The 144,179-nt window shown below is 39.6% G+C and overlaps 3 protein-coding genes, 1 long non-coding RNA gene, 5 other non-coding genes and 1 pseudogene across 12 annotated transcripts; 3 read left to right on the top strand and 7 right to left on the bottom strand.

The window, feature by feature from the left end:
- Positions 1 to 16,332: 16,332 nt before the first annotated feature.
- Positions 16,333 to 16,439, top strand: LOC147920676 (small nucleolar RNA R71). Its single transcript, XR_015591856.1, has one exon. It is a non-coding gene; the product is annotated as a small nucleolar RNA R71 (small nucleolar RNA).
- Positions 16,440 to 42,913: 26,474 nt separating this feature from the next.
- LOC104773615 (uncharacterized) lies at positions 42,914 to 43,402 on the bottom strand. Its single transcript, XM_010498264.2, has one exon. The coding sequence runs from the start codon at positions 43,400 to 43,402 to the stop codon at positions 42,914 to 42,916; it is 489 nt and encodes a 162-aa protein (XP_010496566.2).
- Positions 43,403 to 69,692: 26,290 nt separating this feature from the next.
- Positions 69,693 to 69,798, bottom strand: LOC147920675 (small nucleolar RNA R71). The gene has a single exon (XR_015591885.1). It is a non-coding gene; the product is annotated as a small nucleolar RNA R71 (small nucleolar RNA).
- A 5,267-nt stretch (positions 69,799 to 75,065) lies between these two features.
- On the bottom strand, positions 75,066 to 75,596 carry LOC147920674 (uncharacterized). The gene has a single exon (XM_087501181.1). The coding sequence runs from the start codon at positions 75,594 to 75,596 to the stop codon at positions 75,066 to 75,068; it is 531 nt and encodes a 176-aa protein (XP_087357307.1).
- Positions 75,597 to 80,862: 5,266 nt separating this feature from the next.
- Positions 80,863 to 82,014, bottom strand: LOC147920673 (uncharacterized). Its single transcript, XM_087501180.1, has 3 exons — positions 81,653 to 82,014; positions 81,447 to 81,534; positions 80,863 to 81,186 (listed from the first exon to the last, which is right to left on the bottom strand). Exons 1-3 carry the CDS (start codon positions 82,012 to 82,014, stop codon positions 80,863 to 80,865), a joined length of 774 nt encoding a protein of 257 aa, XP_087357306.1.
- A 1,938-nt stretch (positions 82,015 to 83,952) lies between these two features.
- On the bottom strand, positions 83,953 to 85,957 carry LOC104773825 (amidophosphoribosyltransferase 1, chloroplastic pseudogene; annotated as a pseudogene). The gene has a single exon (XR_015590437.1). The product of XR_015590437.1 is annotated as an amidophosphoribosyltransferase 1, chloroplastic pseudogene (transcript).
- A 2,497-nt stretch (positions 85,958 to 88,454) lies between these two features.
- On the bottom strand, positions 88,455 to 89,910 carry LOC104773826 (uncharacterized). 3 transcript variants are annotated; one of them, XR_015590619.1, is made up of 4 exons: positions 89,579 to 89,910; positions 89,246 to 89,409; positions 88,725 to 88,903; positions 88,455 to 88,648 (listed from the first exon to the last, which is right to left on the bottom strand). It is a non-coding gene; the product is annotated as an uncharacterized LOC104773826 (long non-coding RNA). The 3 variants fall into 3 exon arrangements; XR_015590621.1 differs by having other exon boundaries at positions 89,246 to 89,477; positions 89,579 to 89,870; XR_015590620.1 differs by having other exon boundaries at positions 88,725 to 88,926; positions 89,579 to 89,868.
- Positions 89,911 to 101,164: 11,254 nt separating this feature from the next.
- On the top strand, positions 101,165 to 101,271 carry LOC147920672 (small nucleolar RNA R71). Its single transcript, XR_015591900.1, has one exon. It is a non-coding gene; the product is annotated as a small nucleolar RNA R71 (small nucleolar RNA).
- An 8,650-nt stretch (positions 101,272 to 109,921) lies between these two features.
- Positions 109,922 to 110,028, top strand: LOC147920671 (small nucleolar RNA R71). Its single transcript, XR_015591848.1, has one exon. It is a non-coding gene; the product is annotated as a small nucleolar RNA R71 (small nucleolar RNA).
- A 22,982-nt stretch (positions 110,029 to 133,010) lies between these two features.
- Positions 133,011 to 133,117, bottom strand: LOC147920670 (small nucleolar RNA R71). Its single transcript, XR_015591816.1, has one exon. It is a non-coding gene; the product is annotated as a small nucleolar RNA R71 (small nucleolar RNA).
- Between the last annotated feature and the right edge of the window lie 11,062 nt (positions 133,118 to 144,179).

Here is a 144,179-nt window from a genome sequence, read left to right as displayed (position 1 = left end):
GTCGACCGACACCACTTTGGTGTTGCTCGACACCCCAACTTTACCACAAAATCGTCTATACCACAACACAATACAAACACTTGACTAAATCACAAACCAACCGTTCATTTCATAAACCCACTGTTGGATATGAAGCTTATAGTACCACGAAGCTACCTACCAAAATTCATCCAAATTGGACTTCGTTTCATCCTCCAAACATTGCCCCAAAGTAGACCTCTCGAACTAGTTTGAGGTGTTCATCCGCAGGTGTTGTTGTCAACCGACACCACAATGGTTTCGAACGACATCAACCCAGAAATAATGATCCGAGCCTCCCTTCAAGCTCCTTCGCGCTGCAAAACCCTAATCCTTCACAACCATCTATTCCCTAATCGGTTAAACATCAAACAACACGACTTACCTGGAAAACAATCATGAGAAAGCCTCCTTGACTCTCCTAATCCACCACCGTAATCACATCCTTCTCCTTACACATGAAGAGGATGGATCTCCTTTCTCCTCCCTTCCAAGTGAGAGCACCACAACTCTCTCTGCTTCTCTCCTCCTAGAACCACCAAAATAGATCCGTCTGCTCCTCTAAATCCTCCTCAGGGCTCCCTTTTTCTTCAGGATCAAACCCATAATCTCTCTTTGTCTTTCTCCTTCTCTCTTCTTCTTCTCTCAACGGCGACCATAAGCTCCCCCCCCCCCAAACCCTTAGTCGATTTCCCCTTTAAATATGTCGGTTCGGGCTTCAACCAAACCAACCAAAAATCAACAATTTAAATCAATCTGGTCGAACCAGAAAAACTAGTGTCTATCGACACTACCCTTAGTGCCAATCGACACCCATCCCCAAAATCTCCAATTGGGTTCACGGATGTTACACAATATCTCTGCTTGACCTACTTCTGCTTTCCGTCAAATGGATCGAAGTATAAGAGAGACTCTCTGTAATGACCCTCGCCAAGAGGTAAAATTTCAGAACAAAAATCCCAGGGCCAAGAACGTGCGAAGGACACGAATGGGAAGTAAAGGAGGAGGATAATGGAATTACAGAAGGAATGTCCGAGAAATTCTGGACGGACCAAGAGATGGCCGATGGTACCATGTACCATGTACCGTACCGGACGTACGTGTACCGACGGACGCAGCGGACGAACAACGAACGGTTTAGCAAGCGATCAGACATGGTTTAAGAAGTGTTGAAGAATTTTCTAAGTGGAGTGATTAAAATAATCAAAGTGGAATCTCCACTAAGAATATTTTAATCAAAGGGAGATAATGGAGTTTAAGTGGAGAATTATTTTAATCTTGGAAGAGTTAGTGGGGAGATTAAATAATTCAATGGAGTTAGTGGAGCTTAGTGGGAGAATAAAGAAATCAAGAGAAGCTTAAGTGGGATTCAAGGTGTCTTGCTCGAAATCCTCCATGTGTTTAAGCATGCACTAATAGCCACTAATGAAGAGAAAGCATGCAACATGCATTGGCTATCTCCACCGCCCACACTCTCTATAAATAAGCTCCCATCTCTCTCATTTTCGCACAAGAAGCAAAGGGGTAAGGTGAAAATTGAGAGAGAATTTTCTTGAGAGAAAGAAGAAGAAGTGGTGAGTTGTTGAAGAAAGGAGAAGAGAGTGCAAGACAAGACTATCGACCAAGTGTTGAAACGATAAGGACAATCGTTTTCATTCAAGTGTAAGTTCCGAGTGTGCCGTGGAAGAAGCTCATCAACCAAGGCCGATCATCGCCGGTTATACAGTGAGTTCAGGCACATGCATTAACCGGTTCAGATGAGGGATAAAAACCTCCATCTAGTACATGGATTGCATGGTTATTTTTAGTTGCATTTATTACTTGAAATTTCTTTGTGATTTTCTTGTTTTAAGTGCATGCGTGTGAGGTTACACCAGTTACTAGTCCGAAATGTTCTAGTAACAAGGGGTGGTAATATGTTATGATACTTGTGAAGTCATGAGTTTAAAACCCATGCATGTAAATTTCAAGTATCAAAATTGGTAAAGTCTTAATGCATGTCCGCGTGAAATACCGGCTAAGCATGTAAGAGTGGGTATGGCTATCCTTCCTATCGTATCACATGCAACCGCGACATGTAACCCATGATCGTGTGTTGTAGGGTTGATTACAAAGAGCTCGGAGGTTACTGGGTTCGCTACCCTGGCTGAAGCTATTACACGACGGTGTCATTTGAAAGGAAATCCGGTTGCATGCCTTTGTGGCTGTAACGCGGTTGTTCTAAGAGGAATGGAGGAGAGGAAGCATACCGGGCCCTAAAAATTAAACTTGTTTAAAGCTTGCATGTTTTAATTCAAGTTATGTGTTGTTGTTGTTGTATTGCATGTCGTTGCATGTTATTAAATATTGCACGTCTATGCATGTTAGTGAGACTCCCATGGTAGCTTATTTTTGTTTAGCTCATTATCTTCCGCATGCTATCTCTGGTTGTTGTGATTGTTGAATGCTTGTGTGCATGTTGTTGTTTTTGGGGTTTAGAGTTGGGGACTAACTCTCTGCAGGTAACCCTAGAGGGAACTAGAGGGCGTGGTGAACGATAGGAAAGCCGGAGTAGATTTGTATTTGTGTCTATTGTAAAATACAAGTATGTTTTTCTTTTGTAACAAACTTTGGCTATGGGCCGCGTTTTAAAACTTTATGACCTTTTGTTTAAATCGGTTATAATGAACTCCTTAATTAAATCAAAGTATTCGGTTTTATGTTAAACGGGCGAGTGTGCTGATATAGACTTTGTCCGAGTCGGCTCAACACACGGCATGTCTGTAAGGTTGCAAAGCCGTAAGGGTAGGCCGTGTGGTCGGGAACCTTACTGATGGACTGGCCAAAGGGTCTTGATGTGTTCTTGTACTCGGCCGGACCGTTGGTGAATGTTCCCATAGTAGTGTCCCGGTGCTGTCCGTGGTCCGCCCGACCATACGGCGGTTCAGGGGCGTTACACTCTCCTTGCTCGCTTATACCGTAAAGGTTGCGGTCGACTACTCAGCCAATCATCGTACGTAGTACTGTATTAATCTAAGTTTCATTTGGTCTCGGTTTAGTTCCAGTGCACCACATTGAAATTTGCAGTGAAATACTCTTGGCAACCTAGTGAGTTTCCAAATCACATCTGCAACCCTTGCTTCGTAACTCGATTTCCCATTAGTAATCAATCTTACTCTCTTCAATTTAGGGTAGATGGTGTGGTGGTTGATAGTAGAGATGGTCGCCGGAATTTACCGCTAGAGGTGGTCGCTGGAATTGACTGTCGGAGGTAGGTGCCAGAGTTGACTGCCAGGTGTGGTCGCCGAATTTGGTCGTTGGAGTGTGTATAATTTTTATATGGTTAGTAGGTGAAATATAGTTTTTTTTTTGTTATACACTGCAATTCCTGAAGAAAAAAAATGTGTATCATTTCTATGTGCTAAAGTTTACAATTTGGAAAAACGTCAGGATAAGATTAATCGTGTTAAGTAAATGAGTTGCTAAATTAACCATATTTCTAATTAAAATAATATGAAATTAAATGATTTTTAAATTTAAAATTTAACAAAAATAGCTACGAATGGTATTTAAATTAAATGAACACTGATGTACAGTATATGGATGACTGAAATGGATGACTGAAATGGATGACTGAAATAGCTTAACTTCGGTTCGTAACTTGGTATATAACTAAGGAGAGAATATGATTCTCTATATTACCTGCTTAGCGGTAAATATTGTTATATTGATTGACCAACCTTAGAAGAAAAAATGTGGTTCTAATTGCACTAATCTACTCTATCTCAGCTACTAGAGAAAAATAAGTGCATTCTGAATATTAAAAGTGTAGTACTTCTAAAAAAAACCTTTCAGAACCGAAGTGGCATAAATAAATAAGTATGTACTGCTGGGATTTGTACCTTGTGTGTTGAGTGCATATTTTGTAAATAAAGATATAATTTTGTTACTGTGATTTAAGTGCATATTTTCTAAATAAAGATAGAGAAAAATGTTAAAAAAAAATTCCAATTTTCAAATTTAAGACGATTAAATCATGAACTTTTAAAATGCTGAAGTTTTTGTTGACTTTATAGTTAAATAGAAAACTTGGGTTGACTAGGCCATTTTACACATGGATTGCCAGATTAAATCCTCAGTTAGGGTCGTTGTCGTTTGATTTTAATTTTTTTACAAATTATGAAATTGAACCTGAGACCTCTGAGTTATCATCACAAAACTCAACCGACTGACCACGGGAGATTTTTCGGAATATATTAAAACTATACATACTTATAATGTTAGAAACTATACATACTTATAATTTTAGACTCATCGTCTAAATTTAAAGTATCTTCTTCCCTCAACAAGATTGAGAAGATGACGATGGATCTGAGATATTTTTAATTTGGGCATCTGTGTTGTAATATATAATTAGTTATGTTTAAGACAATTGTTAAAAAAGTAATCAGCTCAGTCGGTAGTCTATTCTTATTAAAAGATAGAGGTGACGGTTGGAAATTTTTTTGATATTTTCCCAATAATGATATATGAAAATTATAAATTTAAAGTTAAATGGGAAAAAAGGCTTTGAGCTGGCATTAAATCATCCATAGATATTGTGTTCTATTATTATTACGGATTACTTATAGAAATAGGCATTTGTTTTCTTAAATATTTGAAATTACGGAATTTTGTCCGTGCTTACAAGATTAGATATTTTATTTCGACCAAAAAGACAAAATTGCTCTTACTTCTTCATCAATGTTCAACTGTCTTCCTCTTTTTCTCCGCCGTGAACCAATATTTTTCTCAGACTCTCAAATCCAGTTCTTCATCGTGAATTAAAGAGATACTTATTAGCTGCTTAGATCTCTCCGACGACCTGCGTCTTTCCGACCGCCGGTCATTCCGATGGTTAAAAAACCCCTTAATCGTGTATGAAGCTTTGTCGGCCGTATATCCATTAGAATCTTTGGTTGTTTGATCTCGATGCAGATCTGAACTCAAGTGATGAAAGTTTCATCCATCCTCATTTTTTCTCACAACGATTCATCCTTTCCGACTTCCAAACGATTAAGAAGATGACGGCAAGATCTATAATCTTTTATACGGTGGTGATGATCATAGTGAGTTCCACCTTGAAGATGGTTATCGTCGTTCAAGATTGGCGATTGAATCAGTTACCTACTAATTTTATTCAGGATTTGTCAATCACAAAACATGTAACTTTTAATTTTGGTACAGATTTGAAAATGAATTAGAAGTTTTAATTAAATTAGTGTTTATGATTGGAACCCAAGGGTTCTCTAGACATGATCCTTTTAGGGTTTAGTTTCTTTTATATATTAATACAATTTATTAAATTCATTGAATTTGTTGGTTCTCATAGATAGTTGTTGATGGTGGAAAAGTGTGTTTTGTGATGGTGTTGGTCGGAGAAGAAGGAAGAAAATGCCTAATCTTATAAGAAATGCCTAAAACTGAAGGATAGAATTGTCAAAAAAAAATGCCTAATCTTATAAGCATGGACAAAAGTCCCTAATTTCAAATATTTAGCTAAATAAATGGCTATTTCTATAATAATCCCATTATTATTACTAGACCGTGTCAATATTTACCTTATTCAAATTTTGATCATTAATGCAAAAACTCAATCTACCAAATTATAAATCAAAGTATGATCCGATATTGGATTTAGGGCCTGACTGGTTCAAACGCTGCAGTTGCGGGAGATTGCAGAAGCGGGCGATTGCGGTTTCAAGCGTTATTAAGCGTTTTGAACGACTTGTTTAGCGGTTGAAAATTGGTGTGTTTGCGGGAGGTTTACGACTGGTTGACCAGCAGGTGCAATAGCGGTTGGAACATAATAAATGTGATATCTAATATATAAATGTTTTAAAAAAAAGAAATCCATATTGAAATACTTATTCGTTTATGCATTTGGCTTTTCACCAAAAATTTAATCAAGTAATTTGATAAATGACAAAACATATGCTTTAGATTGTAGATCTTTTTTCTTTTCTCTTAGATCGTGGATCAGTAGTTGCATCAGTAGGAATGGTCAAGTGAGAGTTGAGAAGAGTCACTGGTGATTTGTTTTAATATTTTTCACAAATAATCTTATTTTCTTAAATTTCTGATGAAATATTATATTTATTTTGATTTTTTGAACTTATGTGCGATGTGCCATTAAATTTACATCAAGTTTTCCGGGTTATTGTTAATTAGAATATTATTTTCTTCTAATTGTTTATTTTATAATCTCTGCAATCGTATCCGTACTTCATTTTCTCTCATCTTTAATGAGTAAAATGGTTAGATAGAAAATATAACAAAAAAAAATTCATTATCATTGATTTCTTTTAAGTTTTTTTACAAAAAAAAAAAAAAAAAAAAAAAAAAAAAAAAATCAAACCGCAATCGCCCGCAACCACAAACGCTTGCGGGAAGCAGTTTTTGGAATTCAGTGGTTTGAAGCGGTTGAAAGCGATTAGGAGCGATTGGAAGCGGTTTGTGTGATTGGTTCCAATCGCTAGCAACCGCTACCACCCGCAAACGCAGCGTTTGCGGGAGGTAACGGGAGAACCGGTCAACACCTTAGTAGTGAATAACAAGCGCGTACATTAATTACTTCGATTTTTCTTTGTAGTATTTTACTTTAATAACACCTCTATTTTCTTTTCTTTTCTGAAATTTTTAATAGGATAAACTGTGTTTGGTTATAATTGTAGAATAATTTTTTATTATTTTTTGGTCAAATAAAATTATATGATTTCTTTTTTAATAATTTTATACAAAAATTGGTAAACGAAACTAATGACTAACAAAAATTTATTTTAATATTTTGCATTGCTTTTATTTTAATACAAATTATTCTGTTTAGCATAACTATAAAACTCTATAATCTGTTGTGTAATCTTGAGTTCTTGTGAAATTCGATCCCTAAATACTACATTGATCTCTTAATTGAAGAAAGAAGTTTTAGGGTTAATTTGAGCATATCACTATTTCTTTCGAGGCCTAGCACACAGATTCATCAGTTTATAAATAAAAATTATCAGTTTGCCATTTTGATCAATTTGAAAAATGAATATCTAATATACTATGAAAATGTAATTAAATTGCTTGTCATCCATATATCTACCATTCGTCATTTCATTAATTACTATCTAGTTTCTACTAAACTATAAAAATAATCCCAACTACTCTGCTTGAAAATTTGGTTCATTGGACGTCTAGATTGATAGTATAGTAACACTACAAAAAATAAAGCTTTTCACGTCGGTTTTTTCAATTGCTAACGTCGGTATAAAACTGACGGTAATATAATAACGTCGGTTGTAAAAGTGACGTAATAGCTCCCGACGCCAAAATATTTCGCTTCACTTAAATAACTGACGTTAAAAATAACTTCAGAATTATAACGTCACTTTTTTTAAACTTAGCGTCGGTTTCAATTGATGTTAAAACTCTCACTTTAAGTCATATACAACCGACGTTAAAATATACAAATCCATAACAACTTTTTAAATTTTTTTGTATTAAATCTAATTAGAATTGCAATTTACTAACATTAGAAAGACTATTAAGTGACGGTAAATCCCGTCCTGTTAACAAATTTAACAGTTATGATTTATGAATGAATGATCTCAGATATTCTTATTATGATTCTCAATTGATATTATTGGATTAATAGTGTACATTTAAAGTTAATAAGATCTTACCAAATATGTAATCGTTTATTAAACGCAAATTAGATATTTCATAAGATGTATTCATCTTGAATTAGTTGCTATATTATAGGGATGTGATTATATAATTTGGGTTATCAATTCTTTTTGTCAAACTCGGTCCTAAAAATTTGGCATGCAAATTAGATCTTTCCTAAGATACAATGGGCATTAATTGATATTAATTGGATGTAAATTAGTATGCTATGGATTAAAAACCGGCCCAAAATATTCGGCAATATTAAGGAAGATCCGGATAATTGAATCGGTTATAATTTTAGTTAAAAACCCGACCCGAAAGTTGGCAAAAATTGATGGCACCCTATTGTACTCCAAAAATGTATTCCAAAATGACTTTCTTTGTGGTGTGGTGAATGAATGATGTATGGAATGAATAGAAGTCAGGGTGTTTCAATTCCCCTTATGCAGTTGCAGTATAAGAGGTGTCAATCCTATCTGAGTGATTGTGAACAATTAAGATGTGCATATGAGTCTAAGTCAAGCCAATTGTAAAGATTGTTTGTCACTAACAATCCTAAAATGAGATATGAAATGCAGAAAGTGAAAACAACTAAAACAAGATACTAAATGCAAACAGAACAGACAAATTAAAGCTATAATGAAACTAGAACAGAGATAGACACTATGCTAATGAACTAATGCAAGATAAGTAATGAACAGAAAACTAAGTGAATGCAATGGAAATGAAACAGAAATGAAACAAGACAATCACAAATCAAAGACACAAGTTCTGGGGATGAACTCGAGCAGCACTCGACCGAGTGTAGGTCGAGTACGTGGTCGAGCTAGCCTAAACGTGAAAACAGAGCAACACAAGAAAAACAGAGCAATTCAAAAACTAATCAAACAACAAGCAAGCAATGATATTTAGACTAAGATAAACAAAGAAGGCCTTGAGGAGGGATTCATGGGCTGAGATAATCATTGTGGTTATCTAACTTGGTCAATAAATCTCAAGCAAACTTTAAGCTGATCTCTAGACATACTATTCTAAGACATGTTTAATCCACTCTCATGGCAAGAAACAATCAAACCTATGCATTTCTAGACTTGTTCTCACAAAGAAAAGAATCTACACAAGCAGGCATTAACCAATACATCTCAAACCAAACAAGACTTCTAATCTCTTAGCAAGCCCAATGTTAAGCTCTAGATCTAGCCTTATCTATGCTCCTTAGACATTGGTGTGATGCTAAGATGCTTGAAATCAAACCCTACCTTCTCAGATATAGGATCAGCATTAAGATCATCTAGCCTAGAAGAGATCTACAACAATCAAGCTTGACCAAATCAAACAAACCACAAGATCAACCAAGCCTAACCCATCCTCAAGGTCCTAAGCAAACTACTCACAAGAACACATGGTGAAATATGTCAAAAACCCAGAAAATATTGAAACTTGCATCATTAGAAAGATGAAACAGAGATCTACAATGTTGATGAAGAAATAAAACTCGAAATCTTAATATTTTGAAAGTTATGAAACAAACAAAATACAAGGATCTAGTCTTTCTTTCTTAAACAAGTACAAAATCTAAAATAAAAGAAAGTGCAAAAGGAATAAAATCTAAAAAAGGTAAAAACTAGGTTTTAGACTCTCTAAAAAGCTGGACTCTTTGGTGGCTGCAGGTACAAGGGCCTTATATAGGAGGTGAGGTGGAAGCCCTAAAAATACAAAAAGTCAAAGCAGTCAACGGCTCGGTCAACTCGACCAGTGCTCGGTCGAGTGGTTGGTCGAGCTGGCTTCTCTCGTGCATTCTCCACTCGGTCGAGTCCTTCTCAGCACACGGTCGAGTGGTGCGGTCTAGTTGGACTCCGGACCTTGATTCTACAGCCTTAACTCTCTTGTTTTCTCCTCAGGATTGCTTCACTTCTCCTCAGCATTGCTTCCATGCTCCTTAAGCTCCAAAATCACCTGTTTATGCATGAAAAGATGCAAATGCAATGCAACTATATTCTAATGCATGATTAGTCCTAAAGCTACACAATAATGGCCTAAATGGATAGCAAAAGATGCAAAAGTTGTGAATAAACTAAGGGAAAACAAGGTAAAATATATGAAAATCAACACCCCCAATCTTAGTCTTTGCTTGCCCTCAAGCAAATAATCAAGACAAAAGAAGGTAGTTGAGGTTTGAAAGTGGGATCTCAGCTCCTAAAGCTTGCAAATAGACTATCTAGAATCAATGTCCAAGTTACTAGTACTATGATGCAAGTTGAATGAGCTATACTTAAAGACTTTAGACAAGCATATCACAACCTTTACTGATTTGAGCCTTAGATGTCCACATGCATTCAAGTCAACCATTCCCTTTAACATTCATTAATCAAGAACATGAATCAATTATGTGCAATGTTTAAACTCATTTGGCTTGGCAGTAAAAGGTTTAGAGACAATGATGGTCTCTCTTTAGAGTGGGGTTTATCAATATCAAGGTTCTCTCATAAAAAACGGATTGAGCTTTAGAAGAATGCTAAAGGTAAGAACACTTAGACACATACAAGAACAAAACCTTGTTTACCCAAAGGCACCCAAAGTGTTTATCCTATCAATCTAAACCCAATTGATCCTAGTGCTACCCTTTAACTTCTTCTCTTCTTTTTCACCCTTTTCTCTTTTGGTTTTAAAGTCTTAGGAGAGGTTTCTTATTTGATCTTTCTAGTGGAATGGGGGATTCTTACTTATTTGCTATCGTTCTCTTTTCTTCTTATTCTTAAGACATATAAGCATTTTGCTAGACTTCTCTTTTCTTTCTTTCTTTTCTTTAACTAGAACCATCTTTAAACAACCTTATTTTTCCCATTCTTTCACTAGACTTTAAATTTACTTAAACACATTCCCCTCCTAAAGACTCTAACCTTTTCTCTCTCTTTTTCCTCTTTTCTTTTCATGACAGCCAAGTCCCAAACCCAACAAGTGAACCACCTAGTCCTATCTAGTTTGAAAAATGCAAACTAGAACTACACAAGGCTTTACTCTTGTCAGTTCAAACCTAACACTTTCTACCAAGCTCAATCCCAAAAATAGGCCTCACACACACAAGAATAAACATGGCTTGAAAGAAGGTTTGGTTTAGGGGTAGGGGAACTGATTCTTAATGAGGAAATCAGCTACTTGGATCAACAAGAGTGGTAAAAAGGAAGAAGATGATCTAAATATGTATATGGTATCCATGAGTTTAAAGCAATGCACACATTGATAATTGAAAGTCAATATTAGGTTCTTATAAATAGGAAATGGTTTCAAATCTCAACATGCTTCAATTTAGACCAAATGCAATGTAGGAATTCAAGGCTTGGTTCAATCTTATTCTTCTAACCACTCAACTAGCATCAAAGTACTATTAACTTGGGCATTGATCCTAGTCTAGTGAATAAACAAGCTAACAAGGGAATACTCATCATAGATCCCTAATGCAAATACTATATAATCCTACATGAAACATGCTAAACAAGATCCTAATGTGCAGTGCAAACTACATGAACACTCTTTTTTATAAAGATTTTTGCAAAAATTTTCAAATTTTTAGGGTTTTTCTATGCCTTAGATGCTATGCAAGTATTAACATGATGATGCTAAAAATTTGAAATAAGAATCACAAAACACAATGTCAAATGCTACCTCAAACCCTCCCCCAAACTTAAATCACACAGTCCCTGTGTGAAAGAAATTTGAGTGAGGATTCAAGATGAAAAACAAAAAACAAAACACCATGTCAATGCAATGATATCTACAAGTGAAGGTGATAGTGGTACCTTAGGGATTGTGGAAGTAGTTGTCCACATCCATCTGCATGCTGTCATAGGAGTAGTTGGGGTCTTGCTGGTGACTTGGAGGTGGAGATTGGGGCAGCTCGACGATGGGAATCGACCGGGACTCGGTCGAGTACGTGCTCGAGAGGGGGGGTCGAGCTGGACCACGAGTGTCAAAATTCTGACCTTGCTGCTGGTAGAACTGCTGGTAGAGTGCTGGATCCATGAAGTACTGGGGTGGGATGGGAGGGTAACCTGGATATCCTGGATAAGCAGCTGGAGGTGGGAAGCCATAGGGTGATCTGGGCTGGAACTCGGTCGAGTGCATTGGAGGTGCTCGGTCGAGTGGGTGCTCGAGTGACCCGGTCGAGTACCTTGAAAATGGTTGTTCTCGGGTACTTGAGCTCCTCTTCCTCTGATTTGGCTCATACATTGAAGCCCTAGCTGGTTCCACAGGGTTCGCAACTCTAGAAAGTGCTCTAGTTGAGCTACTCCTCCTCAAAGGGCTTGATGGTGTAGGTTAAGAATTCCCACTCTTCAACTCAGCAATCTCCTTCTTTAAGCCCTTGATAGACTTAGCCATGTTGGTCACCTTCTTCTTCAGCTTATCAAACCTCTTCCCATGCCATTTGTTCTATTTTTGCAAAAGGGTTAATCTCTTGGTAGCCTCCCTCACTCCTCTACTATCTCTTGGGTTGAGCTCATAATCCTCAAAGTAAAATTGCTCCTCCCCATCAGCCATTTGCACATCTCCAGCTTCATCAACTCTAGGTTGAACTATCCCATCAAACAAATGCTCCTCAGCTGGCCAAAAGTCAATGTTGGCTCCTTCTTGAATGGTGGTGAGCTCTTGGTTAGGCAAAATCAGTTGCTTTTTCCCAAGTGTTGGAAGTTCAAAGTTGAAAATGTGATTCTCTTGATGCATCTCCTTGGCTAGGATGAGAGTAGAGGTGAGGTAGCTAGAGTCAATCCATCTTGGTGAAACCCTTTCTCCTCTAAGTGGAACCTTAGCAGCTTGTAGGATTGGAGTAATGATGCCTCCAATGGTTAGTGCTCCTCTTGATCCTTTGTTCTCCAACTTACCTACCCAACTTCTCAAGTAAATCATGTGATCAATGAGCACCATTGCTAGGTCAGTCTCCACAGTGCTCCCAAGAATGATGGTACCATTTCTTGCTTGGAAAATGATTCCATTGAGAGCCAAATCAATCATCTTTAGCTCCCCCTCATTAATGTTCCCAGTTTCCTTCCTAGCAAAGAAGGTGTTGGCAAGAGCTTTGTGGAAGTACCTTAGGACTGGGCTCCTTATCCTTGAGCTCTCTGGAGGATGAATAGTATTTGTTATCCCCAATGGTTTCCCACACAGCATAGAGCTCTTCTCTTGGAATCATTAAACTCCTATTGCTCCCAACCTCAAAACCAAACACATTGGCTATCTTCTTCATTGAAAGTTCATACCTTTTCCCTTTGATTGTGAAAGCAATATGACCAGCTCCAAACTCAGCATCCTTCCTTGCATATGTATGCAGCTTGACTGTGGCTAGAAACTCACAACTCTCTTCTTTGTAGCCCTCCATGCAAAGCCCCATAAACTTGGTTAGGTTGCTCTTCTCAAAGAGATACTCCACATCTTCACCAATGGCTACCTTCTCCATGGTTTCCTTGTGTGGATATCTAGTCCCTAAGAACTCCATTCTCATGAAAGCATCATAGAGTTGTCTCTTTGACAACCCACAAGACTCAGCTTCTCCATCATCCTCTATCTCTTCCTTTTCACTTTCTTCCTCACTCTCATTCTCACTCTCCTCTTGTTCAACCTCAACTGCTGGCCTCTTCCCTTTGGCCTTGTTTCTCCTCATGAAATCACTAAGAGTTGGCTCCCTTTCTTCTTAACTTTCAGTCCTCTCAGGATCTTCCTCAACTGACTCTCTCCTTAGACACGGCATCTGGCTCGACCGGCTGCTCGAACGGCTACTCGGTCGAGTGCATGATCGAGTGGGGCGTCGAGTGGCCCTTCCAGCTTCTCCTCTTGATTCAAGGCTAGCATCATGACGTTCCATGGAGGTTGCAGCGGTTTGTTGAGACTTCCTAGTGATTCTTGAAGACATTTTTTCAAAAAGAACTGAAGGGAATAGACTCAAAGCTCAAAATTAATAGGTTAGTGACCAAAAAACTTGAAAGAACTAAGCTTGAGCAAAAGATAAACTATGAGAGAGACTTTAAAACTTTAATTCAATTGTTTTGAGCAAATGAGAGAATGTGAGAGGTATAATCTCGTTCAAGGTCTATATAAAGAAGCTAAGGGGACAAGGAGACAAGGGTGGAGCGTCCATACCATTCAAATTTGAAATGGGAATCTTTGACCTGCTTTTTGCTGCCACTCGACCCCACACTCGACTGTACACGGTCTAGCACCTTGACCAAATTTTGAAATTTCAAAATTTTTCTTCTTGTTCTTCCCTCCACTCGATCGTTCTAGCGATTTGAAGATCAAATGGGCCTCAATTCCTTCCTAGCTCGGTCGACTACCTCTCGTGGGCAGGTCGAGTGGGCTTGCGAGTCTCCTTCTCCAAGTCTAAATCTCTCCTTACCCAACTACATTTTCACCTAAAGGCCTGTCCAACACAAATATAAAAGAAAACACATCAAAACTACAAGGAAAATAAACCATATTTACAAAGGATACCTTAGGGACTTCCTCCCTAGTGAGCTTGTTTAAAGTCACTAAGCTTGACTTTGGTTGCCTTCTTAAGCCTTGTTTAGATACCAAGGAGGTGATGAAATCCTCCCTGGAACCTCTTGATCACTGTGAAGTTGATCCTTGATCACCTCACCCTTAACACACAAACCATTTTTCTTCTTGATTTTGAGCCTTGGTCTTGCTTTCTTTAAGGACCTCTTGTTCAGCTTAACTTGAAGATCCTCAACCATACTAGTCAACTCTTGAACTGACCTCTTAAGCTTTTCCACAGAATCATCTTGAAAGGAGAGCTTAGCCTTTGGAGTTGCTTCACCACTTGAACCTTCTTGACCTCCTTTGTCCTTGATAGTAAAAGGTTGATCATCAATGGTAGGAAGGTTGGTTGGGTTATAGATGTTAAACTTCATGGCTATATCTTCAGCAATGTTCAAGGTCACAAGACCCTCTTTGACATCAATAACTGCTCCAACAGTGGCTAGGAATGGCCTTCCAAGAATGATTGGATCTTCAGGTTCCTTGTCCATCTCCAACACCACAAAATCAGTGTGAACCCTTGCCTTCCCTATCTTGACTGGGACATTCTCCAACCTTCCAACTATCTCCTTGTTTGACCCATCAGCTAGACATATATGAAGGTTGGTGGATTTGAAATCAGTTATCCCAAGCTTTTGTGCTATGGAGTATGGCATCACACTTGTTGAAGCTCCCAAATCACAAAGGCATTGGTTGTAGTGAAGATAGCTAAGTGTGCAAGGAAGATAGAATGGACCTGGATCCTTAAGCTTGATTGGAATGATAACTCCTCCAAGGTCCTCAAGATCCTTCTCATCTTGAGCTTCAGCCTTCTTCTTTGACAAATCAAGCAAAAAATCTTTGTAGAGAGGATATGGATCATATTGTTCCAAGGCAGGTCCTCTCTCTTCTTCTTGGTAAGCAATGGTGATCTCTTGTATGGCCAACACTTCCTCAACCACAGCTTCTTCAATCACAACCACTTCCTTCAAAACCTTCTCTTCCTCTTGTTGCTTAGCCATCAACTCCTTTCTCTCAATGATTTCCCTAAGCTCCTTAATCTTTTGTGCTTTGAAACGTCCTGGGAATGGAAGAGGTGACTTGTAAGCAGGAGGAATGTACTTAGCAGGCTTGATAGCTTCTGAGTCTGCAACTCGATCGACCACTCGAGCATGCACTCGGTCGAGTGGATGTTCGAGTACTTGGTCGAGTGCAATAACGGACTCCAGTTGCTTTGCACAAACGTCACTTGGGGCTTCAGTAACTAATGAATTCCCCCAAACTTGGACTTCACTGTCTTCAGTGACTTCCTCATCAGAGATATGAATGGCTTTTGCAGTGAACTCCCTTGGATATTGAACAGCTTTTCCAGGGAGTTGGTTGGGTTTAGGAGCTGAAGTAGAGGCAATGTTGCTCTCCATATACTTCATTCTGGAATTGAGACCTTCAAACTTCATGTTCAGATCATTGTACTGTGATGTGAGCCTTTGATTCAACTCAACAAACTGTTTGGCTTCCTCAATCTTGCCTTGTGTTTGCCCAATCAACAACTGTTGCATCATTGCTCTTAAGTCTTGTTCCTGGCCTTGGTTAGTCTGAAACCCTGGTGAGGGACACAATTGGGGCTGGAACACTTGATGTTGTTGCTTGGGGATGTAGTTTTGTTGCTGTTGAGGTTGTTGAGGTGGATAGACTTGGTCTTGAGGGTTGGCCACATTGGTGCTCCTATAAGAGAGATTGTTGTTTTTGAAACCTCCTTGGTTGTAGCCTTTGAATCCTCCCTGGTTTTGCATGTAGCACAACTCAGCAAATTCAGGCTCCCCCTCTTGAACTGGAGCTTCTTCTTCACCAATGAAGTGAATAGACTTGGACTGGCTGAGGAGTATCTTGTCAAGCTTCTCATTGACCATCTTCAAATCCTTCTTATACTTGTCCTCTTGATCAGTTGAGGAGCCCCTTATGGTCCTATCATAATCCTCATTATAGTTGCCATCAGATTGAGCAAGGTTCTCAACTAATTCCCATCCTTCTTCCACATTCTTGTTGAGGAAGTTGCCATTAGAGGTTGTATCAAGAAGCATTCTTATCTTGGGGAGCACTCCTCTATACAAGGTGCTTAGAAGTGACTCATTGCTGAAGCCATGGTGAGGACACTGAGTCTGGAATCCTTTAAACCTCTCCCAAGCTTCACAAAAACTCTCATTATTCCTTTGAGCAAACCCAGAAATTTCATTCCTCAACCTAGCAGTCCTTGCATTGGAGAAGAACTTGGCCAGAAAAGCTTTCTTGCATGCATCCCATGTGGTGATAGCTCCAGTAGGAAGAGTCTTCTCCCAAAGGTGAGCTTTGTCTCCAAGAGAAAATGGGAAGAGCCTTAATTTGAATCCATCTTCACTCACTCCATTGATCTTAGTGAGTCCACATATTCTATCAAACTCATCAAGGTGATCTAGTGGATCCTCCATTGGCAACCCATGAAACTTGTTGGCTTGTATCATTGAGATCAATCCACTCTTGATCTCAAAGTTAATGTTTGCTACTGAAGGTGGCACAATTCCAGCCCTTTGGTTGTGGGTATTGGGTGCATCTCCTGCACCAATGTGCCTTGGTCTCTGCTCATGGATAGCTTGTTGCTCCATGATGTCTTGACCTTGTTGTTGTTGAACTACTCTTCCTTGCTTATGTCTCAAACCCTTTTGTAGCCTGTGGATGTTGTCAATAGGCTGTTGAAGACTGTCTTTGCCTTTTGACCTTGTGTGCATCAACAAACTCTACTACAGACTCGAACATGTACACGGTCGAGCGCAGGCTCGAGTGGGTGGTCGAGTCGACTGGGAAGTAATGGCTATTTAGGTCCGGCTTCTGGCTCGATCAAGTGCTCAATCACAGCTCGGTCGAGTGGTGGTCGAGTAGGTGGTCGAGTGGGTACCTGAATCACAAAACAGCCAAGCAAAGGAAGATTCGAGTTCAGTAACTTCACAAGTGTTTAAACGAACTTAATCTTAGACTAATAATGATCCTAAATGTCACAAAACACACTCAAATGGGCAACGGCGCCAAATTGAAACTGACTTTCTTTGTGGTGTGGTGAATGAATGATGTATGGAATGAATAGAAGTCAGGGTGTTTCAATTCCCCTTATGCAGTTGCAGTATAAGAGGTGTCAATCTTATCTGAGTGATTGTGAACAATTAAGATGTGCATATGACTCTAAGTCAAGCCAATTGTAAAGATAGTTTGTCACTAACAATCCTAAAATGAGATATGAAATGCAGAAAGTGAAACAACTAAAACAAGATACTAAATGCAAACAGAACAGACAAATTAAAGTTATAATGAAACTAGAACAGAGATAGACACTATGCTAATGAACTAATGCAAGACAAGTAATGAACAGAAAACTAAGTGAATGCAATGGAAATGAAACAGGAATGAAACAAGACAATCACAAATCAAAGACACAAGTTCTGGGGATGAACTCGAGCAGCACTCGACCGAGTGTAGGTCGAGTACGTGGTCGAGCTAGCCTAAACGTGAAAACAGAGCAACACAAGAAAAACAGAGCAATTCAAAAACTAATCAAACAACAAGCAAGCAATGATATTTAGACTAAGATATTAATAAACAAAGAAGGCCTTGAGGAGGGATTCATGGGCTGAGCTAATCATTGTGGTTATCTAACTTGGTCAACAAATCTCAAGCAAACTTTGAGCTGATCTCTAGACATACTATTCTAAGACATGTTTAATCCACTCTCATGGCAAGAAACAATCAAACCTATGCATTTCTAGACTTGTTCTCACAAAGAAAAGAATCTACACAAGCAGGCATTAAGCAATACATCTCAAACCAAACAAGACTTCTAATCTCTTAGCAAGCCTAATGGTAAGCTCTAGATCTAGCCTTATCTATGCTCCTTAGACATTGGTGTGATGCTAAGATGCTTGAAATCAAACCCTACCTTCTCAGATATAGGATCAGCATTAAGATCATCTAGCCTAGAAGAGATCTACAACAATCAAGCTTGACCAAATCAAACAAACCACAAGATCAACCCAGCCTAACCCATCCTCAAGGTCCTAAGCAAACTACTCACAAGAACACATGGTGAAATATGTCAAAAACCCAGAAAATATTAAAACTTGCATCATTAGAAAGATGAAACAGAGATCTACAATGTTGATGAAGAAATAAAACTCGAAATCTTAATATTTTGAAAGTTATGAAACAAACAAAATACAAGGATCTAGTCTTTCTTTCTTAAACAAGTACAAAATCTAAAATAAAAGAAAGTGCAAAAGGAATAAAATCTAAAAAAGGTAAAAACTAGGTTTTAGACTCTCTAAAAAGCTGGACTCTTTGGTGGCTGCAGGTACAAGGGCCTTATATAGGAGGTGAGGTGGAAGCCCTAAAAATACAAAAAGTCAAAGCAGTCAACGGCTCGGTCAACTCGACCAGTGCTCGGTCGAGTGGCTGGTCGAGCTGGCTTCTCTCGTGCATTCTCCACTCGGTCGAGTCCTTCTCAGCACACGGTCGAGTGGTGGTCGAGTGGTGCGGTCGAGTTGGACTCCGGACCTTGATTCTACAGCCTTAACTCTCTTGTTTTCTCCTCAGGATTGCTTCACTTCTCCTCAGCATTGCTTCCATGCTCCTTAAGCTCCAAAATCACCTGTTTATGCATGAAAAGATGCAAATGCAATTCAACTATATTCTAATGCATGATTAGTCCTAAAGCTACACAATAATGGCCTAAATGGATAGCAAAAGATGCAAAAGTTGTGAATAAACTAAGGAAAAACAAGGTAAAATATATGAACATCACCTTTCTTATTTTTGTATCCAAACAAGTCTCAACTAAATTCTCTACAATTCTTACAACCAAACACAATCATTTCTTTATTTGATAATATTAATATATTTATGTTCTAAATGAATAAATAAATAAGTAATTGATGATATCGATCTATAAAGTAATAAGATTGAGTGAATTTATGAATTTTGGTGGCAGCTAACACTAAAAAGTGGATATAAAATAAATATGAATATTATATATATATGTGTGTGTGTGTCTCAGTGTGTGTCTCTCAAATTTCTATCAAAGAAAAAAGTAGTTCGAAATTGTTATACATACAAGCATATGACTCTACCTTACACAATCAGCACTAATTAAGAATCGAACTACCACCAAAGCACGCTTAGCTAACGACCACAGAATGGTTAATTAATATGGATCATTTGATGACTTCTTAAACTTGTGTGCAAACCACTTGCTGTATATATATTCTTAGTGTCGTAAAAACAAACTTTTATTTTCTTTTCGCATTATAATTTTAATATTTTTTCATGTTTAGTATAATTAAAAGATTATTAAATCTATGGTATAAGCCTAGATTCTTGTGGATTCGATTTCTAAATAGTAAATATTACAAAGATCTCTTAATTTGAAAGACTGATTTGATAAAAAATGACTTTTAGCCTCACATACTATATTTTACTTTCACGGGTTTCGTATGATGAGTTTTTGCGTAATCCGCCTAGCATGGCGGATTTGGACTATAGAACCAACACTAAAACTATTAGTTTATTCCATATACTATAGATTTGGAGTCACAGTTTGGAAAATTAACTTATAAATTATTTAGTATATGAACTACAAAATATTACACATACTACAATACATTCTTAATATTCCAAAAAATAAAATAAAATTGTATACACATAAAAATATACGCTAACATACCATATATGCATATACCTTTGTTTAATTATAGAAAACAAAACTAAGTGTTTTAAAATTTTATATTCTATCTAATAACAAATTTAATATAATTAGGTTATAAACTATATAAAATGTAAGAAGAAGAAAAAACATTCTAAACAAAATTACAAATTAATTAAATAAAATTTAATTAATTGGAAATTTGAAAACTAAATAAATTAAAAATTATTATTTCAAATACATTAATTTATAATTTAGTCTCGTGGTGTACCGCGAATGAAAACGTAGTAGAATATATAATGCATTGGTTTTGTCGACACGCACATCAGAGTATATACTATTACTATATAATAAGAAACTGTAGTTAGGTAGCGGGGAGAATAATTTCTTTTACATATTTCACATATGTTATCAATTTTTGTAATCATGAATTTTTGGTCAAGTTGTCCACCAGGAGCATCCGATTAGGAATCTATCATTCACAATCTTAAAATCAAAATTAGAAAAATAATGAAAAAGAACGACTAACTTATCTTATTTATTTTTTTTTTTTTGAGATACTTCTTCCAAATTCATTTCGCACATGTTGATTTTTAATTATTTAAACTCTTTTGTATTACTATCTCAAATTTAATTACATATGAAAATTATCTTAGAATATTAATATTATATTAGATGATATATCCCTGCAAGTATCTCACTCTCACGTCTCACCCATAGCGATGGCTTAAATTTTAATAGACTTTTGTATAGGTACAACAATGATATCTTCGACTGTACATAAGCATCATTCGTAGTTCTCCTGAATCAAAATTAAGCCATATCTGTTTTAAACAGCCTGTTTACCTTTTTTGTTTTCTTGTTGGTTTTGTTATATTTGATTTAAACTTTAAGAGTAGTGCAAATGGATTCCATTTATTGGCAATAGTCAGTTTTATTTTACTGATGATGAGCAAATTTCTTTTAATAATTTTTGGTATTTTCATTTTTTAAATAACTTTTAAAAGGACATTGATTCAATAATAGGTAGGGACTGTTATTTTATAGGGTTGGGATCTTCGAATGTTAGTTTCCGGGTTTTCAACATGGCTGTGCATGGCATATATTAGTTTAATTTTGGACATGCATAGACTTATATATCCATATAAGTTGTTGGCTTCTCTAATATTATATATGATTTGGATTCGATCATTTCATTTTTTTTTGTGTATTCTAGTATGAAGAAATACTCGATTATTAAATTAGTTATAAACCCATGATTTAATCTTGGTCTAGTTTTCTGTTTTTTTTTTTTTTTTTTTTTGCATTTTTTTAAATGCCTCCCAACTGAACTAACTTTAAAATTTTATATAAAGTAGGAGTTAGTGTATTTGCTTCATTGTAATCGTTCCAAATACAGGGGCGCCATAGCGAAACAATTATATGGAGGTTCATAATGGTGAGTCTAACTCTTTTTGGTTTGACAACTGGTGCTCTTTGGATACCACTCACGAGTACAGTAGCAGAGGTTATGGCTACGCCTGAGAAGAGGAGACATAGACAAACTCTTTTAAACCAAGTGGAGGAGGAGATATTTAAGTACAAACTTGTCGAACTCCAGGGTTGCAAGACGTTGCACTCTGGAAAGGGAGTAATAATTGCTATCGCAAGAAGTTTACAACCAAGGACACTTGGTCCCTCATTCGAGTTTCTCACCCAATTATGGACGGCTAAAAAGTGATCTGGTTTCTGGAGAAAAAATGCAGAGATGCAACACACGTGTAAATCTCAGCTGTGTGTTTTGTAACTTTTTCAATTCCAAAATGGAAATCTTGCCTCGGGGTGGATATAAATAGGCTGCTTCTCTTCCTCGCCAAACCATTCGGCTCTCGAACATAGTTAGAATTTTTCTCTATTCATTAATCTAATGGCAGGTTCCATTGAAAGTGTTGGTTCCTTATTCGAGGTTGCAATGGATGTTCCGACATTTTTGAACGTAGAAGCCATCGAAAGAGGAATGCCCTATTACCTGAACATCAGGATTCTATGGATGTTAATGTTTTGTGTGGGTCCAAGGGAAAGGTCAGATCTAAACAGATTTTTCCTTTCCATCGAAGACCATCTTGATTATCAGAAGCGTCTTATGGCAGTGGACGAGGTTGGGTCCGACCTGTTGCACAAGCTCCACTTGCTCGAATCGCACCCGAGAGAATGGATTGGGAATGGTCTCGGCCGATGTTTGGTTGTGTACTGCGGTGATTGCTTTTTAGAAGCAAACTCCGCTCCCAAGAGTAACAATCCAGGGATTATTTCGTTTGGCGATTTTACACCCAAGGATGTAAGACCCTTTTACGTGAGGGACTCGGCCAATGAATCCGAAACTGTTGAAGCTCAAGCTTTCGTTAACCAGGAAAGTATCTCTGATCTATTCTCTAAACAGGTTTGTGCTTTTGCATACGTCTTACACTTCTATTTTCTCTAGATCGGGAATTTGCACCATACTCAATGTCGTGACCTTCAATACTTTTGTCTCAAGAAGCGTAGGATTGATAGCCGTCTAGTTGAACTGGCAGCGGAAATTTCTGCGCTAAAAGCGAAGAGAAGGAAGATCATATGTTGCCTTGATGAAGCCGAACAGAAAGCCAGGACGCTCGAGACCCGTCCCAAAGAATGGGAAAGAGTTGAATTGCAGATGGTATGGCCTAAGGATGGACGAGCGAGAGGTCGCCACTGCGCGTGCCCAAATCCGTGTTTTTGAATAATATTATTATTGTCTGTAAAGGCAGATTGTGTCGAGCGTTCTTTGAGATTTCAATAAAAGTGTCTTGTTGACAGTTCAGATTTCCGACAATAAAAGTTTCTTAAGAATTAATGCTTTATGTTCGGAATTTTACAAGCTGCGGGAAGTCTCCCAGTGTACATCAAGTATTTCTACACAAAATTATATGGAGAAACTCTGGGCTCCAAAATCGGGTGGTTTTGTACCAAGCAGTATTTGCCTTCGCGAGGAGAGAGATATTGGGTTTGGCTTATCCTCTTTGCATCTAGTTCGGAGGTTGAATTGCGAAAATAAAATTCTTGGTTCGGCTTACGTTTCCATCTGAACTAGAGCTCAGGTGCGAAATAAAAACTCTGGGTTCGGTTTGTCCCTGACTATGAGTTCATACATCTGGCCAGGATGTCGGTAAGAATTATTTTGAGAAAATAATAATAAGTTCAGTTCCGAATTATTTTAAAATGCTGTCAACGCGACAACCACAACAATAATTAATGCTATGCATTTTTCAAGGAAACCGGATTGATCCGTGGTGCCTCTGGACTTCACGTTTTCTCGCCTGGTGTCCATATAAATATGTTTGCATGGGGAATATTTTACCTTCAACCATTCATGGTGTATTTGCTCTTAACCATTCAACAAGAAAAGCTGAAAACATGTCTGTGACGACTAGATTGGCTTGGTTAAGAAGGTCTTGTGAACTGACCGCCGCTAGGGTCGGCGAACACCCCCAATAGGATTCCGAGGAAGATCCACTGCGGGAGGAAGTTAAGACGTATCGAGCTCGCATTCAGAGGCTGAGCACGTATATTAAGGCCTTTCGGTGCCAGTTCAAACATGTCTTCAGGTTTTGCCAGCTAGATGGGACCAGCGGATATCTCGATCACTTAATTGTCGATGGTTTCTTTATCTCGGATTGGCGGAGAGCGTGTTTGCTCAAAGATCACTCTCGTTGCAAAGAAGAGATCGCCTCGATGGTGGTGCCCGATCTTTTAGAGGCCGATTATGAATCTTCGTTACGTTATTCAATTAGAAAGTACCAATCATGTGTTCTGTGAAAGCGGTCGCATAAAGGGGCCCTGCGCATTTCTCGAGAAGATGGTGGCTAGGGCGTCGATGTCCTAATGGAATAACTGAAAACACTAAGGAGGGAACCCCAATTCTGACACTCTGAGATCAGAAGGCTAGTGGTCAAAGAGCCCTCAGAAACCGATCTTGCGAGTCTGGCACCATAGATGCGGAATCGGCGGGGCGACGTCGCAATGGCCGTGATTGCTTTCCTTATCGCTATTGTGTTATCGTTTTTGTTTTATGCTACCGCGTATTGCTAGACACAACATCGAATTATGTATTGAACATATTATTATGAATAAAATGCTTTATTCTCGGAACCACATTTTTTTTATTAGTATCATAGTTGTGCCCACTCGTTCCTATTAAGGGAGATGAGCTACCTACATACCCCAAAACAGGGATCAAGCCAACCGTAGTTTGTAATACAAGTAAGAAGTTAAGTTCAGATTCCCGTACTGTTTTATTGATTTCATAGCACCAAATTCTCAGGCTAGTAATAGTACCGTTTGAGGTGAAATGCATTCCACGAGTTTGGAGTTTGCTTGCCGTCCATCGTCATGAGTTCTTACACGCTAGGATGAACGACTTTGGAGATCAGGTAGGGGCCTTCCCAGTGAGCGCCATGTTTTTCGGCATTATGCTCTTTGGTATTTTTGTAAACTTCCCGCAACACCAGGTCGCCTTCGTTGAACCTTTTATGTCAAACTGTCTTATTATAGTACCGAGATGCGGCGTTTATATAGTTTTTGGATTCGGACCAAGGCTTGGTCACTTAAATCTTTGAAAAAACTCGATGTTGCCAAGCATCATCTCGGTGTTCAGCTCGGGACTGTCGACCATCATGGTCCGGCGAAGTGTGGGAACTCCCTGAAACATGCCTTTTATGGTGTGTATATGAACCTATGAATGTATGATGAAATATCAAACAAACAGAAGCTATGATGATCAAATGGTATGCAAGAGGTTTCAATTCTCTTATGATGTTGCAGTATAAGAGATGTCAATCCATAAATATTGATTATGCAAGCACTTAAGATGTGTACAATGATTCAAGTTAAGCCATATATGATTATGGTTTTGTTACTAACAACCTAATGACAATAATGAAATGCAGAATGTAAACTACTTAGAACAGAAACTAAATGCAAGATAAACAAAGGTAAACTAAGAAGAGATTAAGCTAAGCAGTAGCAAGAACTAGATAAATGCCATGAAACAAAGCTACAAAACAAAGCAGAAATGAATGCAATGAAACAGGAATGACACATAATGTAAAACGAGCAACCCAGATGGTGCTCGATCAAGCACTCGACCGTATGTGTGGTCGAGTGGCTTGGTACGAAGAGCATAAGCAATTTTAACAACTTAAACAGATTAAAAGCAAATAACAGACAATCAATAAACAAAGTAGGCTCCTAGAGATGGATTCATGGGCTGGTCTCAAGCTATGGCTATCTAAACTGAACAACAAACCTCAATCATTATGAGTTATCTGTAGACAAAGACCTCATAACCTTACTAATCCACTCTCATGGCAATAGCAATCAGGTTTAAATACTCTTAGACCTAGTTCTCACTAGCTAAGACATAGATAAAATGCATTAAAGATCCAGGTTCATTATTTGTCAAACACCACCCTAGACAACTAATCTCTTAGGGTAGACACAATAATCTCCAGTATTAGTCTTATCTAACAACCTAAACATTGGTATGATGATAGGAAGCTTAAGATCTGTTCTTAACTTCTCAGAACAAGAACATCTTAGAGGACACCTAATCTGGAAGAGATCTATAAACAAACAAGCTTGATCAATCAAAATAAATATAACCCTAAACCAGCCTAATCCATCTCTAGAACCCTAGCTCACTACTCAGATGAACAGATCATGATGATGAAAAACTCAAACCCAGAAAATGATGAAACCAACATGACTAGAAAGATAAGAGAGAGATCTTCAACTTAATACAAAGTATCAAACTCAGATTCTCAATACATAAAAAGTTATGAAGATTAGAAACTATGAAAATCTGGGAAAAAACAAGAACAAAAGTAGATAATGATGCAGAAAATTAATAAAAACCCAAAAGGGTAAAAACTAGGTTTGAGGTGGCTCTAGAAATTATTTCTGACTTAGTCTGACTTGTGGGCGGCCATAGAGTACAAGGGGTATTTATAAGATGGGAAGAAAGCTCTAAATTAGCTAACAAACAAAACACTAAGTCGGCTGGAAGTGCTCGACCATGTGCTCGGTCGAGTGCATGGTCGAGTGCCTTGTTCTTTTGTTTCTTCACTAGTCGAGTCCATCTTCCCACACGGTCGAGTGCATTAGAGTAGTTTTTCCTAAACTACATTTGTGTAGCATAGCTCATAAGGTATATTATCAACTGGAGCTACAATTTTATAACATAATATAAAACATATATAACAAATATAACACATATATATTAGCAAATGTTTTAACCCAAAACATTGGCAAAAAGAACATATTTAAAGCTCCATGGAACGTTGTGATGATCGCCTACAATCAAGAGGAGAGGCTGGAAGAACCACTCGACGCCCCACTCGAGCATGCACTCGGCCGAGTGGTGGTCCGAGTGGTCGATCGAGTCAGATGCTGTGTTCAAGAAATTAGTCAGTTGAGGAAGATCCTGAGAGAACCGAAAGTGAAGAAGAAAGGGAGCCAACTCTTAGTGAGTTCATGAGGAGAAACAAGGCCAAGGGGAAGAGGCCAGCAGTTGAGATTGAACAAGAGGAGATTGAAAGTGAAAGTGAGGAAGAAAGTGAAGAAGAAGAGTTAGAGGATGATGGAGAGGCAGAATCTTGTGGATTGACAAAGAGGCAAATTTATGAAGCCTTCATGAGAATGGAGTTCCTGGGAACTAGGTATCCACACAAGGAAACCATGGAGAAGCTAGCCATTGATGAAGATGTGGAGTGTCTTTTTGAGAAAAGCAACCTAACCAAGTTCATGGGGATTTGCATGGAGGGGTATAAAGAAGAAAGTTGTGAGTTTCTAGCCACAGTCAAGCTGCACACATATGCAATGAAGGATGATGAGTTTGGAGCTGGTCATATTGCTTTCACAATCAAGGGAAAGAACTATGAGCTTTCATTGAAGAAGATAGCAAATGTGTTTGGTTTTGAAGTTGGTAGTAATAGGAGCTTCATGATACCAAGAGAGGAGCTCTATGCCATTTGGGAAACCATTGGAGACAACATCACCTATTCATCTTCCAAGACCAAGAGTTCAAAGATAAGAAGCCCAGTCCTAAGGTACTTCCACAAGGCCTTAGCAAATACATTCTTTGCTAGGAAGGAGACTGGAAATCTCAATGAGGGTGAGCTCAAGATGATTGACATGGCTCTCAATGGAATCATCCTTGAGGCAAGAAATGAAACCATCATTCTTGGGACCACTGTGGAGACTGACCTTGCAATGGTGCTCATTGACCACATGATATATTTGAGAAGTTGGGTAGGCAAACTACAAAACAAAGGGTCAAGAGGAGCCTTAGCCATTGGAGGCATCATCACTCCAATATTACAAGCTGCCAAGGTCCCACTTAGAGGAGAGAAGTTTTTGCCAAGATGGATTGACTCAAGCTACCTAACCTCTACTCTCATATTGGCCAAGGAAATGCATCAAGGAAATCATATCTTCAACTTTGAGCTTCCAATAGTTGGGAAAAAACAGTTGATCTTACCTAACCAAGAGCTCACCACCATTCAAGAAGGAGCAAACATTGACTTTTGGCCAGCTGATGTGTTCTTGTTTGATGCTATAGTTCAACCTAGAGTTGATGAAGCTGGAGATGTACAAATGGCTGATGGGAAGGAGCAATTTTACTCTGAATATTATGAGCCCAACCCAAGGGATAGTAGAGGAGTGAGAGAAACTAGCAAGAGGTTGAGTCTCCTACAAAAGTGGAGCGAGTGGCATGGGAAGAGGTTTGATAAGCTTAAGAAGAAGGTGACCAATATGGCTAAGTCCATCAAGGGCCTAAAAAAGGAGATTGCTGAGCTGAAGAGTGCAAACTCATCTCCAAGCCATTCAAGCCCTTTGAGGAGGAGTAGCTCAACTAGAGCACTCTCAAGAGTTGCAAACCCTGTGGAACCAGCTAGAGCTTTACTGTACGAGCCAAATCAGAGGAAGAGGAGTTCAAGTAGCCGAGAACAACAATTTTCGAGGCACTCGACCGGGTCACTCGAGCACCCACTTGACCGAGCACCCCAAATGCACTCGGCCGAGTTCCAGCCCAGATCACCTTATGGCTTCCCACCTCCAGCTGCTTATCCAGGATATCCAGGTTACCCTCCCATCCCACCCCAGTACTTCATGGATCCAGCACTCTACCAGCAGTTCTACCAGCAGCAAGATCAGAATTTTGACACTCGTGGTCCAGCTCGACCCCCCCACTCGAGCACGTACTCGACCGAGTCCCGGTCGATTCCCATCATCGAACTACCCCAATCTCCACCTCCAAGTCATCAACAAGACCCCAACTACACTTTTGACAGCATGCAAGAGGATGTGGACAGTTTCTTCTCCAATCCTTAAGGTACCACAATCACCTTCCCTTGTAAATACCATTGCATTTGATATTGTGTTTTGTTTTTGATCTTGAATCCTCTTACAAATTTCTTTCACACAGAGGACTGTGTGATTTAAGTTTGGGGGAGGGTTTGAGATAGCATTTGATATTTTGTTTTGTGTTCTCATTTCAAATTTTTAGCATCATCATGTTAGTATTTGCATAGCATCTAAGGCATAGAAAAACCCTAAAAATTTGAAAATTTTTGCAAAAATCTTTATAAAAAAAAAGAGTGTTCATGTAGTTTGCATTGCATATTAGGATCTTGTTTAGCATGTTTCATGTAGGATTGTATAATATTTGCATTAGGGATCTATGATGAGCTTTGCCTTGTTAGCTTGTTTTATTCACTAGACTAAGGATCAATGCCCAAGTTAATAGTACTTTGATGCTAGTTGAGTGGTTAGAAGCATAAGATTTAACCAAGCCTTGAATTCCTGCATTGCATTTGGTCTAAATTGAAGCATGTTGTGATTTGATGCCATTTCCTACTTATAAGAACTTAATATTGACTGTTAAATATCAATGTGTGCATTGCTTTAAACTCATGGATATCATATATATATTTGGATCATCTTTCTCCTTTTTACCACTCTTGTTGATCCAAGTAGCTGATTAAATCATTAAAATCAGTTTCCAATACCCTTAACCAACCCTTCATTCAAGCCATGTTTATTCTTGAGTGTGTGAAGCCTATTTGGGATTGAGTTTGGTAGAAAGTGTTAGGTTTGAACTGACAAGAATAATGCCTTGTGTAGTTCTAGTTTGCATTTTCCAAACTAGATAGGACTAGGTGATTTGATTGTTGGGTTTGGGATTTGGTTGTTTGAAAAAGAAAGAAAAGGTTAGAATCTTTAGGAGGGGAATGTGTTTAAGTAAAATCAAAATCTAGTGAAAGGATGGGAAGTAAAAAAATTGTTGTTGAAGATGCTTATTGTCTAGTCTAGTTAAAGAAAAGAAAAAAAAATAAAAGAAAAGTCTAGCAAAATGCTTATTGTCTTAAGAATAAGAAGAAAAAAGAACCATAGCAAATAAGTAAGAATCCTCCATCCCACTAGAAAGATCATATAAGAAACCTCTCCTAAGACTTTAAAATCAAAAGAGAAAAGGGTGAAAGAGAAGAGAAGAAGTTAAAGGGTAGCACTAGGATCAATTGGGTATAGATTGATAGGATAAACACTTTGGGTGTCTTTGGGTAGACAACGTTTTGTTCTTGTATGTGTCTAAGTGTTCTTACCTTTAGCATTCTTCTAAAGCTCAATCCATTTTTATGAGAGAACCTTGATATTGATAAGCCCCACTCTAAAGAGAGACCATCATTGTCTCTAAACCTTTTACTACCAAGCCAAATGAGTTTAAGCATTGCATAGAATTGATTCATGTTCTTGATTAATGAATGTTAAAGGAAATGGTTGATTTGAATGCATGTGGACATCTAAGGCTCAAATTAGTAAAGGTTGTGATATCCTTGTCTAAAATCTTTCAGTACAGCTCATTCAACTTGCATCATAGTACTAGTAACTTGGACATTGATTCTATATGGTCTATTTGCAAGCTTTAGGAGCTGAGATCCCACTTTCAAACCTCACCTACCTTCTTATGTCTTGTTCATTTGCTTGAGGGCAAGCAAAGACTAAGTTTGAGGGTGTTGATGTTCATATATTTTACCCTGTTTTCCCTTAATATATTCACATCTTTTGCATCTTTTGCTATCCATTTTGACCATTATTGCATAGCTTTAGGACTGTTCTTGCATTAGAGTTTAGTTGCATTGCATTTGCATCTTTTCATGCATAAACAGGTGATTTTGGAGCTTAAGGAGCATGGAAGCAATGCTGAGGAGAAGTGAAGAAATCATGAGGAGAAAGCAAGAGAGCTAAGGCTGAAGAACCAAGGTCCGGAGTCCAACTCGACTGCCCACTCGACCAGACACCCGACCGTGTGCTGAGAGGGACTCGACCGAGTGGGAGGAGCACAAGAGGAGCCAACTCGACCGGTCACTCGACCGAGCACCAGGTCGAGTTGGTCGAGCCGCCTGGCTATTTTGTCTTTTAGTGTTTTTAGGGCTTCCACTACTTTTTCTATATAAGGGCTTGTACCTGCAGCCACCAAAGAAGCCAGCTTTTTAGAGAGTCAAAAACCTAGTTTTTACCTTTTTGGGAATTATTCCTTTTGCACTTTTATTTTCTTAAGATCTTGTACTTCTTTTAAAAAGAGAAAAAAAGACTAAATTCTTCAATATTGTTGGTTTCATAACTTTCAGAATATTGAGAATTTGAGTTTGATTCTTTCTTCAATATTGTAGATCTTTGCTTTATCTATCTAATCATGAAAGTTTCATCATTTTCTGGGTTTATGATTTTGATGTTCATCATGTATGCTTGTGAGTAGTTGCTTAGGATCTTGAGGATGGGTTAGGCTGGGTTGTGTTTGAGGTTTGTTTGATTTGGTCAAGCTTGATTGTTGTAGATCTCTTCTAGGCTAGATGTTCTTAATGCTGATCCTATATCTGAGAGGGTAGGATCTGATTTCAAGCCTCTTAGCATCACACCAATGTCTTAGGAGCATAGATAAGGCTAGATCTAGAGACTATCATTAGGCTTGCTAAGAGATTAAAAGTCTTATTTGATTTTTGACATATTGCTTAATGCCTGCTTGTGTAGATTCTTTACTTTGTGAGAACAAGTCTAGAGATGCATGAGTTTGATTGTTTCTTGCCATGAGAGTGGATTAAACATGTCTTAGAAATATATGTCTAGAGATTAGCTCAAGTTGTTTGAGATTTGTTGACCAAGTTAGATGGCCTCAATCATTAGTCCAGCCCATGAATCCCTCCTCAAGACCTTTCTTGTTTATTGATTTCTTAGCTTAAATCTTGTTGTTTGATCGTTGTTTGATTCGTTTTGGTATTGCTCTGTCTTTCTTGTGTTGCTCTGTTTTGCATATATGACCAGCTCGACCCTGCACTCGATCTCCACTCGATCGAGTGCTTGCTCGAGTTCCAACTCAGAACTTGTGTTTATGATTTATGTTTGTCCTGTTTCATTCTAGTTGCATTTCTGTTGCATTCATTTAGTATCATGTTCATTACTTACCTTGCATTAGTTCAATACTTGCATTATCATAGTTTCTATTTATGTTTTAGCTTCATAATTGTCATAATCATTCTGATCCATTTGCATTTAGCTCCTAGTTCTTCTAGTTTTACTTTCTGCACTTTACATTTCATCATAGGATTGTTAGTGACAAACAACCTTTACATCTGGCTTGACTTAGACTCATATGCACATCTTGATTGTTCACAAACACTCAGATTGGATTGACACCTCTTATACTACAACTGCATAAGGGTAATTGAAACACCCTGACATCCATTCATTCATAAGTCATCATTCCATACATCATTCATCACCTCCACAAAAAAGATCTGTTTCATTGGGCGATGGAGTCCGAGTTGGCTCAGATAAGGAGGTTCATGAGGGCGCTTCGTGAGGACTTGAGGGTCCACTGCAGAGGGAGGAGTTACGCTACGAGGGCGGAGCTAGTGGAGACTGCAGCTGAGATAGAGGATGACTTGAGGTCACAGGTAGTGGTGGTCAGTCCAGCGGTTCATACAGAGGAGACATTGGAGCAGAGCATTCCAAGCAAGGGTAACAGGTCAGAGCAAAGGCATAAGAGGAAGCGGGAGGACATGTCGGTGACAAACCAAAGCGGTCAGGGATGCTATGGGTGCGGGAGCACGGATCACAGGCTGGCAAGCTGTCCCAAGAGGAGCGGGACGCTAGGAAACATTCGAGTGTGCTTCTACTGCAAGGAGGTGGGACATATCAGGCCTCAGTGTCCAAGGTTGCAGCAGTTGACAGTGGGAGGGGTGCAACCAAAGGAAGGGTCGGGCACCAATCCCGGAGTTTAGTTTGGCTTCTGTTTCTTTTTTATTTCAGTTATGTATTTTCATTTGGAGTTATAAACGATTATTGCATTTGAGGCTTTAATAAAAATGGAGTTCTTTGGTTTTTTCTGATTTGTGGATCTTGTGGAAAAGGAAATCGCTCGGGAGTTCCATAAATGGAAAGTTTCCATAAATAGAAAGTTACTAAATATGAAAAGTGTTTAGGGAGCTAGAGTTTTGTTATTTATGGAAAGTTTCGTTGCAAAGAAAAAAAAATAGAAGGATCCAGTAAAGGAAAGTTTTCATAAATAGGAGGTTCTATGAATAATTAGGACTTGTCTATTTTTTGAAATTAGTTGTGAAATGTTTGGAGTGGCGGGAATGTTCAGAGGTTGACCTGAAGAGTGGTCACAGATGAGATGATCAGTTTTCATGGATTTTTGATTGGTGATGTCACGGTGCTACGAGATATGTGGGTTCTAAAAATGGGAAGTTTTATGAATAGTTAAACCTTGCCTATTTATGGAAAGTGCGGTTGCAAATAAATAAGAAGTTCTACGAATAGTTAGAACTTGTCTATTTTGGAAAGGGCGTGTGTAAACACCCGAATGGTTGAGATGTTTTAGAGTTGGCGTGAAGAGTTGTCATGGTGGGGGTGATATTCCGGTGAGGGAATATGGTGGTTGGTAGGACATTGCGATGTTTTACGCGAACCATAGGAGGTAGTTCCGGTCGGGAGATGCTTTAGACGTTAGGACTTGTTTGGTCATGACGAGATGATTAGTTCTCCTGGGGATATGATTAGTTCTCCGGAGGAGATGATTAGTTCTCCTGGGGAGATGATTAGTTCTCCTGAGGGGATGATTAGTTCCCCTGGTGCACCGCGAGCTTGACGGGTTGCGACCCTAAGAGCGACAGAGGAGATGATTAGTTCCCCAGAGGGGATGAGTAGTTCCCCTGGTACCGAGATCTCGAGGGTGACGATCCGAGAGTGATACGGTATGGCTCAAAGACGACGGTCTGAGAGTGCAGGCGGTGCAGTTTGAAGGTTGCGACCTGCAAACGTATGAGTGATAGAGCAAACAATGTCTAGGAACGTGGGTATGAGCATAATGACTGGATGTAGACCTCGGAGGTCGGGATTGACCTCGTGTTTTTGTGTTGTGCTGACTAGTGGAGTCAGGGTTGTGTGGACCGTTGAGTCACGTGGATGTGCGGGCTGTAGCGACAGTTGCATTGAAAACTTTGGCTGACAGTGTTCAGTCCTGTCGGAGGATGTGTGGGCCGTGGTGACGGTTGCACGGAGGTCCTTGGCCAATGGACAATGTTGTGGGATTCGAGGACGAATCCTTGTTGGTGGGGGAGAATTGTAATGCCCGTGCCCCAAAAAATATGAAATATGGAAGTTTATATCGAGAATTGGAGTGAAGTTGGTTTAATTAGCGGTGGGTTTACTAACCTGGTCGATTTATTAATTAAATCAACGGATGGTTTAATTAATTTTGGTTTAAATAAATCTTGCTTTAATCTAATTAAATTATGGTTTATTATAATTAAACCAAAAACCCTTTTTGTTAATAAGAGGACGTTTCCTTCCTGTTATTGTCGTGAATGACTGAAAGAAAACAAAGAGAAGAAGTGCTCATTCACGTGTGAGAAGAGGAGAAGGGAGAGTAAACTAGATTTTTGGTGTTCAAAGCAAAAGGAACATAATCTTCAGGGTTTGGGAGAAGGAGGGTCCGACTGCTCAAATCGTTTCGAAAGGAGTTATCGACAGTTTCGTGGGGCGTTTCTTCTCAGTCGCGGATTGAGACCAGCGAGTGTTTCGGGATTGATTGCGGTTTCATCGGAGATCTGATCGTGCTGAAATTTTGTGGGAAGCTTTGTGACGTCTAGAGCTAGCTTTTCACCGGAAGGATTTGATAGTTAACGGGCGTTGCTGGGCTGTTTCAGACGTTAGGAGAGTCTCAACTGGTTGTAATCAGTTTGATAAGGTAATGTGTAGCGTGGAATCATGGCGATGAGGAGGAGGATGATCTAGGGTCTCGGTTTTGTGATGTCGGTTTTTAGTGTTTGTGTTGTTGGAACCTGGTTTAGAAACATGTTAGGTTGCTGGTTTATATTAGTTATGATTGGTATTGTATTTAAATTGAATTGGAGTTGGTTTGGTTTTTCTTTCGCTGTGTAGATTTGTTATTGGTTTATTGTTTGGGTTGTAATTAAATATTATGGGGTATTTAATTATATTATTATTATTAAAAAAACGGGTAGGGTCGTTTCAGTCGGCCAGTTGTGGCCCAATGGTTGAAAAAAAAAGAATGGAAGTAAAATTTAATATTTTGGTAGAATAAAAAAAAATTCTGTAATTTTATTTATAAAATCTAAACAGGAAAATCAAAATTAAAAGTGAAATATTATTTTATAACATGATCCAAAAGGAAAACAAATTTGATATTTCATAAATGGAATCAAATGCTTCTAATCCAAATTTAAGTATTGAAAGATAGTAATTAAAGAGAAAATAGTTATAATACATCTTAAAAATTATACGTGAGCCAATAAAATATGGAAAAAGTAGATGTCAAAAGGAGTGCATCATCAATAATGACAAAAAAATTATAGTTAAAAGTGTTTAAAAATAAATTAATAAAACTTGAAAAGATAATAATACACAACGAAAATCTTTGACATCTCATTAATTGTGTGAAACGAATGAGTTTGTAAAAAAATAAATGACATACATTATTAAATAGATTGTTAGATTCCGAGTCGGGTTTAACAGTTTGGCCATATAGTTATGGAAAGCTTGATAGATACGCACATTCATTAATTGGTCGTTTATGGTACGTTGCAATTACTTCGATGGGTAAAGCAAGCTTGGTAAAGATGTTATAACGATATGATATTATATTTTTCTTTTCACTAAGCAATATTTGTGAGATTCGTTACATTCAAATGTATACGGAATATTGTGATGTCAGTATCAACATCTATCATAAATATTATATACAATTAGATCAACAATCAATCAACATCAAAACCTTTAAAAATGTTTTAATGAAATATGAATAAGAAATAAACTCTCTTAGTGATAAAAGATCTTAAAGTAGTCATAGTGTCGTTTATTTTTCCTAATATTACCACATAACATATATGTATAAAGATTTACCCTCAAAGCTTTGAATGATTATATTTGAGCTCAATAATTTATATTAATAGAAAAAGTTTTCAATTAAAATCCCGCGCTTGCGCGGGTATAAATTATAGTTTATAATAAATTCTAGTAATAATAAAAAGGCACTTTTTGAGATATTTGTTGAACTTGCAACTTAAGTTATTAAATAAATGTGTGTGTATATATATCACCATGCTCTCTAGCTAACTCTAATCCCAACTAATTAAAACTCCAGAACACGTTGGATATCTCTGTTAACTTTCGAAACGAATGATTCAGTTTGGGCTGTAATAATATTTTAAAACGTTGTATATCGTCTGTCGTACGTTGTTCCTCTTTTATTAATGAACTCCAAGTTTATCTATATACTATATCCTGTTTTCCGAATCACCCTGATCGAATTGTTACTTTTTAGTATTATGCACTACATAAGGCCTACCTATTAACGCAAATATAAGAAAAATATATGAAATTTTAAGTTTTATTTAAAATATTAATTGTTTTTTGAACCGGATTTAGAGTTCACACACTCCATCTTGAAATACAATTTCTTTGTATATTTACATGATAATGAACCGGATTTTAACTCTATGCACTCAATCATAATGAATAACATTTCTAAGTTTCATATCAAAAAAATGTGCATTATATCAAATTTATATCTTACTTAATATTTTTTTGAAAACTAAAAGTTAATAAAAATAATTCTCAAAAAAAAACTGAAAAATAATTTATCTCATATTTGAAAAACTAACAATATCTTAAATATATTTGTTTCATATTTTGTAATCTCATAAGTAATAGCTTTACTACTTGTCCAACTAATTTTAAATAAAACTATACTAACATTATCATAGAATAATCAAAAATTCAAAGACGTTATCATGAGAAAATTATTTGTTTATGTAAAGGTGATTATCTACAATCCTTTTTCTTTTAGGATTAATAATTGACAGTATAATTTATTTAATTATGGTATTATAGTAATTAATTGTATAATTTTCTTAATTATTTTTCTTATAGAATTAGTAATTTAAAATTAGAATTATTATTATTTTTTATATACATAAATGAACTATCTTTTCATATTTATTAAATTGTTAAAAATTTTAATTTCTTATAATTTACAAATATGTTAAAACAAAGTTTTTGTCTAACACATGACAAATCATTAATTTTAAAAATGACACCTATCACGAAGTTACTAACTTTGAAAACCAAGGTTTATATAATAACATTATATTAAAAAGTTATCAAATAATTTACCAAATGAAAAATTTAAGAAAATTACATTAATTTCTTATTTTTTAATATTATTTTAATCACTAATTTTAACACATTAATTTTTTTATACTTTAATCAATTTTTTTTATAAATTTCTTTCTACTATATGATTAAAATAAATAATAATTGCAATTTAATTGTAAATATTTTCTTTGTTAATTGCAATTAAATTGCAAATATTTTACTTATTAATTGCACATCTTTTCCCATTGAAATTAGTAATTTAATAGATAACTTTCCTATTAGAATTAGTGATGTAATGGCTCACGTTTGGTTTTATATACTTTTCAAAATATTAATTATAATCCTTTTTTAAGATTTTTTAATTTTTTTATAATTATTAAATAAATTTTCTTTTCACATATATCAAAATATTATTGATATACTTGACACGTGTCGCGATTATATGAATTACTAATTTTGAAAACTAAGGTTTATATAATAAGATATACGATTTAATATTCATGTGTTTACAATTATTATTGGCCAAAATATCTATATTATTAGCCAACGGAAATTTGAGTTTTTTTCGGCCTAGCTAGAAAATGGGTACTTAAGTTAAAAAAATGCACTATATTATAATGAGTGTTAATTCTTTATAAATCTGTAGTTCCAAGAACAAAACAAGTGAAAATGACAACAATCGTTTTACGTGAGATGGAACTAGGCCTCGAAATCGCAATCATGATGAAGAATTCAACGAGTAAAACTTTTATCTATTTGGGTCGTAATTATTGAAAGGGTATAGAGATACAAGATACACACACAAAATAAACTCACTTTGGAAATGCACCAAGCAAACACTTCTTATTCAATCTTATACAAAAACTCACGTTTTTTACGAGACTTGCAACTAAGCTCACTCTCCTATCTATCTAGCATAACACCTTGTGCAGATATGAGAGAAACTAACACACTCCCCTTCTAAGCCTCTTTTATAATTGCTTGAAGGTTACAAATCTCTCTATTTTAACCCCACGAGTGCTAGCTCTTTTTGCGGCTAGCCATCGTCTTTTTATACTTACACACCTGATTTCTAACCTAAATCCTTGTGCATCCTATCAATAAGGAAATATCCTTGATCCCCAAGAATATTACTTCCTTATTCTCCTATCGAGATATACTCTCAATATCTTCGAGTATATCACGATTGCTTCTTCCTTCCGAATCCATGGCTCGTTATCTTGTCCAACAATCTTCCTCCACCTCAGCACTCCAAGCCACATCAGCTAATCAGACCTCTGGGACTCTCCACAGCATCATGTCACAGACAGAGCTCTGATGCACTTACAATCTCCCCTTTTTTTGACTGAATTTTGCCACACAAGCACCCACTGCATCAAACCAGAAAAAACACAGACAACAACATACAAGACAAAAAACACCCATACCAACAAGATATTGCAGCTCGCAAGAACACAAACAGTTAACCTGACAAATACTTGTTAAAATAAATTGAATCGTCCAACAATCCGAAACGAGTCTTAAAAACAAAAAACCAACAAGTCTTAAGTTTGAACAGGGAACAAAAACAAAAATAAACAACTGCTCCCCCATAGTCCAAACTCCCCCTCAAGCTTCAGAATCAGACTCATCTCCCCCTGCTTGTTTGGCACAAATTAGTCAAAAACATCAATAGAATATGCCAGGAAAAGAATACAATCAGAGAGAGTACTACTTACCAGCATCCAAGGCGTCTTGCAGGATCTTGGTAGCCAACCAAAGAGCTTTGCGTTCTGCAGACGAACCACTCCGAAGAACAGGCTCAGCAGGTACGGAAGCAGTCTTCTTCCCCTTGGTCTTCTTTGTGTCCTGTGACTGAAGACTCGGAACAGGTCGCTGAGCTTCCAAGAGCCGATAGATGAGGCTGGGAAACGGCAACCGGAAACCAGATTGAGCTTGCAGACCCAACTGTATGACCTGATCGTAGATCATTCTCCCAAATTCGAATGGAATACGATGCATGATCATGTAGATCACCATAGCTTTGTTCGTCGAGATGTAGCCAGTGTTCACTGTTGGAGACCAGTTGCTGTAGCATATCTTATGGAGATCTTTGATGACGGGGTTCTTGATTGCCGTAGACACCAGCTGCTTGCAGGATTTCACCTTACCACCAGACAGAAACAATGCCAGATCCTCCTCCAAGATAGCAGCCTTCTGCAGTCGTTGTTTGCGCACATCAACAGATTGTAGCCCGAACAAAGCATTTATTCGACCAGGTGAGAATTCATACACCCAGTCGCGAACAAGAACATCAACTGAATCCCCTTCAACCTTCGCCGCAGAAAGATTTACCCAAAACTCATACACCACATCCGAATCAAAAGACCCGACTTGAGAGATGGTATTCAATAGACCAGCTTGATCAATCAACTCTCTAGCCTTATCATCAGCTCCCAAAGAATAGCAAATTTTGGGGGCTGCGTCAGCGGATATGAACCGTTTCATGTCAAACTCCTTTGAAGAGCCACCACGAGAGGTGGAGACACCCTTATCCTTGGCAAGAGTCAGACGCTTGGAGTCGCGGCTGTTGGCATCAGCAGTCGACTGTCGCTTGCGCAGACGAGACGAGATTCCCTGACTTGACAGAACAGTCTTGAGAACATCACTGGTGAGATCAACCACCGGAAACCGAGATGGCACCTCTGTTGGCGGAGAAGACGAAGATTCACAGGTCTCGTCATCCTCGTCGGTGAAAGAGGGTGTGGATGTGGGGTTTTCCAGAACCGTAATTGTTGTGGTGGACTCGTCTCGAGGTTCGTAGATGACCATTGCTGTGGTGGGATCAATCGGAACACGAGGAGTCGGCGGTGGCAATGACGACGAAGGCTGTGAAGCTCCTCGTCCGAGCTGGAATCGTAGTGAAAGCCACTAAAGACTGATTTCATGGTGATTAGAGAGTTGAGGCACGAAAAGAAAAAAAAAAGATGAAGTAGAAGCTTAAGCGACAAAGGATTGAAAGCGCATAGGTGATGAGGACAACGCCAAAAGCCCTAGATCTAAAAGACATTCCTGAAAACACTTAATTAACCATCAATGCACACTGAATCTATTTCCCTTTCCAACTATATTGTTTTGTCAATTCATTAAGTCACAATTAATGTAAATCCCATCCTTCAACTCATCAGATTCATGAACCAAACACTGATACACACATGCACTAATGATAAACCCTAAGGGACCCAGATCAAGAATTAGACACACATGAGCAATCCTTTTTTTTTTTTTTGTTTTTTGAAACAGAAATCAGAACACTAACCATATCTGTGTCATGTCAACCACTTGTTCAGAACCTTTGCTAGGAACTATCACAACCTCTTGAATTGTCGCAAATCAAAGAACTGTTGCATGTGGGTAGTTTTTCACACTGACTTGCCTTCAGTCTACAATCCACCCCAACATGTTAAGGCAGTTGAAGATCATCTCTTTGAAGAGCACATTTTTTTTTTTTTTTTTTTTTTTTTTTTTTTTTTTATCCCACTCTGCCTTTTGATAGATGTTTCCACCGTCTTCAACTTCAGTGATATCACTTGATTTTGTCAATCATTGATTCTAGGCTGATCATTCAACATGATTATGTGCATGTCTCTTCACAACTCTTTGACTTCCAAATCATGACAACATTTAACAGGATGGACATACCGGCAATTTCCCACAGCTATTTTTTAGAATGTTGATCTTCTATATATTCCAGGATTTCCATGATCTGTCCTAGCGCACGTTCCTGTCTTAGATCAACACAACTCAGAGAAGCAGATTAGAGTTTATAGGCACCAAAGGCTTAGTAAACATATGAGCCAACTGAGAAACTGTGCTCACATGGTCAATCTCGATCAGTTTCGCCTCAACTAGTTCACAAACAGAGTGGTGTCTAATATCAATGTGTTTAGTTCTAGAACATTGAACAGGATTCTGAGAGATGTTTATTGGACTCAAATTATCACAACAAATTAACAGAGTATCAGAATCCATACTATAGTCAAAAGACATGTGTCGCATCCACAAGGACAAGAAGCTGGTGAAGATATCACCTACGACAATGAATTCAGCCTCAACGGTCGAAAGAGAGACACTGTTTTGCTTCTTGCTGTGCCAAGATATGATATTGTTGCCCATAGGAATCTTTGCTTCTTTACTCCTCCCTAATCCAAATCGATGTACCCACTCTTTGGCATTGGTGCTTTTGTAACACGAAAATTCCATCAGATGATTGTTCAGCTTGAAATCCCAGAAAGTATTTTAGCTCTCCCACCATATTCATCTCAAACTCCTGTGACATACTTTCCACAACCTGTTTTACCAAAAGTTGACAAGTAAACCCAAAGACGATATCATCGACATAGATCTGAACAAACATCAGCACGTTGTCGCTGTTAAGAACAAACAATGTTTTGTCTACACTCCCGCGAGTGTATCCTTGATTCAGAAGAGACGTAGTCAACCTTTCATACCACATTCTTGATGCCTCCTCGAGACCATACAGAGCTTTCTTCAGCCGATACTCATGCTAAGGATGTTGTGAGTTCTCAAGGCCTTTTGGTTGCTCAACGAAGACCTGATCTTTGTTTCTCACCATGCATCCACTGACATCACTCTTATTCTTGAAAATCCACTTCGTTCCTACTACACTGACATTATCAGGACGTTTAGTGAGATTCCACACATTACTCTGCTCAACTTGTTCCAGAGCATCTTGCATTGCAGCAACCAAGAAGTTATCACGAAATGCCTCCATGTGATTCTTTGACTCAAAAATGGGACCGAAACAGGCAAATTGAACAATATCAGAATCCTGAAAGACAGTGTCAGGAGCAACAACCTTCTGTTCCTTTCCAGCCAGCTGAGCAAGATGAATCTGCTTTCCTCTAGTAACTCTACCCCTCTTAATTGCACCAATAACATCATTAGAGGAGTGATTCTGATGTACCTGAGAAGATGAAGGAAGAACATCCGATGAAAACATGGGGCTGACCGAGTCACCATGGCTTAAAGGGTCCTGCTCTTGCTTCTCATCATCTGTTACCAGGTCCTTGTCATTCGAAGTGTAGCAGAGTCATCCAAACACATGAAAGTAGTTTACTGTGGGAGACTTCCCTTTCCACAACTCATATGAAGTCTTGTTGGTTCCTGATTGAACATACACTCGGTTGATGATGTAAGGGGCTGTATGAACAGCTTCATCCCAGAACTGATGAGTAACCTTATTTCCATGTAACATGGCTCGTGCCATCTGTTGCAGTATTCTGTCCTTTCGCTCCACAACTTCATTCTGCTCTGGTGTTCTTGTGACAGAGTATTGATGAATAAGGCCCTGATGACCACAAAGTTGATCACACCTATCATTCTGAAGTTCTCCTTCATGATCACTAAGGATAGTTAGGATAGAGCACTTTTCACTCTTGTTGCAATGACCACAATTGCAGCGTGGGTCATCCTTCAGCTCAGGAATTCCATGCGCAGTGTTTTGATTAACAAGCCTCATCGTTGTACGTATATTCGAGCAACCAAGTTTCTGATTCCACATATCAGAGTCCAACCCAGTGGTTGTGTTGATGTACTGCATTGCTGATTCCCACATGTAGCAGTTATTACCAGATCTTCTTCCTCTATGCCGAACTAATCCTTGCTGATCAACTACCTTGCACCCCTTCTTGGTAAAAGTGACAACCAGACCTTCATCACACAGCTGACTAATACTTATCAGATTTCCCTCCCAACCATTGACAAAGAAAACATCCTTTAGACGTGGTTGAGAATCACCACCTGTTGTACCTTTCCTTGGACTATTCCTTTTCCTCCATCACCCAAAGTAACTCTCCCTCCATTGACTACTTCTATATGGGTTAGAGTGTTACGAGCACCTGTCATACGCCTGGAGCATCCACTGTCAAGGTACCACTTGGCTTGATCAACCTCTGCCATTTTGGCTGTGTATGCCACTTGACGATTGAGATCATCTTTCCTGATTACAACCTCTTCTTCTTACCAGATCTTGTTCTCTTTGATATCTTCAGTGGCATTCAATAGTGCTACTGATTTGTTCAGAGACTCATCCTCGCTGTCTTCTTTTGTTCCCTGAGGTGTGACAGTGGCCTGTATTATCCCTACTAACTGATTGAACTTAACCTCATCTAAGTTTAGAGACTTGACTTTAGCAGACCTGTGTGGTTGAAGCTTATCGGTCAAACTTCTGAGAAGCTTTTGCACCATTGCCTTATTGCTAAATCATTTTCCCAAAACTGCAGCCTTTTGTACGATTGCATTCAGTCTACTACTATAGTTAGCAACAGATTCATTCTCAGTCATGTGTAGTTTCTCAAACTGAGATGCAAGATTATCCTGTCTAGTGCGCCTAACACTGCTTGTGCCTTCAAACAGAACCTCCAAAAAGTTCCATGCTTCCTTGGCAGACACACACCCCTGTACCAGGATGAAGATCTCCATTGACAGAGCATTGAAGATAACTAATATTGCTTGGGAATTATACTTAGATTTTGCTTTTTCCTCATTGGTCCATTTCATCTTCTCCTTGAGAACAATATCACCTTTCTCATCCTTGAACATAGGAGATGACCAGCCATCCTCCACGGCAATCCACACTTCCACATCAACGCTCAAGATGGCCTGCTTGATCATGACTTTCCAGTATCCAAAATTCTCAGAATCTAATTTCAGTGGTTTTAGTGACACAACGAAACCCAGTGATTTCTCCATACCCATGCCACAAGATCTCACCTGTTATAAAAAGATATCATTTATCAGGTGTCTGCTATGATACCAATTGAAAAGGTATAGAGATACACACACGAAATAAACCAACTTGGAATTGCACCAAGCAAACACTTCTTATTCAATCTTATACAAAAACTCACGTTTCTTAGAAGACTTGAAACTAAGCTCACTCTCCTATCTATCTAGCACAACACCCTGTGCAGATCTGAGAGAGACTAACACACTCCCATTCTAGGCCTCTTTTATAATTGCTTGAAGGTCACAAATCTCTCTATTTTAACCCCACGAGTGCTAGCTCTTTTTGCGGCTAGCCCTCGTCTTTTTATACTTACACAACCGATTTCTAACCTAAATCCTTGTGCATCCTATCGATAATGAAATATCCTTGATCCCCAAGAATATTACTTCCTTATTCTCCTATCGAGATATACTCTCAATATCTTCGAGTATATCATAATTTCTTCTTCTTTCCAAATCCCATGGCTCGTTATCTTGTCCAACAATCTTCCTCCACCTCAGCATTCCAAGCCACGTCAGCTAATCAGACCTCTGGGACTCTCCACAACATCGTGTCAGAGACAAAGCTCTGATGCACTTACAATTATTTAGAGTTGTAAATAGCTGTATCTATGTTAGTTTCCCATTTGTTAAATTAAAAAGTTATCAAATAGTCATATACTATTGTTTTTCCAAGTAACCCACTCGTTATACAGTGCCGTGCTTAAGGTGTTGGGGAAAGGGCATTTGCCCTAAGCCACCGATTTTTTTAAATTTATTAAGCCACATTTTTTTTCTGTCTAGGCTTATATATATCTAAGTTGATGACATAAATATGTTTGTAAAGTGGTGTTGTTTGAGAAATCCATGACATTATGTCATTACAAGAAAAGTAGATAGTTTTTTGTTTTGTTAAAAATTTGAAAAATAGACACTTTTAACTTTTGTGAGATTGAAATTTTGTGAGAGAGAATATAAGACAAAAAAAAAAATACCAATATACCCAGTTTTAGAATAAATGAGATGACAAAAAATATAGAGTTTTATTTGTAGTCCCAGTTTTAGAATAAATGAGATGAAAAAAAAATGTGGGACCAGATTTTGAGTTATTGGATTAAAAAAGTAATGTTTCATGATACTTCAAATTTAAAAAATTCTCTCAAATCCCCTAACTTTTTTTTTTCAAATTTAGCACTCTAACATTTTTAAAACAGAGTTTAATTTTAAATGTAAACCCTAATGCTAGCACGAACTCTGTGAGAGATCCGCATGGGTCTAATGCTAGCACGTTCCAAGCCAATCTGTCTGTTATGTCCTCTTGGCTCATTTCTCTAAAACATTGCCCGTCTTGCGCCTTCTTCTTCTGGAAAATTTGCATTTTAATTTTTGGATTTTTCCCATTTAGCAAAAAGGAAATCTTGATCATGGAAGAGATTAATTTTTTCCAATCTTAAAATTGGAAATTCGTCCTCCTTGGGATGATATAAATAGGTTGCTTCCGTCTCTCTTTCATCCGTAAATCTTTGAAAAAAAGGGATTTTGCTTGGAACCAAAGCCAAGCTCAGTTGGTAGTGTTGGCTCCCTGTTCAGGGTTGGAAACGATGTTCCAACGTTTTCAAATGCTGAGGCGATTGAAAGGGGAATGCCCTACTATTCGAACATCTGATTTCCATGGACACTGATGTTCCATGTCAGACCCGAAGAAAGATCCGAGATGGAAAATTTCTTTTTGGCCATTGAGAATCTTCATTTGGAGTATCGTCATCGTCTCATTGCAGCGGAGTGGGTGCAACATGACTTGCTGGCTAAACTTAGGCTGCTCAAATTGCATCCACGAGATTGGATTCGGAATGGTCTTGGAAGAGTAGCAGATATGCCACCTTGCTTAGTTGCATACTGTAACAAATGCTTTATTGAGGCGAACTCAAGCCCCCAAAGCAACGAACCAAGGTTCGTCTCAAGTGGCGATTTCACCCCTTCGGATGTCAAACCGTTTTATCTAAAAGAGCTTGCAGAAGAAGTCGAAGTTGCCTAAGCTCATACTTTCATTCGACATGTAAGTATTTGCACGTTTCATTAAATTTATGTTGTTTATTTTTTTACTGTCATTGCTTTCGCATATCGAATCTATGCATCTGGAACAATGTCGCGACCTTTAGTACTTTCGCCTGAAGAAGCGCAGGATTGATAACCGCTTGATCGATTTGGAGGCTGAGGTTGCCGTTTTGAAGGCGAAGAGGAGAAAGACCATAGCCTGCCGTTGTGGCCTATGTCGACCCCTCTTAGGATGAATGTCCGCTAGATTGCCACTAGTCAAGCCCAAGCACATGATATGAATTAGTTTATTTATTATTGCCGATGTGAGCCAAGAAATTTACTTTTAAAAGCATTGAAATAAAGTTTCGTGTTTCGACAGACTAAAATGAAATGTAATTTTGATTTTTATTTTGATTCGGAACTTTACAAAAGGCAGGACGTCTCATGGCTTACATCAAGTAATCCTACGTAAAATAAATGTGGAGACAAAATCTCTGGGCTCTAAAATTGGGTTATTCAATCCCGAGCAGAGTGTACTTTTAGGGAGGGCGAGATGCTGGGCTCGGCTTATCTCCTCTTCTCTAGCTTGGAAGTCACACTTCGAAGAAAAAAAAACTCTGGGTTCGGCTTACGTATCCGTCCAAACTAGAGCTCAGGTGCGAAACAATAATAAATACTCTGAGTTCAGCTTATCCCTTAACTAAGAGTTAATGTGTTATGACGCAAATCAATCATCTGGCCATGATGAAGTATGATTTCTGTTCTGAACAGGGTTTTTTCTTTTACCCTTACATTCCTGATGCATAACCGCAGCAATTAATGCTGACGCGGTTTTACAGCGCAATCTGATTGGTGAAAGAAACCTCGGGAAGCAGAAAACATGCTCTTACAATCTGAGTGGTGCAAGAAATCTCCGGACGCAGCGATTGCTTCCCTGCCCTTCGCTATAAATATAGATGGGAGAAAACACACTGAGCATCCCACATTCATTCTAAAGAAAACAAATCAGAAGCATGCCAATAACAACTCGGTCAGCGTGGTTGAGAAGAGCTCATGAACTGACTGCCGCTGGAGTCAACAGATTTAATCTGAAAGATTCGGATGTTGCCCGTCCCTAGGAAGGGACGGAGGCACCCCAATCCCGTAAACTCGTTGTTGCTAGGGTAAGCAGGTCTATATCATAGAAATGGAGGGAGATCCTTTGCAAAAGGAGATCCGGATGTACCAGGCCTGCTCCCAGAGATTGAGCGTGTATGTTAGAGCACTTTGTATTCAATTCGAGCACGTATTTCGGCTTTGTCGGTTTGAAGGGACTATTAAAGTCCTTGATGATCTCATCGCCGACAGCTTCTACCTTGCGAGTTGGCGCAAGACCCGTCTACACGCCGATCGTGCTCAGTGTGAAGAACAGGTCGCCCAAACAGGCGTACCCATTCTACCAAAAGGAAACTACGAACCTCTGGCCGCGTCTGAGTTTCTGCACATAACGGACGTCACTTCCTACAGAAGTCGCCTTGAAACATTGCGGTGTTACGTCATCTACGTTGAGTCCATAGAACACGTTTTCCGTGAATGTAACACCGTGGAAGGTCCATGTACATTCCTCGAGGAGATGGCAGCCAAGGGTGCCAACGGAAAAACTGGAAGCACTAAGGTGGGAGCATCAGATTTGGCGGTCTGAGCTTAGTAAGCTGGTGGTGGAAGAGCCGTTGGACTCCGATCTGACCAGCTCGGCGCATCTAGGGTAACCAGGATGACAAAGTCACTACAGGACAGCAATGTCGCTGTAGGTTGATACTCTGATATTAGAAGGCTAGTGGCCAACGCACCCATAGAGTTTGACTTTGGAAGCATGTCGTCGTAGGGACGAAAGACTTTGAAGAAACCATAGGGGTTTTTGTTGTTTTTTGTTTTTATCAGTACTCTTTAATGATCTATTGGCGATATGTTGAACTGAATGGGAACAATTTAGAAGAAATTGTCTTTGTATTTCTAGCGATGTGCTGAATCGAACGAGAACAATTTAGAATATTTTGTCTTTATGTTTCCGGCGATATCCGAACTGAATGCGAACAATTTTGAAACATATTATCCATTTGTTAATACAAAGGAATTTTATTTATTTTCTAGCTGCACCCGCACAATCTTAATCAAAAGATAGGAGGCTGCCTACGTATCCTGAAACAGGGATTAAGCCATTCGTAGTTCAAAGTACAAGTAATAAGAAATTGAGGTCAGATTCCTGAAGCCTTTTGTTTGAGCCATAACGGCGATCTAGTAGTAGTAACGCTTGATATGGGCCGCATTCCATGAGTTCTGGACTTGCTTGCCATCCATGATCATGAGCTCATAAACTCCGAGGCAAACAGTTTTGGATACAAGATATGGTCCCTCCAATCAAGCGCCGAGTTTGCCGGCGTTTACCTCCTTGGTGTTCTCGCAGACTTCTCGTAAAACCAGATCGCCCTCGTTGAAGTGTCGTTGACGAACAGTTTTGTTGTAATAGCGAGTTTCTGCATTTTGGTAGTTTTGAATTCGCACCAAGGCCTGATTGCGTAGTTCTTCAGCAAAATCGATATGATCGAGTATCATCTCGTTGTTAAGGTTAGGATCATCAAACATCATTGTACGGCGAAGTGTGGGTACGCCTGTGATAACTCTCTAATTTACATGTTTTAGACACCATTTTTTGTCCATATTTTGCATTATATATACCCTAACCTTAGCATTCTTAGGTCCTTCACATGTTTTAGGGTGCTGCATTGTTGCATTTGTGCATTTTGGATGAAAACAGGTGCTTTGGAGCCCAAAATGGGGAAGAATGAGGTAAAACCCGAGCATGTACCCGAAAAAGTGATCGTGCATGAAGAACAGTCTGAACCTCAACCTGATCAAAGAGTATCTAAGAGCAGGAAAAACAACCCGAAGCCCTACCCGAGGAACAACCCGACTTGAACCTCGTGCACCGCCTCGAGCAGACCCTTGGGCAGAACTGGGCAGCTAGGTTATAAGGGTTTCCATATATAATTCCTCCTCTTCTTCCTCTCGCCCTAGCACGGCGCAGACGCTCAGAACAGAGAGCGAGAGCTTCTGAGAGAGAGGATTGAGCGACTCAAACACTTTTTCCACTTTGTTAGGATTCGATTTTGTTTCTTTTGCTATTATTTTTAGTTTCGATTCTGTACTCTATTACTTTTATCTTATTTTCAATACAATGCAATTTTCATTCATTTGTGTTTTTATGCTTTTTACCATGAGATCTGAGTAGTGAATCAAAGTTTCTAACGATGGGATAGACAAATATATGTTCTTGATTGATTAGGATGTCTTAGCTTGAATGTTTACTTTATATAAATTCCTTTCTAGATTGATGTTCTTAATGTTATTTGCAGACCGAGAGATTGAGATTAGATCTAGGGCGTTTTGCCATTGAGAGATGTTGTTGAAATGCTTGAATCAATCAATGCCAGAGATTTACTCACTTAGCCTAAGAGATTAGATGTGTAAGGAGTTTATTGACAATAATGAGTCGGATTGTAATGCCTGCTTGGTCATGTTTCTACAACGAGAGTTGGGTAGGGGAGTGACTAAGGTTGATTGTTTCTATCACGAGAGTGTTTTAGCAAGAATTAAGAGATTCATTGTCTAGGGAATATTTGTTTTAGGCATGTAAGACATCCCAAATTGGTCATGAGCACTTATGATTCAATTACCCCATCCTTAGGAGCTTTCTTATCTTGATTGTTTAGTATTATTCTATAACTCGACCCCTTACCCAAACTGGTACTCGATCACCAGCTTCGTGTATCCCTTCGAGCTGTTCATCCTAGTCTACTTGATCCGATCATCCCACCTGATCATGTACCCGAATGCTTGCATCGAGTACTTAGATCGTGTGGTTCTTGTTCTTTTATTTACTTTTGCTTATTTTAGATTGGTAGAAAAACCCCATTACTATTGCTTGGCTTGACTTGCTCTGTTCTGATCATATCTTATTTGCTAGCATAACAACCATTTGGATTGATAACCCTTTGTACTACAACTGCAAAGGGAGTTGATACCTTGCGTGAAAATCCTATTATCAACCTGCCTCAGCTGGGCCATTGCTTCTATCCCGTAGGCCATTGAGAATGGGCACTAACCCGGCGATCGTCTTAGCGTAGTCCGATATGACCATATTACACCGTCAAGGTGGTCTGCCCAACTCCCATTCTTACACCCAAGACGCTTTTTCAGGCCATCTATTATGGTCTTGTTCGTGGATTCAACTTGACCATTGCCTTGAGGGTAATAGGGATTCGACGTGCTTAGTCGGATCTGCCACTTGCTGAGAAAATGCCGCGTGATTAGCCAAGTAAACTGCGTCCCATTTTCAGTGACGTTTTCATAGGGAAGGCCATGATGACATATGATGTTTTTCAGATGAAATTGGTCACGTCGAGAGTGAACCTTATGAAATGAGTCGGCTTCTACCCACTTGGTGAAGTAGTCAGTTAGAACCAGAAGAAAGCGCATCGATTTAGATGACGGTAGTGGCCCCACTAGAGCCATAGCCTAGCGCATGAACGGGTATGGCGTTGTGACCGTATTCAGCAGTTCGGGTGGAACATGCTTCATCGGTCCATGACGCTGACAGGACTCGCACTTCGCCGAGAAAGCTTTGCAATCAGCGATCATTGTCATCCAGTAGTGTCCCTCTTTCTTTATTTTCAGTGCCATGCACGACCTCTGGAGTGGTTTCCACCTTCACCTTCACCTTCATTCACTTCCATCATTATTCGTTCAGCTTCCTCCTAACTGACGCAAGTGAGCAGAACCCCCGACGTGTTGCGACCATAAAGGTTTCCATCCAAAAGGATGCAATGGGCGCAGCGGGCCTTTAATCCCCGAGCTAGCCACCGATAACTTGGAACCACTCCATTTGCGATGTAGGTTTTAATTTCAATTTTCCAATCGTCCAGAGGTTTGGTGATGTCGGCCAGGTTCTCGGTGGGTTCGCCTATCTCTATTGGCACGGTATCGTCGTTAATAACCGAAATCAATTTCGTTGAGCTGATACTTAGAGACTTGATGCTTTCGATCGGGATCGTCCGTCGTAATTGTGGATCCATGTTGGTCGCCAGTGCCGCTACGACATCCGCTGATGCATTTTCACTCCTCAGGATTTTGAACTAGGAGAAGGATACGAAATCGCTTGACAACGTTCGGACTAATTGACGATATGCCCCCATCCTTTCGTTTTTGGCATCGAACTCTTCGCTGAACTGGCTGATGACGAGCTGAGAATTGCAGAAGACCTGAAGGTGAGTTACTCCAAGTCTGCGTGCCAACCGCAGGCCGGTAACACGGCCTTATACTTCGTCCCGTTATTGGACGCTATGAAGCCGAGCTTTAGAGATTGCATCCAAAATTTCTCCCGTGGGAGATCGGAGAATTAGTCCCATGTTCCTGCTTAGGAATTGCATCATCGAGTTCAAGAGAAAGTTTGTTGATGAAGTCTACGAGGACTTGCAACTTTAGACTAGGACGAGAGCGATACTCGATATCGTACTCGCTTAGTTTGATTGCCCACTTCGTTATTCATCTGGACTGGCGAGGGCTATGGAGGACGATTCAGAATGGCTGATCGGTATAAACAAAGACGGAATGTGATTGGAAATTTACTTGTGGCATCGTTCAGGGCCTTGCTAGTGTAGAATATTGGTCTCTGATCGCCACGATCATCTCGGACCAAAATTCCGCTAACCGCCGAACTAGAGACAGAGATGTAGAGGTATAGTGTCTCCCCCTCCTCAGGCTTGACAAGTACCGGATGCCTGGCCAAGTACTCCTTAAACTGTTGAAAGGCGACCTCACAATCTTCGTCGCAGTGAAAATATGTGTTCCCTCAAAGAAGTTGGTAAAAGGGGAGACACTTATCGGTGGATCGACCGATGAACCGATTTAACACGGCAATTCGCCCAGTCAGATGCTGCACCTCCCATTTGTTAGTTGGAGACGGAAGCCCCAACACCGCTTCGATCTGCTTTGGATTTGCCTCAATTGTAACGCCCCCGAACCGTCTTATGGCCGGACAGGCCATGGGCCGCCCCAGGACGCCACTTTGAAAACGTCCACCGACGATCTGGCCGAGGTTCGAGAACGAATCAGGACCCTTAGCCAGTCCATCGGCGGGGTTTTCACCCGACAGGGACATCATCCAGGCTTTGGAACCCTTGGGACATCCCAGGCGTTGAGCCAACTTGGACAAAGTCTATATCAGTTATTACTCGTATGAATATAAAATCTGATTGTATTAATATATAAGGAGTTTATTACAAAATAAGTAGCAAAAGATTATAGGTTCGAAGATAAGGCCTAGTGCCAAAGGTTCGGTTACATAGTAAAACATACTTGATTTTACAAACAGACAGAAAAAGTACTTCGGGGTCCTATCGTTCACCACGCCCTCTAATCCCCTCTAAGGTTACCTGCAAGACAAATTTTTATCATAAGTAATCTAATATTACTTAGTGAGTCACAAGGTTCCTGCAGAAAATAAATCCCCAACCCCAAATCCCCAAAACAACAATCAAGCAAGCAAGCGATCAAACAAGCAATCAAGCAATCAAACATGCAAGCAAGCAAACAATCAATGAAACAATCAGAGATAGCATACGGAAGATAATGAGCTAATTAAGCAAATAAATATAGCCAGCAATCAATCAACTACAAAGCAATAAAACTTGAAAAAAACCTAAAACGTTTTTAACAAGTTTTAATTTATGTGCCTGGTATGCTTCCTCTCCTCAACACCTCCGCATTGCAACCACAAAGATATGCAACCGGAACAACACTTCGAGCTACACCGTCATGTAGACAGCTTCGGCCAGGGTAGCGAGCCCAGTAACCTCCGAGCTCTTCATACCAACCCTACAACTCAATGCACATGGGTTACATGACGCAGCTGCATGCTGGTACGGAAATAGTCTGAGGACAGCCATTGTAATGACCCTCGCCAAGAGGTAAAATTTCAGAACAAAAATCCCAGGGCCAAGAACGTGCGAAGGACGCGAACGGGAAGTAAAGGAGGAGGATAATGGAATTACAGAAGGAATGTCCGAGAAATTCTGGATGGACCAAGAGATGGCCGATGGTACCATATAACATGTACCATGTACCGTACCGGACGTACGTGTACCGACGGACACAGCGGATGAACAACGAACGGTTTAGCAAGCGATCGGACATGGTTTAAGAAGTGGAGAAAAAATTCTCTAAGTGTTGAAGAATTTTCTAAGTGGAGTGATTAAAATAATCAAAGTGGAATCTCTACTAAGAATATTTTAATCAAAAGGAGATAATGGAGTTTAAGTGGAAAATTATTTTAATCTTGGAGGAGTTAGTGGGGAGATTAAATAATTCAATGGAGTTAGTGGAGCTTAGTGGGAGAATAAAGAAATCAAGAGAAGCTTAAGTGGGATTCAAGGTGTCTTGCTCGAAATCCTCCATGTGTTTAAGCATGCACTAATAGCCACTAATGAAGAGAAAGCATGCAACATGCATTGGCTATCTCCACCGCCCACACTCTCTATAAATAAGCTCCTATCTCTCTTATTTTCGCACAAGAAGCAAAGGGGTAAGGTGAAAATTAAGAGAGAATTTTCTTGAGAGAAAGAAGAAGAAGTGGCGAGTTGTTGAAGAAAGGAGAAGAGAGTGCAAGACAAGACTATCGACCAAGTGTTGAAACGATAAGGACAATCGTTTTCATTCAAGTGTAAGTTCCGAGTGTGCCGTGGGAGAAGCTCATCAACCAAGGCCGATCATCGCCGGTTATACAGTGAGTTCAGGCACATGCATTAACCAGTTTTGATGAGGGATAAAAACCTCCATCTAGTACACGGATTGCATGGTTATTTTTAGTTGCATTTATTACTTGAAATTTCTTTGTGATTTTCTTGTTTTAAGTGCATGCGTGTGAGGTTACACCAGTTACTAATCCGAAATGTTCTAGTAACAAGGGGTGGTAATATGTTATGATACTTGTGAAGTCATGGGTTTAAAACCCATGCATGTAAATTTCAAGTATCAAAATTGGTAAAGTCTTAATGCATGTCCGTGTGATATACTGGCTAAGCATGTAAGATTGGGTATGGCTATCCTTCCTACCGTATCACATGCAACCGCGACATGTAACCCATGATCGTGTGTTGTAGGGTTGATTACGAAGAGCTTGGAGGTTACTGGGTTCGCTATCCTGGCCAAAGCTATTACACGACGGTGTAATTTGAAAGGAAATCTGGTTGCATGCCTTTGTGGCTGTAACGCGGTTGTTCTAAGAGGAATGGAGGAGAGGAAGCATACCGGGCCCTAAAAATTAAACTTGTTTAAAGCTTGCATGTTTTAATTCAAGTTATGTGTTGTTGTTTTTGTATTGCATGTCGTTGCATGTTATTAAATATTGCACGTCTATGCATGTTAGTGAGACTCGCATGGTAGCTTATTTTTGTTTAGCTCATTATCTTCCGCATGCTATCTCTGGTTGTTGTGATTGTTGAATGCTTGTGTGCATGTTGTTGTTTTTGGGGTTTAGAGTTGGGGACTAACTCTCTACAGGAACCCTGAGCTCACTAAGTAATCTTAGATTACTTACGATAAACTTTTGTGCTGCAGGTAACCCTAGAGGGAACTAGAGGGCGTGGTGAACGATAGGAAAGCCGGAGTAGATTTGTATTTGTGTCTATTGTAAAATACAAGTATGTTTTTCTTTTGTAACAAACTTTGGCTATGGGCCGTGTTTTAAAACTTTATGACCTTTTGTTTAAATCGGTTATAATGAACTCCTTAATTAAATCAAAGTATTCGGTTTTATGTTAAACGGGCGAGTGTGCTGATATAGACTTTGTCCGAGTCGGCTCAACACACGGCATGTCTGTAAGGTTGCAAAGCCGTAAGGGTAGGCCTTGTGGTCGGGAACCTCACTGATGGACTGGCCAAAGGGTCTTGATGTGTTCTTGTACTCGGCCGGACCATTGGTGAATGTTCCCATAGTAGCGTCCCGGTGCTGTCCGTGGTCCGCCCGGCCATACGGCGGTTCGGGGGCGTTACAACGGTGGTATCAGAGCATGGTTATGATGCTGTACATTACTCGTGTTTTCCGATTTATCGAGTCAAAATGGTCGCAGTAGACGCTTAGGATAATCCGGTTCGTTCATCACTAGGGGGATTAGATGGGATTAAGTAAACTTATCGTGGTTGCAGATGTCTCGTCAAGGATCTGAGAGGACTAGATCAACGCACTTTTTGCCGGACACAGGGAGGGGTTCGAGTCAGCCGTTTGGTCCGGAGGAATGGGGTCTGCATTTTGGGGATGCCCAAGGGGAGGAATCGTTTCCAGGCATATTCGAGTCAAACATGTTTATGCCTGAATGGGAGGTACCTGTCGAGATGTCGGGAGATACGCCATCGGGTTCGACTTGGTACAACATGCCGGAGAATGTGTACCCGCCTGGTTTTTCGCCGGTTGGTCAGCACGCTACCAATCCAAACCAGAATGTCCCGGGAGGAGATCAAGTGCGTGAGGGAGCCCAAAGTACAGCGAAATTATCAGAGACCCAACAGACGCTAAAAATGGTTCAGGAACTTTTGAGCCATATGATTCAGCAGCAGCAGTGGAGTCAAACCAACCATCCAGTAGAAGATCCATCAGATCACTTCTTGAGGTTGGTGATGATGATGAGGAACTTAGGTTTCCGCAAATTTAAAGGAGATCCAAACACGGTGTTAGCACACGCATGGATGAAGGAGTTGGAAACAAACTTCGAACTATCAAGGTGTCCAGAGGAGTTTAGGAGGCCTATTGCAGTTAATTTCTTGGAGGAAGACGCTTGTTCATGGTGGGATAGTGTGGTTCCACGTTATCGATACCAGTCTATATCATGGGAGACATTCAAGAGGGAGTTTGGACAGAAGAATTTTCCACCGGAGTCGCGTGACAGATTGGAGAATCAGTTCTTACGATTGGAGCAAGGTCCTATGAGTGTTCGAGCCTATGGAAGAGTTTTCACAAGGCTTCGAAGGTACTTGTACCAAGGAAATGATGATAAATTAGCCATGGCCCGGAGATTCTTTAATGGACTCAGGCCGGACATAAAGGGAAGACTGCACGCAGTGACATACAGAAGCGTTGCAGAAGTAGAGGAGAGGGCCGTCAGTGTTGAGGAGGCCATTGAGACGGAGAAAGGGGTAGTAACCCAAGAGAACAAGGAGGAGCCAGTATCGCAGAACAAAACTGTGAATCCGCAGAAAGCAAAACCTGGTTCAGGACGGAATCGGGGCGCAGGCCGTGGTAAGGGCAAGATGAATGCCAACCAAGGAGGTCGTGTAGCGAGCAACATAGATCCTAGGGGATGCTATGTGTGCGGACAGCTTGGACATTTTGCTCGAGCTTGTCCAACTGTGGAGGAAACGAAGGGTGCCAAATTGTCCACTGTGGCTAGTTGGGACATTATGCGAATGCATGTCCATCGAAGCCGGCCAAACCGAACGCCCAAACTGTGAACCGTGCCCAGCAAGTGCAGCAAGTGAAGGAACCCCAGCGAAGAAGCAAGCAACCCAGGCAAATGTTTTTGCCTTAGGAATAGAGCCACCCAAACCACCGCAGGCCACGAAGGGCCCTATAACAGGTTTGACTGGGTTCTAACTCCTTGTGATTGATTGGTTGTTTGCATGTTTGTTTGGTTAGTTATTGCATTGCATTGTGTTATATTTGCTTTGCATTTAGGAACATTACTTGTTGGTGGTAACCCCACACATGTACTGTTCGATTCGGGAGCGTCCCATAGTTTTGTGACTCCTGAAGCAGCTGACAAGTTTGGAGACTTGTGTGAGGAGGAGGAATTGAACATCAATGTCTACACTGCTGGTAATCAACCACCGCTGAAGGCAAGAAGATAGTTCAGAGAAGTGTCGATAGTCTTGCAAGAGATCAACCTACCAGTAAGTCCGTTAGTGATGCCATTGGAGAGGTTTGATGTTATTTTAGGAATGGATTGGTTATCGGAACACCAAGCCCATATAGACTGCAGCAGGAGCAGAGTTATGTTTGAGAACGGAGGAAGGACACCTCTAGTTTTCAATGGGATTAGTCCGAGTAAAACGGCATATTTTGCGTCAGCATTGCGAGTTGGGAGATCGTTCGAAGAGGAGAATGTGTACTTAGTCACTCTAACCGCAGTGGGAGGAGATGACAAGGAAGGCATGGAGGTTAAGGACATTGCCGTAGTTGGGAACTACGAGGACGTGTTCAGCTCGTTGGAAGGATTGCCACCGCCAAGGGACCATCCTTTCACCATAAATTTGGAGCCTGGAGCAACCCCAATTGCTAAGGCACCATACCCCATGGCACCAGCAGAGTTAGCTGAACTCAAGACTCAGTTAGAGGACTTGTTAGAGAAAGGTTTTATCCGACCAAGTTCGTCGCCATGGGGAGCCACACTATCGCAGCATTTATGCGGTTGATGAATGAAGTTTTTCATGACTATCTGGATCAATTCGTGATAATATTCATCGATGACATCATGATATACTCGCGAAGTGCAAAAGAGCACGCGGAGCATTTGAGGAAGGTGTTGGAGAGATTAAGAGAGGTGAAGCTGTTCGCCAAGTTTAGCAAGTGTAAGTTCTGGCAAAGAGAAATCGGATTCTTAGGACATCGAGTTTCGGAGAAAGGAGTGTCTGCCGATCCAGAAAAGATAGCCGTGATTCAAGATTGGCCAAGGCCAACTTCAGTGTCAGAAGTTAGGAGTTTCTTAGGCCTTGCCGGCTACTATCGGAAGTTCGTGAAGGGATTTTCATCTATTGCAAAACCCTTAACACGACTCACGGGTAAGGGAGTACCCTTTATATGAAGTGAAGAAGTGGACGAAGCTTTTAGGAAGCTAAAGGGAGCATTGACAACTGCGCCCGTGTTAGCCCTACCGGAGCCAAACCAACCGTATTCTGTGTTCACGGACGCATCAAGAGTAGGTGTTGGATGTGTTTTGATGCAAGGAGATAGGGTGATTGCCTATGCATCGCGACAGTTAAGGAAGCACGAAGAGAACTACCCCACACATGACCTAGAAATGGCAGCTGTGGTGTTTGCATTGAGGATATGGAGATCTTACTTGTATGGAGAAGCTTTTCAGGTATTTACAGACCATCAAAGTCTTAAATATTTGTTCACACAGCCATACCTCAATTTGCGCCAGAGGAGGTGGATGGAATTCATTGCCGACTACGATTTGAAGATCCAGTACCACCCGGGCAAAGCTAATGTGGTAGCAGATGCGTTAAGCCGAAGGAAAGCACAAGTTGGTGCTGAAAAAGAAGTGGAATTGCTAGCCGATGAACTGAAGAAGGTAATGCTGTTAGCCTTGGAAGGAGAGTCTAGTGAGCCGTTGGGTTTACTAGCCGTAACTCAAGTGAGCATACTATATCGAATTCGGGAAGAGCAACCCAAGGACGAAAATTTGAAGAAGATCATTGAGGAGTTAAGGAGTTCAGAAGGACCAAACGCTAGTGGGTATCACCTAGCAGATGATAGTACATTGCTCCTTAACGGGAGAATAACGGTACCTGATCGAAGTGGTTTGCGAGAAGAGATATTGAGGGCAGCTCATAGTTCAGCATTGAGTATCCATCCAGGGAGCACCAAGATGTACAAGGACGTTCGAAGATACTATCACTGGCCTGGACTGAAGAGAGCAGTAGCAAAGTGGGTGAGCCAATGTGACTCATGCCAGAGAATTAAGGTAGAGCATCAAGTGCCGGGAGGATTGCTTTGCAACTTACCCATACTGACGTGGAAATGGGATTCCATTTCAATGGATTTCATTACTGGACTACCGACAAGGAAGGGAAGAGTTAATGATGCAGTTTGGGTAGTGGTTGACCGTTTAACCAAAGTCGCCCATTTGATTTCAGTGAAGAGTACAGATCAAGCACCAATATTGGCAGAGAAGTATATCGATGAGATTTTGAGGTTACATGGAGTGCCAGCAAACATTGTCTCCGACAGAGATCCAAAGTTTGCGTCAATGTTTTGGCAGGATTTGCAGAAAGCTTTGGGAACTGATGTTCACATGAGCACCTCATTTCACCCAGAGACAGACGGACAGACGGAGAGGACTATCCGAACCATAGAGGACATGATCCGGCTATGTGCATTGGAATGGTCTACAGATTGGGAAGGGAATCTGCCATTAGTTGAGTTCGCGAACAATAATAGTTATCACTCCAGTATTGGCATGTCGCCATTCGAAGCAATGTACGGGAGACCTTGTCGAACACCTTTGTGTTGGACTGAAGTCGGGGAAAGAACGAGTTTCAATCACAAAGTGATTGATGAGACCACGGAGAAGGTCAAGTTTATCCAGGAGTGTATGAAGAAGGCCCAGGATCGCCAGAAGAAGTACGCAGATCGCAAAAGGCGGGAAGTGGAATTTAAAGTTGGAGATATAGTATACTTGAAGGTAGCACCACAGAAGGGAAAGGATCGCTTTGGCAAAGAGGGAAAGCTTGCAGTAAGGTTTATAGGGCCATATCGGATTGAGCAACGGGTTGGAGAGGTAGCTTACAAGCTAGCCATGCCCGAGGTTATGCGACTGCATAAAGTCTTCCATGTTTTGCAACTACGGAAGCACGTACCAGACCCTAACATGATTGTGCCCGAGCCGATCGAGGAGTTGGAGTCAAACCTCACATATCTCGAAGGACCTCTTGGGATAGGACAAAGGAGAACACGAAAGCTGAAGAACAAAAGTATTCCGCAGATCCAAGTATTTTGGGGAAGGCAGAACCACAAGGTTATTATTTGGGAGGATGAGGATAGAATTCGCGCCAAGTACCCTCAGTTTTTCATTGGAGAGGAGGAAGCAGAGCCATCAGAACCCTATGGAATTCGGGACAAATTCTATTAAGGGGGGGGGAGAATGTAATGACCTTCGCCAAGAGGTAAAATTTCAGAACAAAAATCCCAGGGCCAAGAACGTGCGAAGGAAACGAACGGGAAGTAAAGGAGGAGGATAATGGAATTACAGAAGGAATATCCGAGAAATTCTAGACGGACCAAGAGATGGCCGATGGTACCATGTACCGTACCGGACGTACGTGTACCGACGGACGCAGCGGACGAACAACGAACGGTTTAGCAAGCGATCGGACATGGTTTAAGAAGTGGAGGAAAAATTCTCTAAGTGTTGAAGAATTTTCTAAGTGGAGTGATTAAAATAATCAAAGTGGAATCTCCACTAAGAATATTTTAATCAAAGGGAGATAATAGAATTTAAGTGGAAAATTATTTTAATCTTGGAAGAGTTAGTGGGGAGATTAAATAATTCAATGAAGTTAGTGGAGCTTAGTGGGAGAATAAAGAAATCAAGAGAAGCTTAAGTGGGATTCAAGCTGTCTTGCTCGAAATCCTCCATGTGTTTAAGCATGCACTAATAGCCACTAATGAAGAGAAAGCATGCAACATGCATTGGCTATCTCCACCGCCCACACTCTCTATAAATAAGCTCTCATCTCTCTCATTTTCGCACAAGAAGAAAAGGGGTAAGGTGAAAATTGAGAGAGAATTTTCTTGAGAGAAAGAAGAAGAAGTGGCGAGTTGTTGAAGAAAGGAGAAGAGAGTGCAAGACAAGACTATCGACCAAGTGTTGAAACGATAAGGACAATCGTTTTCATTCAAGTGTAAGTTCCGAGTATGCCGTGGGAGAAGCTCATCAACCAAGGCCGATCATCGCCGGTTATACAGTGAGTTCAGGCACATGCATTAACCGGTTTAGATGAGGGATAAAAACCTCCATCTAGTACACGGATTGCATGGTTATTTTTAGTTGCATTTATTACTTGAAATTTCTTTGTGATTTTCTTGTTTTAAGTGCATGCGTGTGAGGTTACACCAGTTACTAGTCTGAAATGTTCTAGTAACAAGGGGTGGTAATATGTTATGATACTTGTGAAGTCATGGGTTTAAAACCCATGCATGTAAATTTCAAGTATCAAAATTGGTAAAGTCTTAATGCATGTCCGCGTGAAATATCGGCTAAGCATGTAAGATTGGGTATGGCTATCCTTCCTACCGTATCACATGCAACCGCGACATGAAACCCATGATCGTGTGTTGTAGGGTTGATTACGAAGAGCTCAGAGGTTACTGGGTTCGCTACCCTGGCCGAAGCTATTACACGACGGTGTAATTTGAAAGGAAATCCGGTTGCATGCCTTTGTGGATGTAACGCGGTTGTTCTAAGAGGAATGGAGGAGAGAAAGCATATCGGGCCCTAAAAATTAAACTTATTTAAAGATTGCATGTTTTAATTCAAGTTATGTGTTGTTGTTGTTGTATTGCATGTCGTTGCATGTTATTAAATATTGCACGTCTATGCATGTTAGTGAGACTCGCATGGTAGCTTATTTTTGTTTAGCTCATTATCTTCCGCATGCTATCTCTGGTTGTTGTGATTGTTGAATGCTTGTGTGCATGTTGTTGTTTTTGGGGTTTAGAGTTGGGGACTAACTCTCTGCAGGAACCCTGAGCTCACTAAGTAATCTTAGATTACTTACGATAAACTTTTGTGCTGCAGGTAACCCTAGAGGGAACTAGAGGGCGTGGTGAACGATAGGAAAGCCGGAATAGATTTGTATTTGTGTCTATTGTAAAATACAAGTATGTTTTTCTTTTGTAACAAACTTTGGCTATGGGCCGCGTTTTAAAACTTTATGACCTTTTGTTTAAATCGGTTATAATGAACTCCTTAATTAAATCAAAGTATTCGGTTTTATGTTAAACGGGCGAGTGTGCTGATATAGACTTTGTCCGAGTCGGCTCAACACACGACATGTCTGTAAGGTTGCAAAGCCACAAGGGTAGGCCGTGTGGTCGGGAACCTCACTGATGGACTGGCCAAAGGGTCTTGATGTGTTCTTGTACTCGGCCGGACCGTTGGTGAATGTTCCCATAGTAGCGTCCCGGTGCTGTCCGTGGTCCGCCCGGCCATACGGCAGTTCGGGGGCGTTACAGCCATACCCTAGTCTTACTACGCTAGCCTTCAACCGATTGATACTTGAGTTTTTATGGTTTTTAAGCTCATAATTTTACAAGTATCTTAACCAAGTTACTACCTCCGATACTAGAACATTTCGAACTAGTATCAAAAGTAACCTCACAATTAAGTTACCTTCTCTGTTACTAGAACATTTTGAACTAGCAACGAGAGTAACCTAACAGCACATCCATTTAACCAAGAAAAATCACAAAGATAAATTCAAGTAAATGCAACTATATGCTCAATGCTAACCGTTTACTAGACGGAAGTCTTTAGACTCCATCTAGTTCGGTGAAATGTGCCTGGACTCACAGAATACTGGCGAACTCTTGGTGGAGTGAACGGATTCTCTCGGCGACGTCTCTCCCTTGGCAGCACTTCGGATCTTCCTTGTGGCAATCAAGTTCCTTCTCGATGCAACAGTCTTGGCAGCAGTCGATAGTCTTGTCTTGCTGTTCTCCTTCCTTCACACTGTTCTTCTTCACGTTTTCTTCCTTCTCAACCCTCTCTCTTTTCTCTCTTTTCTCTCTTTTCTCTCTTTTCTCTCTTTTCTCTCCTTCTTCTTTACTTAGCTTGTTTTTGCGAAAATAAAGAGAAGTGAGCTTCCTTTTATAGAGAGCTTGGGCGGCAGAATGAGCCAATGCATTGCGAGCTTCAAAACTTGGTGAGAAAGTTTTCGAAAACTTGGTGAGAAAGTTTTCGAAAACTTGGTGAGAAAGTGTCCTTGAAAGCTTGGTGAGAAATGCTAAAACTTGGCCAATTCTTCACCACTTCTTCCCTTCTAGACAATGCTTGGTGCAGACATGCATTACTTGGTTAAATAATGACCACATCTTCTCCTTTGTCTCACACTCCTTTTTGCATGAATTTTTATCGGTCAATGAAGGAGACATAAGTTCCTTAATCCTTTGACTCTTATCTACTCGGCTAGCGTCATCGTGGTACAGTCGACGGTTCGTGTCGCGGACGACTCTGCAGTATGTCTCGGGTCTGTGGTACGCCTCGGACGACTCTGTCCTGCAGTACGTGGTACGTCCGTGGTACTGTACATGGTACGGTACATGGTACGGCACATGGTACATGGTACATGGCCATCTCTCGGTCCGTCAACATTTTCTCGGGCATTGAAACTGACTTTCTTTGTGGTGTATGAATGAATGATGTATGGAATGAATAGAAGTCAGGGTGTTTCAATTCCCCTTATGCAGTTGCAGTATAAGAGGTGTCAATCCTATCTGAGTGATTGTGAACAATTAAGATGTGCATATGAGTCTAAGTCAAGCCAATTGTAAAGATTGTTTGTCACTAACAATCCTAAAATGAGATATGAAATGCAGAAAGTAAAAACAACTAGAACAGGATACTAAATGCAAACAGAACAAACAACTTGAAGCTATAATGAAACTAGAACAAAGATAGAAACTATGCTAATGGACTAATGCAAGACAAGTAATGAACAGGAAACTACGTGAATGCAATGGAAATGAAACAGGAATGAAACAAGACAATCACAAATCAAAAACACAAGTTCTGGGGATGAACTCGAGCAGCACTCGACCGAGTGTAGGTCGAGTGGGTGGTCGAGCTAGACTTAAACGTGAAAACAGAGTAACACAAGAAAAACAAAGCAAAGCTAAAACCAATCAAACAACAAACAAGCAATGATATTTAGACTAGGATTTCAATAAACAAAGAAGGCCTTGAGGAGGGATTCATGGGTTGAGCTAATCATTGTGGTTATCTAACTTGGTCAACAAATCTCAAGCAAACATTGAGCTGATCTCTAGACATACTATTCTAATACATGTTTAATCCACTCTCATGGCAAGAAACAATCAAACCTATGCAATTCTAGACTTGTTCTCACAAAGAAAAGAATCTACACAAGCAGGCATTAAGCAATACATCTCAAACCAAACAAGACTCCTAATCTCTTAGCAAGCCTAATGGTAAGCTCTAGATCTAGCCTTATCTATGCTCCTTAGACATTGGTGTGATGCTAAGATGCTTGAAATCAAACCCTACCCTCTCAGATATAGGATCAGCATTAAGATCATCTAGCCTAGAAGAGATCTACAACAATCAAGCTTGACCAAATCAAACAAACCACAAGATCAACCCAGCCTAACCCATCCTCAAGGTCCTAAACAAACTACTCACAAGAACACATGGTGAAATATGTCAAAAACCCAGAAAATAATGAAACTTGCACCATTAGAGAGATGAAACAGAGATCTACAATATTGATGAAGGAATAAAACTCGAAATCTTAATACTTTGAAAGTTATGAAACAAAGAAAATATAAGAATATAGTCTTTCTCTCTCAAACAAGTACAAGATCTAAAAATAAAATAAAAGTGCAAAATGAATAATATCTAAAAAAGGTAAAAACTAGGTTTTAGACTCTCTAAAAAGCTGACCTCCTTGGTGGCTGCAGGTACAAGGGCTTTATATAGAGGGTGAGGTGGAAGCCCTAAAAATACAAAAAGTCAAAGTAGTCAACGGCTCGGTCAACTCGACCAGTGCTCGGTCGAGTGGCTGGTCGAGCTGGCTTCTCTCGTGCATTCTCCACTCGGTCGAGTCCTCCTCAGCACACGGTCGAGTGGTGGTCGAGTGGTGCGGTCGAGTTGGACTCCGGACCTTGATTCTACAGCCTTAACTCTCTTGTTTTCTCCTCAGGATTGCTCCACTTCTCCTCAGCATTGCTTCCATGCTCCTTAAGCTCCAAAATCACCTGTTTATGCATGAAAAGATGCAAATGCAATGCAACTACACTCTAATGCATGATTAGTCCTAAAGCTACACAATAATGGCCTAAATGGATAGCAAAAGATGCAAAAGTTGTGAATAAACTAAGGGAAAACAAGGTAAAATATATGAACATCAATTGTCACACGTTCTGACCCTAGAAACAGTAAAAAAGCTGTTTACTGCTTAGAATCACTGTTTTCTCAAATTTAGCCTGTTTCGGGACAAAATGGGTATAAGTAGTGTCTAAACACTCAAAATTCGTCTACCTTTCTTCTTTGCCTCCTTTCCTCGTCCTTTCCAGGTCTTTTGGCCAGGGGTATTTATTTTTAATTTTACCCCGTAGTGAGGATCATTACATTCTACCCCCCACCCCTCTATTAGAATTCGTCCCGAATTCCATAAAGATCAGATGGCCCTGCTTCGTCTTCTTCCATAAAGAGTTGCAGAATACTTGAATTTGAGGAATACTCATGTTCTTCAGATCCCAAATGGTCCTTCTGGGTATGTGAGATTGGTCTTCAACTCCTCGATAGGCTCGGGTACAATCATGTTAGGATCAGGTACATGCTTTCCTAGTTGTGAAACATGGAAGACTTTCTGCAGTCGCATAACTTCTGGCATAGATAGCCGGGGCTACTTCACATACTCGCTTTTCAATCGGGTATGGTCCTATGAACCTTACTGCGAGCTTTCTAACTTTACCGAACCGATCCTTCCCTTTCTGAGGTGCAACTTTCAAATACACCATATCTCCAACTTCGAACTCCACTTCTCGCCTGTTCCGATCTGTGTACTTCTTTTGGCGGTCTTGAGACTTCTTCATACTTTCTCGAATAAACTTGATCTTCTTCGTCATCTCATCGATCAGCTTGTGGTTCAAACTCGTCCTTTCTCCAACTTCTGTCCAACAGAATGGCGTTCGACAAGGTCTTTCGTACATTGCTTCGAACGGTAGATTTCCTTCCCAATCCGTAGACCACTCCAATGCACATAGTCGAATCATATCTTCTATGATTCGGATGGTTCTTTCGGTCTGCCCATCGGTCTCTGGGTGGAATGAGGTGCTCATATGAACATCTGTTCCTAGCGCCCTCTGTAGATCCTGCCAAAATATTGATGCAAATTTTGGATCACGGTCAGAGACGATGTTGGCTGGCACTCCATGTAACTTCAAGATCTCATCGATATACTTCTCCGCTAAAATTGGCGCTTGATCTGTATTCTTCACCGAAACTAAGTGGGCAGCTTTTGTTAAACGATCGACCACTACCCATACTACGTCGTTGATTCTTCCTGGTCTTGTTGGTAGTCCGGTGATGAAATCCATCGTGATAGACTCCCACTTCCATGTTGGTATGGGCAAGTTACAAAGTAATCCTGCTGGTAGTCGGTGCTCCACACTGGTTTACCCAATTTGCCACTGATCGCTTCAATCCAGGCTGCGCACATCTTTGTACATCTTGGTGCTTCCTGGGTGAATACTCAATACTGAAATGTGGGCTACTTTGAGGATCTCCTGTCGCAGTCCAATCCTGTCGGGTATGGTGATTCTCCCATTAAGAAGTAAACTGCTGTCATCTGCTATGTGATAACCACTAGCGTTCGGTCCGTCTAAACTTCTCAATTCTTCAACTATCTTCTTCAGGTGCTCGTCCTTGGGCTGCTCTTCTCGAATTTGTTGAACTAGACTTGCATGAGTAACGGCTTGTATACCCAACGGCTCACTAGGTTCTCCTTCTAAGGCTAAAAGCCTTACCTTCTTCAGCTCGTCGGCTAGAGACTCTATGTCTCTCTTGACATCAACCTCTACATTTCGGCGGCTTAGTGCATCTGCCACTACATTTTCTTTGCCTGGGTGGTACTGGATCTTCAAGTCGTAATCGGCAATGAACTCCATCCATCTTCGCTGGCGTAAAATGAGGTCTGGTTGCGTGAACAAGTATTTAACAATTTGGTGATCCGTAAATACCTGAACCGCTTCTCCATATAGGTATGATCTCCATATGCTTAGCGCAAACACCACGGCTGCCATTTCTAGGTCATGTGTGGGGTAATTCTCTTCATGCTTCCGTAATTGCCTTAAGGCATAGGCAATTACCTTGTCTCATTGCATCAAAACACATCCAACGCCAACTCTTGATGCATCTGTGTACACGGCATAAGGCTGATTTGGCTCTAGCAGTGCTAAGATTAATGCCGTCGTCAGTGCTTCCTTCGACTTCTTAAAAGCTTCTTCCACTTCTTCACTCCAAATGAATGGTACTCCTTTGCTGATGAGTCGCGTCAAGGGCTTAACGATAGACAAAAATCCCTTTACGAATTTCCGGTAATAGCCTGCGAGGCCTAAGAAACTTCGGACCTCTGTCACAGATGTTGGCCTCGGCCAATCCTGGATGGAGGCAATCTTCTCTGGGTCGGCGGACACTCCTTGTTCTGAGACTTGATGTCCTAGGAACCCAAACTCCCTTTGCCAAAATCGGCACTTGCTGAACTTGGCGAACAGCTTCTTCTCCCTCAGTCGTTCTAACACCTTCCTCAAATGTTCCTCATGTTCTTCAGCACTCTGTGAGTATATAAGGATGTCATCAATGAATATTATCACGAATTGATCGAAATAGTCATGAAAAACTTCATTCATGAGTCGCATGAATGCTGCTGGCGCGTTGGTAAGTCCAAACGGCATCACTACGAACTAATACTGGCCATATCTTGTTCGAAAGGCTGTCTTCATCACATATGGTTCTAAGATCAAAATTTGGTGGTAGCCGGAGGCTAAATCAATATTCGAAAACCAGCTTGCTCCTATGAGTTGATCTAACAGCTCGTCAATCCGTGGTAACGGATACTTGTCCTTGATGGTTATGTTATTGATTCCTCGGTAATTGATGTTACTATATTTTACCATATTTAAGGCCTTGTTTAGTTCATGTTTTGCATCATATAGAAAGTATTCCTTAGGTTTTATAGCCATTTATGTCCAAATATGCACTTAGGATGTTTAGAAGCATGCATTGAATATTTTTGTGCATTTGGAGTATTATTAGGTGTTATGGAGCTCTAAAAGGGTAAGGAAGGACTTGGTGTTATTTCTGGAGCTAAACAAGAGGACTGAAAGTATCAGGAAGTGGATTCGCAAGGCAACTCGACCACAGCACTCGAGCAGGCACATGGTCGAGTACTCGGTCGGATTCATAACGAGATCCTCAAAGATCGATCCAAATGAAGATCTTCCGTTGCGATTCAGCTTCCGCGTCCTTCAAGAGAGTTGTAGGAAATTGAGTTAACTTTCGAATGTCGGTGGTTAAAAGGCAATCAGAGGTGCAGTGCAAGAGTTATACCGATTTTACTGAACGAATATCATCCCAGATCGAAGACTCGAGCTACGTGACGGACCAACCACTCGACCATGCACTCGACCGAGCACATGGTCGAGCTGACTGCCGCCTCTCTGTTTTGTCCTCTAGCTAACTAGGGCTTCTCTATCTTTACTATATATATGTGTACTGGCACTTGTGGCCGAAAAGGGTGAGACCCTGGAGACCATGTAGACACCTCATAACCTAGTTTTTGCCATTTTTAGCTTCTTTTACTTTATTGCATCATCTCTTATCTTTTCTCTAGATTTTCACACATTTGTAACCTTGATAACTTTGAATCTGTTGAATATTTGCTTTCACTTCTTTGTTCAATATTGTTCATCTTTATCTCATCTTTCTAGTCATGATAGTTTCATTAATTTCTGGGTTTGTGTTCTTCATGATGATTTTTAGATCTTATTAGTGGCTTAGGATCTTAGGGATGGATTAGGCTGGGTAAAGGTTATGGTTGTTTAGATTGGTCAAGCTTGATTGTTATATATCTCTTCTAGATTAGATATGCTCTATGCTATTCTTATACTGAGAGGGTAAGGATAGATCTTAAGCTTCTTAGCATCACACCAATGTCTAAGTTGTTAGATAAGGCTAATGGTAGAGATTATCATGAAGCATGCTAAGAGATTAGATGTTTAAGGTGATTTTTGACATTGATGATCTGGGTTTTAATGCATGCTTTGATATGTAATAGCTAGTGAGAACTAGGTCTAAGAAGTATCTTCGCTTGATTGTTATTGTCATGAGAATGGATTAACATGTATTAGAAGATCATTGTCTAGAGATAGCTCATTGTTGATTGAGGTTTGTTGACCAATTTAGATAGCCATAGCTTGAGTCCATCCCATGAATCCATCCTTAGGATTTTCTTTGTTTATTGATTTCCCTGTTTAAGTATTGTTAATTGCTTGCTGTTTGCTCTGTTTTCATTATTTGCTCTGTTTTTGTTCATTCGCTTGTCAACTCGACCCCCCACTCGACCATGCACTCGACCGAGTGCTAGGTCAAGCTCCATTTTACTTTCTTGCTTATGCATTGTTCTGTTCATGTTTTCTTCTGCTTATTAGTTAATTCTGCTTAGTCTTGTTTATTGCACTTGTTCTATAGTTTAATTCAGCATTAGTATTGTCTTAAGTTGCCTTAGTTCATTGCATTTCATTATTGTCATTAGGTTGTTAGAAACAAATCAACTTGATATTTGGCTTAACTTGAATGCATTGATCACATCTTGACTGCTTACATATCACACTCTTTATGGATTGACATCCTTTATGCTACAACATCATAAGGGAATTGAAACACCTTGCATTACATTTTGATCATTCATACTTATGTTTGTTTGTTTGATTGCATCATTCATTCATTCATAAGTAGATACTTGAAAAAGTTCTTGTTTCAATTGGCGCCGTTGCCATTAGGGTGTTTATATGTTCCAGTCGAGATTTCATTGTTTCAAGATTAAGCTATGTTACTGTTGATTCTATTACTCACCTCTCTCTTGTTCTGGTGTTGTGTTTTGATTCTCAGGTACCACTCGACTAGGCACTCGGCCGAGTACCTCAATGCAAACGGTCGAGTGCTTGTTCGAGCACCTGGTCGAGCACTTGTTCAGAGTCTCAAAAAAACAGAAGAAGAGGTGGAAATGGAACTACAACAGGATCAGATTGAACCTCCAAGGAGAAGGAAGATTGGTGATAGTGATGCTCCCACTACTCATAATCAGAGATATGGGATAGTGCCTCCTCCTGTCCACAACACAACCTTCACAATCAAGACTAGTTTGATCTCAATGGTTCAGAGCAACAGATTTTATGGACTTCCTAGTGAAGACCCCCTTGCACATCTTGATGAGTTTGATAGGCTCTGTAGCCTTACCAATATCAATGGAGTTAGTGAGGATGCCTTGAAGCTGAGGTTGTTTCCTTTTTCTCTAGGAGATAAAGCACATCAGTGGGAGAAGACTCTACATTCTGGAAAAATCACCTCTTGGGTTGATTGTAAGAAAGTCTTCCTTGCAAAATACTTCACTAGTTCAAGGACTGCACATTTGAGGAATGCCATTTCAGGATTTCTCCAACAAAATGGTGAATGTTTCAGTGAAGCATGGGAGCGCTTCAAAGGCTACCAGAGACAATGCCCACATCATGGATTCAGCAGGGAATATTTGTTTTGTACTTTGTATAGAGGTGTTCTTCCCAAGATCAGGATGCTCCTAGACACAGCCTCCAATGGAAGCTTCATGAATAAAGATTTAGATGAAGGTTTGGAATTAGTAGAGAACTTTGCTCAGTCCAATGGCAATTACAGTGAGGAATATGATAGAAGCTTAAGGGAAGGTGTTGCTTATGAGGAAGGGCATATAAAGGAACTACAAGCCTTAGATGAGAAGCTTGAGAAGCTAGATAAACTACTTCTAACCCAACAAAAGCAAGTACCTGTTGTTTGTGATGATGATAAGTTTATGGTTCAAGTCTATCCTCCACAACAACTCCAACAATCTCCTGCTCTAGATCAAGAGATGAAGAGTATGCTTCAACAACTGCTACAAGGCCAAGCTATTGGAGATATGGAAAAAAGTACTAAGCTCACAGAGATGAAAAACAAGATAGACTCCACATATGGTGCCCTTAATATCACGATTGAAGCTTTAACTTGCAGAATCCTTCACCTTGAGAGCAAGAGTGAATCTTCTTCTTCTAGAAAACTCAATGGGACATCAATTGACAATCTAAAGGAGTATGCCACTGCCCAAGCTATCTCTCTCAAAGAACTACCTTCAAAGCTCACTGAGGACAGTGACAACTAAGTTGGGGAGAATTTTCTTCAACCAGAGCTGCAGAATGAGAAGAGAACTGAGCTTGAGACACAACTCGACCATACACTCGACCATGCACACGGTCGAGTGCCTGGTCGAGTGCCTGATCGAGTCATTGCTCAAGAATCTAGCAAGTCGGTTCGGTTCATTCCTCCTCCCTATCAGCCACCTTTGCCATTTCCAGGACGGTTTAAAGAGCAAATGCAGAAAAAGTACAAGGCTTCTATTGATAAGCAGGCATTGATGGTCTTGAGTCATGAACCTTTGTTACAAGATGTTGAAATGAAAGAGAAGCCACAAGTTAAAAAGCTTGAGCAGAAGAAGCCAACTATTGATGGGAAGACCTTCAGGATTGAAAAGAAAGGTCATGAAACTGAGTCTGAAATCTTTCAGGGTGTGAATTGGGTAGAAACAGAGATTTTAGGTCACCCGGCCTTCCACTCGACCTACCACTCGACCTGCCACTTGACCGAGCACCTTAAGTCACTCGATCGAGTGGTACCAAGTCACCCAAAATGCCCAGACTTCATCCCCAAGCTTCATCAACAACAAGAGCCAAGAAATCCTTCCTTCAATGGTCTGTCTAAGCTTCAAACTATCAACATTCTACATGATTCAGTGAGGGATTTAACAACTAAGGATGAGGACATAAGGGGGCAAATCAAGAAGCTTCATGGTAGAGTGAGAAGTTCCTCTCCAAAGAAAGCAAGACAAGGTCTGAGTATTCTTAGCAGACACAGCTCTTTTAGCATTGACCCAGGAATAAGAGGAGCAATGCAATCTCTAAGAACTGAGGGGACTTCATCACCTCTCTATAACCATTCCAAAGCATAAGAAGTATGCAAAGTCAAGCTTAGAGACTTTAAACAAGCTCACTTGGGAGGAAGTCCCAAAGGTATCCTTGTACATATTGGTTTTAAGTTTCTTGTTATTTTGATCTTGTTTTCTTTAGTGTTATAGTTGGTCAGGTAGCATGGAGGTCCTTTAAGAACTTGGTGGATATCAAATGAATCCCACCCTTAGCCCATCCCAAGTAATACTCCAACTCTATATTTGTATATAACATTGCATTTTTTGTTTTTGTGTTGTTTCCTGATTCTTAAATCCTCCTTCAAATTTCTCTTACACAAGGGACTGTGTAATTTAAGTTTGGGGGAGGGTTTGAGATGACATTTGATGTTGTGTTTTGTTTTCTTATTTCAAATTTTTAGCATAATCATGTTAGTACTTGTATTTCATCTATGGCATAGAAAAACCTAAAAATTTGAAAATTTTTGCAAAAATCTTTACAAAAAAAAGAGTGTTCATGTAGTTTGCATTGCATATTAGGATCTTGTTAATATGTTTCATGTAGGACTGTTTCATATTTGCATTAGGGATCTATGATGAGTTCAGCCTTTTTAACTTGTTTAAATTAGCTAGACTAGGATCAATGCCCAAGTTAATAGTACTTTGATGATAGTTGAGTGAGAGAAACATAAGATTGAACCAAGCCTTGAATTCTTATATTGAATTTTGGTCTAAATGGAAGCATGTTGTGATTTGATGTCATTTCCTACTTATAAGAACCTAATATTGAGTTGTAATTATCTGGTTGTGCATTGTTTTAAACTCATGGATACCATACACATATTTGGATCATCTTTTTCCTTTTTACCACTCTTGTTGATCCAAATAGCTGATTTCACTTTTAAATCAGTTTCTCCTACCCTTAACCAACCCTTCTTTCAAGCCATGTTATTTATTGAGTGTGTAAGGCCTTTTTGGGATTGAGCTTGGTAGAAAGTGTTAGGTTTGAGCTGACAAGAGTAAAGCCTTGTGTAGTTCTAGTTTGCAATTTTCAAACTAGATAGGACTAGGTGGTTGAATTGTTGGGTTTGGGACTTGGTTGTTTTGAAAAAAGAAAAGAAAAGAAAAAAAAAAAAAAAAAAAAGGTTAGACTCTTTAGGAGGGGAATGTGTTTAAGAGAATTTAAGGTTTAGTGAAAGAATGGGAAGTATAAAGATTGTTGAAGATGGTTCTAACCAAAGAAAAGAAAGAAAGAAAAGAAGAGTCTAGCAAAAAGCTTTTATGTCTTAAAGATTAAGAAGAAAAGGGAACCATATCAATTAGAAAGAAGTCCCCATTCCACTAGTTGATTCAAATAAGAAACCTCTCCTAAGGCTTAAAACAAAAAGAGAAAAAGGGTACTTGAGAAGAGAAGAAGACAAATGGTAGAATTAGGACCATTTGGGATTAGAATGTTAGGATCAAACACTTTGGGTGCCTTTGGGTAGACAAGGTTTTGTTCTTGTATGTGTCTATTAGTTCTTACCTTTAGCCTTCTTCTAAAGCTCAATCTATTTTTATGAGAGAACCTTGACTTAATGAGCCCCACTCTAAAGAGAGACCATCCTTGTCTCTAAACCTTTATCTCCAAGCCAAATGAGTTTAAACATTGCACAATCTGATTCATGTTCTTGCTTAATGAATGTTAAAGGAAATGATTGATCTGAATGCATTTGGATATCTAAGGCTTGAATCAGTAGAGGTTGTGATAGGTCTGTCTAAAGTTTTTAAGTACAGCTCATTCACCTTGCATCATAGTACTAGTAACTTGGACATTGATTCTAGGTAGCTCATTAGTAAGTTGTTAGGTTCTAAGATCCCACTTTCAAACCTCACCTTCCTACTTATGTCATGTTTATTTGCTTGAGGGCAACAAAAGACTAAGTTTGGGGGTGTTGATGTTACTATATTTTACCATATTTAAGGCCTTGTTTAGTTCATGTTTTGCATCATATAGAAAGGATTCCTTAGGTTTTATAGCCATTTATGTCCAAATATGCACTTAGGATGTTTAGAAGCATTGCATATTTTTGTGCATTTGGAGTATTATTAGGTGTTATGGAGCTCTAAAAGGGTAAGGAAGGACTTGGTGTTATTTCTGGAGCTAAACAAGAGGACTGAAAGTATCAGGAAGTGGATTCGCAAGGCAACTCGACCACAGCACTCGAGCAGGCACATGGTCGAGTACTCGGTCGGATTCATAACGAGATCCTCAAAGATCGATCCAAATGAAGATCTTCCGTTGCGATTCAGCTTCCGCGTCCCTTAAGAGAGTTGTAGGCAATTGAGTTAACTTTCGAATGTCGGTGGTTAAAAGGCAATCAGAGGTGCAGTGCAAGAGTTATACCGATTTTACTGAACGAATATCATCCCAGATCGAAGACTCGAGCTACGTGACGGACCAACCACTCGACCATGCACTCGACCGAGCACATGGTCGAGCTGACCGCCGCCTCTCTGTTTTGTCCTCTAGCTAACTAGGGCTTCTCTATCTTTACTATATATATGTGTACTGGCACTTGTGGCCGAAAAGGGTGAGACCCTGGAGACCATGTAGACACCTCATAACCTAGTTTTTGCTATTTTTAGCTTCTTTTACTTTATTGCATCATCTCTTATCTTTTCTCTAGATTTTCACACATTTGTAACCTTGATAACTTTGAATCTGTTGAATATTTGCTTTCACTTCTTTGTTCAATATTGTTCATCTTTATCTCATCTTTCTAGTCATGATAGTTTTATTAATTTCTGGGTTTGTGTTCTTCATGATGATTTTTAGATCTTATTAGTGGCTTAGGATCTTAGGGATGGATTAGGCTGGGTAAAGGTTATGGTTGTTTAGATTGGTCGAGCTTGATTGTTATATATCTCTTCTAGATTAGATATGCTCTATGCTATTCTTATACTGAGAGGGTAAGGATAGATCTTAAGCTTCTTAGCATCACACCAATGTCTAAGTTGTTAGATAAGGCTAATGGTAGAGATTATCATGAAGCATGCTAAGAGATTAGATGTTTAAGGTGATTTTTGACATTGATGATCTGGGTTTTAATGCATGCTTTGATATGTAATAGCTAGTGAGAACTAGGTCTAAGAAGTATCTTCGCTTGATTGTTATTGTCATGAGAATGGATTAACATGTATTAGAAGATCATTGTCTAGAGATAGCTCATTGTTGATTGAGGTTTGTTGACCAATTTAGATAGCCATAGCTTGAGTCCATCCCATGAATCCATCCTTAGGATTTTCTTTGTTTATTGATTTCCCTGTTTAAGTATTGTTAATTGCTTGTTTTTTGCTCTGTTTTCATTATTTGCTCTGTTTTTGTTCATTCGCTTGTCAACTCGACCCCCCACTCGACCATGCACTCGACCGAGTGCTAGGTCAAGCTCCATTTTACTTTCTTGCTTATGCATTGTTCTGTTCATGTTTTCTTCTGCTTATTAGTTAATTCTGCTTAGTCTTGTTTATTGCACTTGTTCTATAGTTTAATTCAGCATTAGTATTGTCTTAAGTTGCCTTAGTTCATTGCATTTCATTATTGTCATTAGGTTGTTAGAAACAAATCAACTTGATATTTGGCTTAACTTGAATGCATTGATCACATCTTGACTGCTTACATATCACACTCTTTATGGATTGACATCCTTTATGCTACAACATCATAAGGGAATTGAAACACCTTGCATTACATTCTGATCATTCATACTTATGTTTGTTTGTTTGATTGCATCATTCATTCATCCATAAGTAGATACTTGAAAAAGTTCTTGTTTCAGTAATCAATACATAAGAGCATGCTCCCGTTCTTCTTCTTGACAAATAGTATTATGGCTCCCCATGGCGATGAACTTGGTCGAATGAATCCTTTTTCTAACAAGTCCTCTAGCTGAGTCTTGAGTTCAGCCAACTCGGCTGGTGCCATGCGATACAGCGCCTTAGTAATCGGGGTAGCTCCCGGCTCGAGGTTTATGGTAAAAGGATAGCTTCTTAGTGGAGGCAATCCTTCTAACGGCCTGAATACATCTTCAAAGTCCTTGACTATTGTGATGTCCTCGACTTCTAGGTCTTCTTTGTCATCTCCTCCCATGGCGGTAAGAGTGACTAAGTAAACACTCCCTTCCTCGAAAGAATTTCCAATTCTTAATGCTGATGCGAAATATGCCTTTGAGCTTGGACAAATTCCGTAGAAAACTAGAGGTGTCCTTCCTCTATTTTCCATTATGACTCGGCTCCTGCTGCAGTCTATATGGGCTTGGGGTTCTGATAACCAATCCATTCCGAGTATGACATCAAATCTCTCCATCGGCATTACAAGCAGATTCCCTGGTAGATTTTGTATCTTGCAAGACTATCGACTCTTCCTTGATCCTCCTTCTGGTCTTGAGGGGCGGTTGATTACCAGCGGTGTATATGTTTATATTCACTTCCTCCTCTTCACACAACTCTCCAAACTTTTCGGCCACTTCGGGAGTCACAAAACTATTGGATGCTCCCGAATCGAACAATACATGAGGTGGGTTACCACCAACTAGTAATGTTCCCAATGCATAACAAATAAAAAAAAAATGCAATGCAAAACTAGACACACAATCACACAAACACACAATCAATCACAAGAGAGTTAGAACCCAATCAAACCTGTTATCGGACCTTTCGCAGGTGCTGGAGGTTTGGGTGGCTCTAATCCTAAGGCATAAACATTAGCTGGGGTCGCCTGTTTCTTTGCCGGGGGTTCCTTCACTTGTTGCACTGGCTGAGCACGGTTCACAGTTTGGGCGTTCAGTTTGGTTAGGTTCGATGGACATGAGGTTGCATAGTGTCCCATTTCTCCACAGTAGAAACATGTGATCAGCGCAAGATTGGGACTCTTGGCTTCAGAAAGTGTCGGACAAGCTCGGGAAAAGGGTCCAAGTTGACCACACGTAAAACATTCTCTCGGATCAAAGTTGGTCATTGTACCTTACCACGATTCGCACCTTTGTTCCGTCTAGCTACTTGGTTAACCTTTCGGAAATTCACTACCTTGCTCTGCTGAACAGGTTCCTTCTTCTTCTCTTGGGCCATCACTTTTTTCTCCAGCTCAATTCCTTCCTCTACGTTCACAGCTCGCTCTTCCACCTCAGCGATACTCTTATATGTCACATCATGCAATCTTCCTTTTACTTATGGTCGTAGTCCATAAAGAAATCTACGGGCCATAGCTTCTTCGTCGTCATTTCCCTTGTACAAATATCTCCGATGTCGAGTGAAGATCTGTCCATCAGCTCAAACACTCATATCTCCCTGTTCGAGACGTAGGAACTGAATCTCTAATCGATCACATGACTCTGGTGGAAAATACTTCTTCTCGAACTCTCTCCTGAAGATCTCCCAAGTTATCGGCATGTAGTGGTAACGAGGGACTACACTATCCCACCATGCGCGTGCATCTTCCTCCAGAAAGTTGATTGCAATCACCTTCTTGTATTCCTCCGGGCATCTTGATGTCTCGAAATTTAACTCCAATTCTCTTATCCTCTTGTCAGCTAACACCGTGTTCTGCTCCCCCTTGAACTTGCAGACTCCTACGTTCCTCATCATTATCACCAGGTTCAAAAAGTTAGACAATGGAGTATCGTCCTGCTGGCTTCTTTGGTTCTGCTCCTGTTGCTGCTGAATCATGTGGTTTAAAAGATCTTGTATCATCTTTAGCGTTTGCTGGGTCTCTGGTACCCTCAGCTCATTTGTGTTCTCCTCACGTCCTTGGTCTCCTCTTGGCATGTTTGGATTCGGGTTGGTAACGAACTGTCCAATCGGCGAATACTCTCTATTTGGCGGGTACATGTACTCTGGTGTGCTGTACCGGGTAGAATTTGCTGGTGAGTACCTCGGCGTCGCACCGGGCACATCCCATTCAGGCATATACATATTTGGCTCGTAAATGCCTAGAAACGATTCCTCTCCTTGCTCATCTCCAAAATGTGGACCCCATTCCTCTGGACCAAACTGTTGACTTGAACCCCTCTCTAGATCCGGCGTGAAGTGCATCGATCTAGACCTTTCAGATCCTTGGCCAGACATATGCATCCATCATCAATAGTAAGGGTTACCTAATCCCATCCCCTCTAATCCTAAATTGGTGAACAAACCGGATTATCCTAAGTGTCTATTTGCGACCATTTTGACTCGATAAAACATTTGAAAATACAAATCCTACTAGCATCATAACCATGCTCTGATACCACCGTTGTAACGCCCCCGAACCGTCCTATGGCCGGACAGGCCAAGGGCCCCCCGGGATGCCACTTTGAAAACGTCCACCGACGATCCGGCCGAGGTTCGAGAACGAATCAGGACCCTTAGACAGTCCATCGGCGGGGTTTTCACTCGACTGGGACATAATTCAGGCTTTGCAACCCTTGGGACATCCCAGGTGTTGAGCCGACTTGGACAAAGTCTATATCAGTTATTACTCGTACGAATATAAAATCCAATTGTACTAATATATAAGTAGTTTATTACAAACTAAGTACCAAAAGATTATAAGGTTCGAAGATAAGGCCTAGTGCCAAAGGTTCGGTTACATAGTAAAACATACTTGATTTTACAAACAGACACAAAAACTACTATGGGGTCCTATCGTTCACCACACCCTCTAATCCCCTCTAAGGTTACCTGCAAGACAAATTTTTATCATAAGTAATCTAATATTAGTTAGTGAGTCACTGGGTTCCTGCAGAAAATAAATCCCCAACCCCAAATCCCCAAAACAACAATCAAGCAAGCAAGCAATCAAACATGCAAGCAAGCAAACAATCAATCAAACAATCAGAGATAGCATGCGGAAGATAATGAGCTAATGAAGAAAATAAATCTAGCAAGCAATCAATCAAGTACAAAGCAATAAAACTTGAATAAAAGCTAAAAAGTTTTTAACAAGTTTTAATTTATGGTCCCGGTATGCTTCCTCTCCTCAACACCTCCGCATTGCAACCACAAAGGCATGCAACTAGAACAACTCTTCGAGCTACACCGTGGTGTAGACAGCTTCGGCCAGGGATGCGAGCCCAGTAACCTCCGAGCTCTTCATACCAACCCTAAAAAAAACGCACATGGATACATGACGCGGCTGCATGCTGGTTCGGAAATAGTCTGAAGACAGCCATACCCTAGTCTTACTACGCTAGCCGGAATTTCTCGCGGACTAAATGCTTTAAGACTTCAACCGATTGATACTTGAGTTTTTATAGTTTTAAGCTCATAATTTTACAAGTATCTTAACCAAGTTACTACCTCTGATACTAGAACATTTCGAACTAGTATCGAGAGTAACCTCACAATTAAGTTACCTTCCCTGTTACTAGAACATTTCGAACTAGCAACGAGAGTAACCTCACAACACATGTATTTAACCAAGAAAAATCACAAAGATAAATTCAAGTAAATGCAACTATATGCTCAATGCAAACCGTTTACTAGACGGAAGTCTTTAGACTCCATCTAGTTCGGTGAAATGTGCCTGGACTCACAGAATACCGGGGAACTCTTGGTGGAGTGAACGGATTCTGCGACGTCTCTCCCTTGGCAGCACTTCGGATCTTCCTTGTGGCAATCAAGTTCCTTCTCGATGCAACAGTCTTGGCAGCAGTCGATAGTCTTGTCTTGCTGTTGTCCTTCCTTCACACTCTTCTTCTTCACGCCTTCTTCCTTCTCAACCCTCTCTCTTTTCTCTCTTTTCTCTCTTTTCTCTCCTTCTTCTTTACTTAGCTTGTTTTTGCGAAAATAAAGAGAAGTGAGCTTCCTTTTATAGAGAGCTTGGGCGGCAGAATGAGCCAATGCATTGCGAGCTTCAAAAATTGGTGAGAAAGTTTTCGAAAACTTGGTGAGAAAGTCTCCTTGAAAGCTTGGTGAGAAATGCTAAAACTTGGCCAATTCTTCACCACTTCTTCTCTTCTAGACAATGCTTGGTGGAGACATGCATTACTTGGTTAAATAATGACCACATCTTCTCCTTTGTCTCACACTCCTTTTTGCATGCAATTTGATTGGCCAATTTTGTGAAAACATAATGATTATGTTTTTCTCACTTTTTTGCAAGAATTTTGATTGGTCAATGAAGGAGACTTAAGTTCCTTAATCCTTTGACTCTTATCTGCTATGCTAGCATCATCGCGGTGCAGTCGACGGTTCGTGTCGCGGCACGGTCACGGACGACTCTGCGGTACGTCTCGGGTCTGTGGTACGCCTCGGACGACTCTGTCCTACGGTACGTGGTACGTCCGCGGTACGGTACATGGTACAGTATATAGTACGGTACATGGTACGACACGTGGTACATGGTACATGGTACATGGTACATGGCCATCTTCCGGTCCGTCAACATTTTCTTGGGCATTTCTTCAGCAATTCTTCTACCTTTCTTTGTTGCCTCCTTTCCTCGTCCTTTCCAGATCCTTTGGCCAGGGGTTTTTGTTCTGAATTTTATCCCGTAGTGAGGGTCATTACATCAATCCCTCATTTTGTCACGCTGTATCCCAAGAATTCTCCTGAGGTCACGCCGAAAGTGCACTTCGTCGGATTCAATTTCATCTGAAACTGATCCAAGATGTCGAAACATTCAGCAAGGTGTCGGACATGTTGTTCTGCGACCAAGGATCTGACTAACATGTCATCGATGTAGACCTCCATTGTTCGGCCCAGCAGGTTCACAAACCATTGGTAAGTTGTTCCGTCATTTTTTTAATCCAAATGGCATGACTTTGTAGCAGTAAGTCCCTATGTCCATTATAAAAGCTGTTTTTCTCGATCCGCCGGGCTCATCGCGATCTGATTGAAAGCTGAGAAGGCGTGCATGAACGACAACAGTTGGTTTCCGACAGTAGCTTCCACAAGGTGATCTATGCGTGGTAAAAGAAAGCAATCCTTCGGACAAGCCTTATTAAGATCTGTGAAATCCACACAGACTCTCCACTTGTTGTTTTTCTTCTTTACTACCTTTGGATTTGCAAACCAATCGGGATATTGGACCCCGATTATCTTGTCAGCTTTAAGTAGCCGCTCAATTTCATCCTGCACCGCCTTGGCGCAATCCAACCCCAGGCGTCGACGTTTCTAAAGAATTGGCTTGAACGTAGGGTCAATATTGAGCTTGTGGTAAGCGACGACAGCGTCGATTCCAACCATGTCTTTAGTGGACCAGGCGAACGTTTAAGACCTATATTTGAGGAAAGCAATCAACTCGATTTTGATCTGCCCGTCCAGTTCAGCTCCGATCCCGACTGTCCGTGAAGGGTTTGTATCATCGATGTTGACTTGGATGATCCGACACTCCGGCGACTTCAGCAAGTCGCGTCCCGGCTTTTGGGGACCAATCAGGTGGTCCCCTCTCTGTATTTGATGCTTCCTATTTCCGCCTTTGTTTTCCTCGATGACGGAGCAAGTCCGAACAATCATCTGGTCGCCATACAGCATGTAGATACCAATGGCGTTTGGAAATTTGACCCAAAGGTGGTACGTGGAAGGAATTGCCCGCATGGCATATATCCAGGGCGATCCTAAGATAGCGTTGTAGATTGGAGGTGCATTTATGATTACGAATTTGGTTTTCGTATGACCCCGCTGACGCGAACTTGCAGCTTGACATCGCCCATCGACATCTTGGCGATACCATCATACCCGGTCAGCATTCGGGTACCCGGCTTAACTTGCTCTGGCGTGATACCCATCTTTTCCAACATCTGTGAGAACATGACGTTCATCGTGCTCCTGGTATCGACCAGGACTCTTTCTACATCGAACTCACCCATTGCAACTTTGACGACCAGAGGGTCGTTATGAGGATGGTGAATTCCTTTGGCGTGTTCGGTTGTGAACGATATCAAGTCATTGTTGAGTGGTTGTTCTTCCGAGATCGCCTGCACGCTACAGATTTGTCACACTCGCTTCTTCAAAGCCCGGACGGAGTTGTTAGACTCCTCGGTTTGACTGATAATCATATTAATCCGACCTTGGAGTGGAGAGTTAACGCGTTCTGGTTGTTGACCCCATTGGCGTTTGGGAGGACCTGGGAGATCGTCTTCTGGAGCGGGGTTGTCGAGGTCTTCTACGGGCAGTGAGCTTTGTCGTTCATTAGTTTGACCGTTGTTAGCTCGGTGGTTAGTTCCTGATCCCTGACCTGCGTTACGTCACCCCGGTTTCCTAGTGTGATTCCGCTTGCCCCCACGGAAACCCTTAGGCTAGTAGACAGCTTCGATCTCGCCGGCCTAGTATTTGTCGAACAAATAGTTTGATAGATGTTTGCACTTGGATGTCGAATGTCCGGGAACCTTGTGGAAGTCTCAGTACTACTCTGCCCGTGGATAAACGAGCGATTTGTTCTACCCATTGGTTTCGGAAACAACATGGACTGCGCTCCGCTTTGAATCCTTTGGATCATAATGTCTTTGGGGTTCGCTATAGTCTTCCTGGTTCCTGTCCTTTGCGGGAATTAACCGTGTGAGAGCAGCCTTTGCGGCTCGCCTGGCGTCATCCTCCTCCACCAGCGCATATCGAGAAGCATGGTGAAGCGCATCATCCAAGTCTTTCGGCTCTCGAATGTTCAGATCCCTTTGCAAGGGCGACCCGGGGAGGAGTCCCTTTTTGAAAACGGTGATTGCGGCGACCTCTGAGATAGAAACGCTGGAGAATTTTTCCTTGAACCTGGCCAGGAATTGGTGCAAGGATTCATTGGATTTCTGAGTCATCTCCCACAGTTTCGCGCTGGAAACGCCCCGTTCGATAAAGACTCGGAAGTGCCGTAAGAAAGCTGTCGCTAAATGGGCAAAGTTGTCGATCTAATTCGGCTCAAGTCTTGAGAACCAAGTCATTGCGTTCCCTGATAGGCTTTCCATGAAGAGCTGACAATGTCTGACGTCCTTCTGGTCCTCGATGAAGCGAGCTTTTGCTATCGTTGCCATGAACAGCATCATGAATTGCACTGTGTCCTTGTTGCCTTCATAGGTCAGAAGTCTCAGTTTCACGTGCGGGACCGCGTCTTACATGATCCTCTAGTTGAACGGGGTCTGCTGCGTTGCTTCGAACATCCTATCGATCTCGGGAGCCGTACTAACGGTGCGATGGATAAGTGATCCCATATCCCGAATTTTCGAATGGATCACCTCGAACTCGCGATGCTGGTCCGAGGTCACAGGGCCTTACAGAGACTGTCCAACATGAGGTTGTGCTCCCGAAGCCACGCCCAATGGGACGGACTGAGCCCCAGAACGGTCAGCCAAAGGTGGGGTATCGGGGAACAGGTAGTGCTGGGCTGTACCGTTCTTCCTGATCGGCTGCTGCGGAGGAGTGGGTTGCTGCGGGGGAGGTGGCGTGCGACGCTCGACCGCGTCCATTCGGCGGTTGGTGTCAGAGATCATCTGGTACATCTCCTTGGTCATCGTCCCAAAGACGACTTGGAAGTCGTTTAAGGATACGGCTTGAGGGGGTTGCGCGACCTGCGCAACAGGAGGTTGCGCGACCTGCGCGACAGGAGGTTGCTCGACACCAGTCCCATCAACAGATTGCTCCCCATTGGTGTCCTCCGTCTCGTGGCTTGGTGTTTCAACTACGTCTGTCTCTGGTTGCGGAGAAGGTTGGTCATCGATCAGGTTGGTCGACGCGTTCTGGCTGCGTCGAACATAGACCAGAGAAGGTACTTCAGTGGAAGTGGTGTTGGGTTTTGAGATGGTGCCCCGCGAGTTGCGGTTCTCGAGGCTCCCAGCGGAGGAGGCGTCTTGTTGGAAAGGAGTAGAACCAGTGATTTCTTAGTTGGAGGGTGGAACCATCGTTTCGGTTGCGAGAGAAGCTTTGAAGCGTGTATCTAAGAGGAAAGTTGTTCAGAACTTTGCGTCCCCACAGACGGTGCCAATTGTAGAAACTAGGTTTCTCACAGTGAATTTGTTAGAGGGGAAACAAATTCAATAAGAACTCTCTGTCAAGAAAACTCGATCAAAGTTAAGAACAAAGAAGAATTGGAATTTCTTAAGAAACAAGTTTGGGTTTCGCTCAAGAACAAGTAGAAACTAGAGTTATTGTATTATTTGTTGGATGGCTTACAAAGAAAGGGTTCCCCTCTATTTATGTGTTTTCTTAGATTACATAATATGTATACTTTCCTAATGCTTTGAACTGAAATGAGGAAAGATTCTTCTTCTTGGTCAAGTCGGTCATGAGCCGACTTGGGAAGTCGGCTTGTTGCTCTCGGACTGGGCCTGTTGATTTGATTGGGCCTTCAATCAAACGCCGAATTCGCAGGTCAGGCGAATTCCCGGATTAAATAACCGGTTTACTTGTGGTTTAGACCGGTATTCCAATTCCCGCACCAACAAATATGTACATCATCCCATCCACAAAAATATCATCAACAAGAGTAATCTATCACAAGTGTTAGAACAACCTATCATCCATAGTCAATATGATATACTGTACTTCTCAAGCGTTAAGAAATATTCTAGTAGGACTCCAACTTTGTATATATATACCTTTGTTTATGGATCTAACACGACAATCCGAAAATGTGCGGTTCTTTGCTTCACTTTGACTAAAAAGGATCCTCATTAAACTCGTTTTCACAAACTGAGCTAATCTCTAAACTCTAAACCAAACAAAGATTAACCCTTATTGGAGAAGAACAGGAGAATGAGAGATGTCTACCAAATAAGACTGGATTCATAAAAGGACCCGCCATGAGATCAAAATCTTTCAAGATTCAAACAAAACAAATATCTAAATATGACTATAATGTCTAACTGATAAAATAAAATAAAAAACAAAAGCATACACTTCAGAATCTACTAAAGATCTTATCACTACCATTAGTCTCTGGTTACCGAACCCAACCTGCTTCGATGTTTTCGAAACTACCAACGAGACCGTCATCAATGAAATCCCCTCCTCGTTTCACCTTAACTTCAGTGGGCTTCACGGGATAGTCACCTGTGAAGCACGCATAGCAGAAGCTCTTTGAGTCTTTCCCTAAGTGTTTCTTCAAGGTATCGAACGACAGAAACGCAAGAGAGTCACTCCCGATGAACTCGCTAATCTCCTCAACACTCAATCTGTTGGATATCAATTCGTCTGAGCTAGGTGTGTCCACTCCATAGTAACAAGAAGCCACAATAGGAGGACTAGCAATCCTCATATGAACCTCTTTCGCACCCGCTTCTCTCAGTAAACGCACAATCTTAGACGAAGTGGTGCCCCTCACAATAGAATCATCCACCACAACAACTCTCTTCCCTTCTAAAACCCCACGAACAGGAGACAGCTTAAGCTTCACACCAAAGTCTCTGATCTTCTGAGACGGCTCAATGAACGTCCTCCCTACATAATGAGACCTAATCAGTCCCTGCTGAAACGGTACACCCGATTTCGCAGCGTACCCGAGAGCAGCCACAACGCCAGAGTCAGGCACAGCGATCACAACATCGCACTCAACAGGGGACTCTGTCGCCAAAATCTCACCAAAGACATGCCTAGATTCATACACAGATCGACCAAACACAATCGAGTTAGGCAAAGAGAAGTAGATGTGTTCGAAAATACATTGCTTGATCTCAGGACGAGGCATCAAACACTGAGACTTCACACCATCCTTGTCCACAACCAAAACCTCACCAGGATAAACCTCTCTCTCATAAGTAGCTTCAATCAAATCAAGAGCACAAGTCTCGGAAGCGAAAACAACAGCTCCGTTACTTCTCCTACCCATAACTAATGGCCTAAACCCATATGGGTCACGAACAGCAACAAGCTTATCCTCAGTAACAAACACCATCGAATAAGCACCTTGAAGCTTCTCACAAGCATCAATGATCCTCATAAAAAAGGGTCTAGCTTTAGAAATCGCAATCAAATGAAGCACAACCTCAGTATCAGAGCTAGTATTGAATATGGAACCGTTCTCTTCAAGCATAGCTCTCAAAGTCTTGTAATTTACTAAATTACCATTGTGGGCAACACCGATTGAACCGAATCTGTACCCGGCGACGAAAGGCTGAACGTTCTTGAGCATTGAAGCTCCGGCGGTTGAGTAACGGACATGGCCTATTGCGAATTCACCAGGTAACTGGTCGAGTTTGGATTCGTTGAAAACCTCAGAGACTAAACCAACACCTGTAATGGTTTGAAGAACCTTCTCATTGCTAACAGTTACAATACCTGCACCTTCTTGGCCACGATGTTGTAGCGCGTGGAGAGCTAAGTAACAGAGCCGTGAAGCCTCTGGATCGCCGTAGATTCCGACGACGCCGCACTCTTCTCGAGGCTTTTCGTCGTCTTCGTTGTTGTAATCAAAAGGGGTTTGAGAACGGTCTTCGGCTGGGGAGGGAGATGAGAAGTAGGAGGAGACTCCATGGATGAGAGAAGGAGAAGAAGAGGAGATGGAAGAAGGAAGGAGAGAGAGATGGGGAGGTTTAAGGAAGGGTTTGGGGAAGAGAGGGAGAGGTTTAATGGTGGTGTGAGGATTGTTTGGTTTAGGGATTAAAGAGAGGGAAGAGGAGGAGAAGTTTGTGGCCGCCATGGAAGACAAAAAAGGGTTCGTAGTTTTTTTTTGTTGTTGTTGTTGTTTGGTCTGATTTTGGGATTAAGCTGTTTGTGTCTGTGTGAAAGCGATGGTGGCTTTAAGGGTTTTGATTTTTTTGATTGTGGTGTGGTATCGCCTCCTGAGAATCTTTTCTTTTGCTTTCCAAAGGGTTTATTCGGGTTTTCAAATAATTAAAATAAGAAATAGAGAAAACAAAACAAAATAAAATAAATTTTAAAAAGAAAACAAACAAACAAAATAATCTTATCTCTCAACAAAATAATCTTCATCTCTCAAAAATAAATACATTATTTAAAAAATGTTACGGGTTACAAACATGCAATTTGAAAAAAAAATATTTATAGATAATTAATTAAAATAATATTCAAATTAATTAAATAAACTTAATGAAGTAGTTATTTTGGTGTTTTGTCTCTGTTATTTTGATGTATTTTTCTAATTTCCAAGTAAAATAATCATATATATATATATATATATTTACGTAATTTAACGTTTATTTATGATTACTTACCTAAAAATTTTGTTTTCTTTATTTATTTTAAAACAAAACTTTAAGTGGTAGAGAAAGTTAATGTTGATTTGGTATCTCATGTTTACCGCAAAATAAATTAATATTAATTGTAACTAATTTAGTATAGATGGTAAAAAAAAACATATGTGATATCATAACTAAAAGTTCACAAAGAGTCACAATCACAAGAGTTTTACTGCCATCACCATCAAAAGACCCGACATAACTACTAACGTGTCGAAGAATCTCCCACATTAGTTCCCAACAAAGAATTACCCAGCTTGTAAATAAACATTCACGTTACTAACTATTTGATAATTACAAAATACTCAATAATATTTAATTATATAATTATATGTAATTATCATATTTATCATGCATATATACTAATATATTTAATAAAATATTCACTTTCGTGCAAATATATATGGGTGAGCTACCTAGTTCAAAATGTAGTAATATTTTGTGAGTCTATCGACAAAAATAACATCATTATAGTTGAATTTTAAAAAACATTGAGCATCTCTCCCATATTTTTGTGAGATAAGAATTGGAAAAAAAGTCGAAAAATGCTTTATCTATAATTTATTTGGACGTTTAAGATCTCGTCTTTTAGATCGTAAGAAAAATACAGAATCTAATTTTCATTAGTTTAAAAATACTTAATGTTTACAGTTTTGCTAGATTTGAACTCGTGACTTAATTGTTGTTAACGCATATTACAGATCATTTAACGGGCGTTAAAGTCTAACCACATATATATATATATTTGGATACATTCTCTTATAAATTTATTGATATGGTCTAGTGGTAAAATGTTTTTTGTTAATCCATTAGAGCATCTCCAATTCATCCCTAATTTTTCTCTATATTAGAGGAACTCTATAATAGAGTTGAATTTTACTCCAATACACCTCTAATCTCACCTCTAAAATATAAATTGCTATATTTTCCTTTATTTATAGAGGAAAATTTAGGGAAATCCGTTGGAGATGGTCTTAGAACACATGTTCGAAGCCACTTTCGTACACCTTTTGATTTTTTTAAAACATTTTTTTAACAAAGTGGCAAAATCGTAATTTATATTAATTCATCTTCTTCACTAATCGTAATCCTCTAATCGATCTTGATGGTGGCCGACTAAAACTGAAGTTTTCAAATCCATATATTGCAATGGTTTTCCTGATTTAACGACATCAATTTCTTCTTCTCCCTTAGCCAACCTTCGATGTATTCACTACAAACAACGGTAAGGAAGATGATTGGGGAGAGTTCGTCTGACACTTCAGATTCCATAGAGAAATATTAAAAATCAGTAATTGATACATAGAGAAAAATCAAAAATCAGTAATTGATTGAAAATCAATAATCATATATATATATATATTTACATAATTTAATGTTTATTATGATTACCCAAAGTAACTGATCGTTTACATCGCAAAGTGTGTTGTGGAATGCAGGGCTTCGATGAGTCTATTGTGGAATGGGGAACAGACAAAACCATTTAAGCCATCATGAGGTTTGCGCCAGGGTGATTTGTTATCACCATATCTCTTTGTCCTATGCATTGAACGTTTGTGTCAAATGCTTGAAGTTTTGGGTGTATAGAAGCAGTGGAAATCGATCAAGTTGTCAGGTTCGGTCCCCCCACTATAAGAAAACAGGCAAATAACGACTGCACTATTAGTCACTATTTAGTCGCTAATCGATGTGTTACGACTAAATAGCAACCAAAACCAGTAGTCGTAAATCGAGAGTCGCTAAAATAAATAGTCGTAAAATTAGTCGCCAAATAGCGACTACATTACGACTATTTTGTATAGTCGTAAAATTAGTCACCAAATAGCGACTACATTACGACTATTTTGCATAGTCGTAAACGTAGTCTTAATATAGTCACTAAATTTAACGACTGAGCTACGACTATTTTACGACTACGCAAAATAATCATAATGTAGTGACTAATTAAAGAGTGATTGACAATTATGTATTTAAACAATATTGTATTTATACAGCATTATATATATACTATTTTAATATATATATATATATATATTAAAATAACTGTTTGTTTTTGGAATGAATTGATATTAAAAATAAAAAATACTATATTTATTATTATGAAACCATGATATAACAAAAAAATGTATTACAAAATCAAACTAAAAACATAATTAAAAATATCAAGGGTTAATGGCTGAGCTTGAAACGAGGGAAATGGAGCTTGCTTTGCTTTCCCCATATAGGAAGTCTTTTGCTTTTGTGATGAATGTTAAAGATTGACCTGAAGCAAACAAACGGCAGAGTCTCCTTTAATTACTTAATTACTTCCAAAACCAACAAAAGCATGTCTCTTTTACCTTCTCAGCGTACTCTTTGGCATACTGCTCAGCTCTCTTGAAGATAAGCTTACGGGTCTCAACACTCTTCTTCTTGGCAGCAACAGTTTCCTCTTTCTTGGCCAGAGCCTATTCCTCTTGCCTCTTGATCTTTTTCAAGACAGACTCTGGAACCACTACCTTGGTTTCAGCCATTTCTCCTACAAATACAAGGCAAATAAAACTAAACAAAACAATAAATAAAAAAAAGAGACACCTATGAGCAATACAGGTGGAAATTGAAGCAAGGCAGGAACATCTATGACAAATGATTGAAAACCAACGGAAGAGAAGATCATGAAACTCAACGATATCATACAATAGGTTAGATTTCATCGACAAAATCAAAGTGAGTTTCTACAAACTACAATAGAACTGGGAAACGATTGGGTTTAACACGATCTCACAAACATCAGAACAAAGAAATGTATAATGAACCAAAGAAGACTTACAATAAGAAACGAAAGAAAACGAAACGAAGAAGATCAAAGAAAGAAGCTTACTTGAGATGAAGGGGTTTTCTGGCTTTCTTATCCATTTACTTCAACCAAAAAAAAAAAAAAAAAAAAGAGAACGAGAATAAGAACAACAACCCAACAACACCTCCATTAGAAATCTTCACATCACCAACCAACTCACACAGCTCCCCATCGTTTCTCACCGCAAGCTGAAAGTGAAGTGATACAATCATAGTATTCTTATTATCCATCTCTGTGTTTCTTGTCAATTCCATAACTTACACAGATATAATTTACAAACAAAAAAAAAAAACCCCGTTCAAATTAGGGTTTTATGAATTTGAAAATCAAAATAACTGTGAGAGAAGGGCTAATTACCTCGGCGGCTAACTAAATCCAAGCAACGACACCAACACGTTCGGCGTACTCGTCCTTCTTACGAAATCGAGCTAATCGGCCAATGGGGAACAGGAGACCAGCTGTACTGCTTTTCAGTTGTCACCTTCTTAGAAAGGCCAGATCCAATCATCGCCAATCTCGAACCCACCAGCAACATGCTCGCTCATAGTCGGAATTTCAAAGTGTGAATTTCAAAGAGAGAGAGAGATGAATTACGGCAGAAGAAGAAGCACAAATCTTTATAAATCTTTGAAGAGGGAAAGAGTAAGGCTTTGAAGAATTGTAGGCCCATATTTCATTTTCCTCCAATTGGCCTCAAATTTCATTTCCCCTCTATATTATAAATCTTTCAATGTAAATTTTAGATTATTTAATTCTGAAGTATGAGTATAAAGTTCAAGATTTAGAGTTTATAATGGTTTGGGATTTAAGTTTTAGAAATATGGAACTAGAAAATTTAGTTTTAATATATATATATATATATATATATATATAATTTAAATTTATAAGTTAGTAGTTTTTTTTTAAATTACTTTTCGTAAAAAAATATGTAAACAGTTTTAAATATTGGTTTTATGGTTTATAGATTAATTTTTATGATCCAGAATTCAAAATTCAAGATTTAGAGTTTATGATTTAGGTTTTGGAGTTTGGTTAATGCTTTGGGGTATAGGGTTTAGGGTTAAGATTTAAGATTTGGGATATATTTTCTTATAAGTTCTAAAGTTTGGTTTACGTATATATAATAATGTTTATGTTTTGGTTGTATGGTTTATGAATTAATATCTACGATTAAAAATTCAAAGTTTAAAATTTAGAGTTTATGATTTAAGTTTTGGAGTTTGGTTAAGGGTTTGAGGCTAAATTTCAAATTTTTTAAATTTTCCTAAATAGCGACTGATATGCGACTTTTTAGCGATCTTTACCTTGAATCACATATTAGTCACTAAATTGACGACTATTTAGTGACTACTTGTTCCGGTATGCGATATAGTCATAAAATAGTTGCTAAATTGGTGACTATTTGTTCTGATATGCAATATAGTCATAAAATAGTCGCTAAATTACGACTAATATACCGACTACTATATGTAGTCATAAAAAGGCGACTAGGAGCTAAATGCAAATGGAACAGAATGATTATGACAATTATGAAGCTAAAACAGAAATAGAAACTATGATAATGCAAGTATTGAACTAATGCAAGGTAAGTAATGAACAGGATACTAAATGAATGCAACAGAAATGCAACTAGAGTGAAACAAGACAAACATAAATCATAAACACAAGTTCTGGGTTGGAACTCGAGCAAGCACTCGATCGAGTGTAGATCGAGTGCAGGGTCGAGCTGGACAAATACGCAAAACAGAGCAACACAAGAAAAACAGAGCAATACCAAAACGAATCAAGCAACGATCAAACAATAGGATTTAAGCTAAGAAATCAATAAACAAGAAAGGTCTTGAGGAGAGATTCATGGGCTGGACTAATGATTGAGGTCATCTAACTTGGTCAACAAATCTCAAACAACTTGAGCTAATCTCTAGACATATATTTCTAAGACATGTTTAATCCACTCTCATGGCAAGAAACAATCAAACTCATGCATCTCTAGACTTGTTCTCACAAAGTAAAGAATCTACACAAGCAGGCATTAAGCAATATGTCAAAAATCAAACAAGACATCTAATCTCTTAGCAAATGATAGTCTCTAGATCTAGCCTTATCTATGCTCCTTAGACATTGGTGTGATGCTAAGAGGCTTGAAATCAGATCCTACCCTCTCAGATATAGGATCAGCATTAAGAACATCTAGCCTAGAAGAGATCTACAACAATCAAGCTTGACCAAATCAAACAAAACTCAACCACAACCCAGCCTAACCCATCCTCAAGATCCTAAGCAACTACTCACAAGCATACATGATGAACATAAAAATCATAAACCCAGAAAATGATGAAACTTGCATGATTAGATAGATAAAGCAAAGATCTACAATATTGAAGAAAGAATCAAACTCAAATTCTCAATATTCTGTAAGTTATGAAACCAACAATATTGAAGAATTTAGTATTTTTCTCCTTTTAAAAGAAGTACAAGATCTTAAGAAAATAAAAGTGCAAAAGGAATAATTCCCAAAAAGGTAAAAACTAGGTTTTTGACTCTCTAAAAAGCTAGCTTCCTTGGTGGCTGCAGGTACAAGCCCTTATATAGAAAAAGTAGTGGAAGCCCTAAAAACGCTAAAAGACAAAATAGCCAGGCGGCTCGACCAACTCGACCTGGTGCTCGGTCGAGTGACCGGTCGAGTTGGCTCCTCTTGTGCTCATCCCACTTGGTCGAGTCCCTCTCAGCACACGGTCGAGTGGGCAATCGAGCTGGACTCCGAACCTTGGTTCTTCAGCCTTAGCTCTCTTGCTTTCTCCTCATGATTGCTTCACTTCTCCTCAGCATTGCTTCCATGCTCCTTAAGCTCCATAATCACCTGTTTATGCATGAAAAGATGCAAATGCAATGCAACTAAACTCTAATGCAAGAACAGTCCTAAAGCTATGCAATAATGGTCAAAATGGATAGCAAAAGATGCAAAAGATGTAAATATATTAAGGGAAAACAGGGTAAAATATATGAACATCAAAACCCCCAAACTTAGTCTTTGCTTGCCCTCAAGCAAATGAACAAGACATAAGAAGGTAGGTGAGGTTTGAAAGTGGGATCTCAGCTCCTAAAGCTTGCAAATAGATGAAACTGATTGTTTTTGTAGGTGGTGGTGAATGATGTATGGAATGATGACTTATGAATGAATGGATGTCAGGCTGTTTCAATTCCCCTTATGCAATTGTAGTATAAGAGGTGTCAATCCAATCTGAGTCTTTGTGAACAATCAAGATGTGCATATGAGTCTAAGTCAAGCCAGATGTAAAGGTTGTTTGTCACTAACAATCCTATGATGAAATGGAAAGTGCAGAAAGTAAAACTACAAGAACTAGGAGCTAAATGCAAATGGAACAGAGTGATTATGACAAACAGAAATAGAAACTATGGAAATGCAAGTATTGAACTAATGCAAGGTATGTAATGAACATGATACTAAATGAATGCAACAGAAATGCAACTAGGGTGAAACAGGACAAACACAAATCATAAACACAAGTTCTGGGTTGGAACTCGATCAAGCTCTCGATCGAGTGCTGATCGAGTGCAGGGTCGAACTGGACAAATACGCAAAACAGAGCAACACAAGAAAAACAGAGCAATACCAAAACGAATCAAACAACGATCAAACAACATGATTTAAGCTAAGAAATCAATAAACAAGGAAGGTCTTGAGGAGGGATTCATGGGCTGGATTATGATTGAGGTCATTTAACTTGGTCAACAAATCTTAAACAACTCGAGCTAATCTCTAGACATATATTTCTAAGACATGTTTAATCCACTCTCATGACAAGAAACAATCAAACTCATGCATCTCTAGACTTGTTCTCACAAAGTAAAGAATCTACACAAGCAGGCATTAAGCAATATGTCAAAAAATCAAACAAGACTTCTAATCTCTTAGCAAGCCTAATGATAGTCTCTAGATCTAGCCTTATCTATGCTCCTTAGACATTGATGTGATGCTAAGAGGCTTGAAATCAGATCCTACCCTCTCAGATATAGGATCAGCATTAAGAACATCTAGCCTAGAAGAAATCTACAACAATCAAGCTTGACCAAATCAGACAAACCTCAAACATAACCCAGCCTAACCCATCCTCAAGATCCTAAGCAACTACTCACAAGCATACATGATGAACATCAAAATCATAAACCCAGAAAATACTAAAACTTGCATCATTAGAAAGATAAATCAAAGATCTACAATATTGAAGAAAGAACCAAACTCAAATTCTCAATATTAAGAAACTTATGAAACCAACAATATTGAAAAATTTAGTCTATTTCTCCTTTTAAAAGAAGTACAAGATCTAAGAAAATAAAAGTGCAAAAGGAATAATTCTAAAAAAGGTAAAAACTAGGTTTTTGACTCTCTAAAAAGCTGGACTCTTTTGGTGGCTGCAGGTACAAGCCCTTATATAGAAAATGTAGTGGAATTCCTAAAAACGCTAAAAGACAAAATAGCCAGGCGGCTCGACCAACTCGACCTGATGCTCGGTCGAGTTGGCTCCTCTTGTGCTCCTCCCACTCGGTCGAGTCTCTCTCAGCACACGGTCGAGTGTCTGGTCGAGTGGGCAGTCGAGTTGGACTCCGGACCTTGGTTCTTCAGCCTTAGCTCTCTTGCTTTCTCCTCATGATTGCTTCCATGCTCCTTAAGCTCCAAAATCACCTGTTTATGCATGAAAAGATGCAAATGCAATGCAACTAAACTCTAATGCAAGAACAGTCCTAAAGCTATGCAATAATGGTCAAAATGGATAGCAAAAGATGTGAATATATTAAGGGAAAACAGGGTAAAATATATGAACATCAACACCCCCAAACTTAGTCTTTGCTTGCCTTCAAGCAAATAATCAAGACATAAGTAGGTAGGTGAGGGTTGAAAGTGGGATCTCAGCTCCTAAAGCTTGCAAATAGACAATCTAGAATCAATGTCCAAGTTACTAGTACTATGATGCAAGTTGAATGAGCTGTACTTAAAGATTTTAGACAAGCATATCACATCCTTTACTGATTTGAGCCTTAGATGTCCACATGCATTCAAATCAACCATTTCCTTTAACATTCATTAATCAAGAACATGAATCAATTATATGCAATGCTTAAACTCATTTGGCTTGGTAGTAAAAGGTTTAGAGACAATGATGGTCTCTCTTTAGAGTGGGGCTTATCAATATCAAGGTTCTCTCATAAAAAATGGATTGAGCTTTAGAAGAATGCTAAAGGTAAGAACACTTAGACACATACAAGAACAAAACCTTGTCTCCCAAAGGCACCCAAAGTGTTTATCCTATCAATCTAAACCCAATTGATCCTAGTGCTACCCTTTAACTTCTTCTCTTCTCTTTCACCCTTTTCTCTGTTGATTTTAAAGTCTTAGGAGAGGTTTCTTATTTGATCTTTCTAGTGGAATGAGAGATTCTTACTTATTTGCTATGGTTTTCTTTTCTTCTTATTCTTAAGACATAAAAGCATTTTGCTAAACTCTTCTTTTTTTTTCTTTTTTTTCTTTGACTGAAACCATCTTTAAACAATATCATACTTCCCATTCTTTCACTAGACTTTGATTTTACTTAAAAACATTCCCCTCCTAAAGACTCTAACCTTTTCTTTCTCTTCTCCTCTTCTCTTTTCTTTCTTTTTCAAACAACCAAATCCCAAACCCAACAATGAAATCACCTAGTCCTATCTAGTTTGGAAAATGCAAACTAGAACTAGACAAGGCATTATTCTTGTCAGTTCAAACCTAACACTTTCTACCAAGCTCAATCCCAAAAAGGCCTTACACACTCAAGAATAAACATGGCTTGAAAGAAGGGTTGGTTAGGGGTATTGGAAACTGATTTTAATGATTCAATCAGCTACTTGGATCAACAAGAGTGGTAAAGAGGAGAAAGATGATCCAAATATGTATATGATATCCATGAGTTTAAAGCAATGCACACATTGATATTTAACAGTCAATATTAAGTTCTTATAAGTAGGAAATGGTGTCAAATCACAACATGCTTCAATTTAGACTAAATACAATGCAGGAATTCAAGGCTTGGTTCAATCTTATGCTTCTAACCACTCAAGTAGCATCAAAGTACTATTAACTTGGGCATTGATCCTAGTCTAGTGAATTAAACAAGCTAACAAGGCAAAACTCATCATAGATCCCTAATGCAAATATTATACAATCCTACATGAAACATGCTAAACAAGATGCTATTATGCAATGCAAACTACATGAACACTCTTTTTTTATAAAGATTTTTGCAAAAATTTTCAAATTTTTAGGGTTTTTCTATGCCTTAGATGCTATGCAAGTATTAACATGATGATGCTAAAAATTTGAAATAAGAAAACAAAACACAACATCAAATGCTATCTCAAACCCTCCCCCAAACTTAAATCACACAGTCGTCTGTGTGAAAGAAATTTGTAAGAGGATTCAAAATCAAAAACAAAACACAACATCAAATGCTATGGTATTTACAAGGGAAGGTGATAGTGGTACCTCAAGGATTGGAGAAGAAACTCTCCACATCCTCTTGCATGCGGTCAAAGGTGTAATTGGGGTCTTGTTGATGACTTGGAGGTGGAGATTGGGGTAGCTCGACGATGGGAATCGACCGGAACTCGGTCGAGTACGTGCTCGAGTGGGGGGGTCGAGCTGGACCGCGAGTCTCCTTTTCTTCTTCCAATTAAACTCCCTTGCTTCCCTGACCATGAAAACACCAAAACAAATATCAAAATAACAGAATTCTAATCATTATGTACAGGGATACCTTAGGGACTTCCTCCCTAGTGAGCTTGTTTAAAGTCACTAAGCTTGACCCTTGATGCCTTTTTAGGCTTGAGGAGCATCCTAGAGAAGCATTGTGTACTTCTCAGGTGTTTCCTTTGCTCCCAAATACTTCTTAACTCTCTGACCATTAACTGTGAACTCACTACCATCCTTGTTGAGAAGTGTGACAGCCCCAAATGGTAGGATCTCCTTTATCTCAAAAGGGCCTCCCCATCTACTTTTCAACTTCCCAGGGAATAACTTGAGTCTTGAATTGTAAAGCAAAGCTTGGTCTCCAGCCTGTAGGTCTTTGATGAGAATCTTCTTATCATGGAAGGCTTTAGTTCTTTCCTTGTAGATTTTGGAGTTTTCATAAGCTTCCAATCTGATTTCCTCAAGCTCATGCAATTCAAGGCTTCTCTTAGCTTGTGCTGTCTCTAGATCCAAGTTCAAAAGTTTGATTGCCCATAGGGCTTTGTACTCAACTTCAACTGAGAGATGGCAAGACTTGCCATAGACCAGTTGGAATGGAGTTCTTCCTATAGGTGTCTTGAAAGCTGTTCTATAGGCCCAAAGTGTTTCATCAAGTTTACTAGACCAATCCTTTCTTGTTGCTCCTACTATTCTTGATAGAATGGCCTTGATTTGTTTGTTTGACACTTCAACTTGTCCACTTGTTTGGGGGTGGTAGGCTGTAGACACCTTGTGTTTAACTCCATACTTCCTTAGCATTCCTTCAAAGATCTTGTTGATGAAGTGTGTTCCTCCATCACTAATCACAGCCCTTGGAATTCCATACCTTGGAAAGATTATGGTCTTAAAAAGTTTAAGTACCACTTTGTGATCATTAGTAGGACTGGCAATAGCCTCTACCCACTTGGAGACATAGTCCACTGCCACTAATATGTAGACATTCCCATTTGAAGGAGGATTAAAAGGTCCCATGAAATCAATTCCCCACACATCAAATATCTCAAATTGGGGTTTAGGGCATCTCATTCCTTCTTGTGATATTTCCCATTCTTTGGCAAGCATCACACTTTGTGATGAACTTGTGAGTGTCCTTGAATAGTGTAGGCCACCATAGGCCAGCTTGTAAGACTTTCTGGGCTGTCTTGAAAGTTGCAAAATGGCCTCCATAAGTAGAACCATGACAATGCCCTAGTACTCCTTCAACTTCATTTTCTGCTATGCACCTCCTAAACAACCCATCTGATCCCTTTTTATATAAGTAAGGTTCATCCCAATAGTACCCATTGATGACCTTGAGGAGCTTTTTCTTCTTATAAGGGTCCATATCTGCTGGGACTTCTTCACACACCTTGTAATTTACTATGTCAGCATACCAAGGTAGATCTTCACTTTCAAGTGCCATCCACTCCTCCATCTCATCCTGCTCGATCGTGTGCCCAAACATACTTGGCCGAGTGCATGCTCGAGTAGGCGGTCGAGTTGGAGGCCGAGTTGTCCCTATTTGCATCAGCTTCTCCTCAGACATTGAATCATCGATTGGAATTTCCTCCTCTATCCTCATTCGGGACAAATGATCAGCTACTCCATTCTCTATCCCTTTCTTATCAACTATTTCCATGTCAAACTCTTGGAGAAGCAGAATCCATCTTAACAACCTTGGTTTTGTGTCCTTCTTTGAGTAGATGTGCCTCAAAGCAGCATGATCGGTGTACACAATTACCTTGGACCCTACTAAGTAACTTCTGAATTTTTCAAAGGCAAAGACCACTACTAGAAGCTCTTTCTCTATTGTTGAATATCTTCCTTGAGTTTCATCCTAGGTCCTGCTTGCATAGTGAATAACATGCAGCTTCTTATCTTTCTTCTGTCCCAGAACTGCTCCTACTGCAAAATCTGAAGCATCACACATAATCTCAAATGGAAGATCCCAGTTTGGAGCTTGGACTATTGGGGCTGTTATCAAAGCAGCCTTGATCTCCTTGAAAGACTTCAAGCAATCTTCATCAAAGTTGAACTCAGTCTCCTTGCAAAGCAACCTTGTCAATGGCCTAGCTATCTTTGAGAAATCTTTGATGAACCTTCTATAAAATCCAGCATGACCAAGAAAGCTTCTTATGTCCTTGACTATTTTTGGTTGTTGAAGTTGAACCATGACTTCAATTTTTGCTTTGTCAACTTCAATACCCTTCTCTGAAATCTTATGACCAAGAACTATCCCTTCTTCAACCATGAAGTGACACTTTTCCCAATTCAAGACTAGATTTGTCTTCTCACATCTCTTTAAAACTCTGCATAGATTAGTAAGACAAGAAGAAAAGGAATCTCCATAGACAGAGAAGTCATCCATAAAAACTTTAACCACATCCTCAATAAGATCAGAGAAGATTGACATCATGCACCTTTGAAAGGTAGCTGGAGCATTACATAATCCAAATGGCATCCTCCTATATGCAAAGGTACCATATGGACATGTGAATGTTGTCTTCTCTTGATCATTGGGATGAATAGGAATTTGGAAAAATCCAGAATATCCATCCAAGAAACAGTAATGGGTATGATTGGCTAATCTTTCCAACATTTGATCAATAAATGGAAGAGGAAAATGATCTTTCCTAGTAGCAGAATTAAGCTTCCTATAGTCAATGCACATTCTATGTCCTGTTATGGTTCTAGTGGGAATTAACTCATCACGATCATTCTTTACTATAGTGATTCCTCCTTTTTTAGGGACACAGTGGACTGGTGAGACCCAAGTACTATCAGAAATAGGATAGATCACACCAGCTCCAAGCAATTTTAGAATCTCTTTTTTGACTACTTCCTTTAGGTTGAGATTAAGCCTTCTTTGAGGTTCAATACTAGAGTAGGATTCATTTTCAAGGTGGATTCTATGCATGCAGAGACTAGGTGAAATTCCTTTAGTGTCATCCAAAGTATAACCAATAGCTTTTCTAAACTTCTTTAGCTCAACAACTAGCAAATCAAGCTCTTCCCTACCCAAGTTAGCATTTACTATCACAGGATAAGTAGAGTTCTCACCTAAAAAGACGTATCTTAGCCCAGAAGGGAGAGGTTTTAGCTCTACTTTTGGTGCATTCAGTTCATACCGGTCGTATGTGGAGGACTCGACAGTGGACTCGGTCGAGTAGTGTTGGTGCTCGGTCGAGTGTATGCTCGAGTGGGTGGTCGAGCTATCCGTATTTGCTGTTTGAATTGACCAGACTTCCTCTCTTAATGCTGGTAAACCCTCAAAAACCTCTAGATGGTGTGATTCTCCACAGGAGTCCAATATATCTTCATAGGCCTTGGTTTCTTCATGGATGAACCCTTCCTCTCCACTTTTGGTCAAAACAGTTCTAAGGTGATCTTGTTCTGCTAGCTCTTCCATCAATTCTCCTGATAATTTGTCCAACTCTTCAACCCAAAAGACTTGTCCTCCAATTGTTGGTTTCTTCATAGCCTCTACAATGTCAAATGTCATTTTGAGGTCTTCTCCCAAGTTGAGATCAATCTTCCCTTGTCTCACATCAATTATTGCTCCTGCTGTAGCCAGGAAAGGTATCCCCAAGATCAAAGGATCTTTTGGTTCTTCATCCATTTACAAGACTACAAAGTCTGTTGGGACTTCCACTGCTCCAACTCTAACTGGTAGATCTTCCAAAACACCATGTGGTAATCTTATTGATCTATCAGCTAAGATTAGGGAGATGTTGCATGGCTTATACCTTGTAAACCCTAGGCGCTTAGCAACTGATAGAGGCATTAGGCTTACTGAGGCTCCCAAATCACAAATGCATCTATTGAAGGTGAAGGGCCCTATAGAGCAAGGTAGAGTAAAGGAACCAGGATCTCTTAGCTTTTGAGGGTTCACTTGCTTTTGGATTATGGCACTACACTCATGGCTGAGAATCACCATCCCTTGAACTTCTTTGATCCTTTCCATCACAACATCTTTCAAGATTTTTTGGTAAGGAGGGATCATCACAAAGGCATCTATTAGAGGCATCCTAAGCTCAATCTCTCTAACTTGTTTGTCAAACAATACCTTGTATTTTTCAACCATCTGTTTCTTAAATCTTTCTGGGAAAGGTAGTGGAAGCTTGTAAGGAGGAGGAATGAACCGGACTTCTTTTTCTTTGGAGGTAACTGGATTGATTTTCTCCTGAGAAGCAGCTCGATCGGGTACTCGACCACCTACTCGGTCGAGTGAGTGGTCGAGTGGTACGTCGAATTCAACGGTGTTTTCATTATGAGATTCTTCTTGTTGGAAACCCTCCCCTTCTTGAATTCCACTGTCCTCAGTGTTGGGATGTGCTCCTAGCCGTGTTGGTAAGACTCTTCCACTGCGAAGATTGATAGCATTGGCAAATTTAGTAGTTTGCACAATAGCTTTGCCCTTGTGATGGTCATGCTTTGAGGCAGAAGCTTGGTGATTCTCCATAGTCACAATCCTGGATGTCAGTGTGTCAAACTTGGCATGAAGTTCACTGTAAATATCATCTATCCTCTTGTTCAGCTCAGCAATTCTGTTTGCTGCCTCAATCTTCCCATTGGTTTGCCCAATCAACAACTGTTGTATCATTGCGCTTAGGTCTTGTTTCTGGCCTTGGTTAGTCTGAAACCCTGGTGGGGGACACAATTGGGGCTGGAACACTTGTTGTTGCTGCTTGGGTGCATAGTTGTGCTGTTGTTGAGGCTGAGGATGTGGATAGACTTGGTCTTGAGGGTTGGCTACATTGGTGCTCCTATAAGAGAGGTTGTTCTGCTTGAATCCTCCACCTTGGTTGTAGCCTTTGTATCCTCCTCCTTGGTTCTGCATATAACACAACTCAGCAAACTCCCTATCTCCTTCTTGGACTGGAGCTTCTTCTTCACCAATGAAGTGAATGGTTTTTGACTGGCTTAGGAGAATCTTGTCAAGCTTCTCATTGACCATCTTTAAATCCTGCTTGTATTTGTCCTCTTGATCAGTGGAGGGGATCCTCATGGTTCTATCATAATCTTCATTATAATTACCATCTGACTGAGCAAGGTTCTCAACCAATTCCCATCCTTCTTCCACATTCTTGTTGAGGAAGTTGCCATTTGAAGCTGTATCAAGAAGCATTCTTATCTTGGGAAGCACCTCTCTATACAAAGTGCTTAGAAGGGACTCATTGCTGAAGCCATGGTGAGGACACTGAGTTTGGAATCCTTTAAGCTCTCCCCAAGCTTCACAAAAGCTCTCATTATTCCTTTGAGCAAACCCAGAAATTTCATTCCTCAACCTATCAGTCCTTGCATTGGAGAAGAACTTGGCCAAAAAAGCTTTCTTGCATGCATCCCATGTGGTTATTGCTCCAGTAGGAAGAGTCTTCTTCCATAGATGAGCTTTGTCTCCAAGGGAAAATGGGAATAGCCTTAACTTGAAGCCATCTTCACTTACTCCATTGATTTTTGTGAGTCCACATATTCTGTCAAACTCATCAAGGTGATCTAGAGGATCCTCCATTGGCAACCCATGAAATTTGTTGGCTTGTATCATGGAGATCAATCCACTCTTTATTTCATAATTATTATTTGCCACAGCAGTAGGCACAATACCAGCTCTTTGGTTGTGTGTGTTACGTGCATCCCCATCACCAATGTGTCTAGGTCTATGATCATGGTGATCTTGCTGCTCCATGACTACTTGTTCTTCTTGTTGTTGAACTACTCTTCTTTGCTTATGTCTCAAACCCTTTTGTAGCCTGTGGATGTTGTCAATAGGCCTTTGAAGACTGTCTTTGCCTTTTGACCTTGTGTGGGTGGTCAAGTTGACTGGGAAGTAATGGCTATTTGGATCCGGCTTCTGACTCGATCAAGTGCTCGATCACGGCTCGGTCGAGTGGTGGTCGAGTGGGTACCTGAAACTCAAGACAGCCAAGCAAAGGAAGATTCGAGTTCAGTAACTTCACAAGTGTTTAAACGAACTTAATCTTAGACTAATAATGATCCTAAATGTCACAAAACACAAACTCAAATGGGCAACGGCGCCAAATTGAAACTGATTATTTTTGTAGGTGGTGGTGAATGATGTATGGAATGATGAATTATGAATGAATGGATGTCAGGGTGTTTCAATTCCCCTTATGCAATTGTAGTATAAGAGGTGTCAATCCAATCTGAGTGTTTGTGAACAATCAAGATGTGCATATGAGTCTAAGTCAAGCCAGATGTAAAGGTTGTTTGTCACTAACAATCCTATGATGAAATGGAAAGTGCAGAAAGTAAAACTACAAGAACTAGGAGCTAAATGCAAATGGAACAGAGTGATTATGACAAACAGAAATAGAAACTATAGAAATGCAAGTATTGAACTAATGCAAGGTAAGTAATGAACATGATACTAAAGGAATGCAACATAAATGCAACTAGGGTGAAACAAGACAAACACAAATCATAAACACAAGTTCTGGGTTGGAACTCGAGCAAGCTCTCGATCGAGTGCTGATCGAGTGCTGATCGAGTGCAGGGTCGAGCTGGACAAATACGCAAAACAGAGCAACACAAGAAAAACAGAGCAATACCAAAACGAATCAAACAACGATCAAACAACAGGATTTAAGCTAAGAAATCAATAAACAAGGAAGGTCTTGAGGAGGGATTAATGGGCTGGACTATGATTGAGGTCATCTAACTTGGTCAACAAATCTCAAACAACTTGAGCTAATCTGTAGACATATATTTCTAAGACATGTTTAATCCACTCTCATGGCAAGAAACAATCAAACTCATGCATCTCTAGACTTGTTCTCACAAAGTAAAGAATCTACACAAGCAGGCATTAAGCAATATGTCAAAAATCAAACAAGACTTCTAATCTCTTAGCAAGCCTAATGATAGTCTCTAGATCTAGCCTTATCTATGCTCCTTAGACATTGGTGTGATGCTAAGAGGCTTGAAATCAGATCCTACCCTCTCAGATATAGGATCAGCATTAAGAACATCTAGCCTAGAAGAGATCTACAACAATCAAGCTTGACCAAATCAGACAGACCTCAAACACAACCCAGCCTAACCCATCCTCAAGATCCTAAACAACTACTCACAAGCATACATGATGAACATCAAAATCATAAACCCAGAAAATACTGAAACTTGCATCACTAGAAAGATAAATCAAAGATCTACAATATTGAAGAAAGAACCAAACTCAAATTCTCAATATTAAGAAAGTTATGAAACCAACAATATTGAAGAATTTAGTCTTTTTCTCATTTTAAAAGAAGTACAAGATCTAAGAAAATAAAAGTGCAAAAGGAATAATTCTAAAAAAGGTAAAAACTAGGTTTTTGACTCTCTAAAAAGCTGGACTCTTTTGGTGGCTGCAGGTACAAGCCCTTATATAGAAAATGTAGTGGAAGCCCTAAAAACGCTAAAAGACAAAATAGCCAGGCGGCTCGACCAACTCGACCTGGTGCTCGGTCGAGTGACCGGTCGAGTTGGCTCCTCTTGTGCTCCTCCCACTCCGTCGAGTCCCTCTCAGCACACGGTCGAGTGTCTGGTCGAGTTGGACTCCGGACCTTGGTTCTTCAGCCTTAGCTCTCTTGCTTTCTCCTCATGATTGCTTCCATGCTCCTTAAGCTCCAAAATCACCTGTTTATGCATGAAAAGATGCAAATGCAATGCAACTAAACTCTAATGCAAGAACAGTCCTAAAGCTATGCAATAATGGTCAAAATGGATAGCAAAAGATGTGAATATATTAAGGGAAAACAGGGTAAAATATATGAACATCAATAGACCATCTAGAATCAATGTCCAAGTTACTAGTACTATGATGCAAGTTGAATGAGCTGTACTTAAAGATTTTAGACAAGCATATCACAACCTTTACTGATTTGAGCCTTAGATGTCCACATGCATTCAAATCAACCATTTCCTTTAACATTCATTAATCAAGAACATGAATCAATTCTATGCAATGCTTAAACCCATTTGGCTTGGTAGTAAAAGGTTTAGAGACAATGATGGTCTCTCTTTAGAGTGGGGCTTATCAATATCAAGGCTCTCTCATAAAAATGGATTGAGCTTTAGAAGAATGCTATAGGTAAGAACACTTAGACACATACAAGAACAAAACCTTGTCTACCCAAAGGCCCCCAAAGTGTTTATCCTATCAATCTGAACCCAATTGATCCTAGTGCTACCCTTTAACTTCTTCTCTTCTCTTTCACCCTTTTCTCTTTTAATTTTAAAGTCTTAAGAGAAGTTTCTTATATGATCTTTCTAGTGGAATGGGAGATTCTTACTTATTTGCTATGGTTTTCTTTACTTCTTATTCTTAAGACATAAAAGCATTTTGCTATACTCTTCTTTTTCTTTCTTTCTTTTCTTTGACTGAAACCATCTTTAAACAATATCATACTTCCCATTCTTTCACTAGACTTTGATTTTACTTAAACACATTCCCCTCCTAAAGACTCTAACCTTTTCTTTCTCTTTTCCTCTTTTCTTTTCTTTCTTTTTCAAACAACCAAATTCCAAACCCAACAATTAAACCACCTAGTCCTATCTAGTTTGAAAATTGCAAACTAGAACTACACAAGGCTTTACTCTTGTCAGCTCAAACCTAACACTTTCTACCAAGCTCAATCCCAAAAAGGCCTCACACACTCAAGCATAAACATGGCTTGAAAGAAGGGTTGGTTAAGGGTATTGGAAACTGATTTTAATGATTCAATCAGCTACTTGGATCAACAAGAGTGGTAAAAAGGAGAAAGATGATCCAAATATGTATATGATATCCATGAGTTTAAAGCAATGCACACATTGATATTTAATAGTCAATATTAAGTTCTTATAAGTAGGAAATGGCATCAAATCACAACATGCTTCAATTTAGACCAAATGCAATACAGGAATTCAAGGCTTGGTTCAATCTTATGCTTCTAACACTTCAACTAGCATCAAAGTACTATTAACTTGGGCATTGATCCTAGTCTAGTGAATAAAACAAGCTAACAAGGCAAAGCTCATCATAGATCCCTAATACAAATATTATAAAATCCTACATGAAACATGCTAAACAAGATCCTAATATGCAATGCAAACTACATGAACACTCTTTTTTTTTATAAAGATTTTTGCAAAAAATTTCAAATTTTTAGAGTTTTTCTATGCCTTAGATGCTATGCAAATACTAACATGATGATGCTAAAATTTGAAATAAGAAAACAAAATACAATATCAAATGCTATCTCAAACCCTCTCCCAAACGTAAATCACACAGTCCTCTGTGTGAAAGAAATTTGTAAGAGGATTCAAGACCAAACACAAAACACAACATCAAATGCAATGGTATTTACAAGGGAAGGTGATTGTGGTACCTTAAGGATTGGAGAAGAAACTGTCCACATCCTCTTGCATGCTGTCAAAAGTGTAGTTAGGGTCTTGTTGATTACTTGGAGGTGGAGATTGGGGCAGTTCGACGATGGGAATCGACCGGGACTCGGTCGAGTACGTGCTCGAGTGGGGGGGTCGAGCTGGACCGCGAGTGTCAAAATTCTGACCTTACTGCTGGTAGAACTGTTGGTAGAGTGGGGTGAGATGGGAGATGGGAGGGTAACCTGGATATCCTGGATAAGCAGCTAGAGGTGGGAAGCCATAAGGTGATCTGGGCTGGAACTCGACCAAGTGCATCTGGGGTGCTCGGTCGAGTGGGTGCTCGAGTGACCCGGTCGAGTGCCTCGAAAATTGTTGTTCTCGGCTACTTGAACTCCTCTTCCTCTGATTTGGCTCGTACATTGAAGCTCTAGCTGGGTCCACAGGGTTTGCAACTCTTGAGAGTGCTCTAGTTGAGCTACTCCTCCTCAAAGGACTTGAATTGCTTGGAGATGAGTTTGCACTCTTCAGCTCAGCAATCTCCTTTTTTAGGCCCTTGATGGACTTAGCCATATTGGTCACCTTCTTCTTAAGCTTATCAAACCTCTTCCCATGCCACTTGCTCCACTTTTGTAGGAGAGTCAACCTCTTGCTAGTCTCTCTCACTCCTCTACTATCCCTTGGGTTGGGCTCATAATCTTCAAAGTAAAATTGCTCCTCCCCATCAGCCATTTGTACATCTCCAGCTTCATCAACTCTAGGTTGAACTATCCCATCAAACAAGAACTCATCAGCTGGCCAAAAGTCAATGTTTGCTCCTTCTTGAATGGTGGTGAGCTCTTGGTTAGGTACGATCAACTGTTTTTTCCCAACTGTTGGAAGCTCAAAGTTGAAGATGTGATTTCCTTGATGCATTTCCTTGGCCAATATGAGAGTAGAGGTGAGGTAGCTTGAGTCAATCCATCTTGGCAAAACCTTCTCTCCTCTAAGTTGGACCTTGGCAGCTTGTAGTATTGGAGTGATGATGCCTCCAATGGCTAAGGCTCCTCTTGACCCTTTGTTTTGTAGCTTGCCTACCCAACTTCTCAAATATATCATGTGGTCAATGAGCACCATTGCAAGGTCAGTCTCCACAGTGGTCCCAAGAATGATGGTTCCATTTCTTGCCTCAAGGATGATTCCATTGAGAGCCATGTCAATTATCTTGAGCTCACCCTCATTGAGATTTCCAGTCTCCTTCCTAGCAAATAATGTATTTGCTAAGACCTTGTGGAAGTACCTTAGGACTGGGCTTCTTATCTTTGAACTCTTGGTCTTGGAGGATGAATAGGTGATGTTGTCTCCAATGGTTTCCCAAATGGCATAGAGCTCCTCTCTTGGTATCATCAAGCTCCTATTACTACCAACTTCAAAACCAAACACATTTGCTATCTTCTTTAATGAAAGCTCATAGTTCTTCCCCTTGATTGTGAAAGCAATATGACCAGCTCCAAACTCATCATCATTCCTTGCATATGTGTGCAGCTTGACTGTGGCTAGAAACTCACAACTTTCTTCTTTATACCCCTCCATGCAAAGCCCCATGAACTTGGTTAGGTTGCTCTTCTCAAAAAGATACTCCACATCTTCATCAATGGCTAGCTTCTCCATGGTTTCCTTGTGTGGATACCTAGTTCCCAGGAACTCCATTCTCATGAAGGCTTCATAAAGTTTCCTCTTTGTCAATCCACAAGATTTTGCTTCTCCATCATCCTCTAACTCTTCTTCTTCACTTTCTTCCTCACTTTCACTTTCAATCTCCTCTTGCTCAATCTCAACTGCTGGCCTCTTCCCCTTGGCCTTGTTTCTCCTCACGAACTCACTAAGAGTTGGCTCCCTTTCTTCTTCACTTTCAGTTCTCTCAGGATCTTCCTCAACTGACTGATTTCTTGAACACGACATCTGACTCGATCGACCACTCGGACCACCACTCGGTCGAGTGCATGCTCGAGTGGGGCGTCGAGTGGTTCTTCCAGCTTCTCTTCTTGATTGTAGGCGATCATCACAACGTTCCATGGAGCTTGCAGCCGCTTGTTGAGACTTCCTAGTAATCCTTGAAGACATTTTCGAATAGAACTGAAGGGAATAGACTCAAAGCTTAAGGTTAATAGGTTAGTGACCCAAAAACTTAAAAGAGGTAAGCTTGAGCAAATGATGAACTGTGAGAGAGATTTTAAAACTTGATGTTAGTTGTTTTGAGCAAATGAGAGAGTGTGAGAGATATAGGATCGTGTAAGGCTCTATTTAAAGAAGCTAAGGGGACAAGGAGACAAGGGTGGAGCGTCCATACCATTCAAATTTGAAATGGGAATCTTTTACCTGCTTTTTGCTGGCACTCGACCCCACACTCGACCAGCACGTGGTCGAGCTCCTTGACCAAAGTTTGAAATTTCAAAATTTTTCTTCTTTTTCTTCCCTCCACTCGATCATTCTAGAGAAATGAGAATCGAGTGGGCCTTACTTCTTTGCCAACTCGGTCGAGTACCTCTCGTGGGCTGGTCGAGTGGGCTTGCAAATCTCCTTCTCCAAGTCTAAATCTCTCCATACCCATCTACACTTTCATTGAAAGGCCTGTCCAACACAAACATAAAAGAAAACACATCAAAACTACTAAGAAAATAAAGCATATTTACAAAGGATACCTTACGGAATTCCTCCCTAGTGAGCTTGTTTAGAGTCACTAAGCTTGACTTTGGTTGCCTTCTTAGGCTTTGTTTAGATACCAAGGAGGTGATGAAATCCTCCCTGGCACTTCTTGATCACTGTGAGTCTGATCCTTGATCACCTCACCCTTAACACACAAACCATATTTCTTCTTGATTTTGAGCCTTGGTCTTGCTTTCCTCAAAGACCTCTTTTTTAGCTTGACTTGGAGATCCTTAACCATACCAGTCAACTCTTGAACTGACCTCTTAAGCTTTTCCAGATAATCTTCTTGAAGAGAGAGATTGTCCTTTGGAGCTGCCACTTCACTTAAACCTTCATGACCACCCTTGTCCTTGATAGTAAAAGGTTGATCATCAATGGTGGACTTGAAGTCAGTGTGCCCAATCTTTTGTGCTATAGAATAGGGCATCACACTGATAGATGCTCACAAGTCACATAAGCACTGGTTGTAGTGAAGATAGCTAAGTGTGCAAGGCAGATAGAATGGACTTGGATCCTTAAGCTTAATTGGGATGATTACTCCTCCAAGGTCTTCAAGATCCTTCTCATCTTGAGCTTGAGCCTTCTTCTTTGATAAATCAAGCAAAAAATCCTTATAGAGAGGATATGGATCATACTGTTCCAAGGCAGGTCCTCTTTCTTCTTCTTGGTAAGCAATGATGATCTCTTGTATGGCCATCACTTCTTCTTGTTTCTCATCACAACCTCTTCTTTCAAAGCTTTCTCTTCCTCTTGTTGCAAAGCCAACATTTCTTTTTTTCTCAATGATTTCCCTTAGTTTCTTAAGCTTCTGTGCCTTGAAACGCCCTGGGAATGGTAGTGGAGGCTTGTAAGCAGGAGGGATGTACTTAGCAGGCTTGACAGCTTCTGACTCGTCAGCTCGATCGACCACTCGAACACTCACTTGGTCGAGTGCTTGCTCGAGCACCTGGTCGAGTGCAATACCGGATTCAGACTTCTTTGCACATACTTCACTCTGAGCTTCAAGAAATGACCAATCCTCCCCAACTTGAACTTCACTGTCCCCAGTGACTTCTTTTTCAAAGATATGAATGGCTTTGGCAGTAAACTCCCTTGGGTTTTGAACTGCTTTTCCAGGGAGTTGGGTGGGTTTTGGAGCTGAAGTAGATGCTATATTGCTCTCCATATACTTCACTCTTGAGTTCAGACCTTCAAACTTCATATTGAGATCATTATACTGTGATGTTAACCTTTGATTCAACTCAGCAAACTGTTTGGCTTCCTCAATCTTTCCATTGGTTTGCCCAATCAACAGCTGTTGTATCATTTCTCTTAGGTCTTGTTCCTGGCCTTGGTTAGTCTGAAACCCTGGTGGGGGACACAATTGGGGCTGGAACACTTGTTGCTGCTGCTTGGGTGCATAGTTGTTCTGTTGTTGAGGCTGAGGAGGTGGATAGACTTGGTCTTGAGGGTTGGCTACATGAGTGCTCCTATAAGAGAGGTTGTTCTGCTTGAATCCTCCCCCTTGGTTGTAGCCTTTGTATCCTCCTCCTTGGTTCTGCATATAACACAACTCAGCAAACTCCCTATCTCCTTCTTGGACTGGAGCTTCTTCTTCACCAATGAAGTGAATGGTTTTTTACTGGCTTAGGAGAATCTTGTCAAGCTTTTCATTGACCATCTTTAAATCCTGCTTGTATTTGTCCTCTTGATCAGTGGAGGGGATCCTTATGGTTCTATCATAATGTTCATTATAATTACCATCTGACTGAGCAAGGTTCTCAACTAATTCCCATCTTTCTTCCACATTCTTGTTGAGGAAGTTGCCATTTGAAGCTGTATCAAGAAGCATTCTTATCTTGGGAAGCACTCCTCTATACAAAGTGCTTAGAAGGGACTCATTGCTGAAGCCATGGTGAGGACACTGAGTTTGGAATCCTTTAAACCTCTCCCAAGCTTCACAAAAGCTCTCATTATTCCTTTGAGCAAACCCAGAAATTTCATTCCTCAACCTAGCAGTCTTTGCATTGGAGAAGAACTTGGCCAGAAAAGCTTTCTTGCATGCATCCCATGTGGTTATTGCTCCAGTAGGAAGAGTCTTCTCCTATAGATGAGTTTTGTCTCCAAGGGAAAATGGGAATATCCTTAACTTGAAGCCATCTTCACTTACTCCATTGATTTTTGTGAGTCCACATATCCAGTCAAACTCATCAAGGTGATCTAGAGGATCCTCCATTGGCAACCCATGAAATTTGTTGGCTTGTATCATGGAGATCAATCCACTCTTGATTTCATAATTATTATTGGCCACAGCAGGAGGCACAATACCAGCTCTTTGGTTGTGTGTGTTAGGTGCATCTCCAGCACCAATGTGTCTAGGTCTATGAGCATGGTTATCTTGCTGCGCCATGACTACTTGTTCTTCTTGTTCTTGAACTACTCTTCTTTGCTTATGTCTCAAACCCTTTTGTAGCCTATGAATGTTGTCAATAGGCCTTTGAAGATCGTCTTTGCCTTTTGACCTTGTGTGCATCAACAAACTCGAGTACAGACTCGAACATGTACTCGGTCGAGCGCAGGCTCGAGTGGGTGGTCGAGTCGACTGGGAAGTGATGTCTATTTGTATCCCGCTGCTGACTCGATCAAGTGCTCGATCACTACTCGGTCGAGTGGTGGTCGAGTGGGTGGTCGAGTAGGTACCTGAAACTCAAGACAGCCAAGCAAAAGAAGTTTCGAGTTCAGTAACCTCACAAGTGTATAAACGAACTTAATCTTAGACTAATAATGATCCTAAATGTCACAAAACAAACTCAAATGGGCAACGACGCCAAATTGAAACAGATATTTTTGTGGTGGTGATGAATGATGTATGGAATGATGACTTATGAATGAATGGATGACAGGGTGTTTCAATTCTCCTGATGCAGTTGTAGTATAAGAGGTGTCAATCCAATTTGAGTGTTTGTGAACAATCAAGATGTGCATATGAGTCTAAGTCAAGCCAGATGTAAAGGTTGTTTGTCACTAACAATCCTATGATGAAATGGAAAATGCAGAAAGTATTGAACTAATGCAAGGTAAGAATGCAAATGGAACAGAGTGATTATGACAAACAAAAATAGAAACTATGGAAATGCAAGTATTGAACTAATGCAAGGTAAGTAATGAACAAGATACTAAATGAATGCAACAGAATTGCAACTAGGGTGAAACAGGACAAACACAAATCATAAACACAAGTTCTGGGTTGGAACTCGAGCAAGCACTCGATCGAGTGCTGATCGAGTGCAGGGTCGAGCTGGACAAATACGCAAAACAGAGCAACACAAGAAAAACAGAGCAATACCAAAACGAATCAAACAACGATCAAACAATAGGATTTAAGCTAAGAAATCAATAAACAAGGAAGGTCTTGAGGAGGGATTCATGGGCTGGACTATGATTCAGGTCATCTAACTTGGTCAACAAATCTCAAACAACTTGAGCTAATCTGTAGACATATATTTCTAAGACATGTTTAATCCACTCTCATGGCAAGAAACAATCAAACTCATGCATCTCTAGACTTGTTCTCACAAAGTAAAGAATCTACACAAGCAGGCATTAAGCAATATGTCAAAAATCAAACAAGGTTTCTAATCTCTTAGCAAGCCTAATGATAGTCTCTAGATCTAGCCTTATCTATGCTCTTTAGACATTGGTGTGATGCTAAGAGGCTTGAAATCAGATCCTACCCTCTCAGATATAGGATCAGCAATAAGAACATCTAGCCTAGAAGAGATCTACAACAATCAAGCTTGACCAAATCAGACAAACCTCAAACACAACCCAGCCTAACCCATCCTCAAGATCCTAAGCAACTACTCACAAGCATACATGATGAACATCAAAATCATAAACCCAGAAAATACTGAAACTTGCATCATTAGAAAAATAAATCAAAGATCTACAATATTGAAGAAAGAACCAAACTCAAATTCTCAATATTAAAAAAGTTATGAACCAACAATATTGAAGAATTTAGTCTTTTTTTCCTTTTAAAAGAAGTACAAGATCTACTGCTTCGAATCAATGTTTTCTCTCGGTTTTAGCATGTTTTCTCAGTTTAAGCCAGTTTTGGGATAAAACGGGTTTAAGTGTTGTCTAAACACTCCAAATTCATCCCGAACTCTACAGTTAGTCAAATGCATTGGATTGTCACACATTCTGACCCTAGAAACAGTAACAAATCTGTTTACTGCTTCGCATCAATGTTTTCTCGGTTTTAGCCTTTTTTGGGACAAAATGGGTAAAAGTGGTGTCTAAACACTCCAAATTCAACCCGAACTCTAACAATTAGTCAAATGCATTGGATTATTACATATTTTGACCCTAGAGAGAGTAACATAGCTTTTTACTGCCTCGAATCAACATTTTCTCTCGGTTTTAGCTTGTTTTCTCTTTTTAAGCTTATTTTGGGATAAAACGGGTTTAAGTGTTGTCTAAACACTCCAAATTCATCCCAAACTCTTACAGTTAGTCAAATGCAATGGATTGTCATACATTCTGACATTATAAACAGTAACAAAGCTGTTTACTGCTTCGCATCAATGTTTTCTCTGTTTAAGCCTGTTTTGGGATAAAACGGGTTTAAGTGTTGTCTAAACACTCCAAATTCATCCCAAACTCTTCAATTAGTCAAATTTATTGGATACTCACACATACTGACCCTAGAAACAGTAACAAAGCTGTTTATTGCTTCGAGTCAATATTTTCTCGGTTTTAGCCTGTTTCGGGACAAAATGGGTAAAAGTGGTGTCTAAACACTCCAAATTCAACTCGAACTCTTATAATTAGTCAAATGCATTGGATTGTTACATATTTTGACCCTAGAAAGAGTAAAATAGCTGTTTACTTCTTCGAATCAACATTTTCTCTCGGTTTTAGCCTGTTTTCTCTTTTTAAGCATGTTTTGGGATAAAACGGGTTTAAGTGTTGTCTAAACACTCCAAATTCATCCCAAACTCTTACAGTTAGTCAAATGCAATGGATTTCACACATTCTGACCCTATAAACAGTAACAAATCTGCTTACTGTTTCGCATCAATGTTTTCTCGGTTTTAGCCTGTTTCGGAACAAAAGCGGTAAAAGTGGACAAATTCAACCCGAACTCTTATAAGTAGTCAAATGCATTGGATTGTTACATATTTTGATGCTAGAAAGAAAACATAGCTGTTTACTGCTTCGAATCAATGTTTTCTCTCGGTTTTAGACTTATTTCTCTGTTTAAGCCTGTTTTGGGATAAAACGGGTTTAAGTGTTGTCTAAACACTCCAAATTCATCCCAAACTCTTACAGTTAGTCAAATGCAATGGATTGTCACACATTCTGACCATAGAAACAGTAACATAGCTGTTTATTGGTTCGCATCAATGTTTTCTTGGTTTTAGCCTTTTTCGGGACAAAATGGGTAAAAGTGGTGTCTAACCAATCCAAATACAACCTGAACTCTTATAATTAATCAAATGTATTGGATTGTTACATATTTTGACCCTAGAAAGAGTAACATAGCTGTTTATTTCTTCGAATCAACATTTTCTCTCGGTTTTAGCTTGTTTTCTCTGTTTAAACCTTTTTTGGGATTTAACGGGTTTAAGTGTTGTCTAAACACTCCAAATTCATCCCGAACTCTTACAGTTAGTCAAATGCAATGGATTGTCACAAAATCTTACCCTATAAACAGTTACAAAGCTGTTTACTGCTCCGCATCAATGTTTTCTCGGTTTTAGCCTTTTCGGGACAAAAGGGGTAAAAGTGGTGTCTAAACACTCCGAATTGAACCCGAACTCTTATAATTAGTCAAATGCATTGGATTGTTACATATTTTGACCCTAGAAAGAGTAACATAGCTGTTTACTGCTTTCACTCAATGTTTTCTCTCCGTTTTAGCATGTTTTCTCTGTTTAAGCTTGTTTTGGGATAAAACGGGTTTAAGTGTTGTCTAAACACTCCAAATTCATCCCGAACTCTTACAGTTAGTCAAATGCAATGGATTGTCACACATTCTGACTCTCTAAACAGTAACAAAGCTGTTTACTGCTTCACATCAATGTTTTCTTGGTTTTAGCCTGTTTCGGGACAAAAGGCATAAAAGTGGTGTCTAAACACTCCAAATTCAACCCGAACTCTTATAGTTAGTCAAATGCATTGGATTGTTACATATTTTGACCCTATAAAGAGTAGCATAGCTGTTTACTGCTTTGAATCAATGTTTTCTCTCGGTTTTAGCCTTTTTTCTCTGTTTAAGCCTGTTTTGGGATAAAATGGGTTTAAGTGTTGTCTAAACACTCCAAATTCAACCCAAACTCTTACCGTTAGTCAAATGCAATGGATAGTCACACATTCTGACATTATAAACAGTAACAAAGCTGTTTACTGCTTTGCATCAATGTTTTCTCGGTTTTAGCATGTTTCGGGACAAAAGGGGTAAAAATGGTGTCTAAACACTCCAAATTAAACTCGAACTCTTATAATTAGTCAAATGCATTGGATTGTTACATATTTTGACCCTCGAAAGAGTAGCATAGCTGTTTACTGCTTCGAATCAATGTTTTCTCTCGGTTTTAGCCTTATTTCTCTGTTTAAGCCTGTTTTGGGATAAAACGAGTTTAAGTGTTGTCTAAACACTCCAAATTCATACCAAACTCTTCAATTAGTCAAATTCATTGGATACTCACACATTCTGACCCTAGAAACAGTAATAAAGGTGTTTATTTCTTCGAGTCAATGTTTTCTCGGTTTTAGCCTGTTTCGGGACAAAATGGGTAAAAGTGGTGTCTAAACACTCCAAATTCAACCCGAACTCTTATAATTAGTCAAATGTATTGGATTGTTACATATTTTTACCCTAGAAAGAGTAACATAGCTGTTTACTGCTTCGAATCAATGTTTTCTCTCGGTTTTAGCCTTATTTCTTAGTTTAAGCCTGTTTTGGGATAAAACGGGTTTAAGTGATGTCTAAACACTCCAAATTCATCCCAAACTCTTCAATTAGTGAAATTCATTGGACACTCACACATTCTTACCCTAGAAACAGTAATAAAGATGTTTCTTGCTTCGAGTCAATGTTTTCTCGGTTTTAGCCTGTTTCGGGAAAAAATGGGTAAAACTGGTGTCTAAACACTCCAAATTCAACTCGAACTCTTATAATTAGTCAAATGCATTGGATTGTTACATATTTTGACCCTAGAAAGGGTAGCATAGCTGTTTACTGCTTCGAATCAATTTTTTCTCTCGGGTTTAGCCTTATTTCTCTATTTAAGCCTGTTTTGGGACAAAACGGGTTTAAATGTTGTCTAAACACTCCAAATTCATCCCAAACTCTTCAATTAATCAAATTCATTGGATACTCACACAATCTGACCCTAGAAACAGTAATAAAGCTGTTTATTGTTTCGAGTCAATGTTTTCTCGGTTTTAGCCTTTTTCGGGACAGAATGGGTAAAAGTGGTGTCTAAACACTCCAAATTCAACCTGAACTCTTATAATTAGTCAAATGCATTGGATTGTTACATATTTTGATATTAGAGAGAGTACAATAGCTGTTTACTGCTTTGAATCAATGTTTTCTCTCCGTTTTAGCCTGTTTTCTAAGTTTAAGCCTGTTTTGGGATATAACGGGTTTAAGTGTTGTCTAAACACTCCAAATTCATCCCAAACTCTACAGTTAGTCAAATGCATTGGATTGTCACACATTCTGACCCTAGAAACAGTAACAAAGCTGTTTACTGCTTCACATCAATGTTTTCTCGGTTTTAGCCTTTTTTTGGGACAAAATGGGTAAAAGTGGTGTCTAAACACTCCAAATTCAACCCAAACTCTTATAACTAGTCAAATGCATTGGGTTGTTACATATTTTGACCCTAAAGAGAGTAACATAACTGTTTACTGCTTCGAATCAACATTTTCTCTCGGTTTTAGCCTGTTTTCTCTTTTTAAGCCTGTTTTGGGATAAAACGGGTTTAAGTGTTGTCTAAACACTCCAAATTCAACCCAAACTCTTACCGTTAGTCAAATGCAATGGATAGTCACACATTCTGACATTATAAACAGTAACAAAGCTGTTTACTGCTTTGCATCAATGTTTTCTCGGTTTTAGCATGTTTCGGGACAAAAGGGGTAAAAGTGGTGTCTAAATACTTCAAATTCAACTCGAACTCTTATAATTAGTCAAATGCATTGGATTGTTACATATTTTGATCCTAGAAAGAGTAACATAGCTTTTTACTGCTTCGAATCAATGTTTTCTCTCGGTTTTAGCCTTATTTCTCTGTTTAAGCCTGTTTTGGGATAAAACAGGTTTAAGTGTTTTCTAAACACTCCAAATTCATCCCAAACTCTTCAATTAGTGAAATTCATTGGATACTCACACATTCTGACCCTAGAAACAGTAACAAAGCTGTTTATTGCTTCGAGTCAATGTTTTCTCGGTTTTAGCCTGTTTCGGGACAAAATGGGTAAAAGTAGTGTCTAAACACTCCAAATTCAACCCAAACTCTTATAATTAGTCAAATGTATTGGATTGTTACATATTTTTACCCTAGAAAGAGTAACATAGCTGTTTACTGCTTCGAATCAATGTTTTCTCTCGGTTTTAGCCTTATTTCTCTGTTTAAGCCTGTTTTGGGATAAAACGGGTTTAAGTGTTGTCTAAACACTCCAAATTCATCCCAAACTCTTCAATTAGTGAAATTCATTGGATACTCACACATTCTGACCCTAGAAACAGTAACAAAGCTGTTTATTGCTTCGAGTCAATGTTTTCTCGGTTTTAGCCTGTTTCGGGACAAAATGGGTAAAACTGGTGTCTAAACACTCCAAATTCAACTCGAACTCTTATAATTAGTCAAATGCATTGGATTGTTACATATTTTGACCCTAGAAAGAGTAGCATAGCTGTTTACTGCTTCGAATCAATTTTTTCTCTCGGGTTTAGCCTTATTTCTCTATTTAAGCCTGTTTTGGGATAAAACGGGTTTAAGTGTTGTCTAAACACTCCAAATTCATCCCAAACTCTTCAATACTATTCAATTAATCAAATTCATTGGATACTCACACAATCTGACCCTAGAAACAGTAATAAAGCTGTTTATTGTTTCGAGTCAATGTTTTCTCGGTTTTAGCCTTTTTCGGGACAGAATGGGTAAAAGTGGTGTCTAAACACTCCAAATTCAACCTGAACTCTTATAATTAGTCAAATGCATTGGATTGTTACATATTTTGATATTAGAGAGAGTACAATAGCTGTTTACTGCTTTGAATCAATGTTTTCTCTCCGTTTTAGCCTGTTTTCTATGTTTAAGCCTGTTTTGGGATATAACGGGTTTAAGTGTTGTCTAAACACTCCAAATTCATCCCAAACTCTTCAATTAGTCAAATTCATTGGATACTCACACATTCTGACCCTAGAAACAGTAATAAAGCTGTTTATTGCTTCGAGTCAATGTTTTCTTGGTTTTAGCCTGTTTCGGGACAAAATGGGTAAAAATGGTGTCTAAACACTCCAAATTAAACTCGAACTCTTATAATTAGTCAAATGCATTGGATTGTTACATATTTTGACCCTCGAAAGAGTAGCATAGCTGTTTACTGCTTCGAATCAATGTTTTCTCTCGGTTTTAGCCTTATTTCTCTGTTTAAGCCTGTTTTGGGATAAAACGAGTTTAAGTGTTGTCTAAACACTCCAAATTCATACCAAACTCTTCAATTAGTCAAATTCATTGGATACTCACACATTCTGACCCTAGAAACAGTAATAAAGGTGTTTATTTCTTCGAGTCAATGTTTTCTCGGTTTTAGCCTGTTTCGGGACAAAATGGGTAAAAGTGGTGTCTAAACACTCCAAATTCAACCCGAACTCTTATAATTAGTCAAATGTATTGGATTGTTACATATTTTTACCCTAGAAAGAGTAACATAGCTGTTTACTGCTTCGAATCAATGTTTTCTCTCGGTTTTAGCCTTATTTCTTAGTTTAAGCCTGTTTTGGGATAAAACGGGTTTAAGTGATGTCTAAACACTCCAAATTCATCCCAAACTCTTCAATTAGTGAAATTCATTGGACACTCACACATTCTTACCCTAGAAACAGTAATAAAGATGTTTCTTGCTTCGAGTCAATGTTTTCTCGGTTTTAGCCTGTTTCGGGAAAAAATGGGTAAAACTGGTGTCTAAACACTCCAAATTCAACTCGAACTCTTATAATTAGTCAAATGCATTGGATTGTTACATATTTTGACCCTAGAAAGGGTAGCATAGCTGTTTACTGCTTCGAATCAATTTTTTCTCTCGGGTTTAGCCTTATTTCTCTATTTAAGCCTGTTTTGGGACAAAACGGGTTTAAATGTTGTCTAAACACTCCAAATTCATCCCAAACTCTTCAATTAATCAAATTCATTGGATACTCACACAATCTGACCCTAGAAACAGTAATAAAGCTGTTTATTGTTTCGAGTCAATGTTTTCTCGGTTTTAGCCTTTTTCGGGACAGAATGGGTAAAAGTGGTGTCTAAACACTCCAAATTCAACCTGAACTCTTATAATTAGTCAAATGCATTGGATTGTTACATATTTTGATATTAGAGAGAGTACAATAGCTGTTTACTGCTTTGAATCAATGTTTTCTCTCCGTTTTAGCCTGTTTTCTAAGTTTAAGCCTGTTTTGGGATATAACGGGTTTAAGTGTTGTCTAAACACTCCAAATTCATCCCAAACTCTACAGTTAGTCAAATGCATTGGATTGTCACACATTCTGACCCTAGAAACAGTAACAAAGCTGTTTACTGCTTCACATCAATGTTTTCTCGGTTTTAGCCTTTTTTTGGGACAAAATGGGTAAAAGTGGTGTCTAAACACTCCAAATTCAACCCAAACTCTTATAACTAGTCAAATGCATTGGGTTGTTACATATTTTGACCCTAAAGAGAGTAACATAACTGTTTACTGCTTCGAATCAACATTTTCTCTCGGTTTTAGCCTGTTTTCTCTTTTTAAGCCTGTTTTGGGATAAAACAGGTTTAAGTGTTGTCTAAACACTCCAAATTCAACCCAAACTCTTACCGTTAGTCAAATGCAATGGATAGTCACACATTCTGACATTATAAACAGTAACAAAGCTGTGTACTGCTTTGCATCAATGTTTTCTCGGTTTTAGCATGTTTCGGGACAAAAGGGGTAAAAGTGGTGTCTAAATACTTCAAATTCAACTCGAACTCTTATAATTAGTCAAATGCATTGGATTGTTACATATTTTGATCCTAGAAAGAGTAACATAGCTTTTTACTGCTTCGAATCAATGTTTTCTCTCGGTTTTAGCCTTATTTCTCTGTTTAAGCCTGTTTTGGGATAAAACAGGTTTAAGTGTTTTCTAAACACTCCAAATTCATCCCAAACTCTTCAATTAGTGAAATTCATTGGATACTCACACATTCTGACCCTAGAAACAGTAACAAAGCTGTTTATTGCTTCGAGTCAATGTTTTCTCGGTTTTAGCCTGTTTCGGGACAAAATGGGTAAAAGTAGTGTCTAAACACTCCAAATTCAACCCAAACTCTTATAATTAGTCAAATGTATTGGATTGTTACATATTTTTACCCTAGAAAGAGTAACATAGCTGTTTACTGCTTCGAATCAATGTTTTCTCTCGGTTTTAGCCTTATTTCTCTGTTTAAGCCTGTTTTGGGATAAAACGGGTTTAATTGTTGTCTAAACACTCCAAATTCATCCCAAACTCTTCAATTAGTGAAATTCATTGGATACTCACACATTCTGACCCTAGAAACAGTAACAAAGCTGTTTATTGCTTCGAGTCAATGTTTTCTCGGTTTTAGCCTGTTTCGGGACAAAATGGGTAAAACTGGTGTCTAAACACTCCAAATTCAACTCGAACTCTTATAATTAGTCAAATGCATTGGATTGTTACATATTTTGACCCTAGAAAGAGTAGCATAGCTGTTTACTGCTTCGAATCAATTTTTTCTCTCGGGTTTAGCCTTATTTCTCTATTTAAGCCTGTTTTGGGATAAAACGGGTTTAAGTGTTGTCTAAACACTCCAAATTCATCCCAAACTCTTCAATACTCTTCAATTAATCAAATTCATTGGATACTCACACAATCTGACCCTAGAAACAGTAATAAAGCTGTTTATTGTTTCGAGTCAATGTTTTCTCGGTTTTAGCCTTTTTCGGGACAGAATGGGTAAAAGTGGTGTCTAAACACTCCAAATTCAACCTGAACTCTTATAATTAGTCAAATGCATTGGATTGTTACATATTTTGATATTAGAGAGAGTACAATAGCTGTTTACTGCTTTGAATCAATGTTTTCTCTCCGTTTTAGCCTGTTTTCTATGTTTAAGCCTGTTTTGGGATATAACGGGTTTAAGTGTTGTCTAAACACTCCAAATTCATCCCAAACTCTACAGTTAGTCAAATGCATTGGATTGTCACACATTCTGACCCTAGAAACAGTAACAAAGCTGTTTACTGCTTCGCATCAATGTTTTCTCGGTTTTAGCCTTTTTTGGGACAAAATGGGTAAAAGTGGTGTCTAAACACTCCAAATTCAACCCAAACTCTTATAACTAGTCAAATGCATTGGGTTGTTACATATTCTGACCCTAGAGAGAGTAACATAACTGTTTACTGCTTCGAATCAACATTTTCTCTCGGTTTTAGCCTGTTTTCTCTTTTTAAGCCTGTTTTGGGATAAAACGGGTTTAAGTGTTGTCTAAACACTCCAAATTCAACCCAAAATCTTACCGTTAGTCAAATGCAATGGATAGTCACACATTCTGACATTATAAACAGTAACAAAGCTGTTTACTGCTTTGCATCAATGTTTTCTCGGTTTTAGCATGTTTCGGGACAAAAGGGGTAAAAGTGGTGTCTAAACACTTCAAATTCAACTCGAACTCTTATAATTAGTCAAATGCATTGGATTGTTACATATTTTGATCCTAGAAAGAGTAACATAGCTGTTTACTGCTTAGACTTGGAGAAGGAGACTCGCAAGCCCACTCGACCTACCCACGAGAGGTACTCGACCGAGCTAGGAAGGAATTGAGGCCCATTTGATCTTCAAATCGCTGGAACGATCGAGTGGAGGGAAGAACAAGAAGAAAAATTTTGAAATTTCAAAATTTAGTCAAGGTGCTCGACCGTGTACAGTCGAGTGTGGGGTCGAGTGGCAGCATAAAGCAGGTCAAAGATTCCCATTTCAAATTTGAATGGTATGGACGCTCCACCCTTGTCTCTTTGTCCCCTTAGCTTCTTTATATAGACCTTGCACGAAATTATACCTCTCACATTCTCTCATTTGCTCAAAACCATTGAATTCAAGTTTTAAAGTCTCTCTCATAGCTTATCTTTTGCTCAAGCTTAGTTCTTTCAAGTTTTTGGTTCACTAACCTATTAACTTTGAGCTTTGAGTCTATTCCCTTCAGTTCTATTTGAAAAATGTTTTCAAGAATCACTAGGAAGTCTCAACAAACCGCTGCAACCTCCATGGAACGTCGTGATGCTAGCCTTGAATCAAGAGGAGAAGCTGGAAGAGCCACTCGACGCCCCACTCGATCATGCACTCGACCGAGTGGCGGTTCGAGCAGCCGGTCGAGCCAGATGCCGCGTCCAAGGAGAGAGAGAGTTGAGGAAGATCCTGAGAGGACTGAAAGTGAGGAGGAAAGGGAGTCAACTCTCAATGAGTTCATGAGGAGACACAAGGCCAAAGGGAAGAGGACAGCAGTTGAGGTTGAACAAGAGGAGAGTGAGAATGAGAGTGAGGAAGAAAGTGAAAAAGAAGAGATAGAGGATGATGGAGAAGCTGAGTCCTGTGGGTTGTCAAAGAGGCAACTCTATGATGCTTTCATGAGAATGGAGTTCTTAGGGACTAGATAACCACACAAGGAAACCATGGAGAAGCTAGCCATTGGTGAAGATGTGGAGTATCTCTTTGAGAAGAGGCACCTAACCAAGTTTATGGGGCTTTGCATGGAGGGCTACAACGAAGAGAGTTGTGAGTTTCTAGCCACAGTCAAGCTGCATACATATGCAAGGAAGGAAGCTGAGTTTGGAGCTGGTCACATTGCTTTCACAATCAAGGGGAAAAGGTATGAACTTTCAATGAAGAAGATAGCCAATGTGTTTGGTTTTGAGGTTGGGAGCAATAGGAGTTTGATGATTCCAAGAGAAGAGCTCTATGCTGTGTGGGAAACCATTGGGGACAACAAATACTACTCATCCTCCAATTCTAAGAGTTCAAGGATAAGGAGCCCAGTCCTAAGGTACTTCCACAAAGCTCTTGCCAACACCTTCTTTGCTAGGAAGGAAACTGGGAACATTAATGAGGGGGAGATAAAGATGATTGATTTGGCTCTCAATGGAGTCATCTTCCAAGCAAGAAATGGCACCATCATTCTTGGGAGCACTGTGGAGACTGACCTAGCAATGGTGCTCATTGACCACATGATTTACTTGAGAAGTTGGGTAGGCAAGTTGGAGAATAAAGGATCAAGAGGAGCACTAACCATTGGAGGCATCATTACTCCAATCCTACAAGCTGCTAAGGTTCCACTTAGAGGAGAAAGGGTTTCACCAAGATGGATTGACTCTAGCTACCTCACCTCTACTCTCATCCTAGCCAAGGAGATGCATCAAGGGAATCACATTTTCAACTTTGAACTTCCAACACTTGGGAAAAGCAACTGATTTTGCCTAACCAAGAGCTCACCAACATTGACTTTTGGCCAGCTGAGGAGCATTTGTTTGATGGGATAGTTCAACCTAGAGTTGATGAAGCTGGAGATGTGCAAATGGCTGATGGGGAGGAGCAATTTTACTTTGAGGATTATGAGCTGAACCCAAGAGATAGTAGAGGAGTGAGGGAGGCTACCAAGAGATTAACCCTTTTGCAAAAATGGAACAAATGGCATGGGAAGAGGTTTGATAAGCTGAAGAAGAAGGTGACCAACATGGCTAAGTCTATCAAGGGCTTAAAGAAGGAGATTGCTGAGTTGAAGAGTGGGAATTCTTCACCTACACCATCAAGCCCTTTGAGGAGGAGTAGCTCACCTAGAGCACTTTCTAGAGTTGTGAACCCTGTGGAACCAGCTAGGGCTTCAATGTATGAGCCAAATCAGAGGAAGAGGAGCTCAAGTACCCGAGAACAACCATTTTCAAGGTACTCGACCGGGTCACTCGAGCACCCACTCGACCGAGCACCTCCAATGCACTCGGCCGAGTTCCAGCCCAGATCAACCTATGGCTTCCCACCTCCAGCTGCTCATCCAGGATATCAAGGTTACCCTCCCATCCCACCCCAGTACTTCATGGATCCAGCACTCTACCAGCAGTTCTACCAGCAGCAAGGTCAACATTTTGACACTCGTGGTCCAGCTCGACCCCCCCCACTCGAGCACGTACTCGACCGAGTCCCGGTCGATTCCCATCGTCGAGCTGCCCCAATCTCCACCTCCAAGTCACCAAAAAGACCCCAACTACTCCTATGACAGCATGCAGATGGATGTGGACAACTACTTCCACAATCCCTAAGGTACCACTATCACCTTCACTTGTAGATATCATTGCATTTGACATTGTGTTTTGTTTTTTGTATTTCATCTTGAATCCTCAATCAAATTTCTTTCACACAGGGACTGTGTGATTTAAGTTTGGGGGAGGGTTTGAGATAGCATTTGACATTGTGTTTTGTGATTCTTATTTCAAATTTTTAGCATCATCATGTTAATACTTGCATAGCATCTAAGGCATAGAAAAACCCTAAAAATTTGAAAATTTTTGCAAAAATCTTTATAAAAAAAGAGTGTTCATGTAGTTTGCATTGCACATTAGGATCTTGTTTGGCATGTTTCATGTAGGAATGTAAAGTATTTGCATTAGGGATCTATGATGAGTATTCCCTTGTTAGCTTGTTTATTCACTAGACTAGGATCAATGCCCAAGTTAATAGTACTTTGATGCTAGTTGAGTGGTTAGAAGAATAAGATTGAACCAAGCCTTGAATTCCTACATTGCATTTGGTCTAAATTGAAGCATGTTGAGATTTGAAACCATTTCCTATTTATAAGAACCTAATATTGACTTTCAATTATCAATGTGTGCATTGCTTTAAACTCATGGATACCATATACATATTTGGATCATCTTCTTCCTTTTTACCACTCTTGTTTATCCAAGTAGCTGATTGAATCATTAAGAATCAGTTCCCCTACCCCTAAACCAAACCTTCTTTCAAGCCATGTTTATTCTTGTGTGTGTGAGGCCTATTTTTGGGATTGAGCTTGGTAGAAAGTGTTAGGTTTGAACTGACAAGAGTAAAGCCTTGTGTAGTTCTAGTTTGCATTTTTCAAACTAGATAGGACTAGGTGGTTCACTTGTTGGGTTTGGGACTTGGCTGTTCTGAAAAGAAAAGAGGAAAAAGAGAAAGAAAAGGTTAGAGTCTTTAGGAGGGGAATGTGTTTAAGTAAATTTAAAGTCTAGTGAAAGAATGGGAAGAATAATGTTGTTTAAAGATGGTTCTAGTTAAAGAAAAGAAAGAAAGAAAAGAGAAGTCTAGCAAAATGCTTATATGTCTTAAGAATAAGAAGAAAAGAGAACCATAGCAAATAAGTAAGAATCCCCCATTCCACTAGAAAGATCAAATAAGAAATCTCTCCTAAGACTTTAAAACCAAAAGAGAAAAGGGTGAAAAAGAAGAAAAGAAGTTAAAGGGTAGCACTAGGATCAATTGGTTTAGATTGATAGGATAAACACTTTGGATGCCTTTGGGTAGACAAGGTTTTGTTCTTGTATGTGTCTAAGTGTTCTTACCTTTAGCATTCTTCTAAAGCTCAATCCATTTTTTATGAGAGAACCTTGATATTGATAAGCCCTACTCTAAAAAGAGACCATCATTGTCTCTAAACCTTTTACTGCCAAGCCAAATGAGTTTAAGCATTGCACATAATTGATTCATGTTCTTGATTAATGAATGTTAAAGGAAATGGTTGATTTGAATGCATGTGGACATCTAAGGCTCAAATCAGTGAAGGTAGTGACATGCTTGTCTAAAGTCTTTAAGTATAGCTCATTCAACTTGCATCATAGTACTAGTAACTTGGACATTGATTCTAGATAGTCTATTTGCAAGCTTTAGGAGCTGAGATCCCACTTTCAAACCTCACCTACCTTCTTTTGTCTTGATTATTTGCTTGAGGGCAAGCAAAGACTAAGTTTGGGGGTGTTGATGTTCATATATTTTACCTTGTTTTCCCTTAGTTTATTCACAACTTTTGCATCTTTTGCTATCCATTTAGGCCATTATTGTGTAGCTTTAGGACTAATCATGCATTAGAGTATAGTTGCATTGCATTTGCATCTTTTCATGCATAAACAGGTGATTTTGGAGCTTAAGGAGCATGGAAGCAATGCTGAGGAGAAGTGAAGCAATCCTGAGGAGAAAACAAGAGAGTTAAGGCTGTAGAATCAAGGTCCGGAGTCCAACTCGACCGCACCACTCGACTACCACTCGACCGTGTGATGAGGAGGACTCGACCGAGTGGAGAATGCACGAGAGAAGCCAGCTCGACCAGCCACTCGACCGAGCACTGGTCGAGTTGACCGAGCCGTTGACTACTTTGACTTTTTGTATTTTTAGGGCTTCCACCTGCAGCCACCAAAAAGTCCAGCTTTTTAGAGAGTCTAAAACCTAGTTTTTACCTTTTTTAGATTTTATTCCTTTTGCACTTTCTTTTATTTTTTTAGATTTTGTACTTGTTTGAGAGAGAAAGACTAGATTCTTATATTTTGTTTGTTTCATAACTTTTAAAGTATTAAGATTTCGAGTTTTATTCCTTCATCAATATTGTAGATCTCTGTTTCATCTTTCTAATGATGCAAGTTTCATTATTTTCTGGGTTTTTGACATATTTCACCATGTGTTCTTGTGAGTAGTTTGCTTAGGACCTTGAGGCTGGGTTGATCTTGTGGTTTGTTTGATTTGGTCAAGCTTGATTGTTGTAGATCTCTTCTAGGCTAGATGATCTTAATGCTGATCCTATATCTGAGAGGGTAGGGTTTGATTTCAAGCATCTTAGCATCACACCAATGTCTAAGGAGCATAGATAAGGCTAGATCTAGAGCTTACCATTAGGCTTGCTAAGAGATTAGAAGTCTTGTTTGGTTTGAGATGTATTGCTTAATGCCTGCTTGTGTAGATTCTTTTCTTTGTGAGAACAAGTCTAGAAATGCATAGGTTTGATTGTTTCTTGCCATGAGAGTGGATTAAACATGTCTTAGAATAGTATGTCTAGAGATCAGCTCAATGTTTGTTTGAGATTTGTTGACCAAGTTAGATAACCACAATGATTAGCTCAGCCCATGAATCCCTCCTCAAGGCCTTCTTTGTTTATTGAAATCTTAGTCTAAATATCATTGCTTGCTTGTTGTTTGATTAGTTTTAGCATTGCTCTGTTTTTCTTGTGTTGCTCTGTTTTCACGTTTAAGTCTAGCTCGACCACGTACTCGACCTACACTCGGTCGAGTGATGCTCGAGTTCATCCCCAGAACTTGTGTTTTTGATTTGTGATTGTCTTGTTTCATTCCTGTTTTATTTCCATTGCATTCACGTAGTTTCCAGTTCATTACTTGTCTTGCATTAGTTCATTAGCATAGTCTCTATCTCTGTTCTAGTTTCGTTATAGCTTTAATTTGTCTGTTCTGTTTGCATTTAGTATCTTGTTCTAGTTGTTTTTACTTTCTGCATTTCATATCTCATTTTAGGATTGTTAGTGACAAACAATCTTTACAATTGGCTTGACTTAGACTCATATGCACATCTTAATTGTTCACAATCGCTCAGATAGGATTGACACCTCTTATACTGCAACTGCATAAGGGGAATTGAAACACCCTGACTTCTATTCATTCCATACATCATTCATTCACCACACCACAAAGAAAGTCAGTTTCAGAAAGAGTAACATAGCTGTTTACTGCTTCGAATCAATGTTTTCTCTCGGTTTTAGCCTTATTTCTCTGTTTAAGCCTGTTTTGGGATAAAACGGGTTTAAGTGTTGTCTAAACACTCCAAAATCATCCCGAACTCTTACAGTTAGTCAAATGCATTGGATTGTCACACATTCTGACCCTAGAAACAGTAACAAAGCTGTTTACTGCTTCGCATCAATGTTTTCTCGGTTTTAGCATTTTTCGGGTCAAAATGGCTAAAAGTGGTGTCTAAACACTCCAAATTCAACCCGAACTCTTATAATTAGTCAAATGAATTGGATTGTTACATATTTTGACCCTAGAGAGAGTAACATAGCTGTTTACTGCTTCGAATCAACATTTTCTCTCGGTTTTAGCTTGTTTTCTCTGTTTAAACCTGTTTTGGGATTTAACGGGTTTAAGTGTTGTCTAAACACTCCAAATTCTTCCCGAACTCTTACAGTTAGTCAAATGCAATGGATTGTCACAAATTCTTACCCTATAAACAGTAACAAAGCTGTTTACTGCTCTGCATCAATGTTTTCTTGGTGTTAGCCTGTTTCGGGACAAAAGGGGCAAAACTGGTGTCTAAACACTCTGAATTCAATCTGAACTCTTATAATTAGTCAAATGCATTGGATTGTTACATATTTTGACCCTAGAAAGATTAACATAGCTTTTTACTGCTTCGAATCAATGTTTTCTCTCGGTTTTAGCCTTATTCCTCTGTTTAAGCCTGTTTTGGGATAAAACGGGTTTAAGTGTTGTCTAAACACTCCAAATTCATCCCAAACTCTTCAATTAGTCTAATTCATTGGATACTCACACATTATGACCCTAGAAACAGTAATAAAGATGTTTATTGCTTCGAGTCAATGTTTTCTCGGTTTTAGCCTGTTTCGGGAAAAAATGGGTAAAAGTGGCGTCTAAACACTCCAAATTCAACTCGAACTCTTATAATTAGTCAATGGATTGTTACATATTTTGACCCTAGAAAGAGTAACATAGCTGTTTACTCCTTCGAATCAATGTTTTCTCTCGGTTTTAGCCTTATTTCTCTGTTTAAGCCTGTTTTGGGATAAAACGGGTTTAAGTGTTGTCTAAACACTCCAAAATCATCCCGAACTCTTACAGTTAGTCAAATGCATTGGATTGTCACACATTCTGACCCTAGAAACAGTAACAAAGCTGTTTACTGCTTCGCATCAATGTTTTCTCGGTTTTAGCCTTTTTCAGGTCAAAATGGGTAAAAGTGGTGTCTAAACACTCCAAATTCAACCCGAACTCTTATAATTAGTCAAATGAATTGGATTGTTACATATTTTGACCCTAGAGAGAGTAACATAGCTGTTTACTGCTTCGAATCAACCTTTTCTCTCGGTTTTAGCTTGTTTTCTCTGTTTAAACCTGTTTTGGGATTTAACGGGTTTAAGTGTTGTCTAAACACTCCAAATTCTTCCCGAACTCTTACAGTTAGTCAAATGCAATGGATTGTCACAAATTCTTACCCTATAAACAGTAACAAAGCTGTTTACTGCTCTGCATCAATGTTTTCTTGGTTTTAGCCTGTTTCGGGACAAAAGGGGCAAAACTGGTGTCTAAACACTCTGAATTCAATCTGAACTCTTATAATTAGTCAAATGCATTGGATTGTTACATATTTTGACCCTAGAAAGATTAACATAGCTGTTTACTGCTTCGAATCAATGTTTTCTCTCGGTTTTAGCCTTATTCCTCTGTTTAAGCCTGTTTTGGGATAAAACGGGTTTAAGTGTTGTCTAAACACTCCAAATTCATCCCAAACTCTTCAATTAGTCTAATTCATTGGATACTCACACATTCTGACCCTAGAAACAGTAATAAAGATGTTTATTGCTTCGTGTCAATGTTTTCTCGGTTTTAGCCTGTTTCAGGAAAAAATGGGTAAAAGTGGCGTCTAAACACTCCAAATTCAACTCGAACTCTTAGAATTAGTCAATGGATTGTTACATATTTTGACCCTAGAAAGAGTAACATAGCTGTTTACTGCGTCGAATAAACGTTTTCTCTTGGTTTTAGCCTGTTTCCTCAGTTTAAGCTTGTTTTGGGATAAAATAGGTTTAAGTGTTATCCAAACACTCTAAACTCATCCCGAACTCTACAGTTAGTCAAATGCATTGGATTGTCACACATTCTGACCCTAGAAACAGTAACAAAGCTGTTTACTGCTTCGCATCAATGTTTTCTCGGTTTTAGCCTGTTTCGGGACAAAATGGGTAAAAGTGGTGTCTAAACACTCCAAATTCAACTCGAACTCTTACAATTAGTCAAATGAATTGGATTGTTACATATTTTAACCCTAGAAAGAGTAACATAGCTGTTTACTGCTTCGAATCAACGTTTTCTCTTGGTTTTAGCCTATTTTCTCAGTTTAAGCCTGTTTTGGGATAAAATGGGTTTAAGTGTTGTCTAAACACTCCAAATTCATCCCAAACTCTTACAGTTAGTCAAATGCAATGGATTTTCACACATTCTGACTCTATAAACAGTAACAAAGCTGTTTACTGTTTCGCATCAATGTTTTCTTGGTTTTAGCCTTTTTCGGGACAAAAAGGGTAAAAGTGGTGTCTAAACACTCCAAATTCAACCCGAACTCTTATCATTAGTCAAATGCATTTGACTGTTACATATTTTGCCCCAATAAAGAGTAACATAGCTGTTTACTGCTTCGAATCAATGTTTTCTCTCGGTTTTAGCCTTATTTCTCTGTTTAAGCCTGTTTTGGGATAAAACGGGTTTAAGTGTTGTCTAAACACTCCAAATTCATCCCAAACTCTTCAATTAGTCAAATTCATTGGATACTCACACATTCTGACCCTAGAAACAGTAATAAAGATGTTTATTGCTTCGAGTCAATGTTTTCTTGGTTTTAGCCTGTTTCGGGACAAAATGGGTAAAAGTGGTGTATAAACACTCCAAATTCAACTCGAACTCTTATAATTAGTCAAATGCATTGGTTTGTTACATATTTTGACCCTAGAAAGAGTAACATAGCTGTTTACTGCTTCGAATCACCGTTTTCTCTTGGTTTTAGCCTGTTTTCTCAGTTTACGCCTGTTTTGGGATAAAACGGGTTTAAGTGTTATCCAAACACTCCAAATTCATCCCTAACTCTACAGTTAGTCAAATGCATTGGATTGTCACACATTCTGACCCTAGAAACAGTAACAAAGCTGTTTACTGCTTCGCATCAATGTTTTCTCGGTTTTAGCCTTTTTTCTGGACAAAATGGCTAAAAGTGGTGTCTAAACACTCCAAGTTCAACCCGAACTCTTATAATTAGTCAAATGCATTGGATTGTTACTTATTTTGACCCTAAAAAGAGTAACATAGTTGTTTACTGATGTTCATATATTTTACCTTGTTTTCCCTTAGTTTATTCACAACTTTTGCATCTTTTGTTATCCATTTAGGTCATTATTGTGTAGCTTTAGGACTAATCATGCATTAGAGTATAGTTGCATTGCATTTGCATCTTTTCATGCATAAACAGGTGATTTTGGAGCTTAAGGAGCATGGAAGCAATGCTGAGGAGAAGTGAAGCAATCCTGAAGAGAAAACAAGAGAGTTAAGGCTGTAGAATCAAGGTCTGGAGTCCAACTCGACCGCACCACTCGACCACCACTCGACCATGTGCTGAGGAGGACTCGACCGAGTGGAGAACGCACGAGAGAAGCCAGCTCGACCAGCCACTCGACCGAGCACTGGTCGAGTTGACCGAGCCGTTGACTACTTTGACTTTTTGTATTTTTAGGGCTTCCACCTCACCCTCTATATAAAGCCCTTGTACCTGCAGCCACCAAAGAGTCCAGCTTTTTAGAGAGTCTAAAACCTAGTTTTTACCTTTTTTAGATATTATTCCTTTTGCACTTTTCTTTTATTTTAGATTTTGTACTTGTTTGAGAGAGAAAGACTAGATTCTTATATTTTGTTTGTTTCATAACTTTCAAAGTATTAAGATTTTGAGTTTTATTCCTTCATCAATATTGTAGATCTCTGTTTCATCTTTCTAATGATGCAAGTTTCATTATTTTCTGGGTTTTTGACATATTTCACCATGTTTTCTTGTGAGTAGTTTGTTTAGGACCTTGAGGATGGGTTAGGCTGGGTTGATCTTGTGGTTTGTTTGATTTGGTCAAGCTTGATTGTTGTAGATCTCTTCTAGGCTAGATGATCTTAATGCTGATCCTATATCTGAGAGGGTAGGGTTTGATTTCAAGCATCTTAGCATCACACCAATGTCTAAGGAGCATAGATAAGGCTAGATCTAGAGCTTACCATTAGGCTTGCTAAGAGATTAGAAGTCTTGTTTGGTTTGAGATGTATTGCTTAATGCCTGCTTGTGTAGATTCTTTTCTTTGTGAGAACAAGTCTAGAATTGCATAGGTTTTATTGTTTCTTGCCATGAGAGTGGATTAAACATGTATTAGAATAGTATGTCTAGAGATCAGCTCAATGTTTGCTTGAGATTTGTTGACCAAGTTAGATAACCACAATGATTAGCTCAGCCCATGAATCCCTCCTCAAGGCCTTCTTTGTTTATTGAAATCCTAGTCTAAATATCATTGCTTGCTTGTTGTTTGATTAGTTTTAGCATTGCTCTGTTTTTCTTGTGTTGCTCTGTTTTCACGTTTAAGTCTAGCTCGACCACGTACTCGACCTACACTCGGTCGAGTGCTGCTCGAGTTCATCCCCAGAACTTGTGTTTTTGATTTGTGATTGTCTTGTTTCATTCCTGTTTCATTTCCATTGCATTCACGTAGTTTCCTGTTCATTACTTGTCTTGCATTAGTTCATTAGCATAGTGTCTATCTCTGTTCTAGTTTCATTATAGCTTTAATTTTTCTATTCTGTTTGCATTTAGTATCTTGTTCTAGTTGTTTTTACTTTCTGCATTTCATATCTCATTTTAGGATTGTTAGTGACAAACAATCTTTACAATTGGCTTGACTTAGACTCATATGCACATCTTAATTGTTCACAATCACTCAGATAGGATTGACACCTCTTATACTGCAACTGCATAAGGGGAATTGAAACACCCTGACTTCTATTCATTCCATACATCATCATTCCATACATCATTCATTCATACACCACAAAGAAAGTCAGTTTCAATTTGGCGCCGTTGCCCATTTGAGTGTGTTTTGTGACATTTAGGATCATTATTAGTCTAAGATTAAGTTCGTTTTAAACACTTGTGAAGTTACTGAACTGGAATCTTCCTTTGCTTGGCTGTTTTGTGTTTCAGGTACCCACTCGACCACCTACTCGACCACCACTCGACCGAGCTGTGATCGAGCACTTGATCGAGCCAGAAGCCGGATCAAATTAGCCATTACTTCCCAGTCGACTCGGCCACCCACTCGAACCTGCGCTCGACCATGTACCTGTTCGAGTCCGTAGTAGAGTTTGTTGATGCACACAAGGTCAAAAGGCAAAGATAGTCTTCAACAGCCTATTGACAACATCCACAGGCTACAGAAGGGTTTGAGACATAAGCAAGGAAGAGTAGTTCAACAACAACAAGGTCAAGACATCATGGAGCAACAAGCTATCCATGAGCAAAGACCAAGGCACATTGGTGCAGGAGATGCACCCAATACCCACAACCAAAGGGCTGGAATTGTGCCACCTTCAGTAGCAAACAATAACTTTGAGATCAAGAGTGGATTGATCTCAATGATACAAGCAAACAAGTTTCATGGGTTGCCAATGGAGGATCCACTAGATCACCTTGATGAGTTTGACAGAATATGTGGCCTCACAAAGATCAATGGAGTGAGTGAAGATGGATTCAAATTAAGGCTCTTCCCATTTTCTCTTGGAGACAAAGCTCACCTTTGGGAGAAGACTCTACCTACTGGAGCTATCACCACATGGGATGCATGCAAGAAAGCTTTTCTGGCCAAGTTCTTCTCCAATGCAAGGACTGCTAGGCTGAGGAATGAGATTTCTGGGTTTGCTCAAAGGAATAATGAGAGCTTTTGTGAAGCTTGGGAGAGGTTTAAAGGATTCCAAACTCAGTGTCCTCACCATGGCTTCAGAAATGAGTCACTTCTAAGCACCTTGTATAGAGGAGTGCTTCCCAAGATAAGAATGCTTCTTGACACAGCCTCTAATGGCAACTTCCTCAACAAGAATGTGGAAGAAGGATGGGAATTGGTTGAGAATCTTGCTCAATCTGATGGCAATTATAATGAGGACTATGATAGGACCATAAGGAGCTCCTCAACTGATCAAGAAGACAAGTATAAGAAGGATTTGAAGATGGTCAATGAGAAGCTTGACAAGATCCTCCTCAGCCAATCCAAGTCCATTCACTTCATTGGTGAAGAGGAAGCTCCAGTTCAAGAGGGGGAGCCTGAATTTGCTGAGTTGTGCTACATGCAAAACCAGGGAGGATTCAAAGGCTACAACCAAGGAGGTTTTAAGAACAACAATCTCTCTTATAGGAGCACCAATGTGGCCAACCCTCAAGACCAGGTCTATCCACCTCCTCAACCTCAACAGCAACAAAACTACATCCCCAAGCAACAACACCAAGTGTTCCAGCCCCAATTGTGTCCCCCACCAGGGTTTCAGACTAACCAAGGCCAGGAATAAGACTTAAGAGCAATGATGCAATAGTTGTTGATTGGGCAAACACAAGGCAAGATTGAGGAAGCCAAGCAGTTTGCTGAGTTGAATCAAAGGCTCACATCACAGTATAATGATCTGAACATGAAGTTTGAAGGTCTCAACTCCAGAATGAAGTATATGGAGAGTAACATTGCCTCTACTTCAGCTCCTAAACCCAACCAACTCCCTGGAAAAGCTGTTCAAAATCCAAGGGAGTTCACTGCAAAAGCCATTCATATCTCTGATGAGGAAGTCACTGAGGACAGTGAAGTCCAAGTTTGGGGGAATTCATTAGTTACTGAAGCCCCAAGTGACGTTTGTGCAAAGCAACTGGAGTCCGTTATTGCACTCGACCAAGTACTCGAACAGCCACTCGATCGAGTGCATGCTCGAGTGGTCGATCGAGTTGCAGACTCATAAGCTGTCAAGCCTGCTAAGTACATTCCTCCTGCTTACAAGCCACCTCTTCCATTCCCAGGACGTTTCAAAGCACAAAATATTAAGGAGCTTAGGGAAATCATTGAGAGAAAGGAGATGATGGCTAAGCAACAAGAAGAAGAGAGGGTTTTAAAGGAAGAAGCTGTGGTTGAGGAAGTGTTGGCCATACAAGAGATCACCATTGCTTACCAAGAAGAAGAGAGAGGACCTGCCTTGGAACAGTATGATCCATATCCTCTCTACAAAGACTTTTTGCTTGATTTGTCAAAGAAGAAGGCTGAAGCTCAAGATGAGAAGGATCTTGAGGACCTTGGAGAAGTTATCATTCCAATCAAGCTTAAGGATCCAGGTCCATTCTATCTGCCTTGCACACTTAGCTATCTTCACTACAACCAATGCCTTTGTGATTTGGGAGCTTCAACAAGTGTGATGCCATACTCCATAGCACAAAAGCTTGGGAGAACTGATTTCAAGTCCACCAACCTTCATATATGTTTAGCTGATGGGTCAAACAAAGAGATAGTTGGAAGGTTGGAGAATGTCCCAGTCAAGATAGGGAAGGCAAGGGTTCACACTGATTTTGTGGTGTTGGAGATGGACAAGGAACCTGAAGATCCAATCATTCTTGGAAGGCCATTCCTAGCCACTGTTGGAGCAGTTATTGATGTCAAAGAGGGTCTTGTGACCTTGAACATTGCTGAAGATATAGCCATGAAGTTTAACATCTATAACCCAACCAACCTTCCTACCATTGATGATCAACCTTTTACTATCAAGGACAAAGGAGGTCAAGAAGGTTCAAGTGGTGAAGCAACTCCAAAGGCTAAGCTCTCCTTTCAAGATGATTCTGTGGAAAAGCTTAAGAGGTCAGTTCAAGAGTTGACTAGTATGGTTGAGGATCTTCAAGTTAAGCTGAACAAGAGGTCCTTAAGGAAGGCAAGACCAAAGCTCAAAATCAAGAAGAAACATGGTTTGTGTGTTAAGGGTGAGGTGATCAAGGATCAACTTCACAGTGATCAAGAGGTTCCAGGGAGGATTTCATCACCTCCTTGGTATCTAAACCAAGTCTAAAAAGGACACCAAAGTCAAGCTTAGTGACTTTAAACAAGCTCACTAGGGAGGAAGTCCCTAAGGTATCCTTTGTAAATATGGTTTATTTTCCTTGTAGTTTTGATGTGTTTTCTTTTTGTTTGTGTTGGACAGGCCTTTAGGTGAGAATGTAGTTGGGTAAGGAGGGAATTAGACTTGGAGAAGGAGACTCGCAAGCCCACTCGACCTACCCACGAGAGGTACTCGACCGAGCTGGAAAGGAATTGAGGCCCATTTGATCTTCAAATCACTAGAACGATCGAGTGGAGGGAAGAACAAGAAGAAAAATTTTGAAATTTCAAAATTTGGTCAAGGTGCTCGACCGTGTACAGTCGAGTGTGGGGTCGAGTGGCAGCAAAAAGCAGGTCAAAGAGTCCCATTTCAAATTTGAATGGTATGGACGCTCCACCCTTGTCTCTTTGTCCCCTTAGCTTCTTTATATAGACCTTGCACGAAACTATGCCTCTCACATTCTCTCATTTGCTCAAAACCATTGAATTAAAGTTTTAAAGTCTCTCTCATAGCTTATCTTTTGCTCAAGCTTAGTTCTTTCAATTTTTTGGTTCACTAACCTATTAACTTTGAGCTTTGAGTCTATTCCCTTCAGTTCTATTTGAAAAATGTCTTCAAGAATCACTAGAAAGTCTCAACAAACCGCTGCAACCTCTATGGAACGTCATGATGCTAGCCTTGAATCAAGAGGAGAAGCTGGAAGGGCCACTCGACGCCCCACTCGATCATGCACTCGACCGAGTGGTGGTTCGAGCAGCCGGTCGAGCCAGATGCCGCGTCCAAGGAGAGAGAGTTGAGGAAGATCCTGAGAGGAGTGAGAGTGAGGAGGAAAGGGAGTCAACTCTCAATGAGTTCATGAGGAGACACAAGGCCAAAGGGAAGAGGCCAGCAGTTGAGGTTGAACAAGAGGAGAGTGAGAATGAGAGTGAGGAAGAAAGTGAAAAAGAAGAGATAGAGGATGATGAAGAAGCTGAGTCATGTGGGTTGTCAAAGAGGCAACTCTATGATGCTTTCATGAGAATGGAGTTCTTAGGGACTAGATAACCACACAAGGAAACCATGGAGAAGCTAGCCATTGGTGAAGATGTGGAGTACCTCTTTGAGAAGAGCAACCTAACCAAGTTTATGGGGCTTTGCATGGAGGGCTACAAAGAAGAGAGTTGTGAGTTTCTAGCCACAGTCAAGCTGCATACATATGCAAGGAAGGATGCTGAGTTTGGAGCTTGTCACATTACTTTCACAATCAAGGGGAAAAGGTATGAACTTTCAATGAAGAAGATAGCCAATGTGTTTGGTTTTGAGGTTGGGAGCAATAGGAGTTTGATGATTCCAAGAGAAGAGCTCTATGCTGTGTGGGAAACCATTGGGGACAACAAATACTACTCATCCTCCAATTCCAAGAGTTCAAGGATAAGGAGCCCAGTCCTAAGGTACTTCCACAAAGCTCTTGCCAACACCTTCTTTGCTAGGAAGGAAACTGGGAATATTAATGAGGGGGAGCTAAAGATGATTGATTTGGCTCTCAATGGAGTCATCTTCCAAGCAAGAAATGGCACAATCATTCTTGGGAGCACTGTGGAGACTGACCTAGCAATGGTGCTCATTGATCACATGATTTACTTGAGAAGTTGGGTAGGCAAGTTGGAGAATAAAGGATCAAGAGGAGCACTAACCATTGGAGGCATCATTACTCCAATCCTTCAAGCTGCTAAGGTTCCACTTAAAGGAGAAAGGGTTTCACCAAGATGGATTGACTCTAGCTACCTCACCTCTACTCTCATCCTAGCCAAGGAGATGCATCAAGGGAATCACATTTTCAACTTTGAACTTCCAACACTCGGGAAAAAGCAACTGATTTTGCCTAACCAAGAGCTCACCACCATTCAAGAAGGAGACAACATTGACTTTTGGCCAGCTGAGGAGCATTTGTTTGATGGGATAGTTCAACTTAGAGTTGATGAAGCTGGAGATGTGCAAATGGCTGATGAGGAGGAGCAATTTTACTTTGAGGATTATGAGCCCAACCCAAGAGATAGTAGAGGAGTGAGGGAGGCTACCAAGAGATTAACCCTTCTGCAAAAATGGAACAAATGGCATGGGAAGAGGTTTGATAAGCTGAAGAAGAAGGTGACCAACATGGCTAAGTCCATCAAGGGCTTAAAGAAGGAGATTGCTGAGTTGAAGAGTGGGAATTCTTCACCTACACCATCAAGCCCTTTGAGGAGGAGTAGCTCAACTAGAGCACTTTCTAGAGTTGCGAACCCTGTGGAACCAGCTAGGACTTCAATGTATGAGCCAAATCAGAGGAAGAGGAGCTCAAGTACCCGAGAACAACCCTTTTCAAGGTACTCGACCGGGTCACTCGAGCACCCACTCGACCGAGCACCCCCAATGCACTCGGCCGAGTTCCAGCCCAGATCACCCTATGGTTTCCCACCTCCAGCTGCTTATCCAGGATATCAAGGTTACCCTCCCATCCCACCCCAGTACTTCATGGATCCAGCACTCTACCAGCAGTTCTACCAGCAGCAAGGTCAACATTTTGACACTCGTGGTCCAGCTCGACCCCCCCACTCGAGCACGTACTCGACCGAGTCCCGGTCGATCCCCATCGTCGAGCTGCCCCAATCTCCACCTCCAAGTCACCAACAAGACCCCAACTACTCCTATAACAGCATGCAGATGGATGTGGACAACTACTTCCACAATCCCTAAGGTACCACTATCACCTTCCCTTGTAGATATCATAGCATTTGACATTGTGTTTTGTTTTTTTTGTTTTTCATCTTGAATCCAAAATCAAATTTCTTTCACACAGGGACTGTGTGATTTAAGTTTGGGGGAGGGTTTGAGATAGCATTTGACATTGTGTTTTGTGATTCTTATTTCAAATTTTTAGCATAATCATGTTAATACTTGCATAGCATCTAAGGCATAGAAAAACCCTAAAAATTTGAAAAATTTTGCAAAAATCTTTATAAAAAAAGAGTGTTCATGTAGTTTGCACTGCACATTAGGATCTTGTTTAGCATGTTTCATGTAGGATTGTATAGTACTTGCATTAGGGATCTATGATGAGTATTCCCTTATTAGCTTGTTTATTCACTAGACTAGGATCAATGCCCAAGTTAATAGTACTTTGATGCTAGTTGAGTGGTTAGAATAAGATTGAACCAGGCCTTGAATTCCTACATTGCATTTGGTCTAAATTGAAGCATGTTGAGATTTGAAACCATTTCCTATTTATAAGAACCTAATATTGACTTTCAATTATCAATATGTGCAATGATTTAAACTCATGGATACCACATACATATTTTGATCATCTTCTTCCTTTTTACCACTCTTGTTGATCCAAGTAGCTGATTTCCTCATTAAGAATCAGTTCCCCTACCCCTAAACCAAACCTTCTTTCAAGCCATGTTTATTCTTGTGTGTGTGAGGCCTATTTTTGGGATTGAACTTGGTAGAAAGTGTTAGGTTTGAACTGACAAGAGTAAAGCCTTGTGTAGTTCTAGTTTGCATTTTTCAAACTAGATAGGACTAGGTGGTTCACTTGTTGGGTTTGGGACTTGGCTATTATGAAAAGAAAAGAGGAAAAAGAGAAAGAAAAGGTTAGAGTCTTTAGGAGGGGAATGTGTTTAAGAAAATTTAAATTCTAGTGAAAGAATGGGAAGAATAAGGTTGTTTAAAGATGGTTCTAGTTAAAGAAAAGAAAGAAAGGAAAGCGAAGTCTAGCAAAATGCTTATATGTCTTAAGAATAAGAAGAAAAGAGAACCATAGCAAATAAGTAAGAATCCCTCATTCCACTAGAAAGATCAAATAAGAAACCTCTCCTAAGACTTTAAAACCAAAAGAGAAAAGGATGAAAAAGAAGAAAAGAAGTTAAAGGGTAGCACTAGGACCAATTGGGTTTAGATGGATAGGATAAACACTTTGGGTGCCTTTGGGTAGACAAGGTTTTGTTCTTGTATGTATCTAAGTGTTCTTACCTTTAGCATTCTTCTAAATCTCAATTCATTTTTTTTTATGAGAGAACCTTGATATTAATAAGCCCTACTCTAAAAAGAGACCATCATTGTCTCTAAACCTTTTACTGCCAAGCCAAATGAGTTTAAGCATTGCATAGAATTGATTCATGTTCTTGTTTAATGAATGTTAAAGGAAATGGTTGATTTGAATGCATGTGGATGTCTAAGGCTCAAATCAGTGAAGGTTGTGATATGCTTGTCTAAAGTCTTTAAGTATAGCTCATTCAACTTGCATCATAGTACTAGTAACTTGGACATTGATTCTAGATAGTCTATTTGCAAGCTTTAGGAGCTGAGATCCCACTTTCAAACCTCACCTACCTTCTTTTGTCTTGATTATTTGCTTGAGGGCAAGCAAAGACTAAGTTTGGGGGTGTTGATGTTCATATATTTTACCTTGTTTTCCCTTAGTTTATTCACAACTTTTGCATCTTTTGCTATCCATTTAGGCCATTATTGTGTAGCTTTAGGACTAATCATGCATTAGAGTATAGTTGCATTGCATTTGCATCTTTTCATGCATAAACAGGTGATTTTGGAGCTTAAGGAGCATGGAAGCAATGCTGAGGAGAAGTGAAGCAATCCTGAGGAGAAAACAAGAGAGTTAAGGCTGTAGAATCAAGGTCCGGAATCCAACTCGACCGCACCACTCGACCACCACTCGACCGTGTGCTGAGGAGGACTCGACCGAGTGGAGAACGCACGAGAGAAGCCAGCTCGACCAGCCACTCGACCGAGCACTGGTCGAGTTGACCGAGCCGTTGACTACTTTGACTTTTTGTATTTTTAGGGCTTCCACCTCACCCTCTATATAAAGCCCTTGCACCTGCAGCCACCAAAGAATCCAGCTTTTTAGAGAGTCTAAAACCTAGTTTTTACCTTTTTTAGATATTATTCCTTTTGCACTTTTCTTTTATTTTAGATTTTGTACTTGTTTGAGAGAGAAAGACTAGATTCTTATATTTTGTTTGTTTCATAACTTTCAAAGTATTAAGATTTCGAGTTTTATTCCTTCATCAATATTGTAGATCTCTGTTTCATATTTCTAATGATGCAAGTTTCATTATTTTCTGGGTTTTTGACATATTTCACCATGTGTTCTTGTGAGTAGTTTGTTTAGGACCTTGAGGATGGGTTAGGCTGGGTTGATCTTGTGGTTTGTTTGATTTGGTCAAGCTTGATTGTTGTAGATCTCTTCTAGGCTAGATGATCTTAATGCTGATCCTATATCTGAGAGGGTAGGGTTTGATTTCAAGCATCTTAGCATCACACCAATGTCTAAGGAGCATAGATAAGGCTAGATCTAGAGCTTACCATTAGGCTTGCTAAGAGATTAGAAGTCTTGTTTGGTTTGAGATGTATTGCTTAATGCCTGCTTGTGTAGATTCTTTTCTTTGTGAGAACAAGTCTAGAATTGCATAGGTTTGATTGTTTCTTGCCATGAGAGTGGATTAAACATGTATTAGAATAGTATGTCTAGAGATCAGCTCAATGTTTGCTAGAGATTTGTTGACCAAGTTAGATAACCACAATGATTAGCTCAGCCCATGAATCCCTCCTCAAGGCCTTCTTTGTTTATTGAAATCCTAGTCTAAATATCATTGCTTGCTTGTTGTTTGATTAGTTTTAGCATTGCTCTGTTTTTCTTGTGTTGCTCTGTTTTCACGTTTAAGTCTAGCTCGACCACGTACTCGACCTACACTCGGTCGAGTGCTGCTCGAGTTCATCCCCAGAACTTGTGTTTTTGATTTGTGATTGTCTTGTTTCATTCTTGTTTCATTTCCATTGCATTCACGTAGTTTCCTGTTCATTACTTGTCTTGCATTAGTTCATTAGCATAGTGTCTATCTCTGTTCTAGTTTCATTATAGCTTTAATTTGTCTGTTCTGTTTGCATTTAGTATCTTGTTCTAGTTGTTTTTACTTTCTGCATTTCATATCTCATTTTAGGATTGTTAGTGACAAACAATCTTTACAATTGGCTTGACTTAGACTCATATGCACATCTTAATTGTTCACAATCACTCAGATAGGATTGACACCTCTTATACTGCAACTGCATAAGGGGAATTGACACACCCTGACTTCTATTCATTCCATACATCATCATTCCATACATCATTCATTCATACACCACAAAGAAATTCAGTTTCATTTACTGCTTTCAATCAATGTTTTCTCTCCGTTTTAGCTTGTTTTCTCTGTTTAACCTTGTTTTGGGATAAAACGGGTTTAAGTGTTGTCTAAACACTCCAAATTCATCACGAACTCTTACAGTTAGTCAAATGAAATGGATTGTCACACATTCTGACCATAGAAACATTAACAAAGCTTTTTACTGCTTCACATCAATGTTTTCTCGGTTTTAACCTTTTTCAGGGACAAAATGGGTAAAAGTAGTGTCTAAACACTCCAAATTCAACCCAAACTCTTATAATTAGTCAAATGCATTGGATTGTTACATATTTTGAACCTAGAAAGAGTAACATAGCTGTTTACTGCTTTGAATCAATGTTTTCTCTCGGTTTTAGCCTTATTTCTCTGTTTAAGCCTGTTTTGGGATAAAACGGGTTTAAGTGTTGTCTAAACACTCCAAAATCATCCCGAACTTTTACAGTTAGTCAAATGCATTGGATTGTCACACATTCTGACCCTAGAAACAGTAACAAGGCTGTTTACTGCTTCGCATCAATGTTTTCTCGGTTTTAGCCTTTTTCGGGTCAAAATGGGTAAAAGTGGTGTCTAAACACCCTAAATTCAACCCGAACTCTTATAATTAGTCAAATTCATTGGATTGTTACATATTTTGACCCTAGAGAGAGTAACATAGCTGTTTACTGCTTCGAATCAACCTTTTCTCTCGGTTTTAGCTTGTTTTCTCTGTTTAAACCTGTTTTCGGATTTAACGGGTTTAAGTGTTGTCTAAACACTCCAAATTCTTCCGGAACTCTTACAGTTAGTCAAATGCAATGGATTGTCACAAATTCTTACCCTATAAACAGTAACAAAGCTGTTTACTGCTCTGCATCAATATTTTCTCGGTTTTAGCATGTTTCGGAACAAAAGGGGTAAAAGTGGTGTCTAAACACTCTGAATTCAATCCGAACTCTTATAATTAGTCAAATGCATTGGATTGTTACATATTTTGACCCTAGAAAGAGTAACATAGCTGTTTACTGCTTTCAATCAAGTTTTCTCTCCGTTTTAGCCTGTTTTCTCTGTTTAAGCTTGTTTTGGGATAAAACGGGTTTAAGTGTTGTCTAAACACTCCAAATTCATCCCAAACTCTTCAATTAGTTAAATGCATTGGATTGTCACACATTCTGACCCTATAAACAGTAACAAAGCTGTTTACTGGTTCGCATCAATGCTTTCTCGGTTTTAGCCTGTTTCGGGACAAAAGGGGTAAAAGTGGTGTCTAAACACTCCAAATTCAACTCGAACTCTTATAATTAGTTAAATACATTGGATTGTTACATATTTTGACCCTAGAAAGAGTAACAAAGCTCTTTACTGCTTCGAATCAATGTTTTCTCTCGGTTTTAGCCTTATTTATCTGTTTAAGCCTGTTTTGGGATAAAACGGGTTTAAGTGTTGTCTAAACACTCCAAATTCATCCCAAACTCTTCAATTAGTCAAATTCATTGAATACTCACACATTTTGACCCTAGAATCAGTAACAAAGCTGTTTATTGCTTCGAGTCAATGTTTTCTCGGTTTTAGCCTGTTTCGGGACAAAATGGGTAAAAGTATTGTCTAAACACTCCAAATTCAACCCGAACTCTTATAATTAGTCAAATGTATTGTATTCTTACATATTTTGGCCCTAGAAAGAGTAACATAGCTGTTTACTTCTTCGAATCAACGTTTTCTTTCGGTTTTAGCCTGTTTTCTCTGTTTAAGCTTGTTTTGAGATAAAATGGGTTTAAGTGTTGTCTAAACACTCCAAATTCATCCTGAACTCTTACAGTTAGTCAAATGCATTGGATTGTCACAAATTCTGACCCTAGAAACAGTAACAAAGCTGTTTACTGCTTCGCATCAATGTTTTCTCGGTTTTAACCTTTTTCGGGACAAAATAGGTAAAAGTGGTGTCTAAACACTCCAAATTCAACCCGAACTCTTAACTATTCAACAACCAAGAAAGGTTACTCCTACAATGCAGTAGTCTCTTCTTCATACAATAGGAAAAACTTGGATAAGTGTTCCAAGTTATATCTTGCCTGATTTGTTCAAGACATATTTGAAGCAACTTTTACAATGTTTTGCATGATGCAAATATCATAAAGGTGATCGAGAGAGTTTTGACAGAGAGCGAAAGATTTAGGCTGGCAAAAGCAGCTCGATGTATCGCGTTCTCAGTTTGTCCAATAAGACTGTGCCCAAAGTAGAAGTTCTTTAATTGGCATAAGTTAAAATATTACATCTATTCCTCTGTCTCTATCCATTCCTCAAGGTACTTACTAATGTCGTTGTGAAAAACATTGCATATGTTCATTTTTTACTCCGAATGAATAAATAAAAGCCACATTCGACACACTCTGTGACAAGAGAGTGTTGACATTATGTTGTGTGTGTTTGCATGAAAAAAATGTCGACATAGTTTCGCCATTCCCCACTTTACCTATAAGTCCCAAACACCAAACCTAATGCATTGCTCATCTATCTTTCTTTTTCAATTTCTATCTCTACTAACATGTTAAAGGAAACGAAAACTCTTTTCCTTAATTTTGCTTATATGATTTATGGTCATGGAAGTTCCGAGAGAAGCGTGGCCAGAGAGAGACGAACTTGTGGATTTCTTTTCTCTCTCTCTCTTTTTTTTTTCGTTTTTGTTCTTTAAGAGTTTCACTGAATCTGTTGCTTGATAAGATAGAACAACAGTCCATGATCGATGTGAATCCTTACACATTTT

This window comes from Camelina sativa, chromosome 19 (genome assembly GCF_030686135.1).
Source record: "Camelina sativa cultivar CO46 ecotype springtype chromosome 19, ASM3068613v1".
In the NCBI taxonomy this organism is placed as follows: domain Eukaryota; kingdom Viridiplantae; phylum Streptophyta; class Magnoliopsida; order Brassicales; family Brassicaceae; genus Camelina; species Camelina sativa.
This window is presented reverse-complemented; position numbering and strand designations above follow the sequence as displayed.

What these genes read in the sequence shown, in the direction of transcription:
- LOC104773615 (XM_010498264.2), bottom strand. Translation starts at nt 43,402, where the DNA reads ATGGAGAAATCACTGGGTTTCGTTGTGTCACTAAAACCACTGAAATTA.
- LOC147920674 (XM_087501181.1), bottom strand. Translation starts at nt 75,596, where the DNA reads ATGGAGAGATTTGATGTCATACTCGGAATGGATTGGTTATCAGAACCC.
- LOC147920673 (XM_087501180.1), bottom strand. Translation starts at nt 82,014, where the DNA reads ATGACTCAGAAATCCAATGAATCCTTGCACCAATTCCTGGCCAGGTTC. An exon ending in GTTGTTTCCGAAACCAATGG is followed by an intron (nt 81,535 to 81,652) that starts GTAGAACAAATC and finishes GACAAATACTAG; the next exon opens with GCCGGCGAGATCGAAGCTGT. An exon ending in ACCGGGGTGACGTAACGCAG is followed by an intron (nt 81,187 to 81,446) that starts GTCAGGGATCAG and finishes TGTAGCGTGCAG; the next exon opens with GCGATCTCGGAAGAACAACC.